The 144,179-nt window shown below is 46.8% G+C and overlaps 1 protein-coding gene across 2 annotated transcripts; it reads left to right on the top strand.

Moving 5' to 3' along the window:
• The first annotated feature begins 50,587 nt into the window (after positions 1-50,587).
• LOC138294255 (lectin-like) lies at positions 50,588-109,856 on the top strand. 2 transcript variants are annotated; one of them, XM_069233373.1, is made up of 6 exons: positions 50,588-50,711; positions 73,355-73,456; positions 83,959-84,161; positions 87,414-87,551; positions 91,376-91,451; positions 109,680-109,856. In XM_069233373.1, the coding sequence occupies exons 2-6, from the start codon at positions 73,396-73,398 to the stop codon at positions 109,757-109,759; spliced, it is 558 nt and encodes a 185-aa protein (XP_069089474.1). In that variant the 5' UTR covers positions 50,588-50,711; positions 73,355-73,395; the 3' UTR covers positions 109,760-109,856. The 2 variants fall into 2 exon arrangements, with proteins under 2 accessions (XP_069089474.1, XP_069089475.1); XM_069233374.1 differs by having other exon boundaries at positions 50,672-50,711; positions 73,368-73,456.
• Positions 109,857-144,179: the final 34,323 nt, after the last annotated feature.

Here is a 144,179-nt window from a genome sequence, read left to right as displayed (position 1 = left end):
TATCATTTTATTTTTAAAGGCTTGCAGCTGCTGCTGGTGGGGAAGGAGACGGGGGGGTCACGCTCCTCCGCCATAGCGGAGGAGCCGTCGATTCCCAGAGGGCTAGAGCTCAGTCTATAGGAGAGATGCAAGAGAGAGATACAGAGGGCCAGAGCTCAGCTGGTAGAAGAGAGGACAAGGGGAGACCTCGGAGGGCCAAAGGCAAGTTGGTGGGAGAGAGGACAAGGGGAGGCCTTGGAGGATTAGAGCTCAGTTGGTAGGAGAGAAGCAGAAGGCCAAAGTTCAGTCTGAAGGAAAGAGGTCAGAGGGAGACGCAGAGGGCCAGACCTCAGTGTGCAGGAGAGAAGTCAGAGGCAGGATTTGGAGGGTCAAACTTCCATCTGTGGGGCAAGGCCAGAGGGAGGATTCGGAGGATCTGAGTTCAGTCTGTGGAGAGAGGCCAGAGGGAGGATTGGAAGGGTCAGACGTCCATCTGTGGGGAGAGGCCAGAGGGAGAATTCGAAGGGTCAGAGTTCAGTCTGTGGACAGAGGTCAGAGGGAGTATTCAAAGTGTAAGAGTTCAGTCTGTGGATTCAGAGGGTCAGAGTTCAGTCTGTGGAGGGAGGCCAGAGGGAGGATTTGGAGGGTCAGACGTCCATCTGTGGGGAGAGTCCAGAGGGAGGATTGGAAGGGAGAGAGTTCAGTCTGTGGATTCGAAGGGTCAGAGTTCAGTCTGTGGAAAGAGGCCTGAGGGAGGATTGGAATGGAGAGAGTTCAGTCTATGGAGAGAGGCCAGAGGGAGAGTTTGGAGGGTCTGAGTTCAGTCTGTGGCAAGAGGACTGAGGGAGGATTGGCAGGGTCATGAGTTCAGTCTGTGGATTCAGAGGGTCAGAGTTCAGTCGTTGGAGAGAGGCCAGAGGGAGGACTGGAAGGGAGAGAGTCCAGTCTGTGGATTCGAAGGGTCAGAGTTCAGTCTGTGGAGAGAGGCCAGAGGGAGGATTCGGAGAGTCAGAGTTCAGTCTGTGGAAAGAGACCTAAGGGAGGATTGGAAGGGTGAGAGTTCAGTCTGTGGATTCGAAGGGTGAGAGTTCAGTCTGTGGAGAGAGGCCAGAGGGAGGATTGTAAGGGTGAGAGGTCAGTCTGTGGATTCGAAGGATCAGAGTTCAGTCTGTGGAAAGAGGCCTGAGTGAGGATTGGAAGGGTGAGAGTTCAGTCTGTGGATTCGAAGGGTCAGAGTTCAGTCTGTGGAGAGGCCAGAGAGAGAGTTTGAGGGTCTGAGTTCTGTTTATAGGATAGATGACAGGGGGAGACCTGGAGGCATGAGCTTTAATTTACCAAAATTCCAGGGGGTAGCGGAAGTGACATCACACACCATTTAACCTTTACTGTGACCCACACACATGCTTACACATACACACATTCAAACTCTCTCACATAAACACACTCTCACCCGCAAGCATTTACACAACATACACTTAAAAACATTTTTTTACTTACCTCAGCTGCCAGTGAGACTCATATAACTGTACTCCATTTTTATTACACAAATAGTGAATATAATTATACTGAAAGCAGCCGCCTGGGGCGGGCTGGCCCCTCTGGAGAGGCCCTCTCACAGACAACACCCAGAGTCAACAATAACAGCTTACCCTGCCTTAAACCCTCTGGGTGTGTGCTCGGTAATCCTCCTGCTCAGTCCGTGGTCAGATCGTGGTCCCCCGCCAGTAACTTTCCCGTGAGACGGTGGAACTTCAGGCCGGGGGCGGGCACAGCGGGCAAGGTTTGGACAAGGACCTGCTCTCCTGCACCTCAGAGGCTGCCCGCATCAGCACCAGGGGCCAAACCCACACCCTGGCCGCTTACAAACATTTTGCGCTTGGTTAGAGTCACAAATGTGACGTTAACCAGCACAAAAAGTGCCAGATTTAAGAGCCCCTTGTGCCACATTAGCACCACTTTTTTTTAAGCTAATGTGGCCCAAATAGGCCAAGATCCCTGCGTCAAATTTACGAAGTAGCGCAATGAATGCATTGTGTCACTTTGTAACCCTTTCGCTACATTCTGCCTGTGGCAGACATTATGAGGGTCATTCTGACCCTGGCGGCCGGTGGCCGCCAGGGCCACCGACCACGGGAGCACCGCCGACAGGCTGGCGGTGCTCCAATGAGCATTCTGACCGCGGCGGTTCAGCCGCGGTCAGAAGCGGAAAGTCAGCGGTCTCCCGCTGACTTTCCGCTGCTCATTGGAATCCTCCATGGCTGCGGAGCGCGCTCCGCAGCCATGAGGATTCTGACCCCCCCTACCGCCATCCAGTTCATGGCGGGAAAGCCGCCATGAACAGGATGGCGGTAGGGGGGGTCGCGGGATCCCTGGGGGCCCCTGCCGTGCCCATGCCAATGGCATGGGCACGGCAGGGGCCCCCGTAAGAGGGCCACAAAATGTATTTCACTGTCTGCCTTGCAGACAGTGAAATACGCGACGGGTGCAGTAGCACCCGTCGCACCTTCCCACTCCGCCGGCTCGATTACGAGCCGGCATCCTCGTGGGAAGGTCGTTTTCCCCTGGGCTGGCGGGCGGTTTAACTGGAACCGCCCGCCAGCCCAGGGGAAAACTCGTAATACCCGCCGCGGTCTTTTGACCGCGGCGCGGTAATTTGGAGGGCGGGATCCTGGCGGGCGGCCTCCGCCGCCCGCCAGGGTCATAATGAGGCCCTATATATGCAAAGGAGCGTTCCCCCGTTAGGGGGGGACCGAAAAAATGGCGCAAAGATATCTAAGAGATTTCTTTGCGTCATTTTTTTCAGCACTTTTAACGCCTGCACAGAGCAGGCGTTAAAAGGAGGCGCACCATTGTTTACAATGGGCCTCAATGAGCTTTGCAGGATTAGCGTCAACATTTTTTTATGCTAATTCTGCAAAGCTCTGAACTAGCGTCAAAAACTTCGACGCTAGTTCCCGAACTACAGCCATTGTGCGCCGTATCTTGGATATGGCGCACACATGGTGGCGGTCGGGGCACTAAGTGGTGCGAAGAAAGTGGCGCTGCACTGGGTGCAGTGCCACTTTTCTTAAATTTGATCCAATGTTTTTTTTACTAATTTACTTTCCTGTGCAAAACTCGTTTTGCACTGAAAAGTACCCTAAGAGTAACGCAAAGCAGCGCAAAGCACTACTTTGTGTTACTTAGCACCAAGGGGGGCATTACATGGGTGGTACATGGGTGTTCCCATGCAACCACCCATGCCTTTTGATGCAAAACCCCATCTACAAACAATAGTAGACAGGCTTTTGCGCCAAAAGTTAACACCTTTTAATAGCAGCCGTTAAAAGGTGAAATGTTTTCATTTCTCCTTTCTTTTCCACCTTTGCATGCGTGCTGCACTGTGCAGCACACACACAACGTGGGAAAAGTTTTAAAGTGTGTCTAATCATACAGAGGGGCATATTTACAAGCCCTAGTGCCACCTTGCATATCCATAGCATAATTTTTTTAAATTTGTTATGCTAAGGCGGCTTTTAGCCTGTGCCGTATTTACAAAGTGGCGCAGTGCTTGCATTGCACCTCTTTACAACCCCCTGCGCCACATTGTGCCTGTGTCAGGCATAATGTATGCAAGGGGTGCAAGCCGACACAGTGAGGCCCGAAAAAATGGCGGAGTAAAATCTAGAACATTTCACTGCGTCATTGTTAACATCATTTTAAACGCCTGCTCAGAGCAGGGGTTTATATGACGCACCCATTTTAATCAATGGGCCTCCCTGTGCTTTTCTGCACTAGCGCTAAAATGTTTGACGCTAGTTCAGCAAAGCTCCACAATAGCGTCAAAAATGTTAAGGTCATTGTCCTAATGACCACATGGTGTCGTTAAGTGGGGCAGGAGCAACGCAAGAAAAGTGGCGCTACGGAACAGATGCAGCACTTTCTTGTAAATATGCCCAATAGTATTTTGTACTTCCAGTACTAAACCTATGCAAGACTCACGCACACACCCTTGCACTATGGAACAAAGGTGTATACCTGGCACACGACACCTAAAATCGCTGCCAGCGCTAGGGAGAGGGGAGGAGAGAGCTATATTTCTCTAGATAGGGCTTTCTCCTGCTCCCTCCCTGTCATGCAATATAGCAATTTTTGATGCTGCACTGCACTGTGTAACTCTTTGGTAAATCTGTGCAAATATATGATGGAACAACGAATCCTGGAACCACGCATGCCTAAACAACGCAGTCAGAACAACAACCGCGTTGTTACCACAAATGCCTTTACCACGCATGCTTTAACAATGATTTTTTGGTGGTAAAGGCATGCCTAGTAAAGGCATGTGTGGGGCGGCATGCGTGGTTCCAGCATGTGACTCCCCACCTGCCCTAACGCCCAGAAGTACCCCACCCCTAATACAAAAACTACCCTGTCCCCCCACCCCGCCTCTAAAACTAAAACTACCCCGTCCCGACCCTAATACTAAAACAACCCGACCCCCACCCCTAAAAACAAAACTACCCCGACCCCCCACCCTGCTCCTAAAACTAAAACTACCTCGACCCCCAATATTAAACCAACCTGACCCCCCCACCCCTACAAACAAAACTACCCTGACCCCCACCAACTGCCCCAATGCTAAAACTACCCCAACTACCTGACCCCCGCCCCTAAAAATTAAAACTACCCCGACCCCCAACCCCCTCCCCTAAAACTAAAACTATCCGACCCCCCACCCCTAAAAACGTAAACTACCCCAACCCCCCACCCCGGCCCTAAAAACTAAAACACCCTGACCCCCCACCCCCTAATACTAAAACAATCGGGCTCCCCACACCTAAAAAGAAAACTACCCGACCCCCCACCCCCGCTCATAATACTAAAACTACCCCGACCCTCCACCTGCCCCAAAAACTAAAACTACCCTGACCCCCCACCTGCCCCTAAAACTAAAACTACCCAACCCCCACCCCTAAAACTAAAACTACCCCGACCCCGCCCCTAAAACTAAAACAACCAGACTCCCCACCTCTAAAACTACCCCGACTCCCCACCCTGCCCCTAAAAACAAACCTACCTCATCACCCACCCCGACCCCTAAAAACTATAACTACCCCATCCCCCCACCCGACCCCTAAAAACCAGAACTACCCCGGCCCCCCTCCCCCTGGGTAGAAACAGGGTTGAATGTGGAGTTGTGTGCCTAGCATGTAGCGGTGTGATTGACACAAGGATAGCAGTTATGGGAGATGTGCGGAGAAGATCCACAAAGGAGTCCCACTCTAACCATGTATACAGAGGAAGAGCAGGGCAGGGGTCAGGGGGTCTCATGCGCAGGGAGTAACTGTGTAGGTTTCCCTGGGAGGACCTCTCTGGGTCTGCTCTGGAAAGAACTTTTATCTTACTGCTCAACTATGTCTGTTTACTGACTGTATCTCTTCCTCCTAATCTACTGGGTGCAATGTAAAACTTCTCTCCAATCACCTGGGAGACTCAACCAGACAGCACAACCAAAATACTCATATGTTGCTATCCCATGCCACTCATATGTTGTTGTCCACCGCAGCTATTTCTACAGGGCTATCATAAAAGAGTGGAGAAAACCGCAAAATTCAGAGTTCAAAATAAACAGTTCCTTCCAAGAAAAATTCTCTTAATGGAAAAATCTCCCTTAATGACCCCAGCAAAAAGACAGAACTAGTAAAACAAAAACTTTTCTATAATATGAATAATGCTACAGTCACACAGCAGTCAAAAAGGGCATCAAAGTGCACATAATTAACTCGGCGACACTGCACCCTATCAACCAATCTATCAATCACTCTATTGAGCAACCTTGATATTTCATCCATTGCAACATTTCTATCCCTGGGGCCCCTGTGCAATGCGTGTCTTCCATGAATTATTATTTTGTGTGATTCAGGATTTACCTTTACTGAGAGGACCTTGTGCTCTTTATTTTGAGTGGTGTTTTGGAAGCCTGGCTGGGCTTCTAATACTATGGTGATCCCTGAGTCACCCCCCTTCTGATGCCAGCTGCCAGTCTCTTCTCAACCAGTGGCATGGGGAGCCTTCCTCTGCTCTAGGGGTGCTCACCTTCTCTTCACTTGAGCAGAATGTGCTGCCTGGAACTAGATCAATGTGTCTCTCACATAACCATGTGATGGAGAAGAGCATTACCTGAGACTGAGAGGGGACACAGGGACTCCAACAAAGCCCCCATAACAGTGCATAGTGTCCAAGAAACTTTTATCGAAGGGCCGCTGACTCATGCTGGAGTCCAGAGTTGGTCTTTCAGAGTGAGAAAGCCAAGGGTTCTACCAATGTGGGCCACCAGGATAGATCACACACACACGGGCGGGGCTTGCACAAAGGGAGTCGAGCCCAGAAGAAGTCCTTCTCTATCAGTCCCAATTGCTACTCCCTGGTGGTGAGCTGTCACAGTCTTCACACTAATAAACAGAAGTCCTGCATCCAACGCCTTTCATTGACGCAAATCAGCCAACCAGTAGGCTGCAGTCATGGTTCCAATGTGCCACCGCCCGCCCACTGCCTCAACCTTTCCTTGTGGCCATTGCCTGGGCTGGACACCGCAGCTCACAAACCACAGCTCAACTCCTGAGAAGCAAGCCTTGTGCCATCTTGAATTCTTTGTTGGTTTTACAGGTGGAGAGCAGTCTCCACAGCTCTACACTTAGGGTAGACTCTCAATTAGAAATAGATGGCAAAGACTGGAGCTTTGTTACCAATAGTAACTGCTTCTTCTGCCTTCTGCGCTAAATCTGGTCCATAGTCCCAGCTCAGAAAAGGGCACCAGACTTCTCTGCAAATGTCATCACCCCGTAGCTTGGCTCGCCGCACCATCCTACTGAACGTAAACCACTTCAGGCTCATCATGACCCTCCCTTGCTCTGCCAGTATCCTTTGTTTTGAATTTTGTAACTCCATGGCATAACCATGACACTCGATAATACAAAGCTGCTCACAAGCCAGACCCACTCAAGACCCATTGTACTTCCTCCAAACCCTAAACTCAGACCGTTTTCCTGGCACCTAGGTGAATTTGAAGTCCATTGTATGCCTGGTTCAGTGCATCCAACTTTTGAAGTCAATGCTTTACAGAAAGGGGTAAACACCAGTAATGCATTAGCTTACCTGATCAGATTAAAACACATTTTAAATAAGAGCAGGGCTCATTTACCGAAACTTCAAGATATTTTGCTTGGTCCATCGGGAACATACCAGCATATCAAGCTTCAAGGAGATCCTTCCCGGGGAACAAATTTGCATGTTCCAGTTTAGTGGGAAAGTTTGTTCACTGCTATGGGGAATTACAGCAAACTTGCAATGAAACTAGAACTTTACTCAGCGGAGTGTCTTTGCTTGGTCTGATGTAAACCTATTCAGACATTTCTGAGACAGTTGTATTACAAAAAGGTGTCAAGTGGGCTTCGAAGGGTTAGTCAGGCAGGAACTTTTGTATATTTTGCTTGTTAATTTGAAGATTATTCGTGGAATGGAATTCTCAATTCCTCATAGGATTATGAAATTGAGGAGAGGACATTTTCGTTTTGTCCAATGTGTGGTTCGCTGATCCTCAGAGGATTTGAGGAGCTACACAGTCTGATTGGCTGGCAGAAACTGAAAACGTTGGTTGGTTTAGCCCTTTAGGATGCTAGGCCCCCAAGCCTGTTTCCTACAAAGGTGACAGAGGGGGCAATATGAGTCTAAGGGTTCCAGAGAGGCAGATACTGCCATCAAAGTTTTTAAAAAACCTCAATCTTCCCAACAGGATACATGGATGAAAAAATTCAGGTCCGCGACAGCGAAAAATCACAGATAGAGCCACAATTTTCAGAAAATATTTCATATTTTGTACATCTGGTATGCCTGCCATTTTGTTTCCGTATCCCATGAAACACCGTCTCTATTTTTAGTTTTGACAAAACTTTCATGGCTCCCTGATCCCTTCATGTATCCTACATTACGCATTGATGCCTAAGAGTCAGTGCTTGGGTGAGCCCTGTGAGAGAACACCCTCTATTGACCTTAAAGGGTGCCTCAGACCGAGCCTACCTGATGGTCACTGATTAACAGATTTAGGCGTACCTGGGTGTACCCAGAGGAGCTGCCTACTGGCCTACTTGTGTAAAGTCAAGTCCATAAGCTCCAGGGGTGTATATATGTTTTATTAGATATAATGCTTGTAACCATGGTGTGAGGTAACACTTTGAGAACATTAAGGTGCATGTTAGGATAATGGGGTTCACAATCATTACCACTGCACCTCCTCTTAGGGTACATGTAAGTGATTGCAGACACTTACCACATAGGACAAAAGGTGTTTGCAAGATGGAGAATCAATACTGACCATAGAGGACAACCCACAACTCCACTTCTTCCTATGTTCTTTTGTTTAGATAGTGAGGAGGGAACTCACAAAGGTTCCTGTCAGAGCAGATCCTCTAGGATTCATGGGGTGCTGATGGATGTAGGCAGAGGATCCCGTTATCACAGACTCTTCTCTGAGGAGAGAAACTTGATCCCAACCTGATTGGCTCTGAAATCGTAAAATGCACTGGGCAGTGGTTTGTAATTGGGTCTATGCCAACTACCCACCTTTGTGACTATCAACTGGAGTTGCCCAGCAGCTCAATGATCAGCATCTGGACTTGGATCTATGAGACCAACTGTTGGATTTAAGTATGGAGCTGGCATACCGTCAACCTCTTCCTGGCTGCCACTAACATAAGCTCTGCTAGAGATCTCATTACCGACCCTAGTGCTGCCAAATGTGCCCTTACCTTGCGTAGAAAACCTCAGGCAGCCGAAGAAGTCCTGCATTGCTACTGAGAGCAAGAAGACAATGGGAGTCTATTGTATACGTCATTAGGGAGTGGACGAGACATGGAGAAATAGATTGCTAACACCTTATAATCATATGCAAATGCTCTCAATATTAAACAATTAAAGTATTAAGGGAAAAGTTGAAATCATTCATGTTGCTTTTATTCTTTGTAATTAGCTTCAGTCTTTGCTTTTTTGATTGGACAGTCGTAACATGTTTCAGCTCTTCTGTTGATGCGCAGGCCTGGGGCTTTTTCATGGCATGATATTACCAACAGACATCTGCTGGATCAATAACAATCGACATTGTAAAAAAAGAAAAAACCCTAAGAGAAGACAAATCATGGTCCTAATCGGTGGGTCAAGTTGTGATTGTGATGATAAACGGTAATCTTGATTGACTTCCTTCTAAGCCTTGGTCTATTTTGGAACATACATGATTTCAACTGTTGAATTTGTAATTTAAATTGTTTAATATTTAACATTTAATATTAGAAGTATTTACATATGATTGTAAAATTTTTCATTCATGTATTCAGGATTTGAAACAGCATCCTTGTATGTGTCACGACTGCCCCAGCCCTGCTCCGAAATGGGAAAGAGATGAAGGCTTACCTCTTTAAAGAACTCTACATCATGATATAGGTACAGTACACTTCACTCTCAAAACCCAGCTTCACCACCAATCACTCATTGGTTGAACCAGAAATTTCAAGCACTCCAAAATTAATCCAGAGCAGAGTTCCATTGTAAATCCTCCACCAATAGTCTATTTCCATGCAGCATCTTCAAAGTCTTTACCAACACGTGTTTCGTCTATGCTGTCAGTACACCAGCAGACTTCATCAGGGCTAGAACCAAATCCTCAATGTGTAGACAAAGTCCCAAAGTAATCACCTACACAGTCGTCTGGAATTTAAATCCATTAACCAACAGCGTTTCAGAAATTGTGGTACTCCATGGTAATGATCATTGAATTACTCTTCTTCAAGACTGGACTGTTAGACCTGGCATCCTTGGTGTAGTCTCCCCTGTCTTTTTGCCTCTGCTTCCTATGTTTTGACTGTGTGCTGGACTTTAGTTTTGCTGGTTTTGGTACTCTGGCCACTTTACCACTGCTGACTAGTGCTAAAGTGCAAGTGCTCCTGTGTAAATTGCATTTGTAATTGGCTTTTCTTGATTGGTATATTTGATTTACTAGTAAGTCCCTAATAAAAGTGCACTGGAGGTGCCAGGGCATGTAACTCAAATGCTACTAGTGGGCCTGCCACCCTGATTGTGCCACCCACCTGAGTAGCCCTGTAAACATGGCTCAAACGTGCCACTGCTGTGTCTGTGTGTGCAGTTTTAAACTGCCAATTCGACCTGGCAAGTGTACCCACTTGCCAGGCCCAAACTCTCCCTTTTCTTACATGTATGGCACCCCTAAGGTAGGCCCTAGGTAGCCCCAGGGGCAGGGTGCAGTGTATGTTAGAGATGGGACATGTACTGATGTGTTTTATATGTCCTGACAGTGAAATACTGCCAAATTTGTTTTTCACTGTTACAAGGCCTATCTCTCTCATAGGTTAACATGGGGGCTACCTTTAAATAACTTTTTAGAAAGGGAGCATTTTCTTACTTAAACCATTCTGTGACTCTGTCTGCTTGTGTCTGGGTCAGACTGGCAGTTGGACTGTTTTTGAATCTCCACTAGACAGTGACACAAAGGGAGCTGGGGTGTAGCCTGCATTTCCTGATGAGCCATCTGTGCTAGGAGGGAGGGGAGGAGTGGTCACTCACACCTGAAAGGGCTGTGCCTGCCCTCACACAATGCAGTATCCAACCCCCTGGTGTGTGTCTGGGGCCGGCCTGGGCAAGGCAGGATCTTGTGAACAACAGAGACTTTCCTTTGAAGATTGCCTACTTCAAAGGCAGAAAGGGATATAAGTGGTGGACCCAAAACCCTAGATTTTTAGAATACTTCTGAAATGAAGAGGATCCTCTGCAAAGGAGAAGAGCTGAAGAGCTGGAGGAGGAGTACTGCCCCTTTGCCTGTGACTGTGCTTTGCTGGGTCGGCCTGCAGTTGCTGCTTCTGTCTGAAAGAGGACAAAGACTGGACTTTGTGGTATATTCCTGCTTGTAAAGTGTATCCAGGGGCTTGAACTGAGCTTGCCTGCTGTTTTGAAGTCAGGGCCATCAAAGACTTCCTCTGCCAGCACTTTGACTCTGCTGAGACTCCTACCCTGCCAAATGGTGCCCTATCCAATCCATGGGACCTTGGAAGGTGAAGCTCGTGGAACCAAGGTGGAAATCCATGCACAGGAGGCGAGCTGGGAAACTTTTGATGCACCACCTGCAACGTAGCTGTAAAAATGACACTCCACCCGCCTGGCAGCTGAATTCGACGCACAGCCTACATTGAAGCTCGGAAATCGATGCATCACTTGTACCGCAGCTGGAGAAATGATGCAACACCCGTTTGCGGCTGCTAAAATTGATGCAAACCCCACGCAGCGCGGATTCTCATCTTTGTACGGCGGGATTTCCCACGCATCGTCACTGGGCGTCAAAATCAAGGTGAACCTGCCCAGACCCAAGGTGCCCGTCAGGAAATCAAAGCATCACTCTCTTGCTGGAGAGAAAAACGACACATTGCCTACCGGACTGGAGAAGAAATGACGCATGGCCTCACTTTCGAGTAAGTAATCGATGCATCGCTGACATTTCCAATGCACGATTGCCCGTGCGGCTTTATTTTTGATGCAAACCAGGTACTTTGTGTAACAACGTTTCCATTATTTTCTATGGAACAAGACTCTTTTTACTTTAAAAATTAATATCTTTATTTGTGTATGTTGGATTTTTGTTGTTTTGGTCTTGTGTGATTTAGATGAATATTGGCTATTTTTCTAAACTGGTGTGGTGTCCATTTTGTAGTGTTTTCACTGTATTACTGTGTGTTTTGGTACAAATACTTCACATATTGCCTTTTGAGCTAAGCCTGACTGCTTGTGCCAAGCTACCAATGGGGTGAGCAGGGGTTATCTTACGTGTGTGTCTCCATTGCCCTGACTAGAGTGAGGGTCCGTGCATGGACAGAGTGCAAACTGACTGCCAACCAGCAACCCCATATATAACATGAACCAATAGTTTCTTGAGATTGTGGGACACTACGCTTATGAAAGGATCTAGAAAGACCATGTGTTGGGGAGGAGGAAGAATAGAGATTCTACACACAAGGGAAGCAGAAAGAGAGTCATGTGTATGCATTAGTAAGGAGGTCCTTAAATAACGTGCAATAGTGAAACATATATTACAATAGCAGGGGTAACTTAAAAAATAAGCAGTATGGAATAATCATAAACAATTGCATGAGTTTGTTTGAAGTGTCACTTAAGGAGTCACACGTATGACATAGAAATACACTTTGGCACACTGATATTATGGACATTTCACACATATCTGGATTGAGAACTTGACCACTCTGCAGTGGACAGATAATGTCTGGATCATGCACTGTCAATCCAGACCTAAGAATCCCCCCCCCACCTGCCTTTGTACTGCAGCTGAGATTGCAGGTTGCATAGCACCTGATGGGCGGTCACCGCATGGAGGGCAGTGAAAAGGGTTCTCCTGTTTTACTGAACTCAGCAAACAACCTGCTAAGAATGCTGTAGGAGGCTGGACTGGCTTGTAGTGAGTACCAAGGGGTACTTGCACCTTGCACCAGGCCCAGTTATCCCTTATTAGTGTATAGGGTGTCTAGCAGCTTAGGCTGATAGATAATGGTAGCTTAGCAGAGCAGCTTAGGCTGAACTAGGAGACGTGTGAAGCTACTACAGTACCACCTAGTGTCATATGCACAATATCATAAGAAAACACAATACACAGTTATACTAAAAATAAAGGTACTTTATTTTTATGACAATATGCTAAAGTATCTTAGAGTGTACCCTCAGTGAGAGGATAGGAAATATACACAAGATATATGTACACAATAGCAAAAATATGCATTATAGTCTTAGAAAACAGTGCAAACAATTTATAGTTACAATAGGATGCAATGGGGAAACATAGGGATAGGGGCAACACAAACCATATACTCCAAAAGTGGAATGCGAACCACGAATGGACCCCAGACCTATGTGACCTTGTAGAGGGTCGCTGGGACTATTAGAAAATAGTGAGAGTTAGAAAAATAACCCTCCCCAAGACCCTGAAAAGTGAGTGCAAAGTGCACCAAAGTTCCCCTAAGGACAAAGAAGTCGTGTTAGAGGAATAATGCAGGAAAGACACAAACCAACAATGCAACAACGCTGGATTTCCAATCTGGGGTACCTGTGGAACAAGGGGACCAAGTCCAAAAGTCACAAGCAAGTCGGAGATGGGCAGATGCCCAGGAAATGCCAGCTGCGGGTGCAAAGAAGCTTCTACTGGACAGAAGAAGCTGCGGTTTCTGCAGGAACGAAAAGGGCTAGAGACTTCCCCTTGGACGGATCCCTCTCGCCTTGGAGAGTCGTGCAGAAGTGTTTTCCCGCCGAAAGAACGCCAACAAGCCTTGCTAGCTGCAAATTGTGCGGTTAGCGTTTTTGGACGCTGCTGCGCCCAGGAAGGACCAGGAGGTCGCCAATTGGACCAGGAGGTAGAGGGGACGTCGAGCAAGACAAGGAGCCCTCTTAGCAGCAGGTAGCACCCGGAGAAGTGCCAGAAACAGGCACTACGAGGATGCGTGAAATGGTGCTCACCCGAAGTTACACAAAGGAGTCCCACGTCGCCGGAGACCAACTTAGAAAGTCGTGCAATGCAGGTTAGAGTGCCGTGGACCCAGGCTTGGCTGTGCACGAAGGATTTCCGCCGGAAGTGCACAGGGGCGGAGTAGCTGCAAAAGTTGCGGTTCCCAGCAATGCAGTCTAGCGAGCTGAGGCAAGGACTTACCTCCACCAAACTTGGACTGAAGAGTCACTGGACTGTGGGAGTCACTTGGACAGAGTTGCTGGATTCGAGCAACCTCGCTCGTCGTGCTGAGAGGAGACCCAAGGGACCGGTAATGCAGCTTTTTGGTGCCTGCGGTTGCAGGGGGACGATTCCGTCGACCCACGGGAGATTTCTTCGGAGCTTCTAGTGCAGAGAGGAGGCAGACTACCCCCACAGCATGCACCACCAGGAAAACAGTCGAGAAGGCGGCAGGATCAGCGTTACAGAGTTGCAGTAGTCGTCTTAGCTACTATGTTGCAGTTTTGCAGGCTTCCAGCGCGGTCAGCAGTCGATTCCTTGGCAGAAGGTGAAGAGAGAGATGCAGAGGAACTCGGATGAGCTCTTGCATTCGTTATCTAAAGTTTCCCCAGAGACAGAGACCCTAAATAGCCAGAAAAGAGGGTTTGGCTTCTTAGGAGAGAGGATAGGCTACTAACACCTGAAGGAGCCTATCAGAAGGAGTCTCTGACGTCACCTGGTGGCACTGGCCACTCAGAGCAGTCCAGTGTGCCAGCAGCACCTCTGTTTCCAAGATGGCAGAGGTCTGGAGCACACTGGAGGAGCTCTGGACACCTCCCAGGGGAGGTGCAGGTCAGGGGAGTGGTCACTCCCCTTTTCTTTGTCCAGTTTCGCGCCAGAGCACGGTTAAGGGGTCCCTGAACCGGTGTAGACTGGCTTATGCAGAATTGGGCACATCTGTGCCCAAGAAAGCATTTCCAGAGGCTGGGGGAGGCTACTCCTCCCCTGCCTTCATACCATTTTCCAAAGGGAGAGGGTGTAACATCCTCTCTCAGAGGAAGTCCTTTGTTCTGCCATCCTGGGACAAGCCTGGCTTGACCCCAGGGGGGCAGAAACCTGTCTGAGGGGTTGGCAGCAGCAGCAGCTGCAGTGAAACCCCAGGAAAGGCAGTTTGGCAGTACCAGGGTCTGTGCTACAGACCACTGGGATCATGGAATTGTGCCAACAATGCCAGGATGGCATAGAGGGGGCAATTCCATGATCTTAGACATGTTACATGGCCATATTCGGAGTTACCATTGAGAAGCTACATATAGGTAGTGACCTATATGTAGTGCACGCGTGTAATGGTGTCCCCGCACTCACAAAGTCCGGGGAATTGGCCCTGAACAATGTGGGGGCACCTTGGCTAGTGCCAGGGTGCCCTCACACTAAGTAACTTTGCACCTAACCTTTACCAGGTAAAGGTTAAACATATAGGTGACTTATAAGTTACTTAAGTGCAGTGTAAAATGGCTGTGAAATAACGTGGGCGTTATTTCACTCAGGCTGCAGTGGCAGGCCTGTGTAAGAATTGTCAGAGCTCCCTATGGGTGGCAAAAGAAATGCTGCAGCCCATAGGGATCTCCTGGAACCCCAATACCCTGGGTACCTCAGTACCATATACTAGGGAATTATAAGGGTGTTCCAGTAAGCCAATGTAAATTGGTAAAATTGGTCACTAGCCTGTTAGTGACAATTTAAAAGAAATGAGAGAGCATAACCACTGAGGTTCTGGTTAGCAGAGCCTCAGTGAGACAGTTAGGCACCACACAGGGAACACATACATATAGGCCACAACCTTATGAGCACTGGGGTCCTGACTAGCAGGGTCCCAGTGACACATAACAAACATACTGAAAACATAGGGTTTTCACTATGAGCACTGGGCCCTGGCTAGCAGGATCCCAGTGAGACAGTGAAAACACCCTGACATACACTCACAAACAGGCCAAAAGTGGGGGTAACAAGGCTAGAAAGAGGCTACTTTCTCACACAACCCCCCCCCCCCCAAACGAAGGACAATAAGGCTAACCTTGGCCAGTTGAGACTTTATTGTCTAAGTGGTGATAAGTAGAGAGTAGCTCTGCAATAGACTGGTTACTCCCTTTATCATCCACTATATGGTTACTTTCCTGTGGGGATGTAAACCACCCTGTTTGAAGTTTTTTAGCTAAGCAACAATGTGAAGATGTATTATCAGAGTTTCTATCAGTAAGTTTTAGTTTAGAGCAGTGGGAATTGTCCACTGAACCTATTTGTAGTGATGAAAATGCCAGACAGGGATGCTGTCTCAGTAAAGCCATAGCTGGGCAAAAACTTTGTCCATATGGCTGGAAGAGAGAACAGGGATGCTGTTTCTCTTGAGTTGGAGCAGGGCAGGGATGCTGTCCTATGAGCTCCACACTCGGGCAGGGATGCTGTCCTAAGTGTTGTGAGGCAGTGTAGGGTTTCTGCACTAAAGTTTCTCTGGGAGGGTTGGAGGGATGCTCCATGTTAACTAAAATGGTGCTCTTTTTCTCACCAATGTTAGTTATCCCACAGAGAGGTACTTCTACCTCAGGGAGTCCAGCTTTGCCAGCTGATGATTCCCTTGGAACAGGTGCCACCCCAGGAGAGGTTTCTCCCACCACAGGAATGGTATCCTGAATGGTAGGGTGGTTAGGGGATACTGTGATACCCTTTTTACCTGTTGATGGAGAGGGATCCTGAGTTTTCAGGCCTTCTCTCCTTTGCTTTTTCATTTCAGTAGAAATGAGAGGGAACAATTCCTCAGGGATGCCCAGCATGGATGCATGGGCATAAAACTCTACATCAGCCCAACCTGAGGCCTCTAGGTCATTGCCTAAGAGACAGTCTACAGGTAAGCTAGGTGATACCACCACCTGCTTAGGGCCAGTAACTCCACCCCAACTAAACTGAATTATAGCTAAGGGAAGAAACTTAGTGGAGTTATGGACATCAATAATCTTGTACTGTTGTCCAATGATGTGTTGTTCAGGATGCACTAGGTTTTCAGTCACCAAAGTGATACTGGCACCTGTGTCCCTGTAGGCCAAGGCCTCAACACCATTTATTGAAACTGTCTGCCTGTACTTATCCATTGTAAGGGGACAAGCAGCCAGTGTGGCAAGGCCAATGCCACTAGGTGTGACAGAAACTGTCTTGGGACCGACTACCCCAGTTTCTACTATGGACCCATAAGTGAACCCAACTACACCCTTAACTTGACTGTTGCCAGCAGTCCCACCACTAGTACCACTACTGCTAGGGGCACTAGAGCTTGATGTATTAGTGGTGGTAGGCTCAGGGGGTTTACCTGGACAGGACTTATCCCCTGGCCTCTGTTTTTACACACAAAGCACCAAGGCTTTTTAAATTGTGTAGGTTGAGAAGAAGAGGAAGAATTTGTTTTATCTCCACCCCCTGAAGAGTGTTTAAGATTTGAAGTTGAATCTTTGGTTTTACCCTTATCCCCATGCTTATCTTGAGATTTTTCACCATCTTTCTTCTTAGTGTTCTCTTTGTCACCCCCTGTATTAACTTTTCTGTTCACCCTTGTTCTGACCCATTTGTCTGCCTTCTTTCCCAATTCTTGGGGAGAGGTCAGATCAGAGTCCACCAAGTACTGGTGCAACAAATCAGATACACAATTATTAAGAATATGCTCTCTCAGGATCAAGTTATACAGGCTGTCATAATCAGTAACTTTACTGCCATGTAACCACCCCTCCAAGGCCTTCACTGAATGGTCAATGAAATCAACCCAGTCTTGTGAAGACTCCTTTTTGGTCTCTCTGAACTTTATCCTGTATTGTTCAGTGGTTAAGCCATAACCATCCAGGAGTGCATTCTTAAGTACTGTAAAATTATTGGCATCACTTTCTTTCACAGTAAGGAGCCTATCCCTACCTTTTCCACTAAATGATAGCCATAGGATAGCAGCCCACTGCCTTTGAGGGACATCCTGTACAACACAGGCCCTCTCAAGTGCAGCAAACCACTTGTTAATGTCATCCCCCTCCTTATAAGGGGGAACTATCTTGTGCAGATTCCTGGAATCATGCTCTTTTACAGGATGACTATGGGGAATACTGCTGCTGCCACCATGGGTTTCTAAACCCAACTTCTGTCTTTCCTTCTCTATCTCTAAAGACTGTCTATCCAAATCCAGCTGTTGCTTCTTAAGCTTCAGTCTGGTTTGTTCCACCCTCAACTTATTGAGTTCCCTCTCTAACAATCTGTCATCAGGGTTGGTGGGAGGGACATTTCTAGATACAGAGGTGTGATGGGAATGAACAGAAGGAGACCTGTCTCTTACAGAGGCCACCCTAACAGCTTGGCTGACAGTGTAATGTGAGAGCACATCATCTGGATGATGTGACTCCACCTCAGTACCAACTATGCTAGACTGTCTAGTAATGGGCAGGCTAAGAAGTTTCTTTCCTGAATCTTTTCCTGGGGGAGTCCCTGGATCAGATTGGGAACCATTAGCTACTTTTTCAACAGATGGGGCACTTTTAGCCTTATCTTGTTCTCTAAGCATGTTAAGTAACAATTCCAAGGAAGGATTCTTCCCTACACTCAAACCTCTCTCTATGCAGAGACTCCTTGCTCCTTTCCAGCTAAGGTGATCATATGCAATCTTAGACAGGTCAACATTTTGGCCTGTGCCAGACATTTTTAGAGAGAGTTAAAGTGATAGAAAAAGAGAAAAAAGTTTTCCGAACTTTTAGAAAGACAGAAAAAAAAACTTTTAAAACTTTTTAGAACTTTTTAGAAAGTTAGAAGTACTTTTCAGCACTTAGAAAAGAGTGAAAAGAGGAAATGCAAAACTTTTTGGCTATGTGTATATACACTGAACTTGTTTTGTATATTTTTCTCTTATGAAAAGTACAATGACAAGAGTGGTAAGTAGTCTCAAAGCACTTATCCCACCGCTGCACAACCAATGTAGGAGGCTGGACTGGCTTGTAGTGAGTACCAAGGGGTACTTGCACCTTGCACCAGGCCCAGTTATCCCTTATTAGTGTATAGGGTGTCTAGCAGCTTAGGCTGATAGATAATGGTAGCTTAGCAGAGCAGCTTAGGCTGAACTAGGAGACGTGTGAAGCTACTACAGTACCACCTAGTGTCATATGCACAATATCATAAGAAAACACAATACACAGTTATACTAAAAATAAAGGTACTTTATTTTTATGATAATATGCCAAAGTATCTTAGAGTGTACCCTCAGTGAGAGGATAGGAAATATACACAAGATATATGTACACAATAGCAAAAATATGCAGTATAGTCTTAGAAAACAGTGCAAACAATGTATAGTTACAATAGGATGCAATGGGGAAACATAGGGATAGGGGCAACACAAACCATATACTCCAAAAGTGGAATGCGAACCACGAATGGACCCCAGACCTATGTGACCTTGTAGAGGGTCGCTGGGACTATTAGAAAATAGTGAGAGTTAGAAAAATAACCCTCCCCAAGACCCTGAAAAGTGAGTGCAAAGTGCACCAAAGTTCCCCTAAGGACAAAGAAGTCGTGTTAGAGGAATAATGCAGGAAAGACACAAACCAACAATGCAACAACGCTGGATTTCCAATCTGGGGTACCTGTGGAACAAGGGGACCAAGTCCAAAAGTCACAAGCAAGTCGGAGATGGGCAGATGCCCAGGAAATTCCAGCTGCGGGTGCAAAGAAGCTTCTACTGGACAGAAGAAGCTGCGGTTTCTGCAGGAACGAAAAAGGCTAGAGACTTCCCCTTTGGTGGACAGATCCCTCTCGCCATGGAGAGTCGTGCAGAAGTGTTTTCCCGCCGAAAGAACGCCAACAAGCCTTGCTAGCTGCAAATCGTGCGGTTAGCGTTTTTGGACGCTGCTGCGGCCCAGAAAGGACCAGGAGGTCGCCAATTGGACCAGGAGGTAGAGGAGACGTTGAGCAAGACAAGGAGCCCTCTTAGCAGCAGGTAGCACCCGGAGAAGGGCCAGAAATAGGCACTACGAGGATGCGTGAAATGGTGCTCACTCGAAGTTACACAAAGGAGTCCCACGTCGCCGGAGACCAACTTAGAAAGTCGTGCAATGCAGGTTAGAGTGCCGTGGACCCAGGCTTGGCTGTGCACGAAGGATTTCCGCCGGAAGTGCACAGGGGCCGGAGTAGCTGCAAAAGTTGTGGTTCCCAGCAATGCAGTCTAGCGAGGTGAGGCAAGGACTTACCTCCACCAAACTTGGACTGAAGAGTCACTGGACTGTGGGAGTCACTTGGACAGAGTTGCTGGATTCGAGGGACCTCGCTCGTCGTGCTGAGAGGAGACCCAAGGGACCGGTAATGCAGCTTTTTGGTGCCTGCGGTTGCAGGGGGAAGATTCCGTCGACCCACGGGAGATTTCTTCGGAGCTTCTAGTGCAGAGAGGAGGCAGACTACCCCCACAGCATGCACCACCAGGAAAACAGTCGAGAAGGCGGCAGGATCAGCGTTACAGAGTTGCAGTAGTCGTCTTAGCTACTATGTTGCAGTTTTGCAGGCTTCCAGCGCGGTCAGCAGTCGATTCCTTGGCAGAAGGTGAAGAGAGAGATGCAGAGGAACTCGGATGAGCTCTTGCATTCGTTATCTAAAGTTTCCCCAGAGACAGAGACCCTAAATAGCCAGAAAAGAGGGTTTGGCTACTTAGGAGAGAGGATAGGCTACTAACACCTGAAGGAGCCTATCAGAAGGAGTCTCTGACGTCACCTGGTGGCACTGGCAACTCAGAGCAGTCCAGTGTGCCAGCAGCACCTCTGTTTCCAAGCTGGCAGAGGTCTGGAGCACACTGGAGGAGCTCTGGACACCTCCCAGGGGAGGTGCAGGTCAGGGGAGTGGTCACTCCCCTTTCCTTTGTCCAGTTTCGCGCCAGAGCAGGGTTAAGGGGTCCCTGAACCGGTGTAGACTGGCTTATGCAGAATTGGGCACATCTGTGCCCAAGAAAGCATTTCCAGAGGCTGGGGGAGGCTACTCCTCCCCTTCCTTCACACCATTTTCCAAAGGGAGAGGGTGTAACACCCTCTCTCAGAGGAAGTCCTTTGTTCTGCCATCCTGGGACAAGCCTGGCTTGACCCCAGGGGGGCAGAAACCTGTCTGAGGGGTTGGCAGCAGCAGCAGCTGCAGTGAAACCCCAGGAAAGGCAGTTTGGCAGTACCAGGGTCTGTGCTACAGACCACTGGGATCATGGAATTGTGCCAACAATGCCAGGATGGCATAGAGGGGGCAATTCCATGATCTTAGACATGTTACATGGCCATATTCGGAGTTACCATTGTGAAGCTACATATAGGTAGTGACCTATATGTAGTGCACGCGTGTAATGGTGTCCCCGCACTCACAAAGTCCGGGGAATTGGCCCTGAACAATGTGGGGGCACCTTGGGTAGTGCCAGGGTGCCCTCACACTAAGTAACTTTGCACCTAACCTTTACCAGGTAAAGGTTAAACATATAGGTGACTTATAAGTTACTTAAGTGCAGTGTAAAATGGCTGTGAAATAACGTGGACGTTATTTCACTCAGGCTGCAGTGGCAGGCCTGTGTAAGAATTGTCAGAGCTCCCTATGGGTGGCAAAAGAAATGCTGCAGCCCATAGGGATCTCCTGGAACCCCAATACCCTGGGTACCTCAATACCATATACTAGGGAATTATAAGGGTGTTCCAGTAAGCCAATGTAAATTGGTAAAATTGGTCACTAGCCTGTTAGTGACAATTTAAAAGAAATGAGAGAGCATAACCACTGAGGTTCTGGTTAGCAGAGCCTCAGTGAGACAGTTAGGCACCACACAGGGAACACATACATATAGGCCACAACCTTATGAGCACTGGGGTCCTGACTAGCAGGGTCCCAGTGACACATAACAAACATACTGAAAACATAGGGTTTTCACTATGAGCACTGGGCCCTGGCTAGCAGGATCCCAGTGAGACAGTGAAAACACCCTGACATACACTCACAAACAGGCAAAAAGTGGGGGTAACAAGGCTAGAAAGAGGCTACTTTCTCACAAATGCTTTATTTGTTTTTGAGCCTCAACGCCCCTCCCTCCTCTTCACCTTAATGTGATGGCTTCAACCTTAAGCACAGTGCAACCACAGATCAAATTAAATATTTGTGGTTGACCTTCGCCCAGCACAAATAAACCACAGCAGCAAGTGACACACATCACCCAGCAGCCAGTGAGAACATGCACCCTGCCATAGAAATGTGGCAGTGCAGTGGAGCTGCTTCTATGCCTGGGCTTCTCTCACTGACTGAGTGCTAAATTCCAGCCAGCTTTCTGGAAGTCAGCAATGAATATGCAGTCCAGTAGCCAGTAGATGTTTTAGGGACCTGGACCCCCAAGGACCAGCAGCATAAAACAGGTCTGGGTGTTTGGCAGTTGTGTGGTGGTGCACAAAATATCATTAAAATGTGTCACAATGTGGTGAGATTTTGAAGAGCACAAGATATCTTTCAGTATTTGTTAAGCATTAGTTTACCTTTACAACTAATTTTGAAAATGAGTAAAACAAGCATGCATTTTAAAACACAATGAGCAAGGAAAATTGTGAATTTTCAAGAAAAGTGTACCAAATGGTGTTTTCAAAGAACCTTCAGCTAGTAAAATCGATGAAAACTCAATAAGAGATTAAGGAAATATTACATGGGGAGAGGGGGAGGTGTTTTCCCTCAAGGCACCGTTGGAGAAATGTATGACATTCTGCATTTCTAGGCACATTTCACTAGCAGCCATTGGTACTAATTGAATGGTGAATTAAGAACATACTCACTCATAGTGATGAGTGCACAGACATGGTGCACACAAACACATAGCCCCACTGCCAGCCTGCACTGCACTGGCTGTACCTGGGTGCTGCATGAGAGGCCTCAGTGCCACAGTCGGCAGGGCAGGATGGTGAGACAGGTACAGGCTGTTGGAGAAGAGAGGGAGTGAGCATGGTAATGGGCTCACTTCCACTATTCATGGGAGCAAGAATCAGCCAGAATGTCACTGAGCCATCATTTTAAGATATTAGACCGAGGGGTAGATTTAAGAAAAGTGGTGCTGCACCCAGTGAGACTTTTCTTCCAAGAAGAACTTTGGGCCTCTGCACTTATTATCTTTTTTTTAGTATTTATAAAATAGGCACTTCTTTGACCCGAGCTTGTGACAGGGAGTACCCAAACCTCTACCTGTACCGGATCTCTTCCCTGCCTCCAGCTGCCTGAGCAGTGCTTCTGGACTGACTGGACAGGTGGCAGTGAGTGCAACTGAGATGAAGAGGAATGCTAAATCAATGGGGCCAGAAAAGCCCCTCTTCTCATTCACATGCCCCAGGCATAGAATCGTGTCCATGCATCAGTGCCACAGTGCCCTCTTTTCTCAGTGACCTTGTGTAAGTTTCAGGCCTGCATTATCCTCAGGCTCTCCATCCCCCTGAAATCCTACCATGACCAGACCAAGACTGCAAAAAAGAATTACTTTTCGTCCAATATTGTCAAAGCTCAATATAATCAAAAAGTAATTTTCAGTATTGCCAAATCATTCCTACAGCCAAAAGCAATTATCAGAGAGGTACCACCCTCACGAATCCCATGCAACAAAATATCTGCATATTTTCAGGAAAAAATACAGACCATCCAACAAGAATTTGGAAGTGCCCCCTCTTTCAAGAATCCGCCAACAAGTTATATCCCCCATTCAGGACCATCCCTGTTAACCTTCCAGAAAATTACTCTAGTTCAGTCTCATCAAGCCATTTTAGCATGTAAATCAGGATCCACTTACGACCTGTGGTCCCCTTGTACGCGCCACAAAGTTGTAGACTGCATAAATCCAGTAATTAATGCAATTTTGAACACCTCTTTGTCCTCTGCAGTGGTCCCACAAGACTGGAAATTAGCAGTGGTTAAACCGCTAAGAAAAATCCCACCGTTTTGGCTAATCTCTGCCCTATTTCCTTACTCCGAGCCTTAAGCAAAATCATGGAAAAAATAGTCAATGCACAACTAAGGGCGTTCTTGGAAGAGGCACATTTTTTACATCCTAAACAATCAGGTTTTCGCCCAAAACATTCTACAGAGACAGCACTGTTGGAGGTAGCAGATGAACTGAAAATGACGCTGAATGCAGGAAAAAATGCAGTGTTGAGTCTACTGGACTTATCTGCGGCATTTGATACCATCTCACACGACATACCGCTGGAATGTGTCAAGGACTGCGCTATTTCCCACTTAGCTTGGGCCTGGATTAAACCTTTCCTCTCTGGCCGCAGACAAACAGTGATGTTAGGTTCCTTCTTCTCAACCGAAAGGTCTGTCCATTCAGGGGTGTCCCAGGGCTCCTCACTTAGCTCGGCATCATTCAATATCTATGTGGCTCCCCTAGTTACCTTGATCTCCTCTGCCGATGACACACAATTGATGTTGTCATTGGACAAAGACTCTCTGGGCTCTCAGCTCAACTTTAAAACTGCCTGACTGAGGTTATTCGGTGGATGCAAGTCAATCATCTCACGTACAACACTGATAAGACGGAGATTATGCTCCTCGGGAAATCTAATTCCTTTAACACTACACTATGATGGCCTAATTCCACTCCACCACATCTGCCTACAGTCAAGGTTGCCAGAAATCTTGGAATAAAATTCGATACAGCCTTATCTTTTCGGCCACAAGTGACCACAGTGGCAGGAACATATTTGGTCTCATTAAATCTCTGAAAAGGCTTTTTGGCTATCTTCCACTGGAGGCCAGAAAATCAGTGGCCTTTGCCTTAATAACATTGATTTTGGATTACTGTAACAGTCTGTATACCGCCTCCTCCAAGCTAACCATCCAGAAGTTAAAGATGGTTCAACATTCTGTAGGATTTTGGTATATTGTGTCATGCAGTCTTAAAGTTTCTGCCCAGTGCCAGGATGCTCCTTTGGAAGTGACAGTGCACTATATAAATCATTTCATTCATTCATTCATGTCCCAGTGTTGGTTTTACATCAGTCTCCTGTTGTCGGTGTTGGTGATTTAGGGCCTGATTTAGAGTTTGGCAGAGGAGTTACTCCGTCACAAACATGAAGGCAATGGCATAGTCAATAATCTCAAAGGCGAGACCTATTGGCTTTGCCAGTGTTTTTTAGGTCTCTGCACAACACCCCTGTGATTCTCAGCACAACAGTTTATCACTCCAACTGTGAAAAAGTTTTTAAAAAATCTGTCATTTGGCAACAAATTCTATCACATAAAGAAAGCAATTGTGCTCATGTCCATGTCTTAATGATAACAGATTTGGAAACAAATAACGTCTGTAGTCACGATGAACATTTCGCGCAGCCAGGCTCTGACAGTAGGGATCGATCTCCTGCCCCAATGTACGGCCACCCTCTGTTTGGCTAGCAGAAGTAACATGAGGATGAGGTGCTGGCTGTCCTCCTTCATGTAGCCCGAAAGAGCCACCAGCAAAGTCAATGGAGGGAGCGTCCCGTGACAGCACGGAGAGTCTGGAAGACTTCCTCCCATGAACTGGTCATCAGGATACAGGTCTGTGAATAAGGTGAGGTTCTGGTGCCCGGTTCTTGGAGGGGTTGGGGGGATCATTGGGTTGTTAGCCAGGGGGATAGATGGAGTGTGCAGTAGGGGCAATCCCACCCTCCACCCCAAGCCATCCCATGCCAGCGCACACACTCAACTGTATTGATGTCTGCCCGAGGTGCCCTGTAGAGAAGGAACAAAGCTATTGACCGGGGGCATGGCGTCGCTCGGTCTGCCTTAATGGCTGTGTGTGGTTGGAATGCTGTGGGCTAAAGCCAGAAGTGTAGATATTGGGCTTGGGCACAGACAGCATATATGGGCATGTCCAGTGCTCCCATTTCCCGCTGAGTGAGTGGAAAGGTGAGGAGATTTGCAGTTGCTTGCCCACCCATACTAGGGTGATCAAATTAGATTTCAGACGTTTCAAGAAGTGGGCGATCAGTAGCAGGGGGTATTAAGGAAAAGATAAAGGAATTTGGGAAGCCGGTAGACGAATCCATAACGGTATCCTATCCTCCACCCAGGACATAGCTCTGCCATAATTCACCTGCCAGAGTAAAAAATGTTCTAGCTATCACGTCAAGAATTTTCAATTCTATTAAGGACACGGAGGCGAGGATTATGCTTTCTCTTTCTTTACTGACTTAAAACAGCAGCCAATCAAATACAAGTAAAAGAAAAGACTACACATCCCAAGATGCCATAACATCCTATCACATGGTCCAATTACTATCCATGTCCTCTGTAATAAGTCCTTTGACGCTCGATGTCACTTCCTCTTTCTTTGGTCAGAACAGATAAGATCAACTTGAAAACGAAACTTCTTACGCCATCCCGAAGCCTGGAGATATGGACATCTTCTCTTCCTGGATCTCCTTCTCCTGGATAACTCAACACTGGAGCCTCAACGGAGGTAAAACGTTACAACCAATCTTTTTCCCATAACGATAAGAATTTCAGGAATTCTTCTGATCAGAACCTGTAACAACAAACAGGCAGGTAATATCTCAACGCAATTGAGAATGTCTCAAATAAACTTTATGTTTCTGTAATTGACACTAAAATTGGAGGGGTAATAACAATAATCAAAATATTCACAATAATTGATATTCCTTATTCATTGTGGTTTTTTTAAGACAAAGGGTGGGATAATCCTCGCCTCCGTGTCCTTAATAGAATTGAAAATTCTTGACGCGATAGCTAGAAATGTTGTTATTCTATGTCAGGACCGGAGGCTCCGATTACGCTAGTTTAAAGCTGTTCTATTACCACAGTAGTGATAAAACTTACGAAAAGTATTTTCTGAAGACCAATCTGCTGCCTTCATAATGTCTTCCAATCGTGAACCCAAAGCAAAAGATTTAGAAGCCGTAGCTCCTCTAGCCGAATGGGCTCCAAATACAGAGGTATCAATACCCGCTTCACTCGTCAACCATCTCATCCATCTAGAGGTAACTGGTTTAAAAGGTTTTTGTAAAGAAATTAATAATTGGCCTTTAACATCTTGCCTAAATTCTTCCGTGCCTCATAATCCTTTAAACATTGAACTACACATAGCTTTGAATTTTCAGTGTATATTGGATATGATACCGACCTGTAATTTGTTTTAGTCCTTCTTGTCACGGTAAAAGTGACATCCTCTGTAGAAAAAGTTCTACCAGCTAAATCCAGAGCTCTGACGTCTGAAACTCTTTGCAAGATATAAGACATAAGAGCATTGTCAGCTTAGCCGAAATCTGTTTACGGGACAAATACCTGTTAGAAGGCCAAGAATCTAAGAATTTTAAAACAATGTTAACATCCCATAAAGCAGAATGTTTAGGTTTAGGAGGTTTAGTGAGACGAATACCTCTCAAAAGCTTGCAAATTAATGGATGTTCTCCAATAGGTTTACCTTCTATAAAAGAATGTCGAGCTGAAATAGCTGATCTAAAGTTATTAACCGTTCGATAAGCCAGACCAGAACTAGCTAGTTCTGCTAAAAAGTTAACAATCAGACCAAGATGCGCCTCCAATGGATTGGCGCCCCTTCCATCACACCAACTAGACCATCTGCGCCAGGCTGAGTCATTTCTCTTATGGGTGCTACCGGCCCAGGCCTGATTAATGAAGTCCGCAGCTTGCTTCGAAACATCTGGGGCACTCCATCTTGACCTGAGACTAACCAGGCTAGTAGAGTCAACTTCCCTGACAAGATCAGTGGATGTTGATGGCCCTCCGGACTCAATAGAAGATTCTGACGAGGAGGAATTAGAAGAGGAGAGGCACAAGCTAAATGAAGAGCTATGGGGAACCAAGGCTGTGCTCTCCAAAAGGGGGTCACCAGAATAATCTCTGTCTTCTGTCTCCGCACCTGAGACAAGACCTTGGCAATCATCAGAAATGGAGGGAATGCATACCCTCGAAACTGGGACCAATCCTGAAGAAAAGCATCTGTCTTTATCGCACAAGGGTCTGGACGCTAACTGTAGAACTTTGGAATTTGACAATTGAGACGTGATGCAAAAAGATCCACTTCGCAACTGCCCCATTCTCTGATTATCTGGGAAAATATCAGAGGGTCCAATTTCCAGTCGCTGGAATCCGACAGGTATCTGGAGTTCCAGTCCGCTACTATGTTCTGGTCCCCAGGAAGGTATTCTGCTATGACTACTAGACGTTGAGTTGGGCAAAAATGCTAAAAATCCTTGGCAATCTCTGCCAGAATCTGAGACTTCGTGCCCCCTAATTTGTTGACATACCTCACTGCTGACACATTGTCCATGCGCAGGAGTATGCAACAATCTGTCTTCTGCGGAGAGAGACTCTTTATGGCAAAAGATCCCGCTAGAAGTTCCAGGCAATTGATATGAAGGGATTGTTCCCATTCCGACCATCTGCCCCCGTCACTAGGGAGTTGCAACGTGCCCCCCAGCCCCATCTGCTGGCATCGGATTCTATTACCACTTCTGGGTGAGAGCCGAAAATCGCTCTGCCATTCCAAGCTTCCATATGATGAAGCCACCATTGAATCTCCGATTTCACTTCGGCTGTCAATGGGATCTGTTCCGAATAACTCAGACCTTGTTGTAGATGTCTGATTTTGAGCCTCTGTAGTGCTCGATAATGTAGGGGTGCAGGGAAGATCGCCTGAATAGACGAAGCTAACAATCCCACTATTCTGGCTATCTTCCTCTAGGAGACCATGCAACTGGAAAGAGTCGATCTCAATTCCCTCTTGATGTTGCAAATATTTTGAGAGGGAAGAAGAAGTAGACATAGAATAGAATTTATCTGGAACCCCAGGAACTCTATCACGTGAGAGGGTTTCAACAGTGACTTCTGCGCATTGATAAGGAAACCTAAATCTTGCAGAAGACTGATGGTCCAATGTAAGTAATCTAGAAGGACTTGAGGGGATTGGGCCATCAGTAGAATGTCGTCCAGATATATTATTAATCTGACTCCCCTGGCTCAGAGCCATTCCATCGCCGGCCTCAGGAGTTTCGTGAAGCACCAAGGGGCTGACGACAGACCGAACGGAAGGGCACGAAACTCTAAACAATGCCCTTTCCATTGGAATTGTAGGAATCTCCTGTGAGGGGGAAAAATTGGAATCGACAGATAGGCATCTTTTAAGTCCAGCCTTACCATCCAATCTCCTTCGAGGAGAATATCTCTTAGCATGTGGATGCCCTCCATTTTGAAATGCCTGTAGAGGATCCACTGATTGAATTCTTTGAGGTTCAAGACTAACCGGTGACCTCCTCCTTTCTTGTCCACAACGAAAATAGGACTGAGGAAACCGTAAGGATGAGGGGAAGTAAACTGAACTGTTCCCTTGTCTATGAGAGCCTGCACTTCTTTGTCTATGAAATTTTGATTTGTTAGGGAAAAACACATCTGTGTTGGAGGGGAGAGTTGAGAGGGGGTACTGATAAACTCTAGTCGAAACCCTTTGACCGTTTGAAGAACCCATGGATCTCCAGAGATCCGTTTCCAATGATCCAAGCATAATGCTACTCTGCCCCCAAGCTTTACCTGAGAGTAATGAATGATGCTCACCTGTGAAGTTTGAGTCTTGTATAGCTCCTTGCTGTCCTCTGCGATGGCCCCTACGGAATCGAGGACGTCCTCCTCTGGGGTGGGTGGGGTAGGAGGTGGAGTCTTGTTCCCCATACCAACCACCTCTGCCTCTCGGATAATAGTTTTGGGACTAGTGCAGGAGCGGCGGCCGGGCATACTTCCTCCATAACGACCGGCCCTGACAAAAAGGCCTCTTTTGAAAACCTTCTTGAGTGACATTTGGGCTTTGTCAAGGGAAGAAAAAATAGAGCAGAACTTGGCCAAGTCTTTAATAAAGGATGATCCGAAGAGTAGACCTTCCGCCGAAGGGCCTGCTTCCGAGGATGCAAGATCCGACAATCTTGGATCTATGCGCATTAGTACAGACTTTCTGCGTTCTGCAGAAATAGCGCAATTAGAATTACCTAAAAGAAAGATGGATCTTTGTGCCCAACTGATAAGGACATCCATGTCCACAGGGGAGCCTGATTCTTTGGCCACATAGGCCATCTCCAAGATCTTGGTCAGCGGACCAGACAGATCCAGTAATTTGTCTTGGCAACTACTCCAGGATCGATCCAGGCCTTTTTTGGGATCTTTCGCAATTTTTTTCATAAAAGTGACCATGGTAGGGTCTATCTCTGGAGTGTCAGATACTTTGCCTTCTAGGTGCGGTCTGGGGCATTCAGCTTTTAATCGCGATCTGACTTCTTTATCGAAGCTCTTTCTTAAATTAGTTTGGACATATTGAGCCACTTCGGGTGGTGGGACCCAATTGGAAGCCCTGGGGTGTATTATTTCTGTGGGGTCGAAGTCTAAGACCTGGCAAGGAGGGGGTGCTTTCTTAACTTTTTTGCTAGGAATCGGGGAATCTGAGTCATCGGAGTCATCAGAAGAGGAAATCTTATCCGAGGAAGAGGGGGAGAAGGAGGCATCCTTCTTAGAGCTATAGTTATGCTCCCCACTACGTTTTTTGCGTAGTCTATCAAATGCGTCTGCATGAACATCGCTAATCCCGGCTCCAGATTCTAGATTTTTAGATTTGTCCTTAACCTTCTTAGGTTCAGTTAGGGGTTGTTGTTGTTGCCCTTGCATCCAACCCTGCGAACTGGCGTAGTCAAATAATTGTCCCGAAAAGGGACCCAAAGCTCTGACCAGGGCGTCATTTACCGATTGTTGGACCCTGGTGTCAAGGGCTTCCACTAGATCTACCTCTAGTTGGTTGACCAACTCCTCCGTATAATATTCTGTATCCTGGTCATCCCATTGAGCCATGCTGGGAGAGTTTTATGGTAAAATACCTTTAACAAGCCAAAATAACTTGTAGGCCAGGAATTATAAAAGGGGGAGTGCAAAAACCCCAAAATTCAGGCTAGGAGTGAAAAAGCCCTTATTTAGAATGTGAAGGGAGCTGCCTGAAGGCACTCTAGGCTGCAGCCTAGTTTAATTTTACAACCCAGTCAGTTCAGAGACTGCTGGGCGTCAGGGAGCAAGCTAGAGAGGTTTGGGGGTCCACGGTGCACTCGCGCTGCAAATCCACGAAGCCGATCTCGATTCAAAAGTGAAAGAGAGAATCGGCTCGTGGAAGCGCGCGCGCACGCTCACGGAAATAGAAAGGAGACTGAAAAAAGCAGCTCCGCTCCCGCTCCACTGAAAAATCGGGCATCAAAATTTGACGGCAAAAGCCAGTAATTCGACCGCTACATAACCTTCAACAATAGCGTGCTGAATCGCGACACTCAAATAATTATGAAAACAGTATAAAATCAATATATATAACCAGAAAATATCAGAGAGAAATAAATTGTGTACTTATCTGCTGCAAAGCAGCAAAGAAAGATGAAGTGACATCGAGGGTCAAAGGACTTAGGGCCAGATGTAGCAAAGGTTTGCGACTCGCAAACGGGCAGAATCGCAATTTGCGACAGTGCAAAATCGGAAATGGGATGCAAAAAGCCCATTTCCGACTCGCAAAAAGCGATGTGCCCCGTTTGCGAGTCGCACCCGTTGCGACCCCCTTTTGCGACCCGCAATGTGCGTGTCGCAATTTGCGACTCGCAAAGCTTATGCAATTGCAACTCGCAAATTGCGACTAGTCGCAAAAAACCCAGTTTGCAAGTCGCATTTACCACTAACTCAGAGCAGGTGGTAACCATTACCAAAGTATAAAAGGAGACCCAGAAGGCATCTGGGTCACTCAAGATGGCGGAGATATACCTGATAGCAGTGAGGAGGAGAGTCTACGCAGCCCAGCAGAGGAGGAGGAGGGGCCACAGACAGGAGAAGATATATAGAACAAGGCAGACCCTTTTCCAGCAAACTGAAGAGGAGATCTATGATAAATACCGCCTTAGCAGCGCTGCCATTCTAGAATTAATAGATTTACTAAAACCACAGCTAGAACACAAGACCCTGCGTGGCTGCGCCATCCCTACGCATGTGCAAGTACTATGCGCACTGCACCTCTTGGCATCAGGGAGCTATCAGGGGGTCATTGCCGTGGCAGGTGGGGTATCCCAAAGTGCAGTGTCAAGGTTCCTCAGGGCATTCCTAGATGCCTTAGTAGCGCACAGGTCTCAGTTCATATACTTACCAAGGAATGAGGCAGAAATTAACAGCACGAAGCTGGACTATTACCGCATTGCCCACTTCCCCCAGGTCATTGGATGTGTAGATGGGACACACATTCAAATATGCCCCCCGCTAATCTGGAACATATTTTTCGCAACAGAAAGTGTACCCACTCACTCAACATACAGGTTGTTTGTGATGCCCATTACGTCATCACGGACATCGTAGCTAAGTTTCCAGGCAGTACCCATGACTCATACATTTTTAGACATAGTGGGATCCATCAACGTCTGGAACGTGGGGAGTTTGGAGACGGATACCTCCTAGGTAGAGCTGCATACACCTTGCAGACATACACACAGGTCACTGTGCACGACTATCTGGACTTACTAACAGTGTACTTTTGTGCCCAACAGGTGACAGTGCATATGCTCTAAGGCCATGGATCATGACTCCATTTTTAACACCCAGCAATGAATCAGAGAGGCAATACAACAGTGCGCATAAGAGGACCAGGAACCTGATCGAGCGCACCTTCGGACTCCTGAAGGCAAGATTCCGATGCCTCCACCGCAGCGGAGGCGCCCTCCAATACACCCCCATTACCGCCTTCAAAATTGTGGTCGCATGCGCCATCCTCCACAACATAGCCACCAGACGTGGGCTACCTCTCACCCCTGCAGACCCAGATCCTGATGAGGAAGAGCAAGAACAACCACACCGCCATCATGGGGATAGGAGTCTAGCTAATCAAGGCAGACTGAGACGGGAACACATTGCAACGCAATATTTTGGACGGTACGTGTAAACTCCCACCATACTCACCCATTAACCAGACACTCCTTTTGTTAAGTGGAAGAGAAATAACTGTTTTAATAATGTAATGGATGAACTATATACATGATTCAATTGTCCATGGGCAGGGAAATGCCAACCACTCATGTGGCACATTAAAGCCATGTGCCACATTTGTTTGTCCGGGCTGTTGGCTAACTTCTCCTGCCCCTCCTGCCAGCCTGGCTGGTCCCAGCCGCATCTATGGTGCTCTGCCTCCCACTCCTTAGCACCCTACTGTCAGTGGCAGATACACTGCTCACTGTGGAGCCCTCTTCACTATCTTGGGGTGTTTCCCCGGTGGCCCTCGACATCTCACGTGTCTCCATTAGTTCAATGATAGTGGAGAAGTGTGGCTCAAGTGGAGAAGTGTGGCTCAAGTGGAGAAGTGTGGCTCAATGGTTAGAGCGGCAGACCCTGAAGCAGAGATCTGGCTCAAGACCAGGGTTCAAGTCCCGCTTCAGCAGGTCTTGGGCTCAATTCCCCTTGACCAGATAATTCTCGCCTCGGTGCCTAATCTAATTCATGGGTCCCACTCTGCAACTCTGGGCAATAGCTTGCTTAATCTCCACAACGGCCCCAACAGCGCTTGGATGCCTGGCTTCACCCTGGGGGTGCTCAGGAGTGGGTGCCTCACAGGGAAAAGCCAGGAGGGGTTCCATAGCGGTATGAGTACAGCGCCTTGAGACCCTAACGGGTGAGTAGTGCGCTATACAAGTGCTAATTTACATTTACATTTACAATGATATGTGTGAGACGTCCCAGGCCCCTGGCAACATCCCCAGCAAAATGGCCCATCTCAATTTGCAGGCCAACTGTCCTCCTCGACAGGCCTGTTGTGTTGATGGCTAGCCTGCCGATTGATGTGGCCATCCTGTCCAGTCTTAACATAATCTGCCTATCCCTGCGCCGCCCAGCCTCTGCCTGACCCAGCAGTCCGGCCGCCAGTTCCCGGATGGCAGAGGCAATGTCCCCAGTGTTCTGGCACATCAGGTCCATCCGCCTGTTGAGGTGCCGCATGCTTGCCTGGTTTTGTCTTTCAATGCGGTGCAGCACCCCACTGATCCTGCCCAATGTTGTGTTTTGCAGGCGCTGACCCCGCAGCAGATGTGCCTCACTGCTGGTTGGAGGATGAATCCGGATATCAGACGCTCTTGCCCTGCGACGCCTGCGCAGTGGTGGCTGCCCTGTCCTCGCACCTGTATCCTCCCTGGCTGTTGCTGGGGCAGCTCCTGGCGTTGCTGTTGCAGCAGGCGTTACAACTGCAGGAATGCTGCTGACTGTGCATGTGGGGGTGCTGGAGGGTCCTGGGGTGTCCTCCTGGGCCTGGGTGCTTGGGGTGTAGGGGGTGTCTTGCTGGAGACCTGTGGGACATGGGGAACACACTGTCAGTGTCTAGTATCTGTTGCACAATTCCTAATAAACATTTGCCTATGCACTGCCTATTGGACTACATTTCCCATAATGCATCATTCTGGCTTTTTCTACCCTGAAATGGAGCTAATTTGGTTGTGCATGCACATGTGTACATGGTGGGTGGGGTATGACATTGATAGGGGTACAGGCTTATCACATGGTACTCACCGGTTGATGTGCTGGGCTCTGAAGTGTCCAGGTCCCCAAATCCACACACTGCCTCCGGCTCAAAGGTTTGCTCAATCCTGTCTTCAAGGGGTGTGGGTGGTGGCACAGATGATGGTCCCCCTCCAGTGCCTCTCATCTCCCGGAGCCTTTCTGCCACCCTCTCCTTGGTCCGGGAGCGGAGGTCATACCACCTCTTCCTTATGTCCTCAATTGTCCTGTGGCTCACCCCCAGGGCATTGATTTTCTCCTGCATTTCCTGCCAGATTTTTCTTTTGGTGGCCTCTGGAACAGTGAGGGCAGCTCTCCCAAAGAGCTCATCATGGTGCTGACAACATTCTTCGGTCAGCACCTCAAGCTCCCTCTCTGAGAATTTAATTTTCCTTTTTCGGGGGGTTCCCTCCATGGCTGCTGCAGCTAGCTCAGTGTGCAGACTGGCAGTTGTAAAAGGGTGTGGTCCAGCCTCCTCCCAGGTGTATTTGTTAACTTCCTGGCTGTGATGTCATCATCATGTGCCAGGAAGTGTTTCCAGAGTGTTTTGGTGTGCTTTCTGGAGTGTTCTGCTGCACCTGCAAGCAATTTTGAGGGAACTCGCAATTTGCGACACCAACTCGCTAATTGCGAGTTCGTTTTTTGCACACTCGCAAACAGCGACCTCGCAATCTGCGGACTCGCACACAGTGTTGCGAGTCCGGATGCGAGTCGCTAAATCGGACCGGTTTCTTTCCTGGCATACCAATTTGCGAGTCGCATTTTGCGAGTCGCATTGACTCGCAAAATGCGACTCGCAATTTTTTTGTTTCCTACATCTGGCCCTTATTACAGAGGACATGGATAGTGATTGGACCATGTGATAGGATGTTATGGCATCCTGGGATGTGTAGTCTTTTCTTTTACTTGTATTTGATTGGCTGCTGTTTTAAGTCAGTAAAGAAAGAGAAAGCATAATCCGAGCCTCCGGTCCTGATATAGAATTCGGTATTGTCACGGCTAAGCCAGATGATGAGGTACTGTACCGGCTCCTCTGCCCATTGAAGAGGAAACTTGGCGGGGAAGGGTTGAGTATTGTTGGTAAGAGGGAATAAGATGGATTTGGCCCAATTCACCTGAATACCAGAGTGGCTCCGAACCAAATAACTTCTAATTTCAGCGGAAGCATCCCTGTCTTGTTCCACACGTGATCAGAAAGGGATCTGAAATTAGCCCATTGACCCTTACCCTGGCCGAGGGGAGTGTGTATGGAAGTCGGATCTGTTTTGTGACTTCTGAACTGAAACCTAATTGGGCTAGAGGGGGAGAAGGGTATGGCCACTCCAGTGTGTCAAACTCTTTGGTTGCATCCAATAGGGCTGCTGTATCCGAGACCTGGGGATCAAGATGGTGCATAACTGCAAAGATTGTACAGAGATTATAGAAGGTGGAGCGCCCAAGTGTGAAACCAGCCTGGTCAGGGTGTATTATCTTCGGGAGAAGAAGGAGTAAATGATTAGCCTGCTTCTTCGCATAGATTTGATTGTCTACATTAATGAGAGAGAGTGTTCTGTTGGCATTGGATCGATTCACCAGTCTGCCCGGTTTTAGTAGAGTCACTATGATGACTTCCCGTAGGGAAGCGCGCAGATGGCCGTGGCTAGGGAGTCCTGACACATAGCCAGGAGATGTGGAGCTAGGAGGGAGGCGTGTTCCTTTTATAAAGCCGTCGGGAGGCAATCACCGTCTGGTGCCTTATCACCGGGGAGGCCCACCATGACCTGCATGATCTCTTTGCTTGTAATGTAGGTGTCGAGGTAAGCGTGATGAGCACGATGAGCATGATCAAGCCTCACCAGCTGTCTTGTGTCAAAGTATTCAGAGTATTTCAGTCTCGTGAGTGTGGGAGTCACACTGCACAGCTGTGCATAAAAAGAGGAGGTCACACACCATATTTCCTGTGTGGTGGAAGCCGGGTTGTGGTCAGACTCAAGAAGTTCAGCTGTGTAAGTGGCAGCATACGGAGGGCATAGTAGTCTCACCAAAGTTCTGTCTGGACAGTCACCTTCCCCGTGCCACGTCTGGGTGTCCCGGTGGAGGTAACGGGTCTCGCGGATAGCCTTCTCCTGCAAATCATCCAGTTTGGAACTGATAGCAGCCAAGAGATCAATATTTTTGGACTTAAAATAGTGGGTCTCTAGGGATCGAATCTCTTGTTTGAGGCTGGCCAGTGTCCTCCGATAGCTCTCAAGACCATGGCTTGTTTTGTTATACAGGCATCTCTTATGATGACCTTAAAGGCCTCCCATAGCGTGGAAGGTGATTTTACAATGTTCACATTATGGGCACAGAACTCAACAATCTCCTTGCGAATCTCCTCTCGGAACACCCCATCCCGCAACGCACCGAGGGGTAGCCGCCAAGTGAAGGCCCAAGGGATGGAGTCAGTGAGCTGGAGCTCCAGGAAAACCGGAGAGTGGTCTGATAAAGTGTGTGGTAAGTGAGTGACCCCGAGCGGCCTTGTCCTGACATTAGGGGGAACCAGCCAGAAGCCCAGTCGTGACCAGGAGCCATGATATGTCGAGATACATGTCCCCTCACATGCATGGGGATGTGTAATTCTCCATATGTCCTGTAACGGATTGTCATGAGTAATTGTGTAGAGCATTTTAGTGGTGTTAGGGTGTAGACATCTGGAAATGCCGGATCAGCTGATTATCTAGGATGGTGTTGAAGTCTCCAGTGCTTAATTTGTAAATAAAAACGTGCCGGTGTCCAAAGCCCTTCTCTTAAACTCGTAGCTGCTGCAATTAAATGTGTGAACACTGAAAACTGAGGCAGCTTAATCCCAAAGCAATCTTGGGGCTCTTCAATCCATTTAAAGCCAGTCCCTGCCCCTTCAGCTCACTGTTGCAGCTTTCTGCAATACCAGGATTTACAATCCTCAAGAGCAGTTTGTGTTGGGGCAATTGCAAAGGTCATGCAGCCAGTGGGCCATTCCCGACACTAGGTGGCAGTAGGGGAGCCAGGAGCAGATTCAGTGAGGAGGTAGAACCGCAGTAAATGCCAGTCCATGGTCACCCCATAATAGCCAAGTCGTCTGGGGCCCGCCTCAGAGTTTGAAGCCCCCACAGTAGCTGGTGGTGGTGCCAGGGTACCAGAAGTGGTGCCCACCTATACCTGGTGAGTGCCAGCTAGTTGATGGAAGCTGGTCAGATCTGCACGCCAGAGCGGCGCCATCAGGGCAATTCCAGGGTTAGGTATGCTGGGGAGCTTAAGTAGTTCCGGGGTCAGATCCACACTCACCGGCTCCAGCTGCAGATGGTGGACCAGTGATTGCAGCTCCTCTCTGCAACCATCAGCCAATCTTGAGGCGTTGTAGGAAAGTACCATCTTGCATGGCATGTTACCCCCATATTTCACTGTATATATGTTGTTTTAGTTGTATGTGTCACTGGGACCCTGCCAGCCAGGGCCCCAGTGCTCATAAGTGTGCCCTGTATGTGTTACCTGTGTTATGACTAACTGTCTCACTGAGGCTCTGCTAATCAGAACCTCAGTGGTTATGCTCTCTCATTTCTTTCAAATTGTCACTAATAGGCTAGTGACCAATTTTACCAATTTACATTGGCATACTGGAACACCCTTATAATTCCCTAGTATATGGTACTGAGGTACCCAGGGTATTGGGGTTCCAGGAGATCCCTATGGGCTGCAGCAATTCTTACACAGGCCTGCCACTGCAGCCTGAGTGAAATAACGTACACGTTATTTCAAAGCCATTTTACACTGCACTTAAGTAACTTATAAGTCACCTATATGTCTAACCTTTACCTGGTAAAGGTTGGGTGCTAAGTTACTTAGTGTGTGGGCACCCTGGCACTAGCCAAGGTGCCCCCACATTGTTCAAGGCAAATTCCCCGGACTTTGTGAGTGCGGGGACACCATTACACGCGTACACTACATATAGGTCACTACCTATGTGTAGCTTCACAATGGTAACTCCGAATATGGCCATGTAACATGTCTATGATCATGGAATTGCCCCCTCTATGCCATCCTGGCATTGTTGGTACAATCCCATGATCCCACGGGTCTGTAGCACAGACCCGGGTACTGCCAAACTGCCTTTTCAGGGGGTTTCACTGCAGCTGCTGCTGCTGCCAACCCCTCAGACAGGTTTCTGCCCTCCTGGGGACCAGCCAGGCTTGGCCCAGGAAGGCAGAACAAAGGACTTCCTCAGAGAGAGGGTGTTACACCCTCTCCCTTTGGAAAATGGTGTGAAGGCAGGGGAGGAGTAGCCTCCCCCAGCCTCTGGAAATGCTTTCATGGGCACACATGGTGCCATTTCTGCATAAGCCAGTCTACACCGGTTCAGGGACCCCTCAGCCCTGCTCTGGCGTGAAACTGGACAAAGGAAAGGGGAGTGACCACTCCCCTGACCTGCACCTCCCCTGGGAGGTGCCCAGAGCTCCTCCAGTGTGCTCCAGACCTCTGCCATCTTGGAAACAGAGGTGCTGCTGGCACACTGGACTGCTCTGAGTGGCCAGGGCCAGCAGGTGACGTCAGAGACTCCTTCTGATAGGCTCCTTCAGGTGTTGCTAGCCTATCTTCTCTCCTAAGTAGCCAAACCCTCTTTTCTGGCTATTTAGGGTCTCTGCTTTGGGGATTTCCTTAGATAACGAATGCAAGAGCTCATCAGTGTTCCTCTGCATCTCTCTCTTCACCTTCTGCCAAGGAATCGACTGCTGACCGCGCTGGAAGCCTGCAAAACTGCAACAAAGTAGCGAAGACGACTACTGCAACTCTGTAACGCTGATCCAAAAAGCTGCATTACCGGTCCCTTGGGTCTCCTCTCAGCACGACGAGCGAGGTCGCTCGAATCCAGCAACTCTGTCCAAGTGACTCCCACAGTCCAGTGACTCTTCAGTCCAAGTTTGGTGGAGGTAAGTCCTTGCCTCCCCACGCCAGACTGCATTGCTGGGAACCACGACTTTTGCAGCTACTCCGGCCTCTGTGCACTTCCGGCGAAATCCTTTGTGCACAGCCAAGCCTGGGTCCACGGCACTCTAACCTGCATTGCACGACCTCCTGAGTTGTCCTCCGTCGACGTGGGACTCCTTTGTGTAACTTCGGGTGAGCACCATTTCACTCCTCTTCGTAGTGCCTGTTCCGGCACTTCTGCGGATGCTGCCTGCTTCTGAGAGGGCTCCTTGTCCTGCTGGGTGCCCCCTCTGTCCCCTGACGCAATTGGCGACATCCTGGTCTCTCCTGGGCCACCGCAGCATCCAAAAACCTTAACCGCACGACTTGCAGCTAGCAAGGCTTGTTTGCGGTCTTTCTTCAGGAAAATACTTCTGCACGACTCTCTGTGGCGTGGGGCATCCATCCTCCAAAGGAGAAGTCTCTAGCCCTTGTCGTTCCTGCAGAATCTTCAGCTTCTACTGTCCAGTAGCAGCTTCTTTGCACCCACAGCTGGCATTTCCTGGGCATTTGCCCATCTCCGACTTGCTTGTGACTTTTGGACTTGGTCCCCTTGTTCCACAGGTACCCTCGTTTGGAAATCCATCATTGTTGCATTGCTGATTTGTGTCTTTCCTGCAGAATTCCCCTATCACGACTTCTGTGCTCTTTGGAGAACTTTAGTGCACTTTGCACTCACTTTTCAGGGTCTTGGGGTGGGATATTTTTCTAACCCTAACTGTTTTCTTACAGTCCCAGCGACCCTCTACAAGGTCACATAGGTTTGGGGTCCATTCGTGGTTCGCATTCCACTTTTGGAGTATATGGTTTGTGTTGCCCCTATCCCTATGTGTCCCCATTGCATCCTATTGTAACTATACATTGTTTGCACTGTTTTCTAATACTATACTGCATATTTTTGGTATTGTGTACATATATCTTGTGTATATTTGCTATCCTCATACTGAGGGTACTCACTGAGATGCTTTTGGCATATTGTCATATAAATAAAGTACCTTTATTTTTAGTATATCTGTGTATTGTGTTTTCTTATGAAATTGTGCATATGACACTAGTGGTACTGTAGGAGCTTCACTCGTCTCCTAGTTCAGCCTAAGCTGCTCTGCTAAGCTACCATTATCTATTAGCCTAAGCTGCTAGACACCCTATACACTAATAAGGGATACCTGGGCCTGGTGCAAGGTGTAAGTACCCCTTGGTACTCACTACAACCCAGTCCAGCCTCCTACAGGCGTCCACTCTCCTCGCTCCGCGCCGTCCCCGAGGTGTCGGCAGCCCGCTTTCCCAGTGCCCAGGTGGTCCTTCAAACACCAGGCCCCTGCTCGTTAGCCCTGACCGGCAGCATAGCACACCGAGACAGCCTGGCAACTCCGCAGGGCTCAGTCAGACAGGTCACAGTCGGCAGAGCTCTAGGTCTGCTCTAGCAGCAGGTGCAGGCCTGGACCGTCCATAATCATGACGTCTCTGAGCCTGTGGGGTTCACCACATGCCAGCCTCACCGTAGGCCCTAGCCCGGCCCAACAGCAATCCAACGATCCGCAGCCAACAGCGGTTGTCCCCGAGGGATGCCTATGTTGTAGGGGTCCTGTGTCACTGGAACTATGGGCTGGATGGCACACAGATACACAGATTATGCAGGATTTGTAGTGGTCGGCTGGAAGGGCCATCTAAGGAGCGGCTATTATGCAGCACAGCAAAACCACCCCCCCCCCCCCAAAACAGCAGGTTTGAGGTCAAATTAAGAGAAGTCAGAAAACCAAAAAATCCTCCTGATGGATCAATGTTCTAGGCCCTTTTGAGGAATCAATGCCCAAGTCATTGGAAAATGTAGTCGGTGTGGAGAACCTGCCCTGCTTTCTTGGTCAAAGATGACAGCTCATTCATACTACTTTGTGCATATATATATATTTTATATTATTTCTTTGGTCTCAGAGGACACTTGCTGCCATGGTTATTGTTTGATAAATCTTTTGAATGCTATTTCTCATTTACGTTTATTGCTTTTGATATCATTATCATATTCATTGCTACCTATGGCCTGAGCCTGTAAGACTTGCTTATGGTTTCTCAGTTTGTAAGGTTTCTGCAACCACAGCTCATCCATCTATGCCTTCACATTTGGTCTAATCTGAAAGATTGATCTGTTGTCAAGAGACTGAGATAGTGAATTAAACCTAACTTCTGATTTCCATTTCCTTTCCAATCAATCTCATTGGAACTGTATGATTGTAAATGGGAACATTAATGGAAATGGGAGAGAGGATGTACAACAGAATACTGTATACAAAAATACTGTCTGATATAGACATTGTGTTATGTTGGGTGTATATTGTTTTTTATAATTGAGTTTAATGGTGCAATATTTTTTATAAATTATGTTTATGACAATATTTATGCCAGATGACATTCTGCTTTAGATATTATGGTACAGTGCTTAGAAAGAATGTTATGTGCATTTGATATACCTAGGTTATCCCTTGAGTGCAACATATACATAGCCAAAGTCTTCACAAATTATGCCACAAAATGCCCTTTAAATTGTATTTTGCCAAAATGTTCTGGTGGAAGAAAGAGCCACCCTTCTCCCAGAAACTACCTGGGAACTGCCACATTCTATCTCTGGCACAGACTAATTTGGGCCAGGGATTTAACAGACCCTCCCCCACCTCCCACCAATTTGAGACCCCAGTAGGCACCACTGTTTAGCACTCAGATAATGTTAGCATGAGCTGACCCCAGAAGAAGGACAGTATACAGGGCTCTCCCGTTTCAGCACAATTAATATTTATTTTTATGCTCAAACATTCAATCCCTCCCTCCTCTCTGCCTAAATGTGATGACTTGAACCCTCAGCACACTGCAGCTAGCAACACCTTATGGAATAATATAATCCTGCCTGACCTCCGCCCAGCACAAGCAGCCCAAGAAGGGCCCTGCGCCAAGAAGGAACACGGGGAAGGTGACACCAGCAAGTGACAAACAATGCCCGGCATCCAAGCGGAACACGCCCTTTGTAACAGGGCGGTGACAGCGCAGTGGAGTCACTGAAGATACACTGTGGGGTTTTGGTGCAAAAAATAGGACAGGACTGTGCTTGTCATCCACCAAGCAGCAGGTCAGTGACGTTTTCAGGATCTCTACAATGAATATGTATGAGGTGAATCTTCATGCACTTCACTTCAGTGAGGATTGTGTCCACATTTGTTGGTCCCTCTGGACACTTGTTTGTATTTTGTTCACAATCACATTTATAGGTGCATAGCCATTCAATGAATTAACAACATTACCTATACAAATCTTAAAACTGATTTAGTCACATGCACAACTATTAAATTTAACAATAAGAGGAAAAGCTTAATGAAAAAGAGAATGATACAAGTTTAGCATAAGAGCTATCCAAATGCTAGATGACATATGGTGAAAGAGTCAATAAAACATGAATGGTATAAGATATGATTCGCAATAAATTTTCCTAGTAATATGCAACACCCTCCACGGACACTGGGCGAGCAAGAATTGTTTACAACACTTCAAAAGAAGCTGCACAAGGACCTGGGAATCTTTACTTGTGCTTGTTTCTTCCCTTTCTCTGACCACCACATTTGGCACAAGGGAGGAGCTCACAAGCATCATCTTGGGCCACCCAGCAGGCTCTTCTGGAAGCCATGGACAGAGCTCCCAACCTAAGGAGAGTACAGAGGCACATCATTGTATCCCCAAAGCTCCACTTCATATAATGCCACAGACTCAAGCAAAGCTTAGGCCGAGTATTCACTGCATTTACTGAAGAACCTCCTGAGTGGCCCCAGAGGAAGACGACAAGCTCTCAAGCTAGGATCCATCGACTGAGGATGTTCCACCCACTGAATCAAAATGGGAACCAGTTTCCAAAGGAGTTAGGTTAACAGTAGAGGGCCTACAAATTCCTTATTCTTGGAATGATCACTGACATTTTCCTGCTGTAATAAACAGCAAATAACTTTAAAAGAGTTTAGTCCACATTCTTAGTATGTGCCACAAAAATTGCATGTGTTACTAAGAGACAAATGGGATATATTGACCCACCAGCCTGTGGTGGTCAATTTTCACTGATGCCAGATTAACAGGAGTAGGCATCCATACTCACCTCGTCCCACTGTACATCAGTAGCCACAAGAAAGGTCCTACTTGCCTCACTCCTTAGACTAAAGTGTATCTGCACAAAGTTTTCCAAGTGCAGATTTATGTTAGTATTGGCACTTCACTAAGGATGACAGGTTCACACTGGTTGGTGTTAGTATTGCCACTTCATTACATATCAGAAATTGGCACAGATTGATGTCAGTATTGTCACTTCAGTCAATACCAGAGATTCGTATGGATTAATGTTGGTATTGCCGCCCCATTAGATTTGCATAAATTGATGTCAATATTGCCACTCCATTACAGACCAGAGGTTAACACAGATTAACTTTAGTACTGACACTCCATAGCAGGCTACAGATTCACGCAGATTGATTTTAGCATTGCCACTCCATTACAAACCAGAGATTCATGCAGATTGATTTTAGCATTGCCTCTCCAGTACAAACCAGAGATTCATGCAGATTGATTTTAGCATTGCCTCTCCAGTAAAAACCAGAGATTCACGCAGATTGATTTTAGCATTGCCTCTCCAGTACAAACCAGAGACTCACGCAGATTGATTTTAGCATTGCCACTCTAGTACAAACCAGAGATTCACGCAGATTGATTTTAGCATTGCCACTCTAGTACAAACCAGAGATTCACGCAGATTGATTTTAGCATTGCCTCTCCAGTACAAACCAGAGACTCACGCAGATTGATTTTAGCATTGCCACTCTAGTACAAACCAGAGACTCACGCAGATTGATATTAGCATTGCTACTCCAGTACAAACCAGAGATTCACGCAGATTGATTTTAGCATTGCCTCTCCAGTACAAACCAGAGACTCACGCAGATTGATTTTAGCATTGCCACTCTAGTACAAACCAGAGATTCACGCAGATTGATTTTAGCATTGCCTCTCCAGTACAAACCAGAGACTCACGCAGATTGATTTTAGCATTGCTACTCCAGTACAAACCAGAGATTCACGCAGATTGATTTTAGCATTGCCACTCTAGTACAAACCAGAGATTCACGCAGATTGATTTTAGCATTGCCTCTCCAGTACAAACCAGAGACTCACGCAGATTGATTTTAGCATTGCCTCTCCAGTACAAACCAGAGATTCATGCAGATTGATTTTAGCATTGCCACTCCAGTACAAACCAGAGATTCACGCAGATTGATTTTAGCATTGTTACTCCAGTACAACTCTCCAGTACAAACCAGAGACTCATGCAGATTGATTTTAGCATTGCCACTCCAGTACAAACCAGAGATTCACGCAGGTTGATTTTAGTATTGCTACTCCAGTAAAAATCAGAGATTCACGCAGATTGATTTTAGCATTGGCACTTCATTATGAACTAGAGCTTCATGCAGATTGATCCTAGCATCGCCACTCCATTACAGACCACAAATTTACATTGCTTGATTTTAGCATTGTCAGTGCAATACAGACAAGAGAATTCCACATATTAACCTTAACATTGACACTTCATTACAGGCCAGAGATGTGCACAGATTGACTTTAGCATTGATACTCCATTACAAACCAGAGATTCACATGGATTGATTTTAGCATTGCCACTCCATTACAAAACAGAGATTCACATGGATTGATTTTAGCATTGACAGTTCTTTACAGACCAGAGATTCACACAGATTAAATTTAGCACTGCCACTCCATTACAAAACAGGGATTCACACAGATTTACCTCTGCATTGACACTCCATTATAGTCCAGAGATTAGCACAGATTGATTTTAGTATTACCACTCCATTACATAGCTGAGATTCACCCAAATTAATTTTAGCATTGACAGTCCATTACGAGCCGAATACTCATACAGATTAAATTTAGCTTTGACAGTCCATTATAGACTAGAGATTCACACAGATTAGTTTTAGCACCGCCAGCTCACTAGTGACCAAAGATTCATGCAGATTGATTTAGCATTGCCACTGCACTACAGATCAGATGTTTGCGCAAAATGATTTCAGCACTGCCAGTAGATTACAGATTAGAGGTTTACCCTGATTGGTTTTAGCATTGCCACTGCATTACAGATCATAGATTCACACGGATTGATCTCAGCATTACCACTCCATTACTTTCAGAATTGAGGGAGTTACTTGGGCTCAGGGATTCATCTCTGGGACTGGTTGGCAGAGAATATACATGAGAAAACCAGGAAAGTTATAGAGGACTGGCTTACGGTTGCCGGGTCATTAGGATCGTCACTAGTGGAGATCAAGGGAAGAGACTTCCAGGTCATGAGTGGTAGGAAGGAGTCATGAGCAGTCTACTTTCCTTAGGAAGGTGTCTGGCAACTTCACGTGTTGTGTATAATCATTTTATTAGTTAATAAAAACCATAAACAGCATTTTTAAAAAATGCAATTAATATCACAGAATCTGTTATACAAAAGACATACATTTTGTAGACAATTGGTTCATAATATAATTGCATGCACAAAGGCAAGCAAGTTGCAATAGCTCAAAACTGCTGTCATGATTAATCAAGAGCCAATATGATGTGCTCTGTATAAGAGAGATGCATCTTGCAAATAGACATAATACAGTTACCTGTACAGTGACAAATAAAGTGCAATAGTGCAGAGCTTCTGTCATACACTCTGGAGCCAATGTGGGATGCACCAGCAATGATCCTTGATGCTGCCCTGCATCCCATAGTGGTGATGCACAGATATAATGCACCGTACTATGTGCAGGATTACGCGGAAAGTGCAGAGTGCTAATATTTCGACGCGGGGACATGACTGAATGAGCTGGGGCAGATATCCCAAATGGCGGGATAGGAAGCCGAAAAGATCAGCAGCCCGCCATGAGCATGCCAAAATCCATGGTTTCTGGTTTCTTTTTGAGGCCACTTCTGACCATCTTCCTTGTCCCCTTCCTGGGTCATTTACTTCACAAGGGCTTTAAAAGAATCTAAGAATTCTAATAGTCAGATATTGAGCATAGTGTTCCCTGGATCGAAGGACTCGATTACCGCTGACCTGCAGGACAGAATTCCTAGTGAATTGAATTAGCTTTTCAACATAGTTTTCCGCTGGTGAGCTAGTGAGGGACAAATACAAATAATATGCTGTAGGGTTTCATCTGGTGACATAAACAACATTTCCAGTCCCCCTTTTAGCCTTCTTCCTTCCTCCTTGGGATGAAACCCAGAGTCAGAAGATCACCTAGTCTCAGTGAAAGTAGGTTCTGCTTGACCTTAAGGGAGTAGGTGGCCTCCAGCAAGGGGAGCTCTTTTTGATTATCGTACGATTTTAGCACCAGGCCGAGCTGGTCTATATTTCCTCCAAGGTACTTTTTGTAGTCTTCGTTCCCTCTTTGGAGAATAGGTTTTGACCAGACCAGCCTGGCCAATGACCCCTCAGTAGTTGATCTCAGTTTGAAGCAGCATTTAATAAATGCTGCGAGCCTGGCCAGGGACTGTTTTGTCAAGGAAAACTCCAGCCTAACCTGGGCAGGCGATGCACATCTTGGTAGCCTGAATACTTGTTTATAGCCCCTTGTCAAAATTTTGTTCAGAAGGCTGCCATCCAGATCCGTCATTATTTCTCCTCCGCAACCGAGTGTTGGTATCAATTTCACCTTAGTTAATGTGGCCAGCGGCTGGAGGGTGGGCACCCGCTGTGATTTGTCCAACGTTGTGAAGGCACATATGAGGGATTGTGCTCTCCCCTTGATCACCTCCCTGTGGGGGGCGAACGAGCCCCTTGAGTCTATCTTGACACCTAAATATACACATTCGCAGGTCTCATCGATTGATGCTCCACTAAGATGCCATTTGCATTGATTTAAAATGCAGCAATTAATCGAGGTGACCTTTGTCTAATAACGGTTTATCCCCAGCCCGTTATCCTCTACATATGATCCTAGACAGTTCAGCAATCTCTGCAGGCCTATTCAGGTGCTGCTAAGGAATAGCAAGTCTTCTGCAAGCAGGATGTTTGACGCTGGGTGACCCCCAGGACTGGGGCATGGGTTGTCTGTCCATCTAACCCCACACAGAGATCCGCGATGTATAAATTAAAAAGAAGAGGTACTAAAATTCACATTTGTTTTAATCCAGTCGAGGTTCTCACTTCCCTAGCCAAATAGCTGCCATCCCCAATTTTGACCTTAAGGCAGGTGTCTGAATATAGCAGCCTAATCGTGTTTGGCAGGGCCGGCAGAATTCCCAATTTTTTTAGTTTTGCTCATAGCTTTCCACGTGCTGTATTTGCTCCTTCGCTATCATTTTAGTTTGTTCACCATTATTACATCCCTCATGTCTGTTGTATTGTTGTCCTCTCGGTTTTCACGGTCTCCCTTACCTCCTTTCCTGAACTCTGACGGGCTCTGGATCACGATTTGGTATTGTTTGTTGGCTGGTGCCTGAACTCTGACTTGCTGTGGATCACGGTTTGGTATTGTTTGTTGGCTGGTTGCGGGAACTCTGACTTGCTCTGGATCACAGTGTGGTATTGTTTGTTGGCTGGTTGCCTGAACTCTGACTTGCTCTAAATCACCGTTTGAAATTGTTTGTCGGCTGGTTGCCTGAACTCTGACTTGCTCTAGATCACGGTTTGGTATTGTTTGTTGGCTGGTTGCCTGAACTCTGACTTGCTGTGGATGACGGTTTGGTATTGTTTGTTGGCTGGTTGTCGGAACTCTGACTTGCTCTGGATCACGGTTTGGTATTGTTTGTTGGCTGGTTGCCTGAACTCTAATGGGCTCTGGATCATGGTTTGGTATTGTTTGTTGGCTGGTTGCCAGAACTCTGACTTGCTCTGGATCATGGTTTGGTATTGTTTGTTGGCTGGTTGCCTGAACTCTGACATGCTCTGGATCATGGTTTGGTATTGTTTGTCGGCTGGTTACCTGAACTCTGACTTACTCTGGATCACGGTGTGGTATTGTTTGTTGGCTGATTGCCATAACTCTGACTTGCTCTGGATCATGGTTTGGTATTGTTTGTTGGCTGGTTGCGGGAACTCTGACGGGCTCTGGATCACGGTTTGGTATTGTTTGTCGGCTGGTTACCTGAACTCTGACTTGCTCTGGATCACGGTTTGGTATTGTTTGTTGGCTGGTTGCCTGATTTTTTACTTGCTCTGGATCACAGTGTGGTATTGTTTGTTGGCTGGTTGCCTGAACTCTGACTTGCTCTAAATCACCGTTTGGAATTGTTTGTCGGCTGGTTGCCTGAACTCTGACTTGCTCTAGATCACGGTTTGGTATTGTTTGTTGGCTGGTTGCCTGAACTCTGACTTGCTGTGGATGACGGTTTGGTATTGTTTGTTGGCTGGTTGTCGGAACTCTGACTTGCTCTGGATCACGGTTTGGTATTGTTTGTTGGCTGGTTGCCTGAACTCTAATGGGCTCTGGATCACGGTTTGGTATTGTTTGTTGGCTGGTTGCCAGAACTCTGACTTGCTCTGGATCATGGTTTGGTATTGTTTGTTGGCTGGTTGCCTGAACTCTGACATGCTCTGGATCATGGTTTGGTATTGTTTGTCGGCTGGTTACCTGAACTCTGACTTACTCTGGATCACGGTGTGGTATTGTTTGTTGGCTGATTGCCATAACTCTGACTTGCTCTGGATCATGGTTTGGTATTGTTTGTTGGCTGGTTGCGGGAACTCTGACGGGCTCTGGATCACGGTTTGGTATTGTTTGTTGGCTGGTTACCTGAACTCTGACTTGCTCTGGATCACGGTTTGGTATTGTTTGTTGGCTGGTTGCCTGATTTTTGACTTGCTCTGGATCACGGTTTGGTATTGTTTGTTGGCTGGTTGCCTGAACTCTGACTTGCTCTGGATCACGGTTTGGTATTGTTTGTTGGCTGGTTGCCTGAACTCTGACGGCTCTGGATCACAGTTTGGTATTGTTTGTTGGCTGGTTGCCGGAACTCTGACTTGCTCTAGATCACAGTTTTGTATTGTTTGTTGGCTGGCTACCTGAACTCTGACTTGCTCTGGATCACGGTTTGGTATTGTCTGTTGGTTGGTTGCCTGAACTCTGGCTTGCTCTGGATCACAGTTTGTTATTGTTTGTTGGCTGGTTGCCTGAACTCTGACATGCTCTGGATCATGGTTTGGTATTGTTTGTCGGCTGGTTACCTGAACTCTGACTTACTCTGGATCACGGTGTGGTATTGTTTGTTGGCTGGTTGCCTGAACTCTGACTTGCTCTAGATCACTGTTTGGTATTGTTTGTCGGTTGGCTACCTGAACTCTGACTTACTCTGGATCACGGTTTTGTCTTGTTTGTTGGCTGGTTGCCTGAACTCTAACTTGCCTATTGGATTACATTTCGCTTTGGTTTTGTGCCTGTGGTTGTTCTTCCGTTTACCCATGAAGTAAAAATGCTTTATTTAAAATATTTGGAGACAGTTACTATTATTAATCATTTCTGCATATGTACATGGAAAGGTATTGGATTAATATAGTATTGTACTGATTTCTTGATCAAAGGTCTGCTTTATATAGGTTGATGTTCTGACCCTTTGCTAAAGTCAATAGGCTTGCCTTTTATATTTTGGTGTTCTGAAACTTTGAGAAAGCCAGTAGGTCTGCCTTACTTAAAGTAGCATCTCTTTATACTTTTTGTCATAAATTCACTGAAAACAAACAAGTGATATTATAGGTAGGTCTGGTAATAATGTCTTTACTTTAAAAAAACCTCTTGTAGCAGGATATTTAGTGTGTGCTAATCTGATATCCAAACGTTTTCCCTTTAGGCCATGAATGATCGGGAATACACCTGATCTCTGAGAAGGAGACTGCATTCTTAAAGAGGGAACTGAGTAGCCTGGGTCCCTATGGTGGGCATATGTATGGTTTCTTGTACCATGGAACTAACCTTTACCTCCCCACACATAGGGACAGAAAATCTCGGGATTCATTACATGTCTTCTTTCTCCATTTGGTTTGTTCCATACACTTTGTTCTGTTGGTTTTTCACTGGTGTGAACTTTTGCATTTGTTTTCCTCTTCAGGTGTCTGTTGATTTATTTGGAAACAACTAGTTCACATGTCTGCAGTAAACTTTATTTAGGTATCAAGGCACACTCCCCTTATGTTTACAATATCAAGAGAAACCCTTGAATACTCACCTGATGCGCAATTCTTTCCTTTCCTTTCTCTGCTCCAAAGGATGCCCTGGCATGTGGTGGTCCCAAGGTACCCCACCCCTGAGGTCCACAATTCTGCAGACCCCTCCACTACATACATATTTACCTTCTGAGCCAGGTAAGACACCTAAGCGGTGGCACGAGTTGTACTCTGACCTCAGCACCTGATCTTACAGGGAGAAGGTGAAATATTTGCTTTGAAGTGAAAGTTACCACAGATTTTTAACCAGCTCCACCCTTGTGTGCCAAAAGTCTACAAATAAACACAGAGGTAAAGATGGGGCAGGAAGTGGCAACCTCTGCCAAGGGCAAGTTTATAAGAAGCTGGTGAGAAGTTCATGAGCAGCGAGTGCAAGGACAGGAGTGAGTGGAGCCAGCAGTGTCTGCGGTGCAGGTAGGTGTGCCCAGCATTTCTGTCTGTCCCCCTCTGTAAGGAGCTTGGCTACCTCCACTCCACGGCTAGGTTTGCGCTATAGAAATACCACATACATAGAGACACACATGCAAAGGATGGCTTCGATTTTGGAGGTGTCAAGATTGTAGAGCTCGAGAGAAAGTTTTACTGGCCAATGTCTGAGATATACCTATATTTTGTAAAGCAAATGCATTCTTAGAAATGCTCACCCTTAAGATGTGTGGAGTCTGAAAAGTGCTCTCACTGTCCAAAACCTGACCCTGTAAAATGTGTGTAGCTTGTAGAGGGCCTGTCCTCCACTGCCCAACACCTGAGGCTTCAAGGTCTGCAGATCCGAGGCCTGAGCCTACACACCTGTGTACCCCGAGCAATGCTTCAACAATTCAGGGAGTGACCCTTTCACAAAGGCACAGGGGACAGGGTTCAGACAAACCATTGCAAACGTTTCTCGGCCACACAGGTCTACAAGCTCAGAACAGTGTACACGTATATAGGCTTTGATTGTATACAGTTGCTTTTTATGTCATTTTTGGACTAAAGTTTGTGGATGATGTGTCTAGTCCGATGGATGATGAATTATATTAACAAATGTCAATAGTATTTTATGTGTATTTTATTAAATATTTATGAGATTCTGAATATTGTGGTTGGAACATAATTAGTTACTTTTGATAATTAAGTTATATCTGTTGTTCTTGTGTAGATAATTAAGCATCCACATAGTGAAGGGAAGACCTTTTGTACTGGCCTGAGGAATGCATCCACTGACGTAGGCCTGAGCCTATATATGTGTGTAGCCTGAGGAATGCTTCCACTGTCCTGAGCCTGAGCTTGTAGACCTGCGTAGTCTGAGGAACCCTTCCACTGTCCGAAGCCTGAGCCTATATATGTGTGTAGCCTGAGGAATGCTTCCACTGTCCCATCCTGATCTTACAGGTCTCTGTAGTCTGAGAAGCGTTTCCACTGTCCGAAACCTGAGCCTATATATGTGAGTAGCTTCAGGAATGCCTCCACTGTCCTGAGTCTGAGCTTGTAGACATGCGTAGCCACTGTTCGGAGCTTGAGCCTATATATGTGTGTACCCTGTGGAATGCTTCCACTGTCCCATCCTGACCTTATAGGTCTTAGTAGCCTGAGGAGTGCTTTCACTGTCCTGAGCCTGTAGACCTGTGTAGCCTGAGGAAAGCTTTCACTGTCCTGGCCTGAGCCTGTAGACCTGTGTGGCCTGAGGAGTGCTTCCACTGCCCAGGGTTTGAACCTGTTAACCTGTGTAGCCGAAGCAGTGCTTCCACTGTCCGGGGCCTGAGCGTGTAGACTTGTATTACCTGGGGAGTGCTTCCACTGTCCGAGGCCTGAGCCTGTAGACCTGTGTGGCCTGAGGAGTGCTTTTACTGGCCAGGGCCTGAGTCTGTAGGCCTGTGTAGCCTGAGGGATGCTTCCACTGTTCGGGGCCTGAGCCTGTACACCTGTGTAGCCTGAGTATCACTTCCACTGTCCAGGAGCTGAGCCTGTAGACCTGCGTAGCCTGAGGAGTGCTTCTGCTGTCTTGGCCCTGAGCCTGTAGACTGGCGTAGCCTGGGGAATGCTTCCATTGCCTAAGGCATGAGTCTCTAGGCCTGTGTAGCCTGAGGAATGATTCCACTGTCTGAGGCCTGAGTCTGTATCCTGTGAAGCCTGAGGAATGCTTTCACTGTCCTTGCCTGAGCCGGTAGACCTGTGTGGCCTGAGGATTGCTTCAGCTGTCCTGGCCTGATCGTGTAGACCTGTGTGGCCTGAGGATCGCTTCCACTGTCTGGGGTTTGAGCCTGTTTGCGTGCATAGCCTGAGAAATGCTTCCACTGTCCGGGTCCTGAACCTGTACTATCTGGGACCTGATTCTGTAGACCTGTGTAGCCTGAGTATCGCTTCCACTGACAGGGGCCGGAGCCTGTAGACCTGTGTAGCCTGAGTATCGCTTCCACTGTCTGGCACCTGAGCCTGTAGACCTGTGTAGCCTGAGGAGTGCTTCCACTGTGCTGAAGCTGAGCCTGTAGACCTGTGTAGCCTGAGTATCACTTCAACTGTCCAGGGGCTGAGCCTGTACACCTGTGTAGTCTGAGGAATACTTCCACTGTCCGGTGCCTGAGCCTGTAGATCTGTGTAGCCTGAGTATCACTTCCACTGTCTGGGACCTGAGCCTATAGACCTGTGTAGCCTGTGGAACGTTTCTACTGTCTGGGGTTTGAGCCTGGAGACCTGTATAGCCTGAGGAATGCTTCCACTGTCCGGGGCCTGAGCCTCTAGACCCCCGTAGCCTGAGGAATGCTTCCTCTGTCCTGGCCTGATCGTGTAGACCTGTGTGGCCTAAGTATCGCTTCCACTGTGTGGGGTTTGAGCCTGTTCACCTGCGTAGCCTGAGAAATGCTTGCACTGTCTGGGTCCTGAACCTTTAGACCTGTGTAGCCTGAAGAGAGCTTCCACTGTCCTGGCCTGAGCCTGTAGACCTGTGTAGCATGAGGAATGCTTCCACTGTCCTGGGCCTGAGCCTGTAGACCTGTGTAGCCTGAGTATCGTTTCCACTGTCTTGGGCTAGAGCCTTTAGACCTGTGTAGCCTGAGTATCGCCTCCACTGTCTGGGACCTGGGCCTGTAGGCCTGTGTAGCCTGAGTATTGCATCCACTGTCCAGGAGCTGAGCCTGTCGACTTGTGTAGTCTGAGTGTCGCTTCCACTGTCCGGGGCCTGAGCCTGTAGACTTGTGTGGCTGAGTATTGCTTCCACTGTCCGGGGCCTGAGCCTGTAGACCTGTGTTGCCTGAGGAACGTTTCCACTGTCTGGGGTTTGAGCCTGTAGACCTGTGTAGCCTGAGGAATACTTCCACTGTCTGGGGCCTGAGCCTCTAGACGTCTGTAGCCTGAGGAATGCTTGCACTGTCTGGGCCTGAGCCTCTAGACCTGTGTAGCCTGAGTATCGCTTCCACAGTCCAGACCTGACCCTGTAGACCTGTGTGGCCTGAGGAACGTTTCCACTGTCCGGAGTCTGAGCCTGTAGACCTGTGTAGCCCGAGGAATGCTTCCATAGTCCTAGCATGAGCCTGTGGACCTGTGTGGCCTGAGACATGCTTCCACTGTCCAGGACCTGAGCCTGTAGAGCTGTGTAGCCTGAGTATCGCTTCTGCTGTCCGGGGGCTGAGCCTGTAAACCTGTGCAGCCTGAGTATCGCTTTCACTGTCTGGGCCCTGAGCCTGTAGACCTGTGTAGCTTGAGTATTGCTTCCACTGTCCAGGGGCTGAGCCTGTAGACCTGTGTAGCCTGAGTATGGCTTCCACTGTCCAGGGGCTGAGCCTGTACACATGTGCAGGCTGAGGAATGCTTCCACTGTCCGGGGCCTGAGCCTGTAGACCTGTATAGCCTGAGTATTGCTTCTACTCTCTGGGACCTGAGCCTGTAGACCTGTGTAGCCTGAGTATTGCTTCCCCTGTCCAGTGGCTGAGCCAGTAGACCTGTGTAGCCTGAGAATCGCTTCCACTGTCCGGGGCCTGAGCCTGTAGACCTGTGTTGCCTGAGGAACGTTCCCACTGTCCGGGGTTTAAGCCTGTAGAGCTGTGTAGCCTGAGAAATGCTTCCACTGTCCGGGACCTGAGCCTGTAGACTTGTGCAGGCTGAGGAATGCTTTCACTGTCAGAGTCTGAGCCTGTATACCTGTGTAGCCTGTGTATCGCTTCCACAGTCTTGGCCTGAGCCTGTAGACCTGTGTAGCCTGAGGACTGCTTCCACAGTCCTAGCCTGAGCCTGTAGACCTGTGTAGCCTGAGGAACGTTTCCACTATCTGCAGCCTGATCCTGTAGACCTGTGTAGCCTGAGGACTGCTTCCTCAGTCCTAGCCTGAGCCTGTAGACCTGTGTGGCCTGAGGAATACTTCCACTGTCCGGGGCCTGAGCCTGTAGACCTGTGTAGCGTGAGTATCGCATCCACTGTCCATGGCCTGAGCCTTTAGACCTGTGTAGCCTGAGGAATGCTTCCACTGTCTGGGGCCTGAGCCTCTAGGCTTCTGTAGCCTGAGTATGGCTTTCACCGTCCAGGGGCTGAGCCTGTACACATGTGCAGCCTGAGGAATGCTTCCACTGTCCGGGGCCTGAGCCTGTAGACCTGTGTAGCCTTAGTATTGCTTCTACTCTCTGGGACCTGAGCCTGTAGACCTGTGTAGCCTGAGTATCGCTTCCACTGTCTGGGGCATGAGCCTGTAGACCTGTGTAGCCTGAGTATAGCTTTCACTGTCCGGGGCCTGAGCCTGTAGACCTGTGTATCCTGAGTATCACTTCCACTGTCTGGGGCCTAAACCTGTAGGCCTGTGTTGCCTGAGGAGCGTTCCCACTGTCTGGGGTTTAAGCCTGTAGACCTGTGTGGCCTGAGGAATGTTTCCACTGTCCGGGACCTAAGCCTGTAGAGCTGTGTAGCCGTGAGTATCGCTTCCACTGTCCGGGGCCTGAGCCTGTAGACCTGTGTAGCCTGAGGAACGTTTCCACTGTCTGGGGTTTGGGCCTGCAGACCTGTTTAGCCTGAGGAATGCTTCCACTGTCCGGGGCCTGAGCCTGTAGACCTGTGTACCCTGAGTATCGCTTCCACAGTCCTGCCTGAGCCTGTAGACCTGTGGAGCCTGAGGAATGCTTCCACAGTCCTAACCTGAGCCTGTAGACCTGTGTGGCCTTATACATGCTTCCACTGTCCAGGGGCTGAGTCTGTAGACCTGTGTAGCCTGAGTATGGCTTCCACTGTCCAGGGGCTGAGCCTGTACACATGTGCAGGCTGAGGAATGCTTCCACTGACCGGGGCCTGAGGCTGTAGACCTGTGTAGCCTGAGTATTGCGTCCCCTGTTCAGTGGCTGAGCCTGTACACCTGTGTAGCCTGAGAATTGCTTACACTGTCCGGGACCTGAGTCTGTAGACCTGTGTAGCCTGAGTATCGCTTCCACTGTCTGGGGCCTGAGCCTGTAGACCTGTGTAGCCTGAGAATCGCTTCTACTCTCTGGGACCTGAGCTTGTAGACCTGTGTAGCCTGAGTATCGCTTCCACTGTCCGGGGCCTGAGCCTGTAGACCTGTGTAGCCTGAGTATTGCTTCCCCTGTCCAGTGGATGAGCCTGTAGACCTGTGTAGCCTGAGAATGGCTTCCACTGTCCGGGGCCTGAGTCTCTAGACCTGTGTAGCCTGAGTATCGCTTCCACTGTCTGGGGTATGAGCCTGTAGACCTGTGTAGCCTGAGAATTGCTTCTACTCTCTGGGACCTGAGCCTGTAGACCTGTGCAGCCTGAGTATTGCTTCCACTGTCCGGGGCCTGAGCCTGTAGACCTGTGTAGCCTGAGTATTGCTTCCCCTGTCCAGTGGCTGAGCCTGTAGACCTGTGTAGCCTAAGAATCGCTTACACTCTCCGGGGCCTGAGCCTGTAGACCTGTGTAGCCTGAGAATCGCTTACACTGTCCGGGGCCTGAGCCTGTAGACCTGTGTATCCTGAGTATGAACTTCCACTGTCTGGGGCCTGAGCCTGTAGACCTGTGTTGCCTGAGGAACGTTCCCACTGTCCGGGGTTTAAGCCTGTACAGCTGTGTAGCCTGAGAAATGCTTCCACTGTCCGGGACCTGAGCCTGTAGACTTGTGTAAGCTGAGGAATGCTTTTACTGTCAGAGTCTGAGCCTGTAGACCTTTGTAGCCTGATGAACGTTTCCACTGTCTGGAGCCTGATCCTGTAGACTTGTGTAGCCTGAGGAATGCTTCCTCAGTCCTAGCCTGAGCCTGTAGACCTGTGTGGCCTGAGGAATACTTCCACTGTCTGTGGCCTGAGCCTGTAGACCAGTGTAGTGTGAGTATCGCTTCCACTGTCCAGGGCCTGAGCCTGTAGACCTGTGTAGCCTGAGGAACGTTTCCACTGTCTGGGGTTTGAGCCTGTAGACCTGTGTAGCCTGAGGAATACTTCCACTGTCTGGGGCCTGAGCCTCTAGACGTCTGTAGCCTGAGGAATGCTTGCACTGTCTGGGCCTGAGCCTCTAGACCTGTGTAGCCTGAGTATCGCTTCCACAGTCCAGACCTGACCCTGTAGACCTGTGTGGCCTGAGGAACGTTTCCACTGTCCGGAGTCTGAGCCTGTAGACCTGTGTAGCCCGAGGAATGCTTCCATAGTCCTAGCATGAGCCTGTGGACCTGTGTGGCCTGAGACATGCTTCCACTGTCCAGGACCTGAGCCTGTAGAGCTGTGTAGCCTGAGTATCGCTTCTGCTGTCCGGGGGCTGAGCCTGTAAACCTGTGCAGCCTGAGTATCGCTTTCACTGTCTGGGCCCTGAGCCTGTAGACCTGTGTAGCTTGAGTATTGCTTCCACTGTCCAGGGGCTGAGCCTGTAGACCTGTGTAGCCTGAGTATGGCTTCCACTGTCCAGGGGCTGAGCCTGTACACATGTGCAGGCTGAGGAATGCTTCCACTGTCCGGGGCCTGAGCCTGTAGACCTGTATAGCCTGAGTATTGCTTCTACTCTCTGGGACCTGAGCCTGTAGACCTGTGTAGCCTGAGTATTGCTTCCCCTGTCCAGTGGCTGAGCCAGTAGACCTGTGTAGCCTGAGAATCGCTTCCACTGTCCGGGGCCTGAGCCTGTAGACCTGTGTTGCCTGAGGAACGTTCCCACTGTCCGGGGTTTAAGCCTGTAGAGCTGTGTAGCCTGAGAAATGCTTCCACTGTCCGGGACCTGAGCCTGTAGACTTGTGCAGGCTGAGGAATGCTTTCACTGTCAGAGTCTGAGCCTGTATACCTGTGTAGCCTGTGTATCGCTTCCACAGTCTTGGCCTGAGCCTGTAGACCTGTGTAGCCTGAGGACTGCTTCCACAGTCCTAGCCTGAGCCTGTAGACCTGTGTAGCCTGAGGAACGTTTCCACTATCTGCAGCCTGATCCTGTAGACCTGTGTAGCCTGAGGACTGCTTCCTCAGTCCTAGCCTGAGCCTGTAGACCTGTGTGGCCTGAGGAATACTTCCACTGTCCGGGGCCTGAGCCTGTAGACCTGTGTAGCGTGAGTATCGCATCCACTGTCCATGGCCTGAGCCTTTAGACCTGTGTAGCCTGAGGAATGCTTCCACTGTCTGGGGCCTGAGCCTCTAGGCTTCTGTAGCCTGAGTATGGCTTTCACCGTCCAGGGGCTGAGCCTGTACACATGTGCAGCCTGAGGAATGCTTCCACTGTCCGGGGCCTGAGCCTGTAGACCTGTGTAGCCTTAGTATTGCTTCTACTCTCTGGGACCTGAGCCTGTAGACCTGTGTAGCCTGAGTATCGCTTCCACTGTCTGGGGCATGAGCCTGTAGACCTGTGTAGCCTGAGTATAGCTTTCACTGTCCGGGGCCTGAGCCTGTAGACCTGTGTATCCTGAGTATCACTTCCACTGTCTGGGGCCTAAACCTGTAGGCCTGTGTTGCCTGAGGAGCGTTCCCACTGTCTGGGGTTTAAGCCTGTAGACCTGTGTGGCCTGAGGAATGTTTCCACTGTCCGGGACCTAAGCCTGTAGAGCTGTGTAGCCGTGAGTATCGCTTCCACTGTCCGGGGCCTGAGCCTGTAGACCTGTGTAGCCTGAGGAACGTTTCCACTGTCTGGGGTTTGGGCCTGCAGACCTGTTTAGCCTGAGGAATGCTTCCACTGTCCGGGGCCTGAGCCTGTAGACCTGTGTACCCTGAGTATCGCTTCCACAGTCCTGCCTGAGCCTGTAGACCTGTGGAGCCTGAGGAATGCTTCCACAGTCCTAACCTGAGCCTGTAGACCTGTGTGGCCTTATACATGCTTCCACTGTCCAGGGGCTGAGTCTGTAGACCTGTGTAGCCTGAGTATGGCTTCCACTGTCCAGGGGCTGAGCCTGTACACATGTGCAGGCTGAGGAATGCTTCCACTGACCGGGGCCTGAGGCTGTAGACCTGTGTAGCCTGAGTATTGCGTCCCCTGTTCAGTGGCTGAGCCTGTACACCTGTGTAGCCTGAGAATTGCTTACACTGTCCGGGACCTGAGTCTGTAGACCTGTGTAGCCTGAGTATCGCTTCCACTGTCTGGGGCCTGAGCCTGTAGACCTGTGTAGCCTGAGAATCGCTTCTACTCTCTGGGACCTGAGCTTGTAGACCTGTGTAGCCTGAGTATCGCTTCCACTGTCCGGGGCCTGAGCCTGTAGACCTGTGTAGCCTGAGTATTGCTTCCCCTGTCCAGTGGATGAGCCTGTAGACCTGTGTAGCCTGAGAATGGCTTCCACTGTCCGGGGCCTGAGTCTCTAGACCTGTGTAGCCTGAGTATCGCTTCCACTGTCTGGGGTATGAGCCTGTAGACCTGTGTAGCCTGAGAATTGCTTCTACTCTCTGGGACCTGAGCCTGTAGACCTGTGCAGCCTGAGTATTGCTTCCACTGTCCGGGGCCTGAGCCTGTAGACCTGTGTAGCCTGAGTATTGCTTCCCCTGTCCAGTGGCTGAGCCTGTAGACCTGTGTAGCCTAAGAATCGCTTACACTCTCCGGGGCCTGAGCCTGTAGACCTGTGTAGCCTGAGAATCGCTTACACTGTCCGGGGCCTGAGCCTGTAGACCTGTGTATCCTGAGTATGAACTTCCACTGTCTGGGGCCTGAGCCTGTAGACCTGTGTTGCCTGAGGAACGTTCCCACTGTCCGGGGTTTAAGCCTGTACAGCTGTGTAGCCTGAGAAATGCTTCCACTGTCCGGGACCTGAGCCTGTAGACTTGTGTAAGCTGAGGAATGCTTTTACTGTCAGAGTCTGAGCCTGTAGACCTTTGTAGCCTGATGAACGTTTCCACTGTCTGGAGCCTGATCCTGTAGACTTGTGTAGCCTGAGGAATGCTTCCTCAGTCCTAGCCTGAGCCTGTAGACCTGTGTGGCCTGAGGAATACTTCCACTGTCTGTGGCCTGAGCCTGTAGACCAGTGTAGTGTGAGTATCGCTTCCACTGTCCAGGGCCTGAGCCTGTAGACCTGTGTAGCCTGAGGAACGTTTCCACTGTCTGGGGATTGAGCTGTAGACCTGTGTAGCCTGAGTATGGCTTCCACTTTCCAGGGGCTGAGCCTGTACACATGTGCAGGCTAAGGAATGCTTCCACTGTCCGGGGCCTGAGCCTGTACACCTGTGTTGCCTGAGAATCGCTTCCACTGTCCAGGGCCTGAGCTTGTAGACCTGTGTAGCCTGAGTATCGCTTCCACTGTCCGGGGCCTGAGGACCTGTGTAGCCTGAGTATGGCTTCCACTGTCCAGGGGCTGAGCCTGTACACATGTGCAGGCTAAGGAATGCTTCCACTGTCCGGGTCTGAGCCTGTAGACCTGTGTATCCTGAGTATCACTTCCACTGTCTGGGGCCTGAGCCTGTAGACCTGTGTTGCCTGAGGAACGTTCCCACTGTCCAGGGTTTAAGCCTGTACAGCTGTGTAGCCTGAGAAATGCTTCCACTGTCCGGGACCTGAGCCTGTAGACTTGTGTAGGCTGAGGAATGCTTCCACTGTCTGGAGCCTGAGCCTGTAGACCTGTGTAGCGTGAGTATTGCATCCACTGTCCAGGGCCTGAGCCTTTAGACCTGTGTAGCCTGAGGAATGCTTCCACTGTCTGGGGCCTGAGCCTCTAGGCTTCTGTAGCCTGAGTATGGCTTTCACCGTCCAGGGGCTGAGCCTGTACACATGTGCAGCCTGAGGAATGCTTCCACTGTCCGGGGCCTGAGCCTGTAGACCTGTGTAGCCTTAGTATTGCTTCTACTCTCTGGGACCTGAGCCTGTAGACCTGTGTAGCCTGAGAATCGCTTCCACTGTCCGGGGCCTGAGCCTGTATCCTGAGTATCACTTCCACTGTCTGGGGCCTAAACCTGTAGGCCTGTGTTGCCTGAGGAGCGTTCCCACTGTCCGGGGTTTAAGCCTGTAGACCTGTGTGGCCTGAGGAATGTTTCCACTGTCCGGGGCCTGAGCCTGTAGAGCTGTGTAGCCGTGAGTATCGCTTCCACTGTCCGGGGCCTGAGCCTGTAGACCTGTGTAGCCTGAGGAACGTTTCCACTGTCTGGGGTTTGGGCCTGCAGACCTGTTTAGCCTGAGGAATGCTTCCACTGTCCGGGGCCTGAGCCTGTAGACCTGTGTACCCTGAGTATCGCTTCCACAGTCCTGCCTGAGCCTGTAGACCTGTGGAGCCTGAGGAATGCTTCCACAGTCCTAACCTGAGCCTGTAGACCTGTGTGGCCTTATACATGCTTCCACTGTCCAGGGGCTGAGCCTGTAGACCTGTGTAGCCTGAGTATGGCTTCCACTGTCCAGAGGCTGAGCCTGTACACATGTGCAGGCTGAGGAATGCTTCCACTGTCCGGGGCCTGAGGCTGTAGACCTGTGTAGCCTGAGTATTGCGTCCCCTGTTCAGTGGCTGAGCCTGTACACCTGTGTAGCCTGAGAATTGCTTACACTGTCCGGGGCCTGAGTCTGTAGACCTGTGTAGCCTGAGTATTGCTTCCACTGTCTGGGGCCTGAGCCTGTAGACCTGTGTAGCCTGAGAATCGCTTCTACTCTCTGGGACCTGAGCTTGTAGACCTGTGTAGCCTGAGTATCGCTTCCACTGTCCGGGGCCTGAGCCTGTAGACCTGTGTAGCCTGAGTATTGCTTCCCCTGTCCAGTGGCTGAGCCTGTAGACCTGTGTAGCCTGAGAATGGCTTCCACTGTCCGGGGCCTGAGTCTCTAGACCTGTGTAGCCTGAGTATCGCTTCCACTGTCTGGGGCCTGAGCCTGTAGACCTGTGTAGCCTGAGAATTGCTTCTACTCTCTGGGACCTGAGCCTGTAGACCTGTGTAGCCTGAGTATTGCTTCCACTGTCCGGGGCCTGAGCCTGTAGACCTGTGTAGCCTGAGTATTGCTTCCCCTGTCCAGTGGCTGAGCCTGTAGACCTGTGTAGCCTGAGAATCGCTTACACTGTCCGGGGCCTGAGCCTGTAGACCTGTGTAGCCTGAGAATCGCTTCCACTGTCCGGGGCCTGAGCCTGTAGACCTGTGTATCCTGAGTATGAACTTCCACTGTCTGGGGCCTGAGCCTGTAGACCTGTGTTGCCTGAGGAACGTTCCCACTGTCCGGGGTTTAAGCCTGTACAGCTGTGTAGCCTGAGAAATGCTTCCACTGTCCGGGACCTGAGCCTGTAGACTTGTGTAAGCTGAGGAATGCTTTTACTGTCAGAGTCTGAGCCTGTAGACCTGTGTAGCCTGTGTATCGCTTCCACAGTCTTGGCCTGAGCCTGTAGACCTGTGTAGCCTGAGGAATGCTTCCACAGTCCTAGCCTGAGCCTGTAGACCTTTGTAGCCTGATGAACGTTTCCACTGTCTGGAGCCTGATCCTGTAGACTTGTGTAGCCTGAGGAATGCTTCCTCAGTCCTAGCCTGAGCCTGTAGACCTGTGTGGCCTGAGGAATACTTCCACTGTCTGTGGCCTGAGCCTGTAGACCAGCGTAGTGTGAGTATCGCTTCCACTGTCCGGGGCCTGAGCCTGTAGACCTGTGTAGCCTGAGGAACGTTTCCACTGTCTGGGGATTGAGCTGTAGACCTGTGTAGCTGAGTATGGCTTCCACTTTCCAGGGGCTGAGCCTGTACACATGTGCAGGCTAAGGAATGCTTCCACTGTCCGGGGCCTGAGCCTGTACACCTGTGTTGCCTGAGAATCGCTTCCACTGTCCGGGGCCTGAGCTTGTAGACCTGTGTAGCCTGAGTATCGCTTCCACTGTCCGGGGCCTGAGGACCTGTGTAGCCTGAGTATGGCTTCCACTGTCCAGGGGCTGAGCCTGTACACATGTGCAGGCTAAGGAATGCTTCCACTGTCCGGGTCTGAGCCTGTAGACCTGTGTATCCTGAGTATCACTTCCACTGTCTGGGGCCTGAGCCTGTAGACCTGTGTTGCCTGAGGAACGTTCCCACTGTCCAGGGTTTAAGCCTGTACAGCTGTGTAGCCTGAGAAATGCTTCCACTGTCCGGGACCTGAGCCTGTAGACTTGTGTAGACTGAGGAATGCTTCCACTGTCTGGAGCCTGAGCCTGTAGACCTGTATAGCCTGTGTATCGCTTCCACAGTCTTGGCCTGAGCCTGTAGACCTGTGTAGCCTGAGGAATGCTTCCACAGTCCTAGCCTGAGCCTGTAGACCTGTGTAGCCTGATGAATGCTTCCTCAGTCCTAGCCTGAGCCTGTAGACCTGTGTATTCTGATTATCACTTCCACTGTCTGGGGCCTGAACCTGTAGGCCTGTGTTGCCTGAGGAACGTTCCCACTGTCTGGGGTTTAACCCTGTAGAGCTGTGTAGCCTCAGAAATGCTTCCACTGTCCGGGGCCTGAGCCTGTATACCTGTGTAGCCTGAGGAATGCTTTTACCTTCAGAGTCTAAGCCTGTAGACCTGTGTAGCCTGAGTATCGCTTCCACTGTCCTGGTCTGAGCCTGTAGACCTGTGTATCCTGAGTATCACTTCCACTGTCTGGGGCCTGAGCCTGTAGACCTGTGTAGCCTGAGTATTGCTTCCACTGTCCAGGGGCTGAGCCTGTAGACCTGTGTAGCCTGAGTGTGGCTTCCACTGTCCAGGGCCTGAGCCTGTAGATCTGTGTAGCCTGAGTAGCCCGGGGTCTGAGCTTTTAGACCTGTGTTGCCTGACTATCGCTTCCACTGTCCGGTTTGAGCCTGTACATCAGTGTTGCCTGAAGAACTCTTACACTGCATGATTCCTGGGCCTTTTGACCTACCTACTAGAGTGCAAGGCAGCCCTCTGATGTCATCAGGGTTAAAGGTGTGCTTGAGGTGACTTCTGTTAACCCCAGCATTTTGGTGGATCAGGGACCTGCACTCCTGCCCATGTGCTCAGGTGGCACTGAAGGTTCCTGCCAAGCCAGGCACCTATGTGAGTCTTGCACACCTGACTCGAGTTTGTAATCAATATTCAACATAAAGAGTTTTCCGTAAAGTAAAACATGTGTATGTTCGATGCAAATAAAAAACTATAGGCGATACATAGATATTTAGGGAAGGAAGGACCACATTGTCTCCCTGGTACTACAATTTCCCTCTGTTTTTCTTATATATATTTTTTTGTTTTTCATTATTGTATGAAGCGCATACTAGGTGCGTGCGGACCAGAGAGCGCTATACAACATACTGGAAAAGCAAAAGCGCTCCTTCAGGATGTTATTCAATGTGAAGATAGATAACAACAATTATTGGTGATTTCTTGGAGGGCTGACGGTGGGGTGGCAATGATAAACCAAGAACGTGAAAACAGAGCTATATTTCTGCCGTGATTTGCACAAGATCACAGCAGCAGCGTAGAGGGACACCTCACTAGCATACCTTGGTAGACAGAGGTGTGAGAGGTGTGAAAGTCCAGATGGCTTTGGAGGGACCTGATGGGTCCCAATGCTCTGGAAGTATTCATGAGAGGGACACTTACCTTCTTGTGCACGGGGTACCACCAGAGAGGTAGCACAATGTTCACATTTGTGGTGGCAAAACCTGGAAGACCTTGTAAGTCCCTGTGAGCACTGAAAACAGAGCAGAATCTTTCAGAGAACACTAGAGGCCATTTACACATTGTGTCCCCCAGGCACATGAGCCCTCTTTTCAAGCTCCTGGGGCGCTGTGATATTGTAGAAGAGGCCAGAGATGCTTGTGTGATCCCCTCTGTAATATGCATGTAATAAGATGGTGTGATCCCATGGATGCGTTCAGTGTGTGTGGCGTGACCCCAGGCACATGAGCCCTCTTTTCAAGCTCCTGGGGCGCTTTGATATTGTAGAAGAGGCCAGAGATGCTTGTGTGATCCCCTCTGTAATATGCATGTAATAAGATGGTGTGATCCCATGGATGCGTTCAGTGTGTGTGGCGTGACCCCAGGCACATGAGCCCTCTTTTCAAGCTCCTGGGCGCTTTGGTATTGTAGAAGAGGCCAGAGACGCTTGTGTGACCCCTTCTGTAATATGCATGTAATACGCCGGTGTGATCCCATGGACACGTTCAGTCGTGTGTGGTGTGACCCCCCCCAGGGGACCCCTTCTGTAATATGCATGTAATGAGGTGGTATAATCTCATGGACACGTTCAGTCATGTGTATGGTGTGACCCCAGGCACATGAGCCCTCTTTTCAAGCTCCTGGGGCGCTTTTCTATTGTAGAAGAGGCCAGAGACGCTTGTGTGACCCCTTCTGTAATATGCATGTAATAAACCGGTGTGATCCTATGGACGCGTTCAGTCATGTGTGCGGTGTGAACCCCCCAGGGGACCCCTTCTGTAATATGCATGTAATAAGCCGGTGTGATCCCATGGACGCGTTCAGTCATATGTGTGGTGTGACCCATGCAAGTGTGGGCAAGCCATTGCCCCTCCACCGTGTCACAGAGCAGACTCAGTGAAATGTAGCTCCTACCAGCGATCAGCGAGGTGAGGGCCTTAGTCGCACCCAGGGTTTGCACACTCTGCCCAGGAGACTGGCTGAGAGGCTTCCCACCGCTTGGTTCCGTCCCCCCAAACCCCCCCTCCAGCCCCCCCCCCCCCCTTTGTTCTGCCCCCCCCCCCACCCCCAAGGGGCTACTTTCTTCCTCGGGGTGGGCTGACTGTAAATTACCCAAGATAAAGGGGCTCTCCGGAAGAAGGGAGGCGTGGCTTGAACCATCTGTGCTCAACCAGGGGGTGGTCTTCGGCAGGAGGGGACCGGTGGTGTAACGAAATTTGAGGGAGCCCTCTCCGGACTCAATCCAGAGCACTCAGATGAGAGTACTCTGCTGGGTAGGGGGGGCCTGGAGCTTCGCACCCCTCCCATGCCACGCGGGGATGCTGGGGCCTTTGTTACTCCACTAAAGGGGACAGAAGTTTGTAAGCCTGGTTGACCCTTTCTGAGCCCTCTATGTCGCTGTTCTCATCTGTGCCGAAGCAACAATTTACCACCCACCATCCCGAAGATTCCTTCATAGCGGAAGATTTTAATTTCGCCAAAAATGCGGTAAAAGCAAAGATTATGGACAGGCTAATGGCACCTGCTGTCGAAGTGAAATTGGTCTAAACTCACTGAGGTGGGTTGGCTTGAGGGGAAGGCGGGCCTGCAGGTGGCCTTTGCCTTCCTGCTGGACCTGGGGTTGCTCACATCATGGTGTCTTCATTTGCTGAGAGGCCTGTGATGCGCCTTCATTACTGGTGACTCACCCTGGTTATTTGACGTCAGTCTTGTAAATTCCTGACATGCCACATTGTAAAAAAAAAACCTGCAATGCCCAGGATGCCTCTATTTTGACAACCATGTTGGACAAAGGTTAGACCAAGCTGATGGAGATGTCAGAGACTTGCAGCGTTGTCCTGATGTCAGAGACTGCAAGATGTGTTATCACTTCCATAGGCCCTCGTGTCTTTCATGTCTCATTCCTCACATTTCACACACTGTTTCCAAAGTATTGAGAACAAGCTAAAGAATTGCCGTACAGTGGAGTTGAGTCAGAGGTTTATGGCTGTTGTAAAAAACATCAACTGTGGCCGCCCAATACCAAACAAAGGTTACGCCTTTTTATGTGTGTGAAAAATACCTGTGTGCATATTAAACAAGATGTCAGGCGGGCCAGTGACTGAGCGCCATCTGGAGGCAGCGAGCAGGCAGTGTGCCCAGTGAGGACTCATTGCGAAGGAGGGGCTGAGATCCCAGGCGCCCCATGACCATCCCAGAGGCCGGTGCAGTCACACATTACACCCGCCTGGCGAGGGGTCCTCCTTGAAACTGAAGCCTGGGCCGCTGCCTATCCTCGAAGGCAGGGAAGCAGTTTCAAACAGCTGTTTCGCCTTTCACTGCTTGCTTGTTGCCACTGGGAGCATCCAGTGCTTAATTTGTAAATAAAAGCGTGCTGGTGCCCAAAGCCCTGCTCTGAAAAACGCGGCTGTTGCAATTAAATGTGCGAGCACGGAATACTGAGACAGCGTAATCCTGAACCATCTCGGGCCTCTTCTATCCATTTAAAGCCACCCCCTGTCCCTTTTGCTCACTCTTTCAGCTTTCTGCTTTCTCACTTTGTGACGCTTTTTCGTTTTTTTCTTCCTCCGTCTTTCCCAAATGTGTCTTTTGCTCGCATTAAATACTTGAGGCAGAAAAATAAGCGCCGGCCCTCAGAAATAAGTGCGGGTGCTCAGCACCGGAAACAACAAGCACAAATTAAGCACTGGGAGCAGCACATTCTTTGAGGTCATGCACAGAGTCCTGGTCTGCTCTGCGACCAACCACTTACAAACACTTTAGGGTGCACCAAGGCACAGATGTGGAATAGTGTACTGGTAACAAGTGCAGCACTCTAGGGGATATCCTGATACAATTTCCACGGAAAATGTAAGGTGTTTCATAATGACTAGATTTTTTAAAAACTTCTGCCGAAGGCGGGCATTTTTTCTGAGCTGTACAGGAAGTGAGGGCTAGATGTACAAGCGTTTTGCTTAATTTGCAAAATCTGTCTGTTTGCGACCAGAAAAAAAGCATCTTTAAAAGTACAAAGGCCCTATTTGTGATTCACTATCCTATCACCGAATCTCAGATTGGGTTTTTGATTCGGTTTTAGAAAGGGCAGTGTTTAGGGCGTCCCTTCGTAATACCGAATCGCAGTGGTATGTGTGAATGTTTTGCGATCGAGAGGTGGTCGAAAAGCGTTCTCATTTTATCACCTACTTCAAGTAACCATTCGCGTGATTCATACCGCAGGTGAGAGACGATAACGTCCTCAATCTTCTTCTTTGAGCTCAGGATTTGACGATGGATAATTTACATCTTAATTTTGAGGTGGAAAATTTTATCTACTAGAAAGCCCTGGGATTTGACGATATGGATATTTTTCTAGTGAAGTCAGCAGTTTTTAGGGCTTTGATCCAATTGTATTCATTGCACTTATTTGCATTTGGGGGTCAGAAGGAGGCATGTAGTCTTAAGGGCAATGAATTTCAGGTGCTTTTGTTTAATCCATTTTTTGTTATCTGTTCCAGATTTTCTTTTACAATGGACTTAGCACCTGGCAAACCTATCATTGTATAATTGGGTGTTGTCCTTCTGCTGAATGAGTGTCTCTAAAAAGCCCTAACACCAGGAAAAGGAATGGTTACGGGGTCAGAGAAAAATTTCCAATTTTCTCATCACTCATCTTTCAAGGCTAAGGGCCCAATTGAGGGTTTGACAGAGAGAGTGCCCTATCAGCCAAACCCTTGGTATGTCTGCTTAATTATGAGCTGGGTAGACGGCTGTTTCCTGATTGTAGCGCCTCAGTGGCTCTTCCATCAGAGTTTACTGACTCTGGTGGCCCAGCTGAGTACTATACCTTAGAGCAGTGGTTCCCAACCTGTGGTCAGTGGACCCCTGGGGGTCCGCGAAGCCTCCTCAGGGGGTCCGCAACTGCTTAGAAAATTCTATAATATTATCAGATTCCATCCCTAGCTTTCAGTAATGACTCAGTGGGGGGGTCTCCGGATTCCAATATTTATTCAGTGGGGGTCCCCGGGTTCTAGTAATGATAAACTGGGGGTCCACAGACGTCAAAAGATTCGGAACCACTGCCTTAGAGTAAAGCCACCAAACCGCTTGGCATTATAACAGGAGATGGTCTGATGGCTTTTTTTCTGTCCATCACCGCCAGGAAAAAACCTGGTGTTCAAAAACAGTAAAAAATTATGATTCCCGCTCACTGAGAAAAAAATACCCTCGGTAAGGGCGTCATTGGTTTTTTGTTTTTCAAAAATAACTCCCGCTTTGGGAGTTTGTTTTTGGGAAACAAAATGTTTGGTGGACGCCCATGAAAACCGAAGGCAGATGCCAACCAAATGTTTTGTTCCTTCTGAGGAACCACCTGATTTAGAGTTTGGTAGGTGGTATTCCATCAGTGGGAGCGGCAGAGGGCATTACATCCACCACCATGACAGATTACTACCTGCCAAATTTAGAGATCACTGACATCCCAGTGGCGATCTTTGTACCTTCGGAACAGCTCAAAACCATTATGGCTGTTCCTCTGAAATTACCAAAAGTTTGGTGGCCATCTGGTGTTGTATTTCACTGTTATCCACAAAACATTTTGTTTATCAGAATAAAAAAACAAATACCTAATGGCACCAAAACCCAGGGAGGTTTGTCCTGGATGTGGGGTTATTTATTCTTTTGTGTGACCTTCACTTCTAGGTTTTTCCTGAAATAATCCATCAGACTGTTTGCTCTAAACAGTATGAGAAGTCTGATGGCTTTACTCCAGCAGCCTCTTCTCTGTAGGGACGTTGGAGTTCATTTCTGATGGCCATCCAAAAATTGACAGTCCACCTTACTCATAATTGAGTGGGCAAACTGAGGGTTTGGTGGACAGAGCACTAGGTCACGTTCATGGCAGCATAAACTGTCTGCATAAACCCTAAATCTGGCCATAATATTTGAGGATTTTCTGCGGTTCTTCTGGTAAGAGGAGTGATATCGTCAATGACTTAGTTCTAAAGATGGTTGTTGATTGTTGGTAGAGTGAGAACAAAGCCATAGAGATCTTGGAGGTTAAAATGTCCTTACTAAGGTTTTTTGACCTCTCTGATGTATGCTTCCTTATTGAACTGGGGTTTTGGGTGTATTATATGAACATCACGTGAAAAAGAATACATGTGTGTGCAGAACACTCAGGGATGAGGTGGTGGATGAAGCCAGATTTTGCTATAATATGTGGGTACGTTTATCACTGTGTTGGACTAGATCACTGGCTAAAAAGGAAAGCAGAGACTTTAGAGGTGACCGGTTTTAAAGTTGTTCCACCATATTTGGAAATTCCTAATACTTGGTGTCTATAGAAAGTAACACATGAGAAGTGAAAATGTCAGTGACGTCTTCTACAAATGTAGACTTGCTCCTGGAGTGAGATTTAGTCATGAATCTAGGTCATGTTGAGGGAATAAGGGATGTCTGTGCTTGCTGTTCAAAATATGTATAATGGTGAGAGACACAGAAGCAAGTGATGATAGAATTGTGTGTGGGAGGTACCCTGTCTTCTTTTGCCTTGGTGGTCCTTTCTAAGTGTAGAATAGTTGGATGGTGAGTTTTGGGAGGTATGGCTGAGGCAGTTCTTCTTCAGAATGATTGTGTCCAAGTCAAGTTCAAGAACAGCAACTGAGATGTTGGCAAATTTATAGATAGCTATCTCTATTTTAGAAGTATACACTCAAGTTCTGTTTTTGATTTGTGCTTAGGATGTGGGGATGTGGATTACATTTACTGGTATAAGATCTGAGGAACGTGGCCACTTGAACAAAAATTGCTTTGATATGATGCAATTTTGAGGGAACGGTTTGCATGACAGTGTCATATGGGGGTGTTCTGTATGTGTAATGCGTGTTCAAGGGGGATTGTAGAGATGTAAGGGACAATGTGCAGCGGTGTGGGATATCACAGTGTCTTCATTCTGAGAGCATGTTGGTGATTTGCTGTTAAGACTGGGGGTATTTGATGTGTAAGCACCAGATTGGCTAGCTCCCTCAAGATGAGACCACATTGGTTTGCAAGTAAAACTACTGTGATTGTAGAAGGTTGAGGAGTTGACGAGTTGAAAGTGGGAGATGATACAGAAAGTTGAGTATCACGGGGACGAGTCTCAAGGTGAGAAATAGTTTCTACATCATTAGTTCCTGGGATAAATTCTGCATCATTTTCAGTATACAGCTCCTTCTTAAAAGTCACTCTACAATTGTTTCCTTGTCTGTCCCGGATAAGCTTGTATCACAGAGTGAGAACTGTTCCATTTCTTCCTCTCCATGTATATATAGACAATTATATGTATTTTTCTGTAGATCTATGTGATAAAACTCTAAAATATTGAAAGCCTTTACTAGGACACCAACATTTTATAAGCAATTATTAGACCTGGTATCTTTGGAGTGGTTTCCCCTAACATCTTGCCTTCAGACCTCCTGTTTTTGCTGAACTTGTTTTTGCTGGCCTTAGGATTCTGCACACTTTACCACTGTTAACCAGTGCTAAAGTGCTTTTGCTCTCCTTAAAACATGGTAACTTTGGCTTATCTCCACTTGGCATATTTAATTTGCTTACAAATTCCTAGTAAAGTGCGCTACATGTTCCCAGGGCCTATAAATTAAATGCTACCAGTGGGCTTGCAGCACTGTTTGTGCCACCCACTTAAGTAGCGCTTTTCACATGTCTCAGGCCTGCCATTGCAGAGCCTGTGTGTGTAGTATAAACTGCCATGACAACCTGGCAAGACTAACCCTTTGCCAGGCCCAAACCTTCCGTTTTACTACATATAAGTCACCCCTAAGGCAGGCCCTAGGCAGCCCCCAGGGCAGAGTGCAGTGTATTTATAAAGTTGGACATGTACTTTTAAGTTTTACATGTTCTGGTAGTGAAAAGCTCTTAAATTCATTTTTTACTACCGCAAGGCCAATCTTTCCCAGTGGTTACCATTGAAGTTACCTTCTTACAGTTCATAATTTTAATTCACAATCCAGAAGAGATACATTTTTCAAATTTGGTGTCTCTGGAATCACAATTTAATATCACAATTTATGGTGTAGTCGGATTTTAAATTGCTGTTCTGAAAATGCCACTTTTAGAATGTTTGCGTTTTCCTACTATAGCCCTTTGGTGCCTGCTGTGTGTCTCTGATTTCAGGTTTGGGTGGGATGATAGCTGGTTTTATGTATTCTCTCTAGACAGCCACACACAATGGGTGACTTGATGTCCCATCCAGGGCAGAATAGGAAGGAGATGCTGGGGACAGCTTCACACTTACACCTGCTGTGTCCTGACTCACACAAAGGGATGCATAACCGCCTGTAGCGAGTCTAGAGCCAGGGCAGGGAGTCTGTGCACTTCAAAGGCATTTCTTTGAAGTCTCCCCCACTTCAAAGGCCCACTGGGTATAAGTACTGGACCTCTGACACCATCAACACAGTACACTTCTGGACCTGTGGATACTGTGCCAAGTAGAAGGATTGCTGTGCTTCTACAAGTACTGACAGTCTGCTGGACTGCTGTTCTGCTGGACTCCTCTTTGCAGTGCTGCCCTCTTGCCTGGGAGTTAAATGGACTGGACCTGCATCTCCACAACCCCTAACTCAGAGGGACTCCAAGGGCTATTTGGCTGGCTTCCCGATCTGAAGTATCTGGGGCATAAAAGACTCGGAATCAACATATCACCTTTGCTGTGTTGACTGCTATCAACATATCTCCTTGCCTGCACTCTGCATCTCGTCTTCGAAGTCGACGCAACCAAGGTACTTTTCAGCGGGTCAAGCCTGGTCCCTGTATCTGACCCGTGCTCCATCGCGGTTGGCCTCTATTTTTGACTTTATCCCGGTCTAGCATGACCAGATGTCCCTGTTTGGTTTTTTTTGCTTTTAAGCGCTATTTTACAGTTTAATCTTTAAAATTCATAACTCCGATTCTACTAATTAGATTTTTGTCATTTTGGTCTTGTTTATTTATTACATTAAACTCTATTTTTCTAACTAGATCTGGTATCTTTTTGTGTGATGTTTTCACTGTTTCACTGTTTGAAGTGTTGCACAAATACTTTACACATCGCCTCTTAAGTTAAGCCTGACTACTCTGTGCAAAGCTAACACGGGGTGAGCACAGGTTAATTTAGGGTATGTTTGTGACTTACCCTGACTAGGATTGTGGTTCCTGTTTGGACAGAGCGCATACCTCCGCCAACCAGAAATCCGATTTCTAACAGTAATATTAAATGTGTAATATAAGATGTGCAATGGGTGTGCATACATTTTGATATGCGAAATGCTAACTTCAAAATCAACAAAAAATCTTGACAATGAAGAAATAATTGTTTTTTTGTTTTCCGTCCTCTCTTCTCAAGTGCCTTTTTCCCTACTTCCTTCCCACTTCCTTATCCCCGCTCTGTCTTTGACTCTCAGTCCCATCCCCTTATTTACAACGTTTTATTTTAGTTAATTACATTTAAATTGTTTAAACAGTAGTTTTTACTTAATCTGTTTTTTCTACATTTTATCACATAGTTCTGCAACTACCCCGTGCTTTTCCAATTGAATATTAATATTGTTTCAGTTTTTTATTTTAAGTGAATTACTAAATATTTTTAATCATGGTTTTAGCCTTTGTGACAGATTTTGTAGCAGAATTCTTTGTATTTGCCCTTTAATTATTACCACTGAGTTATTTCTAAAGTTGCTATTTTTTATTACATTTTTGCCATATTGAAAAATCGTAGTTATGGTACTACATGGTTTTAATTTCATGTTAAGAAATGAGATCTTCACATAGAATCATATTTCTTAAACCCAGGAATAGACTCAGGAATGAGAAATGAATTTCTTTCTTTTTCATCCTAATTCTAACCAACTTTCTGTCTCCTTTAACTTCTACCCCTTAGTCAAGGTCTTTCTCCTTTTCTCTTTGCATTCGTTTCTTGATACCTAGTTCTCTTTCCCCATTAATCCCAATTCACACTAAGGAGTTATGTGCATGATCGCATCAACTGTCGTGTCCCTCAACTTGACCAGAATCTCTTTTTTGGTTTATGGGTATCCAATGGTGTAACCATGTTTATGGCAGTGTATTTGACTATGAAGTTTGCATCTCTTCCAACCATGTAAGCCCTGTATTCCCACTTCTCACCCTCGCCAAGTTTGTTTCTGCAGGTGAATCCAGTTACCATTCCTGACGGCGATGGGACCAGTGAGATGGATCTGTTTTCTCCTAGGAACTGTACTTATCCAGAAAACACAGGGTAAGTTATGGTGTTCTCCTTCCTTTTACAAAGTTAATAATTGGAGTCTCATGTGTGCAATAAGTGTGTGTACATTTTGATTTATGATTTGAGGGAATGGAGTAGCGAGTGCATCAAATGCATTAAAAATTGAAACACGTGGCTCATATGGTAGCATGTTCTAGGTTCAAGGTTGTGCGAAACACTGAAAGACCTAGGGGCAGATTTACAATTTATTGGTGCATGCCAGTGCTGCAAGTCACCTTGCTGCCCTGCATCAAAGAGATAGGGCAGGAGTGTGACATATCTATGGCATACAGCGCTTTAGTGTTCTTCCCCCCTGTGCTGGCACTGTTTCGACAGCTTAGCTACCATGGTGCAAGGGTGCCTACGTTGCATGCAGGATTGTTTTTGTACAGGAAGGGCAGCCTTCCTGCACAAAAACAATCTCCCGAGGCAGTTTCCTCTTTCTATGTCTGCTGCAGAATGCAGCAGACATAGAAAGAGGGAAAAACAAGGAGAAATAAAGATATTTCTCGTTGTTGCGCCTCCCATGGGGAGGCGTAAGGTTTTGGCGTATCCCAGGTATACAAGTTTTTGTAAATCTGAGGATGCATCAAAATCCATGGGGGCTATGTAGGAACACCCACCACAACGCCCATGGAACACCTACACAGGGCAGAGTAGCGTAACTCAGCAACTTACGAAGCATTGCGCTACTCCAGATTTATGAGGCCACTCAAACAAACGGAAATTGCCTCTCATAAATATGGGCCCTAGTGTTCCCAGGCACGAACCCATATTGTAGATCTATCTGATTGATGATATATTGAGGACTGAGTATGAGGAGAAGGGGCCAGATCAGAGCTGGAGCCGCTTGCTCTATGAATCTGATTCTACTTTGATGAGTAGTTCACAAATAGGGTCCAGTGTTAAAGTTTTTCTAAGTGACTCAAAAGTCTTCTCTATAAGCACAGTTGGACCCACAATGGTCAAATGTGGGGAAAGGGGTGATTGTTTTATTCGCAGGAATGTTCATTCCTAGTTTCGCTGCAGCAAGGAGCTACTCGATTAGCATCTCAGGCCCAGATTTAAGGGGCCTAGCGCCATTCCATCGCCACTTTGGCATTATTTTTTTTACACTAATGTGGTGTTGGAAGGCCAAAAACACAGCGCCATATTTACTAAGTGAAGCAATGCTTGCATTGCGTCACTTTGTAACCTCTTGCACCACATTATGCCTGCGCCAGGCATAATGTATGCAAGGGGGCGTTCCGGTGCTAGAGGGGCCAAAAAAATGGTGCAAAGACATCTAAGAGATTTATTTGCGTTATTTTTATCAGAATTTTTAATGCCTGCTAAAAGCAGGCTTTAAAAAGAGGCTCCCATTGTTTTCAGTGGGCCTCTTGGTGCTTTGCAGGATTAGTGTCAACATTTGTTATGCTATTCCTGAGAAGCGCCAGACTAGAGTAAAAAATGATGATGCTAGTACCCCTAACTTCCGCCATGGTGCGCCATATTTTAAATATGGCGCACACATGGTGGCGCTAGGGGGGGCGCATGAAAAGTGGCACTGCAGTTGGTGCAGCGCCACGTCTCTTAAATCTGCCTCTCAGAGTGTAGGTATCATCCCCAGAACCTCCCAGTAGTACAGCAAGCAGATTTTGATTTTGCAAGTGCACTGAGTAGAATCCCTGATCATTTATCCTGATAAATTTAAATTTTTAGGCACTTTCACTAAACAAAAGGAACCATCCCCAGTTGTGTGGACGTCACAACCTGAATTAGTGAATTAGTCTTAATTAGTCTCTGGAGAGCATCATTCCACATATAAAGTCTTCAGTCTGGATGCAGCACTTGAAGATGTCGGACTGCATCCAAGCTGCACCTGCCACGAGGCAGGACTTCAGTGCATGTGCTGGTGGCAGGACTGAAAAAGTCAGTAATTAAATCGATCTGTTTATCATTAGCATATGTCTAATAACAGATCCATAATATCATGGCGTTCAAAGCTAGTCAACAGTGAGTCTCAACAGAGAGCCATGAGGGACTCCCCTTGACAAGTAGCAGGGGGTTGAATCCAACCACCAGGTCCAGTTCAGCATAACTAGTCTGTGAAACAGGATGCTGTGGCTTAAAGTATAACACAAGCTAATGCAAGGTATACGTTCCTCTCTGTGCAGGTCTGAGATACCAGTGCCCAGACCCTCTGCTGAGGTCCAAACCTGCCTTTAAAGCTGTGCTCAGACCCTCTGCTGAGGTCCAAACCTGCCTTTAAAAAATTCTCTGCTCAGACCCTCTGCTGAGGTCCAAACCTGCCTTTAAAAAAAGCTTTGCTCAGACCCTCTGCTGAGGTCCAAACCTGCCTTTAAAAAAAGCTTTAATTGCTGTTGCAACTGATAATTTCACAACTTAGCAATAGAATGCATCACTTTTAAACCAGTAAGGTATATTTTTAAAATATACAGCAAATGACAACTGTGGAAAGATATGCAAATAACCCTTTGATTGAACATCGTTTCTAGAAAATTCTGGTCTCAATATAAAAAAATCTAAACTTTTAAGTGAAAAAGTGAATAAAAGTATTCACATGGAGAACCTGGATCTCTGTCATTGTATTTTGTGTACAGTCCATGACACAGTTAGGGGAAGAGGAATACGCATTCTTGCTGATGATCAGATAAGTTTTAATCAGTTCTTTTCACGCTGATAGGCTTGTACGGTAAGCATTTTTAAAATGTTTAAAATGCAGTTCGATAACATGACTACAAATGATTCAAGCACTTTCAAAATTTACATTAGTAATTATTCGATGTAATGAATTTACTAGCACATAATGGACAAATGATGGAGAGGTCTGCACCTAACACATTTTTAAGTGCTCACATTGGCATGAGAGAGAGGAACAGAAACATGAAAACAGGAGGAAAACAAAAAGAAAATTGTAGTGCCTGAAAAAGCAAGAAGTGGAAGGACATAGTAACGCAACCATGCTCCAAAGGCGGGACAAACACAAGAAGCGAAAGTAAAGTCCATACAGCTAATGAATAAGAAGCAGGCAAATGAGAGTAACAATGAAGACAGCCAGTAGTAAGCAATACGTGGGCTCTCGGCCTCCTGTGAGATAACAGTATGGGGGTTATTCTAACTTTGGAGGAGTGTTAATCCGTCCCAAAAGTGACGGTAAAGTGACGGATATACCACCAGCCGTATTACGAGTTCCATAGGATATAATGGACTCGTAATACGGCTGGTGGTAAATCCGTCACTTTTCCGTCACTTTTGGGACGGATTAACACCTCCTCCAAAGTTAGAATAACCCCCTATGTCTTGTAACAGACAGTGTATGAGCTGCCTTAGGCAAGATCTGGAGCGGGGGAATTGTACATTACAGAATTTCACTGCAGAGCAGAGACTGGTGTGAAACATATGTACCTATGGGTGTGTATCTCTTGGAGAAATGCCCCCAAACTGGCCCCTGTATTCAATCACTCTCCTTGCTGGAGGACCCTTCCTCACCGAGGCCCCCCACCTGCTGAGTGCCCAGCTCTTCTCAGCTGATTGATGAACTAAGTAGGTGCTGTGAAACATTTTGCACTAAAAGGCAGAAAAAGAGAAGAACAATTGGTAGGCAAGAACAGAGGGACCTTTACAACTCTAATGCTGGACCAGCTCACTGGAGCAGAGAGGGAGCAAGTATCAGCAGCCCTGACCTCCATCAACATGGAAGATGGTCTTTTATGGCATGGAGCCAAGTCAGGGCAAATGTTAGGCATTGCAAGGTAGGTTGAGGCGTAGTGCACTTGGTGTGGCAAGTGCGACAATGGCCGAAGATGCTCTTGCCCGCAGCCAATTGCTAGCCCTGATGCACATCACCTGACCCTGTCTGGCCAGCCCAAGATATTTTCTGTGAAGTGAAAGAAGGAGGAAAAACTTGGAGAGTATAGAGGAGCATGGCAAGATTCCAGTAAATCTTTCACATATTCAGTTGGTCCAGAAGGAGAAGCAACACACTATATTATTACTGTGTCGAGTTATATTGGACAGGGCTCTTATTTCATTTGCCATCCCCTGGACATTATTGAATGGACATTATTGACAAACACTCCCACCTTCACATAGGTTTGTATAAACTCTGTTTCTCATCCCCCGTGTGTGAATAGACTTTATTGCCCGCCCCCCTGTATGTAGTTGCATGTATTTGAGCCAATACTTGCAATGTTAGCAGAAAAATGGAAGTCCCAGAATACAATGCTATATCTGTGCAAAGGTCTTGACTGACCTAAAGTGAGATATTTGTCTAAGGGGGTGATTCCCAACCTGTGGTCTGGGGACCCCTGGGGGTCCACGAAGCCTCCTCAGCGGTGCACGACTGCTTAGAAAATCAAATAATCTTAACAGATTGGGTCCCCAGCTTTCAGTAATGACTCAGTAGAAGGTCCCCGGATTCCAATAATGATTCAGTGGGGGTCCCCAGGTTCATCTAATGATAAAGCAGGGGTCCCCAGAAGGCAAAAGGTTGGAAACCACTGGACTAAGGGACACTTGGCTGCTATAAATATACACACGACAGCAGTACAATGTCATCTGGCAAAAAGTGCAGAAAAGCAGTGGTGCGCATGCTTTAAGCATCGCATTTCAGGTGACTTCGAATGCAGGTTCCAGATAATTTGGTTCTAATTCAAAATGTGTTAAAGGTATCACAGGGTACTATGCTAATGGCCGGGTTGGTCACCCCTAGAGGGCCATAATAATCATGAAGAAGTAATTTGTTTGTTTAATACAACATTTGACTATATCACTCTGACATTTTTAATTAATGAATAGCCCTGCAGACTAGACAGAGTCCTGACTGAGTGTGAGAGGTAATGGGATGTGAGAGAGGATATTGAAATGTCAGTGTGAGTGAGAGTGCAATACATAGACTTATGCTGGAAGCAGCCCAACATAAGTCTATTGGGCACACTGCCAATGGGAAGACACTACATACTCTGCATTGCTTATCTTTTTTAATTAATGTGATATATAACAATCACTGCAAAAAAACAACATGTTTTGTGAAAACTGGGAAACACAGTTTTTGTCTATTTTGGGGATTAAGCAGCTAAATAAACAATGATAAACACTTCGAAAAGTTTGGAAAACATTGGGAAAATATCTCTAAAATTCCCCAAAAAACAAACACTGAAAACAGGAAAGCCTACACGTATTGCACATCCCCCTGACTTGGTGTTAATGGTATCAGGACCTCCCTCAGGTGATACAGTAAAAGAACATTGGTTAGAATTTGAAGAAAACTGCAATTTCTGCAGGAGACTTTACGTATAGAGTAGAAACCACTGGCTGAATTTCCTCCATCATAATATGCCTATTGTGGAGCAAATTCAGTCAGTGGACTCTACTCTGTATTTAGAGTTTCCTCCAGACGTTTTAGCATTTTAAGTTCCATCCAAACACTTAATAAGACCCGAAGGGCCTGATTTAGAGTTTGGTGGAGGAGGTTACTCTGTCACAAATGTGATGGATATTCCGTTTGCGGTATTACAATTCCATTATATCCTACGGGAATCATAATACATCGGACTGAATATTCGTCACGGAATAACCCATCTGCCAAACTCTAAATCAGGACCTGAGTCAACGCTGGTTTAGCAACACTTTACACTTGTCCTTACTCACTGTATATGTGTAGGAGTGTGCCCCAGGGAGGGTGGGTCATACTACTGTCACCTGCTTTGGCCTGCCCATCTCCTACAGGTGCAATGTGTCCCACCAATACTCAGAAAATGCAGTACCCTTCATCTAATTGTTTCCTGGCCCTTAGCAGGTCAGTGGGGTGGGGTAAGCGCCCCCCACTGGAAGTTTACTCCCCTCTGCCATGAGTAAGGGTCATTGCACTCACCCGGAGAGTGACCCGCTTTGTCCTGTTGCAGCTTTGGTCAAGATGTGACCTGTCGCCCGCTAGAGTACATCCCAAGATAGATAGGAATTCTGTCTGTGGCTCATGTGTGGACAAGACTTAGGGTCAGGATAGGCCTCAAAGAAATCAACCACTGGCAAAGCCAATGGGTCTGACTTGATTTTGAGGTTACAAACCAGATCAATTTGCTTTGTTGTGCTTTGTGTCAAGTTTGTTTCTTCTTTGAGAAACGATGTAGCTTGCTGCTTTTATTCTATGGGCCCTGATGGATCTAGGTGCAGAGTTGTTTTCGAGGACAGTCTGAAGGCTTACCTGACAATGTCAAGGTCATTCCTGTCACCGCCCTGAGGGCCATATGTACGAAAGCTTTTTCCCATAGACACAGAATGGGTAAAATCCTTTGGTACATCTGGCCCTTAGCTCCTTTACCCTCTTGCTCAGGTTAACCATATTTGTTGTGTCGTCTTCTACAGTTGTGTGTGTGTGTGTGGGGGTGACGTCACGGGGAAGGTCTGGAGGTCAGCATCAATTGACCACAGCAGGAACAACAACCTCGAATTCTCTTACATTCCAAGTAACAAAGAAACACCAAGGCTAGCATGCATGCTTTCTTCCAGTCCCTGGGACTGATGGAGGCAAGGCCTAGCGCACAGGGGCACACACCAATCACCAGGGCTTTAAGTGGGCCGGGTCGTGCCGAGTCTCAGCTCAAGCAGTAATTAACAAGCATTTTCAATGCAACGGGTCTCGCATTTGTTCGAGTTAGAGCTATTAGCGTTGTAAAGCAAAACAAAACGCAGCGTGATGCAGCACGATCGCGCTGCGTGTAAAATAAACAGATAAAGTAGTCCGGACTCCAGGCTGAAAACATCGAGCCTCATATGTTTTTGGTACTTTACTGGTGCTGTGTAGGTGGGCTAAACACCGGAAAACGCATGACGTATGCATGCCTTTCACAAATGAAAGAAAGCGGATTTAAAAAGGCAAGCCCACGAACCAATGTAAGTGACTGAGTTGGCATGGGTGTGGTTTGAAGCCCAAAGAGAGATTACAGAACGGACGGAGCACTTTGTGCTCGCCCGTAAAAACAAACTATGTAAGGGGTCCTTGTCAGGCTCTATATTCACGTCTTTAACTTTGCTGGCTAAAAGACGGACCAATTTCTCAACAATGATTGTAGAAACCCTTAAGGTATTCCGTGTCGGCAATGCAACTCCAGTTTACATTTCATTTTTCATCCCCTATGAGAATTTACTTTTATCAAGATGTTGTGTTTCTGTAGCTTTTTTCATGTGGCATATGACGAAGATTGCGCGTGGTGAAATTCGTCGCCTCCAGGTGTCTGAGTGAGTTCAGGATGTACCTAAGGCATCAAGATTGAGCAGGACTAAATGCGCTGGAGTTTATCATAAGGCAGTGCAAGTTCCTCCCAGTACCTGTCAGTGGTTTGTAAAGGTGTGCAGACATCATGCACATCCAATCCCTGGCCTCTCTGCAGAGCACACAGAGTGATGCTGTAAAAAATGCAGACAGAGGATTTAAGAAATATGCGGAGGGAAAAAAGCAATTGAAAAACTGTATCCAATAAGAAGCAAGGGTAAAGAAAAAAAGCCCCATGGTTGGGACAAGCAAAAGATTGAGGGTAGATGCCATCAAAAAGAGCAGGGAACTGAGATAGACAAGAAAGCTAAACGGTGTGATTAAATGGCTGACGCAAAGACCAGTCAATGAAGTACTCTCTGTAACAGACAGATCATTTAACTTTAATTGGACTGCCGCTGAACAAGAACACCTGAGGAGATGGGAGATATCATCTGGTGCTCAGAATGATGACCTGCATGCAAAGCCAGATCATTGATTGGGTGCAGCTACCCAATGTCTGGTTTTCCAGACTGCAGGATTTGTGACTGCAAAATGGCTTTGCACATCAGGCCCTCGCCTCACAAATGTTTTCAATTATTTCAACACCCTGTTACAAAGAGGTTTGCAATTATAATCAGGATACAATATGAGTCAAAAACCAATAACATCCATTTACTCACAACTTAGGACCTGATTTAGGTCTCGGTGGATGGAATACTCCATCACAAACCTGACGGATATCTCATCCGCCGTATTACTATCCTCATAGGATATAATGGGATCGTAATCCAGCAGACGGGATATACGTCATGTCTGTGACATAGTATTCCCCTCCTCCAAGATCTAAATCAGTCGCTTAGTCTCAAGAATATTGTTTTCTACATCTTTGATTGTTTCTTCAATGGCTTGTTTTGGCTAAATCAGCTTCAAAACTGACCTTATTTAGTTGGAAAATGAAATAAAAAACTGCATTGATTTACTTCCATAACGTTTGAGTAGAAAGCAGATCTCAGTGTGTTCTTTAAACATATACTTATTTTCTGTAAAAGGAGCACTGCTCCAAAGAGTTGTGAGGCTGTCAAACTCGGGAACATCACCCGAAAGTGGACTTTCTCGCATGAGGCACCCGATACTGTCTCCTGGAATTTTCACTGGCGATCTTCTCGATATCTGCTTCCCTTCCTTCATCTTCTTGAAAAGCGAAGAGCCATGCTTTGTTGGTACCTTTTATACCTTGCATACTTGCATTGTAGTGCACGCCTTACTCATTTTAGGCACCACTTGAATGCTTTAGCTGTCACCAGAGATCAGGCCAGTAAAAGAAAGATAACACAAAAAGAATTTAAATAAAATGTTTTTTGGTTCAGCTCCCTTGAGCCATTTTCTTGTTTGGGTCAGCTCCTTTTGGGTATAACCTTACATATTATATTCTTCATGTTTCGGGTCAGCGCGCAGCATTTTGCAGATGTTTACATTTTCTTCTTTACATTTAACATTGGTGATTGTCGAGTTCTGCTCCTGCGCCAAAAGCAATGTAGGCAGTCAGCCTGCATGTGATCGCCACCCACATAGATTGTAGATTGTAGAGGAAATAATCTAATCTATATTGGCAAGTGCACTTAATCTGTCATCAGTATATCTGCTCTTGGCTCTTCAGAACTAGCTTGATCTGACATCCAACATCAGGCAATGTCAGTCTGTTTGTCAGCTGCAAAATTGGTGATCTGAGGCCTAAGTCTTACAATTTTGTCAGGAGTTGAGTTGTGGACCCTCCACGGACAAGCTGCTGGGATCTTAAGGCGTAACCTACTGTCGTCTTTCATGCTGCATTGGCATCTGTGACTAAGGTGCTCTATAAGTTGATGCTGTTCCCTTCTTTCTGCCTCTTTTGTTCTTTGTGACAAATGCTGCTACTTCAAAGTCCCCATTGGTATGGGATTGCTCCAAACATCCCAACTCTTACATCTACCACTAGTCACCTGTCTTTAAGGGGGACACCTCAGTAGCTGAGCACCATAGATGTGACTCTGCGAAGCACACTGTCCCCATAGGAGGTTCAGAGTAGCATCCTTAGACTCCCAGCCAACTGGATCCCCCACCTTTTGCTCCTCTCCTCAATATGAAGAAAGTGTACTGAAAAGAAAGAATGAGACTTAAAGGTGAAGATGGAAGCAGTAGGTAAGATGTGCAAGAAGACCCTCTCCAGCTGATGTGTGAAAGGCCTGCCACCTTCCAGTGTGCCACAGGACTGAGAGGAGCTGGTGTCTCATGGAATATCCAGCTGGCACAGGAGGCCAACCAGCCACCACTGCTAGAACCCAGCCACTGGCCACAGGAAGGTCAGCCAAGTCCCCGTCAATAAACAGTGTTTGTCTGTTACTCTAGGAGGTCTGCCATGCCCCCATCAATGAACAGTGTCCCCCCATCAATGAACAGTGTTTGTCTACTACTCTAGGAGGTCAGCCAATTCCCATCAATGAACAGTCTTTCCCTGTTACTCTAGGAGGTCAGCCAATTCCCCGTCAATTAACAGTGTTTGTTACTCTAGGAGGTCATCCAAGCCCCCATTAATGAATAATATTTGCCTGTTTCTCCATCCATCAACGAACAATGTTTGTCTGTTACTCCAGTAGGTCAGCCAAGTCCTCTGGAAGGTCAGCCAAGACCACATCACTGAACAATGCTTGTCTGTTACACCAGTAGGTCAACCAAGTTCCATCAATGAACAATGTTTTCTGATACTTAAGCCCCATCATTGAACAGTGGTTGCCCGTTACTCTAGGAGGTCAGCCAAGCCTCCATTAATGAACAATGTTTGTCTGTTACTCCAGAAGGCCAGCCAAGCCCCCATCAATTAACCATGTTTGTCTGTTACTCCAGGAGGTCAGTCAAGCCCCCATCAATGAACAATGTTTGGGGGTTATTCCAACTTTGGAGGAAGTGGTAATCCGTCCCAAAAGTGACGGTAAAGTGACGGATATACCACCAGCCGTATTACGAGTCCATTATATCCTATGGAACTCATAATACGGCTGGTGGTAAATCCGTCACATTTGGGACGGATTACCACCTCCTCCAAAGTTGGAATAACCCCCTTTGTCTGTTACTCCACCCATCAATGGAGATTGTCTGTTACTCCAGTAGGTCGGCCAAGTCCCATCAGTGAACAATATTTGTTTGTTACTTTGGGAGGTCAGCCAAGCCACCATCACTCAACCATGTTTTTCTGTTCCTCTGGTAGGTCTACTCTTTGGCAAGCACCATGAACAACATGAACATCAAGAGCATCATGACTCCAGCGAAGAATACATTCCGAATGACCCATACCGATCTCCTCTGAAGCCAGAATACTTCTGCCAGGGTCCCTGCATGGACGGCTGGACCAGCTACATGGGCCAGTGCCATATGTATGTGGCGGAGAAGAGGACCTGGGAAGAAGCCGGGGTACGGAACTCCAAACTATGTCTTACCACCAATCGATGCTCTCACATCTTCTACTGCTGCTATCCTTCCAGCTCTAAGTGCCTTCACTTTCTTCTTTTCTTCCTTCACCCCCTCTCTCCTTCCTTCCTCTCTCTCCACCCTCCTTCTATCCCTCCTCACTTCTTCCCCTCCTTTCCTCCTCTGTCCCTCCTTCTCTCCATCTGTTCTTCCTACCCTCTTTTTTCTACTACTGTCTCACTCAGCCTGATATTCTGCTGCTCCAGTCATTTAAGTTATATTTCTCTTTTACCTCCCTCCCCTAGTAATTGGCAACTTCTCTTTTTTATCTCTGTCTTCCTCATTCTGGATTTGTTTTTCTTCTCTTGTCTCACTCGCTCATTCCCGTCCATCTTTAACATCTCTCTTTCCCTCTGATCTTTTTTCTGCCCAACTCTTTTTCTTTCCCAGTATTTTATTCCCTCATCCTTGGGCTCACTTACTCCTTCCTGTTATACCTTCCTTTTCTCGTCTCTTTGCAGTGCGAAACAGAAATTATTTAGATCAGGTGGTTCCCAGCCTGTGGTCCGGGGAACCCGGGGGTCCGTGAATCCTCCTCAGGGGGTCCGCGACTGCTTAGAAAAGTTTATAATATTAGCACATTCAGACCCCAGCATTCAGTAATGACTAAGTGGGGGGGTCACCAGATCCCAATAATGATTTAGTGGGGGTCCCCGGGTTCCAGTAATGATAAAGTGGGGGCCCACAGAAGTCAAAAGGTTGGGAACCACTGATTTAGATCAATGTAACCACTTATTGATTCAGCGTGCCAATTTCTTGCTCACAAAAAACATCTTTCTTTTTCCCCTATCTCGCCAGATTCTTCCTCTTAATTTGAACTTTCCAGTTGTTTTTTTTCTGTCTCTGGTTGTCTTCTCATCTCTTTCCTCATCTGCGTATGAGTGATATGTAGACTGCCCACAAATCAGAAAAGCATCTGACTGCCCAAGCTACATATCTTATCTTTAACCATCTCACCTTCAATCTCCTTTAAAAACATTCTCAGGACCCTACATTCCATTGCTTTTATATATCTAGCCCTCAAATCATGTGTTGACTATATCTGTGACCCTGTGTGGTGCCTCACTGTCTTCCACCTAGGTTTGCACACATACCTACATCCTGCTTCTTGTCTGTCTCGAACAAGACAGACATTCCAGGCACTGGTAGGCCACAGTGAGCTCAAAAGAAAGTGCTTTTGGAGGGATAATTGATGCTGGGCCTATTTGAGTAAGCTGGGGGTGGGTGCTGGTGAGTTCTTTAGTGAGCCACACTGTGGCCACCCTGTTCTTTGCCCCAGTCTGCACGTGAGATCAGAACCTACTGGTTTGCACAGGTTTCTTCCTCTCCAGTTCTGCAAAGATGCAAGCTAGTCAGAATGAAGGGCACAGCCTACAAGAAACCTGGATATTGTAGGCAAACCTGCACAGGTGCAGACATGCAGGCCCGTATTTATACTTTTTTAGCGCCACATTTGCGCTGCATTTTGACGCAAATGCGGCACAAAGTTACAAAATACAATTGTATTTTGAAAGTTTTCGCCGCTTTTGTGTCAAAAAATGACGCAAATGCGGCACTAAAAAAGTATAAATATGGGCAGCAGAGAGCAGGGTCTGTGCTGGTTGTGGGCCTATAGTACGGACACCATGACCCACAGACACCTCCTGGGCCACCAGCAGCATATGCAGACTCACGGCTCGTGGCACAACAGGGGCAGGGCTTGGCTGGGGTGCCGGAGGGAGTGTTGCCGCCACCATAAGAAAAGCAGTAAACTCACACAGGCCGTGCACCCAGAATACCAAAACCACAAGAATATTGAGGACAGAATATTACAAATAAAATATTGACAGGAGTTAGGAATATATATACTATACTTCCCTATATGCACTCATCTTTCATTATGTTGTCCTTGATATTCAGTTCTCGGTATTCCGATCTTGATGTTGTTGGTGTTGATATTCAGTAGTACAATCCCCGCACAGGTCTGTGGCTACCTACAGCTCCTGTCTGATTAAACATCATGAGGAGGTGGTCTTCTAGCTGTCATTGGTCAGTTCCTTTTAATGCCTTTGCTTTTGTAGGTGATGAAACAACAAATCTTTCTATGTACGTACCGAAGTCTTCAGTCTTGACCGTTTACGCCCTGAAAGGCGTGGAGGATGGTGGCATATCCTTAGCTGAGTGACAACGGTGACAATAAGAGGCAGATTTATCAATTCTTGTTGACACTGTAAAGTGATGCAAAGATGACCCAAGGGTTGGTTGTGTATTACTTAAAAACAATCTCAAAACACAACACTTCTTTTGTGCTGGAGAGTGCCCCTAAAGTAACACAAATATCCAGTTGCACTGATTTGTACTATTTTGCGCCAAGAGGCGGTAGTAGGCGGTACATTGGCATTTCCACGGTACACCCATGGCAGTTTAGCACAAAGCAAAGGGTATCCTTCTAGCACGAAACCCATCAGATATACACCTTCCTACTACAGAGCTAATGCTTGGAAAGAGAACACCAGCACCGTATGTTAGTAGCTACAGTGCTGGCCTCTCACCCACATGCTTTTCTTATGTTTATATTTTTGATTGCTATTATGCATGTGAGGTTCCCTAGTCTGAAGCTCTCTTGTCTCTGAGGAAGGGTTTTGAATCAGGGGAACGATTGGTTGGATTCTTTGCGTATTGGGTTCCGCTAGTAAATGACGATGCTGTAGTCTACAGGATGAAACGTCACACAGAGATGTTAGGTAGTGTCAGGAGTGCTGGTGGACTGACCGAGTCAGGCATGCAAACAGATATGAGCGTGGTACCCATCCGAATCCAGATTTGGCATTGTGCAATGATAAAGATGGATTCGATGAGGTGTTGTAGTTGGGCTCTGATGACTTTGGAGCATCACAGAAGTATTGCAACAAGACGAGCTGTGCAGGATATAAATTCCAGAAAGAGACTTTCTTTAGGCTCTGGCTGGGAAACCCTTTGGTGCCTTAGGGACCATTCCATGAGAGATCGGTTGCTGAATTTGATGAGAGCGAGCTAGAGTGTCTGTGGGAGCAACATCAATGGAGCCCTGGCAGAGGCCTTCAATAGTCTGAAATCTTTTATTAATTATAAGGCAGTGGACTTTTTGACAAAGGGCATAGATGTTGAACGTCAGTATTGGTTGGTGGCAGAAACAGAGCAAGTGAGTTGACTCCTTTTGCTTTCTTTCTCTTGAAGAAATACTGTAAGAAGGTGTATGGGAAGGCCTATCTCACCAGCATCTTGAATGAAGAACACAACTCCTTCTTAATGACACTGGCAAAGTATGTTAACAGGAATGGGGGCATCTTTTGGACTGGAGCCTCAGACATGAAGGTAAGCACAAGCTCTTTTCAAAGTATCTGAGGTTAAAGTGCCAAATGTAGCTTTTAGGTGATAGAAGCTGCTGAACATTAGTCAAGTGCTATTAGTGGTGAGGCAGCAGAGCAATGAGTAAAAAACCTGGGAGAAAACTTTAAGACACGGAGCTCAAGGGCTGAAAAACTGGGGCTCTTCGGGTAAATGTTTAGGGCCTGAAGCACTTGGGAGAGAAACTGGGGACGAGGGTGGGACAGAGAGTCAGTCCCTGAGACATGAAGGCCAGAGTTCACAACCTAAGTAACCCAGAGACATTTCATAAGGCATAGAGGTCATAGGACAAAACCCTAGGGTTGAGGCCTATGTAGAAAAATATATCAATACACTGTTCCAATAAGAGATAAGGAAAAGAAACAAGAGAGTCCTAAATTTTAGGAGCAAATAACCTCACACATCCAGAAGGATGTCATGCTTCATCATCGGTACAGCTCCTCGTCAGACCGGCGCTGCAATGTCTGACGGGCTCCACCCCAGATGGGAGGGCTCTTTGCTGGAGATCTTTTGCAATGATGGTGCCGTGACCCCAGGATTGAGTGGGGGGAGGAAAAAGAAAATAGGAGATCAAAAAAAGAGAAAAGGTTAAAATTGGCTCTCACTACCGCCAATGGGTGAATGATTTATTGAACCAGTTGGAAGGTAGGGACCAAGATTAAAAAAAGAGGTGTAGTCAAACGAGTGAAATAGAAATAATGATCAATCACTCTATTGGAATCTAAGAGTGGGTGGGAGGTAGGACAGTTTTCAAACCACCCTTTTCAAGGGTCAACATGTTTCGCATCCTAGTGGCCCGGACGGGTCCATTGATGCTTCGTCAGGACCAAGTTGACTATTTATGTCTCCTAATCATAAGGGACTAATGTGTCTACTTTATCAGAATCCCAGAATTACAGGTAGCTGACAAAATATGAAACAAATATCTGATCACTTACATAAGTCAGGTGCATATGTTTTCTAACTAAAGCCCACCCCCAATTAGGGGAATGTGCTCCATAGGACCACGCGAACCAATGGTCAGGCGCAATCATAAGTTTTTGATGCTGCCGGGACCGGAGTGACGACCTACCCGGGTCCGTGCGTCCTGGATAACTATGTAGGCTGGACTACTTGTATTACAATTTTGGAACACAGGGCACTAAGGCATAGAGCTCATGTGGCAATACTTAAATCTGAGATTTCCAGTAAGCACATTTACAAATGGGAGTAAACTTTAAAGTACCCAATACAGTGATTCTTTGGTCCTTCGTCATGAAATGGTGTAATTATGCATATTTTTAAGTTCAGGGATAAGGCTTGGTTAGGGTTGTGGTGAGGGTACGGTTAGGTGGTACCATCAGCAATGGGTAGAGATAACAAGATAGTAATTAAGGAGATCAAATCAATCACCTGTGAGTGAAGACAATGAGGGCCTGATTCACAAAGAGCCTCCGCACTCATGGCAGAATCCCTGCAACGAGACCTCTAATGAAGTAAGCTACAGCTGCTAGCCTGCGAGTAGGTGTGAGTCATACCAGGTCACATATTACACAACGGTGCACTGTCCCTATTTGTACCATGGCACACTTTTAAACAGGTGCGTGGGTGCAAAGAGGAACAGTGCACCCTCTTACATGTAGTGCTCTGCCCACAGGGCAGCCACATACTCACAGTGCCCCAAGGGCGGTCCATTAGACCCAGATTTATGAAGAATATACGTAGTGCAGGGCAGCAAGTAAAGTTGCTGTGCTGCTTTGTGTGAAATGGAGAGAGCATAACAGTGCTCTATCTACTAAGATCAGACATGCCAATAGACCCAACTCATGTGGGAGGCTCCTGATTTTGTAAGCCAAAAATTGCTTTATTTTGGCTGTCTCCCGCCCGAAATAGCCTCTGCTTCAATAGAAGTCAATGGGGGAAGTACGTTCTCCTGATTATTTTTTAAAGCCTTCCACTTTCCCCTTCTAGATTGTTGCATGTATGTTAGATGTGGAGCAGTTCTGCTCTCTCTCTGCACTGGCACATTTAGGGCTGCCTTGTTATAATGCACGCATGTTTGTGTTGTCTGAAGTATAGGTTTTGTTCTGTACAACATCTATGCATTAAGGCCTTTCCCGCCTTCAATGTGTGATGTACACTGCAGCACCCATGCACAATGGGAAAGATGATGATAAATGAAAATCTTTCTCTTAGTGGCACCTGCCACGAGAAAGTGCAGGAACACAAATCCCTGTCTACAATTCGTTGAAGATGTAGATTTGTCTCAAACTCCGTGGGTGGTTTCATAGGAACGCCCATGTACAAACCATGGAACACTCCCTTGACGCAAACTCAGGTCATTGTGCAACTCTGCATTGGTTTAGGTTACTATCCAGCACAAATCACAATTTCGTGAGTCTGACCTGAACACTTTGTATCAGGTTTGCATTAGAAAAGTAAAGTAAACGACGCAAAATGTCTTGTAAATCTGGGCCTTCTTGAAATACAGTCGCTATTGAATCAGCTGCATGCAGACGGCACTTGCGTGCACTTTAAAGAGAGGACAGAGATCCCCGTGCAGGCGGGTGCAGTGAGTAACGTTACGGACTGCGGGGGTGTCTGTGGAGTTCATGCATATCCTTCTTACCTCCTTGCAGGGAGTCGCACTCGGTGCACTGACTGCGTTTCACCTTTTTGATGCACAGTCAGTGTGCTTTCTGTTGGCCTCTTTGTTTCTGCGCCTGCATCCGTGATAGGGTGCGGGCGCAAACGCAAAGTATGGCTCTCATTCGCATATGTACATGGTCCCATGCTAGGGAGGGACCGAGTCCCTGAAGATAACGCCAATGCTCTAGATGTACTGGCATTATCTGTATCACAGATGAATGTGTACATGCCCCGGGGATTCCCTTGGGATGCAGAAAATGGGTGCTCTTAACCAATGCCTGGATTCCAAAGTTAGGGCCATATGTACGAAACCTTTTTCCCATAGACACAGAATGGGTAAAATCCTTTGGTACATCTGGCCCTTAATCCGGATATTGTTGACTTGTGATTGCTACTATGATAGCATAGGTTGATTATTACCCTAACACACCCATGTGCCCAAGACCAGCATCTAGCAGGTGAATCACAGGTGATGATCCATAGAGTAGGAATAACAATGACCCCAGCCTCCTAAGCCTGCTGAGTAGCAGAAATGTTTCTGGGTTGCAGTTCCAGTATTTCTAGTAAATCCAGTCCATAAGTAAGACTCACAGTTTTTCAATTTCTACTGATTTTTACAGATAGATACAGACAGAAAACAATATGTTTCCTCTCAGTATTTATTTTTAAAAGCAGAAACATAGTGAAAAATGTTACTTCTTATGAGTGACTCTCTGTGATGTCTTTTATGAGGTACACGACAACACCTGAGTATATATACAGTATGGGGAGTTAAAAACAGGTTGAGAGTTTCCTAAATACAGGCAAACATTAAGATTTGTAGTATAATCCTGATATGTACCTGTGGGCATAGTGTTTGCTATATTTAACTGCTTAATTTAGTAAATCGCGACAGGCGTCAAAGAATCCGTGCATGTTTATCAGTTAAATAATTGTGGAAATGTTATTCTCAAAACACAAAATGAGTATGGCTATATGCCAATAAGATGTAAAAAAAAAAAGTATGGATAAATACAGACAGAAATGTTCATAAAATAAATACCATAAAATTGGGAGCCCTGTCCATAAGATATTACAGAGACTCCAGCAATCAATCTGATTAAAGCTCTCCGCGAAGCGGACTCCTAGCTGTTAAAGGCTGTGTTTTTTTTATTTCATTTCAGGGCAACGTGAAGTTCACTTTGGAGAACCTGACAGGGTTTTTGTGGAACAAGGTGTGCAAGAGCCTTGGAATACTTGGTAAGGACCTCTACTATACAGGCCGCATATAAAGGTCAGCCCTACCCTGAGAAGACGCCGTTCCCTCAGTCCACTCCTGTGCAACTTCCCCCTCTGCCAGGAACCTGTGTCCTGACTGGGTGCAGCCTAGACCAGCCCACTTCATCTTCTGGTGGCCTCTCTAATGCCCATTGGATCAATTCAGCACCCATTCTCATAGAACACTTCTACACATTGATTCTGTGATATCTTTCACCCCCCCATAAGTCCCCGTCCTGTTGGAGCTTCCTGTACTTCTCCAGGGGGAGTACAGCTCCATGTGCAGGCAGCCATGGGACTCTTCATAGATCTTGAGTGATCTCCCATTTAATCAAATAAAACATAAATTTCTTGCAGTATGCCTCCCAAATATTCTCTCATCCAGTGCATTTCAAAGTCTGATGACCCCTCTGTAAAATGTTGACAATTACCCATTTATCCACTCTCCCGGCCTGCCCCTCTGTAGGAGGCTGGACTGACTTGTAGTGAGTACCAAGGGGTACTTGCACCTTGCACCAGGCCCAGTTATCCCTTATTAGTGTATAGGGTGTCTAGCAGCTTAGGCTGATAGATAATGGTAGCTTAGCAGAGCAGCTTAGGCTGAACTAGGAGACGTGTGAAGCTACTACAGTACCACTCAGTGTCATATGCACAATATCATAAGAAAACACAATACACAGTTATACTAAAAATAAAGGTACTTTATTTTTATGACAATATGCCAAAGTATCTTAGAGTGTACCCTCAGTGAGAGGATAGGAAATATACACAAGATATATATACACAATAGCAAAAATATGCAGTATAGTCTTAGAAAACAGTGCAAACAATGTATAGTTACAATAGGATGCAATGGGGAAACATAGGGATAGGGGCAACACAAACCATATACTCCAAAAGTGGAATGCGAACCACGAATGGACCCCAAACCTATGTGACCTTGTAGAGGGTCGCTGGGACTATTAGAAAATAGTGAGAGTTAGAAAAATAACCCTCCCCAAGACCCTGAAAAGTGAGTGCAAAGTGCACCAAAGTTCCCCTAAGGACAAAGAAGTCGTGTTAGAGGAATAATGCAGGAAAGACACAACCCAACAATGCAACAACTGTGGATTTCCAATCTAGGGTACCTGTGGAACAAGGGGACCAAGTCCAAAAGTCACAAGCAAGTCGGAGATGGGCAAATGCCCAGGAAATGCCAGCTGCGGATGCAAAGAAGCTTCTACTGGACAGAAGAAGCTGAGGTTTCTGCAGGAACGAAAAAGGCTAGAGACTTCCCCTTTGGTGGACGGATCCCTCTCGCCGTGGAGAGTCGTGCAGAAGTGTTTTCCCGCCGAAAGAACACCAACAAACCTTGCTAGCTGCAAATCGTGCGGTTAGCGTTTTTGGATGCTGCTGAGGACCAGGAGGGACCAGGAGGTAGCAAATTGGACCAGCAGAGAGAGGGGACGTCGAGCAAGACAAGGAGCCCTCTCTGAAGCAGGTAGCACCCAGAAAAGTGCCAGAAACAGGCACTACAAGGATGCGTGAAACGGTGCTCACCCGAAGTCGCACAAAGGAGTCCCACGTCGCCGGAGACCAACTTAGAAAGTCGTGCAATGCAGGTTAGAGTGCCGTGGACCCAGGCTTGGCTGTGCACAGAGGATTTCCGCCGGAAGTGCACAGGGGCCGGAGTAGCTGCAAAAGTCGCGGTTCCCAGCAATGCAGCCCAGCGAGGTGAGGCAAGGTCTTACCTCCACCAAACTTGGACTGAAGAGTCACTGGACTGTGGGGGTCACTTGGACAGAGTCGCTGGATTCGAGGGACCTCGCTCGTCGTGCTGAGAGGAGACCCAAGGGACCGGTAATGCAGCGTTTTGGTGCCTGCGGCTGCAGGGGGAAGATTCCGTCGACCCACGGGAGATTTCTTCGGGGCTTCTGGTGCAGAGAGGAGGCAGGCTACCCCCACAGCATGCACAAGCAGGAAAACAGTCGAGAAGACGGCAGGATCAGCGTTACAGAGTTGCAGTAGTCGTCTTTGCTACTATGTTGCAGGTTTGCAGGCTTCCAGCGCGGTCAGCAGTCGATTCCTTGGCAGAAGGTGAAGAGAGAGATGCAGAGGAACTCGGATGAGCTCTTGCATTCGTTATCTAAGGAATCCCAAGAGACAGAGACCCTAAATAGCCAGAAAAGAGGGTTTGGCTACTTAGGAGAGAGGATAGGCTAGCAACACCTGAAGGAGCCTATCACAAGGAGTCTCTGACGTCACCTGGTGGCACTGGCCACTCAGAGCAGTCCAGTGTGCCAGCAGCACCTCTGTTTCCAAGATGGCAGAGGTCTGGAGCACACTGGAGGAGCTCTGGACACCTCCCAGGGGAGGTGCAGGTCAGGGGAGTGGTCACTCCCCTTTCCTTTGTCCAGTTTCGCGCCAGAGCAGGGCTAAGGGGTCCCTGAACCGGTGTAGACTGGCTTATGCAGAATTGGGCACCTCTGTGCCCAACAAAGCATTTCCAGAGGCTGGGGGAGGCTACCCCTCCCCTGCCTTCACACCATTTTCCAAAGGGAGAGGGTGTAACACCCTCTCTCAGAGGAAGTCCTTTGTTCTGCCATCCTGGGCCAGGCCTGGCTGGACCCCAGGAGGGCAGCTGCCTGTCTGAGGGGCTGGCAGCAGCAGCAGCTGCAGTGAAACCCCAGGAAGGGCAGTTTGGCAGTACCAGGGTCTGTGCTACAGACCACTGGGATCATGGGATTGTGCCAACTATGCCAGGATGGTATAGAGGGGGCAATTCCATGATCATAGACATGTTACATGGCCATATTCGGAGTTACCATTGTGAAGCCACATATAGGTAGTGACCTATATGTAGTGCGCGCGTGTAATGGTGTCCCCGCACTCACAAAGTTCAGGGAATTGGCTCTGAACAATGTGGGGGCACCTTGGCTAGTGCCAGGGTGCCCTCACACTAAGTAACTTTGCACCTAACCTTTACCAGGTAAAGGTTAGACATATAGGTGACTTATAAGTTACTTAAGTGCAGTGTAAAATGGCTTTGAAATAACGTGTACGTTATTTCACTCAGGCTGCAGTGGCAGGCCTGTGTAAGAATTGTCAGAGCTCCCTATGGGTGGCAAAAGAAATGCTGCAGCCCATAGGGATCTCCTGGAACCCCAATACCCTGGGTACCTCAGTACCATATACTAGGGAATTATAAGGGTGTTCCAGTAAGCCAATGTAAATTGGTAAAATTGGTCACTAGCCTGTTAGTGACAATTTGTAAAGAGAGAGCATAACCACTGAGGTTCTGGTTAGCAGAGCCTCAGTGAGACAGTTAGGCACCACACAGGGAACACATACATATAGGCCACAAACTTATGAGCACTGGGGTCATGACTAGCAGGGTCCCAGTGACACATAACAAACATACTGAAAACATAGGGTTTTCACTATGAGCACTGGGCCCTGGCAAGCAGGATACCAGTGAGACAGTGAAAACACCCTGACATACACTCACAAACAGGCCCAAAGTGGGGGTAACAAGGCTAGAAAGAGGCTACTTTCTCACACAACCCCCCCCCAAGCGAAGGACAATAAGGCTAACCTTGGCCAGTTGAGACTTTATTGTCTAAGTGGTGATAAGTAGAGAGTAGCTCTTCAATAGACTGGTTACTCCCTTTATCATCCACTATATGGTTACTTCCCTGTGGGGATGTAAACCACCCTGTTTGAAGTTTTTTAGCTAAGCAACAATGTGAAGATGTATTTTCAGAGTTTCTATCAGTAAGTTTTAGTTTAGAGCAGTGGGAATTGTCCACTGAACCTATTTGTAGTGATGGAAATGCCAGACAGGGATGCTGTCTCAGAAAAGCCATAGCTGGGCAAAAACTTTGTCCATATGGCTGGAAGAGAGAACAGGGATGCTGTTTCTCTTGGGTTGGAGCAGGGTAGGGATGCTGTCCTATGAGCTCCACACTAGGGCAGGGATGCTGTCCTAAGTGTTGTGAGGCAGTGCAGAGTTTCTGCACTAAAGTTTCTCTGGGAGGGTTGGAGGGATGCTCCATGTTAACTAAAATGGTGCTCTTTTTCTCACCAATGTTAGTTATCCCACAGAGAGGTACTTCTACCTCAGGGAGTCCAGCTTTGCCAGCTGATGATTCCCTTGGAACAGGTGCCACCCCAGGAGAGGTTTCTCCCACCACAGGAATGGTATCCTGAATGGTAGGGTGGTTAGGGGATACTGTGATACCCTTTTTACCTGTTGATGGAGAGGGATCCTGAGTTTTCAGGCCTTCTCTCCTTTGCTTTTTCATTTCACTAGAAATGAGAGGGAACAATTCCTCAGGGATGCCCAGCATGGCTGCATGGGCATAAAACTCTACATCAGCCCAACCTGAGGCCTCTAGGTCATTACCTAAGAGACAGTCTACAGGTAAGCTAGGTGATACCACCACCTGCTTAGGCCCAGTAACTCCACCCCAACTAAACTGAATTATAGCTAAGGGAAGAAACTTAGTGGAGTTATGGACATCAATAATCTTATACTGTTGTCCAATGATGTGTTGATCAGGATGCACTAGGTTTTCAGTCACCAAAGTGATACTGGCACCTGTGTCCCTGTAGGCCAAGGCCTCAACACCATTTATTGAAACTGTCTGCTTGTACTTATCCATTGTAAGGGGACAAGCAGCCAGTGTGGCAAGGCCAATGCCACTAGGTGTGACAGAAACTGTCTTGGGACTGACTACCCCAGTTTCTACTATGGACCCAAAAGTGAACCCAACTACACCCTTAACTTGACTGTTGCCAGCAGTCCCACCACTAGTACCACTACTGCTAGGGGCACTAGAGCTTGATGTATTAGTGGTGGTAGGCTCAGGGGGTTTACCTGGACAGGACTTATCCCCTGGCCTATGGCCTCTGTTTTTACACACAAAGCACCAAGGCTTTTTAATGTGTGCAGGTTGAGAAGAAGAGGAAGAATTAGTTTTATCCCCACCCTCTGAAGAGTGTTTAAGATTTGAAGTGGGATCTTTGGTTTTACCCTTATCCCCATGCTTATCTTGAGATTTTTCACCATCTTTCTTCTTATTGCCATCTTTGTCACCCCCTGTATGAACTTTTCTGTTCACCCTTGTTCTGACCCATTTGTCTGCCTTCTTTCCCAATTCTTGGGGAGAGGTCAGATCAGAGTCTACCAGGTACTGGTGCAACAAATCAGACACACAATTATTAAGTATATGCTCTCTCAGGATTGTGTTATACAGGCTTTCATAATCAGTAACGTTACTGCCATGTAACCACCCCTCCAAGGCCTTCACTGAGTGGTCAATGAAATCAACCCAGTCTTGTGAAGACTCCTTTTTGGTCTCTCTGAACTTTATCCTGTATTGTTCAGTGGTTAAGCCATAACCATCCAGGAGTGCATTCTTAAGAACTGTAAAATTATTGGCATCACTTTCTTTCACAGTAAGGAGTCTATCCCTACCCTTTCCACTAAATGATAGCCATAGGATAGCAGCCCACTGTCTTTGAGGGACATCCTGTACAACACAGGCCCTCTCAAGTGCAGCAAACCACTTATTAATGTCATCCCCCTCCTTATAAGGGGGAACTATCTTATGCAGATTCCTGGAATCATGCTCTTTTGCAGGATGACTATGGGGAATACTGCTGCTGCCACCATGGGTTTCTAAACCCAACTTCTGTCTTTCCTTCTCTAATTCTAAAGACTGTCTATCCAAATCCAGCTGTTGCTTTTTAAGCTTCAGTCTGGTTTGTTCCACTCTCAATCTATTGTGCTCCCTTTCTAACAATCTGTCATCAGGGTGGGTGGGAGGGACATTTCTAGATACAGAGGTATGATGGGAATGAACAGAAGGAGACCTGTCCCTTACAGAAGCCACCCTAACAGCTTGGCTAACAGAAACATCACTATCAGTATGGTGAGAATAAATGCTTTTGCTATGATGTGAGACAACACTATTTATATGGTGTGGCTCATCATCATTACCAACTATGCTAGACTGTCTAGTAATGGGTAGGCTAGGAATTTTCTTTCCTGAATCTTTTCCTGGGGGAGTCCCTGGATCAGATTGAGAACCATTAGCTACTTTTTCAACAGATGGGGCACTTATGGCCTTATCCTGTACTCTAAGCATGTTAATTAACAGTTCTAAGGAAGGATTCTTCCCTACACTCAAACCTCTCTCTATGCAGAGACTCCTTGCTCCTTTCCAGCTAAGGTGATCATATGCAAGTTTGGACAGATCAACATTTTGGCCTGTGCCAGACATTTTTAGAGAGAGTTAAAGTGATAGTAAAAGATAAAAAGTTTGTCAGAGCTTTTAGAAAGACAGTGAAAAAACACTTTAAAAACTCTTTAGAACTTTTTAGAAAGTTAGAGGTACTTTTCAGCACTTAGAAAAGAATGAAAAGAGGAAATGCAAAACTTTTTGGCTATGTGTATATACACTGACCTTGTTTTGTATATTTTTCTCTTATGAAAAGTACAATGACAAGAGTGGTAAGTAGTCTCAAAGCACTTATCCCACCGCTGCACAACCAATGTAGGAGGCTGGACTGGCTTGTAGTGAGTACCAAGGGGTACTTGCACCTTGCACCAGGCCCAGTTATCCCTTATTAGTGTATAGGGTGTCTAGCAGCTTAGGCTGATAGATAATGGTAGCTTAGGAGAGCAGCTTAGGCTGAACTAGGAGACGTGTGAAGCTACTACAGTACCACTCAGTGTCATATGCACAATATCATAAGAAAACACAATACACAGTTATACTAAAAATAAAGGTACTTTATTTTTATGACAATATGCCAAAGTATCTTAGAGTGTACCCTCAGTGAGAGGATAGGAAATATACACAAGATATATATACACAATAGCAAAAATATGCAGTATAGTCTTAGAAAACAGTGCAAACAATGTATAGTTACAATAGGATGCAATGGGGAAACATAGGGATAGGGGCAACACAAACCATATACTCCAAAAGTGGAATGCGAACCACGAATGGACCCCAAACCTATGTGACCTTGTAGAGGGTTGCTGGGACTATTAGAAAATAGTGAGAGTTAGAAAAATAACCCTCCCCAAGACCCTGAAAAGTGAGTGCAAAGTGCACCAAAGTTCCCCTAAGGACAAAGAAGTCGTGTTAGAGGAATAATGCAGGAAAGACACAACCCAACAATGCAACAACTGTGGATTTCCAATCTAGGGTACCTGTGGAACAAGGGGACCAAGTCCAAAAGTCACAAGCAAGTCGGAGATGGGCAAATGCCCAGGAAATGCCAGCTGCGGATGCAAAGAAGCTTCTACTGGACAGAAGAAGCTGAGGTTTCTGCAGGAACGAAAAGGGCTAGAGACTTCCCCTTTGGTGGACGGATCCCACTCGCGGTGGAGAGGCGTGCAAAAGTGTTTTCCCGCCGAAAGAACGCCAACAAGCCTTGCTAGCTGCAAATCGTGCGGTTAGCGTTTTTTGGACGCTGCTGAGGCCCAGGAGGGACCAGGAGGTTGCAAATTGGACCAGCAGAGAGAGGGGACGTCGAGCAAGACAAGGAGCCCTCTCTGAAGCAGGTAGCACCCGGAGAAGTGCCAGAAACAGGCACTACAAGGATGCATGAAACGGTGCTCACCCGAAGTCGCACAAAGGAGTCCCACGTCGCCGGAGACCAACTTAGAAAGTCGTGCAATGCAGGTTAGAGTGCCATGGACCCAGGCTTGGCTGTGCACAGAGGATTTCCGCCGGAAGTGCACAGGGGCCGGAGTAGCTGCAAAAGTCGCGGTTCCCAGCAATGCAGCCCAGCGAGGTGAGACAAGGTCTTACCTCCACCAAACTTGGACTGAAGAGTCACTGGACTGTGGGGGTCACTTGGACAGAGTCGCTGGATTCGAGGGACCTCGCTCGTCATGCTGAGAGGAGACCCAAGGGACCGGTAATGCAGCTTTTTGGTGCCTGCGGTTGCAGGGGGAAGATTCCGTCGACCCACGGGAGATTTCTTCGCGGCTTCTGGTGCAGAGAAGAGGCAGGCTACCCCCACAGCATGCACAAGCAGGAAAACAGTCGAGAAGGCGGCAGGATCAGCGTTACAGAGTTGCAGTAGTCGTCTTTGCTACTAAGTTGCAGGTTTGCAGGCTTCCAGCGCGGTCAGCAGTCGATTCCTTGGCAGAAGGTGAAGAGAGAGATGCAGAGGAACTCGGATGAGCTCTTGCATTCGTTATCTAAGGAATCCCAAGAGACAGAGACCCTAAATAGCCAGAAAAGAGGGTTTGGCTACTTAGGAGAGAGGATAGGCTAGCAACACCTGAAGGAGCCTATCACAAGGAGTCTCTGACGTCACCTGGTGGCACTGGCCACTCAGAGCAGTCCAGTGTGCCAGCAGCACCTCTGTTTCCAAGATGGCAGAGGTCTGGAGCACACTGGAGGAGCTCTGGACACCTCCCAGGGGAGGTGCAGGTCAGGGGAGTGGTCACTCCCCTTTCCTTTGTCCAGTTTCGCGCCAGAGCAGGGCTAAGGGGTCCCTGAACCGGTGTAGACTGGCTTATGCAGAATTGGGCACCTCTGTGCCCAACAAAGCATTTCCAGAGGCTGGGGGAGGCTACCCCTCCCCTGCCTTCACACCATTTTCCAAAGGGAGAGGGTGTAACACCCTCTCTCAGAGGAAGTCCTTTGTTCTGCCATCCTGGGCCAGGCCTGGCTGGACCCCAGGAGGGCAGTTGCCTGTCTGAGGGGCTGGCAGCAGCAGCAGCTGCAGTGAAACCCCAGGAAGGGCAGTTTGGCAGTACCAGGGTCTGTGCTACAGACCACTGGGATCATGGGATTGTGCCAACTATGCCAGGATGGTATAGAGGGGGCAATTCCATGATCATAGACATGTTACATGGCCATATTCGGAGTTACCATTGTGAAGCCACATATAGGTAGTGACCTATATGTAGTGCACGCGTGTAATGGTGTCCCCGCACTCACAAAGTTCAGGGAATTGGCTCTGAACAATGTGGGGGCACCTTGGCTAGTGCCAGGGTGCCCTCACACTAAGTAACTTTGCACCTAACCTTTACCAGGTAAAGGTTAGACATATAGGTGACTTATAAGTTACTTAAGTGCAGTGTAAAATGGCTTTGAAATAACGTGTACGTTATTTCACTCAGGCTGCAGTGGCAGGCCTGTGTAAGAATTGTCAGAGCTCCCTATGGGTGGCAAAAGAAATGCTGCAGCCCATAGGGATCTCCTGGAACCCCAATACCCTGGGTACCTCAGTACCATATACTAGGGAATTATAAGGGTGTTCCAGTAAGCCAATGTAAATTGGTAAAATTGGTCACTAGCCTGTTAGTGACAATTTGTAAAGAGAGAGCATAACCACTGAGGTTCTGGTTAGCAGAGCCTCAGTGAGACAGTTAGGCACCACACAGGGAACACATACATATAGGCCACAAACTTATGAGCACTGGGGTCATGACTAGCAGGGTCCCTGTGACACATAACAAACATACTGAAAACATAGGGTTTTCACTATGAGCACTGGGCCCTGGCAAGCAGGATACCAGTGAGACAGTGAAAACACCCTGACATACACTCACAAACAGGCCCAAAGTGGGGGTAACAAGGCTAGAAAGAGGCTACTTTCTCACACAACCCCCCCCCCAAACGAAGGACAATAAGGCTAACCTTGGCCAGTTGAGACTTTATTGTCTAAGTGGTGATAAGTAGAGAGTAGCTCTGCAATAGACTGGTTACTCCCTTTATCATCCACTATATGGTTACTTCCCTGTGGGGATGTAAACCACCCTGTTTGAAGTTTTTTAGCTAAGCAACAATGTGAAGATGTATTTTCAGAGTTTCTATCAGTAAGTTTTAGTTTAGAGCAGTGGGAATTGTCCACTGAACCTATTTGTAGTGATGGAAATGCCAGACAGGGATGCTGTCTCAGAAAAGCCATAGCTGGGCAAAAACTTTGTCCATATGGCTGGAAGAGAGAACAGGGATGCTGTTTCTCTTGGGTTGGAGCAGGGTAGGGATGCTGTCCTATGAGCTCCACACTAGGGCAGGGATGCTGTCCTAAGTGTTGTGAGGCAGTGCAGAGTTTCTGCACTAAAGTTTCTCTGGGAGGGTTGGAGGGATGCTCCATGTTAACTAAAATGGTGCTCTTTTTCTCACCAATGTTAGTTATCCCACAGAGAGGTACTTCTACCTCAGGGAGTCCAGCTTTGCCAGCTGATGATTCCCTTGGAACAGGTGCCACCCCAGGAGAGGTTTCTCCCACCACAGGAATGGTATCCTGAATGGTAGGGTGGTTAGGGGATACTGTGATACCCTTTTTACCTGTTGATGGAGAGGGATCCTGAGTTTTCAGGCCTTCTCTCCTTTGCTTTTTCATTTCACTAGAAATGAGAGGGAACAATTCCTCAGGGATGCCCAGCATGGCTGCATGGGCATAAAACTCTACATCAGCCCAACCTGAGGCCTCTAGGTCATTACCTAAGAGACAGTCTACAGGTAAGCTAGGTGATACCACCACCTGCTTAGGCCCAGTAACTCCACCCCAACTAAACTGAATTATAGCTAAGGGAAGAAACTTAGTGGAGTTATGGACATCAATAATCTTATACTGTTGTCCAATGATGTGTTGATCAGGATGCACTAGGTTTTCAGTCACCAAAGTGATACTGGCACCTGTGTCCCTGTAGGCCAAGGCCTCAACACCATTTATTGAAACTGTCTGCCTGTACTTATCCATTGTAAGGGGACAAGCAGCCAGTGTGGCAAGGCCAATGCCACTAGGTGTGACAGAAACTGTCTTGGGACTGACTACCCCAGTTTCTACTATGGACCCAAAAGTGAACCCAACTACACCCTTAACTTGACTGTTGCCAGCAGTCCCACCACTAGTACCACTACTGCTAGGGGCACTAGAGCTTGATGTATTAGTGGTGGTAGGCTCAGGGGGTTTACCTGGACAGGACTTATCCCCTGGCCTATGGCCTCTGTTTTTACACACAAAGCACCAAGGCTTTTTAATGTGTGCAGGTTGAGAAGAAGAGGAAGAATTAGTTTTATCCCCACCCTCTGAAGAGTGTTTAAGATTTGAAGTGGGATCTTTGGTTTTACCCTTATCCCCATGCTTATCTTGAGATTTTTCACCATCTTTCTTCTTATTGCCATCTTTGTCACCCCCTGTATGAACTTTTCTGTTCACCCTTGTTCTGACCCATTTGTCTGCCTTCTTTCCCAATTCTTGGGGAGAGGTCAGATCAGAGTCTACCAGGTACTGGTGCAACAAATCAGACACACAATTATTAAGTATATGCTCTCTCAGGATTGTGTTATACAGGCTTTCATAATCAGTAACTTTACTGCCATGTAACCACCCCTCCAAGGCCTTCACTGAGTGGTCAATGAAATCAACCCAGTCTTGTGAAGACTCCTTTTTGGTCTCTCTGAACTTTATCCTGTATTGTTCAGTGGTTAAGCCATAACCATCCAGGAGTGCATTCTTAAGAACTGTAAAATTATTGGCATCACTTTCTTTCACAGTAAGGAGTCTATCCCTACCCTTTCCACTAAATGATAGCCATAGGATAGCAGCCCACTGCCTTTGAGGGACATCCTGTACAACACAGGCCCTCTCAAGTGCAGCAAACCACTTGTTAATGTCATCCCCCTCCTTATAAGAGGGAACTATCTTATGCAGATTCCTGGAATCATGCTCTTTTGCAGGATGACTATGGGGAATACTGCTGCTGCCACCATGGGTTTCTAAACCCAACTTCTGTCTTTCCTTCTCTAATTCTAAAGACTGTCTATCCAAATCCAGCTGTTGCTTTTTAAGCTTCAGTCTGGTTTGTTCCACTCTCAATCTATTGAGCTCCCTTTCTAACAATCTGTCATCTGGGTGGGTGGGAGGGACATTTCTAGATACAGAGGTATGATGGGAATGAACAGAAGGAGACCTGTCCCTTACAGAAGCCACCCTAACAGCTTGGCTAACAGAAACATCACTACCAGTATGGTGAGAATAAATGCTTTTGCTATGATGCGAGACAACACTATTTATATGGTGTGGCTCATCATCATTACCAACTATGCTAGACTGTCTAGTAATGGGCAGGCTAGGAATTTTCTTTCCTGAATCTTTTCCTGGGGGAGTCCCTGGATCAGATTGAGAACCATTAGCTACTTTTTCAACAGATGGGGCACTTATGGCCTTATCCTGTACTCTAAGCATGTTAATTAACAGTTCTAAGGAAGGATTCTTCCCTACACTCAAACCTCTCTCTATGCAGAGACTCCTTGCTCCTTTCCAGCTAAGGTGATCATATGCAAGTTTGGACAGATCAACATTTTGGCCTGTGCCAGACATTTTTAGAGAGAGTTAAAGTGATAGTAAAAGATAAAAAGTTTGTCAGAGCTTTTAGAAAGACAGTGAAAAAAAACTTTTAAAACTTTTTAGAACTTTTTAGAAAGTTAGAGGTACTTTTCAGCACTTAGAAAAGAGTGAAAAGAGGAAATGCAAAACTTTTTGGCTATGTGTATATACACTGACCTTGTTTTGTATATTTTTCTCTTATGAAAAGTACAATGACAAGAGTGGTAAGTAGTCTCAAAGCACTTATCCCACCGCTGCACAACCAATGTAGGAGGCTGGACTGGCTTGTAGTGAGTACCAAGGGGTAATTGCACCTTGCACCAGGCCCAGTTATCCCTTATTAGTGTATAGGGTGTCTAGCAGCTTAGGCTGATAGATAATGGTAGCTTAGCAGAGCAGCTTAGGCTGAACTAGGAGACGTGTGAAGCTACTACAGTACCACTCAGTGTCATATGCACAATATCATAAGAAAACACAATACACAGTTATACTAAAAATAAAGGTACTTTATTTTTATGACAATATGCCAAAGTATCTTAGAGTGTACCCTCAGTGAGAGGATAGGAAATATACACAAGATATATATACACAATAGCAAAAATATGCAGTATAGTCTTAGAAAACAGTGCAAACAGTGTATAGTTACAATAGGATGCAATGGGGAAACATAGGGATAGGGGCAACACAAACCATATACTCCAAAAGTGGAATGCGAACCACGAATGGACCCCAAACCTATGTGACCTTGTAGAGGGTTGCTGGGACTATTAGAAAATAGTGAGAGTTAGAAAAATAACCCTCCCCAAGACCCTGAAAAGTGAGTGCAAAGTGCACCAAAGTTCCCCTAAGGACAAAGAAGTCGTGTTAGAGGAATAATGCAGGAAAGACACAACCCAACAATGCAACAACTGTGGATTTCCAATCTAGGGTACCTGTGGAACAAGGGGACCAAGTCCAAAAGTCACAAGCAAGTCGGAGATGGGCAAATGCCCAGGAAATGCCAGCTGCGGATGCAAAGAAGCTTCTACTGGACAGAAGAAGCTGAGGTTTCTGCAGGAACAAAAAGGGCTAGAGACTTCCCCTTTGGTGGACGGATACCTCTCGCCGTGGAGAGTCGTGCAAAAGTGTTTTCCCGCCGAAAGAACGCCAACAAGCCTTGCTAGTTGCAAATCGTGCGGTTAGAGATTTTGGACGCTGCTGAGGCCCAGGAGGGACCAGGAGATCGCAAATTGGACCAGCAGAGAGAGGGGACGTCGAGCAAGACAAGGAGCCCTCTCTAAAGCAGGTAGCACCCGGAGAAGTGCCAGAAACAGGCACTACAAGGATGCGTGAAACGGTGCTCACCCGAAGTCGCACAAAGGAGTCCCACGTCGCCGGAGACCAACTTAGAAAGTCGTGCAATGCAGGTTAGAGTGCCGTGGACCCAGGCTTGGCTGTGCACAGAGGAGTTCCACCGGAAGTGCACAGGGGCCGGAGTAGCTGCAAAAGTCATGGTTCCCAGCAATGCAGCCCAGCGAGGTGAGGCAAGGTCTTACCTCCACCAAACTTGGACTGAAGAGTCACTGGACTGTGGGGGTCACTTGGACAGAGTCGCTGGATTCGAAGGACCTCGCTCGTCGTGCTGAGAGGAGACCCAAGGGACCGGTAATGCAGCTTTTTGGTGCCTGCGGTTGCAGGGGGAAGATTCCGTCGACCCACGGGAGATTTCTTTGGGGCTTCTGGTGCAGAGAGGAGGCAGGCTACCCCCACAGCATGCACAAGCAGGAAAACAGTTGAGAAGGCGGCAGGATCAGCGTTACAGAGTTGCAGTAGTCGTCTTTGCTACTATGTTGCAGGTTTGCAGGCTTCCAGCGCGGTCAGCAGTCGATTCCTTGGCAGAAGGTGAAGAGAGAGATGCAGAGGAACTCGAATGAGCTCTTGCATTCGTTATCTAAGGAATCCCAAGAGACAGAGACCCTAAATAGCCAGAAAAGAGGGTTTGGCTACTTAGGAGAGAGGATAGGCTAGCAGCACCTGAAGGAGCCTATCACAAGGAGTCTCTGACATCACCTGGTGGCACTGGCCACTGAGAGCAGTCCAGTGTGCCAGCAGCACCTCTGTTTCCAAGATGGCAGAGGTCTGGAGCACACTGGAGGAGCTCTGGACACCTCCCAGGGGAGGTGCAGGTCAGGGGAGTGGTCACTCCCCTTTCCTTTGTCCAGTTTCGCGCCAGAGCAGGGCTAAGGGGTCCCTGAACCAGTGTAGACTGGCTTATGCAGAATTGGGCACCTCTGTGCCCAACAAAGCATTTCCAGAGGCTGGGGGAGGCTACCCCTCCCCTGCCTTCACACCATTTTCCAAAGGGAGAGGGTGTAACACCCTCTCTCAGAGGAAGTCCTTTGTTCTGCCATCCTGGGCCAGGCCTGGCTGGACCCCAGGAGGGCAGCTGCCTGTCTGAGGGGCTGGCAGCAGCAGCAGCTGCAGTGAAACCCCAGGAAGGGCAGTTTGGCAGTACCAGGGTCTGTGCTACAGACCACTGGGATCATGGGATTGTGCCAACTATGCCAGGATGGTATAGAGGGGGCAATTCCATGATCATAGACATGTTACATGGCCATATTCGGAGTTACCATTGTGAAGCCACATATAGGTAGTGACCTATATGTAGTGCACACGTGTAATGGTGTCCCCGCACTCACAAAGTTCAGGGAATTGGCTCTGAACAATGTGGGGGCACCTTGGCTAGTGCCAGGGTGCCCTCACACTAAGTAACTTTGCACCTAACCTTTACCAGGTAAAGGTTAGACATATAGGTGACTTATAAGTTACTTAAGTGCAGTGTAAAATGGCTTTGAAATAACGTGTACGTTATTTCACTCAGGCTGCAGTGGCAGGCCTGTGTAAGAATTGTCAGAGCTCCCTATGGGTGGCAAAAGAAATGCTGCAGCCCATAGGGATCTCCTGGAACCCCAATACCCTGGGTACCTCAGTACCATATACTAGGGAATTATAAGGGTGTTCCAGTAAGCCAATGTAAATTGGTAAAATTGGTCACTAACCTGTTAGTGACAATTTGTAAAGAGAGAGCATAACCACTGAGGTTCTGGTTAGCAGAGCCTCAGTGAGACAGTTAGGCACCACACAGGGAACACATACATATAGGCCACAAACTTATGAGCACTGGGGTCATGACTAGCAGGGTCCCAGTGACACATAACAAACATACTGAAAACATAGGGTTTTCACTATGAGCACTGGGCCCTGGCAAGCAGGATACCAGTGAGACAGTGAAAACACCCTGACATACACTCACAAACAGGCCCAAAGTGGGGGTAACAAGGCTAGAAAGAGGCTACTTTCTCACACCCTCTAACAAAGAGCCTAGACTCCCCCAATCCTTCTAAACGCTAACAAGAGATTGGGGTTTTGAGCAATGGATTTGAACATTCATTTTGTATGTCAAGGGGCAATGCTCCTCTGATACAACAAAGGAACTGATATAGAGTTTGTCGGATGGGTTACTCTGTCACGAACATGACATATCCTGTCTACCTTATTACAAGTGCCATGGGATATAATGCACTCGTAATAAAGTGAACGGGATATCTATCATGTTTGTATTGGAGTAACTCTTCTACTGAACTCTAAAGCAGTGGTCTCCAACCAGTCAATCGCGAGCTACCAGTAGCTCCCCGACAACCTGTCAGTAGCTCGCAGCACGAAGCCCACTTTTGTACCCTGTCATTGCCATTTTGTGTATTTTTAGGCCTTTCTGGCTGCTTATCTGTTCTTGCCGGCTGTCACACACAGCTCCCAGTGGCTATTAAGCTTAGCTGGGGGGAGCGGGGCGAAGCGGGTGATGTCAACCCAGCTTGAGTAGTGTTAGACTGCCTATGAGGAATAGCAACACTCGCCTTCTGCTGCCTGGCCCCGCGCTTTGATCCTGCGCAACTTCTGCGGCAGTCATGGCAGCTGTGGAGGCCTCTTATCTCTACAAACCGCTGCAAAGATGAAAAGCTCTGCACCTTAGGCACAACCAGACTGCCGGCATAAGGTTTGTGGCAGAAAATAGTTTTTAAAAAAAAATTAAAATGCCTGTGAAATGCTTTATTCGACGCATCAAAATGTGAGATATACTTTATTTAAAAAAAAATCCATTTGAAATACTGTTTTAATTTAATCATTACATAAAAAATAAATAAAGTACATTACAAGTTGTTCCTGGCCACAGACCGGAGCCCGGAACATCATTTTGCATTAGTTTTCATTAACTTTAAATGAAATAATGAGAGAAATGTAAAATAAGTTCGCAGCTCCGAGTTGTGCCTAGGGGCAACTTGCAAGAGGTGCTTTATTTATTTAAAAAAACACACTGTGAAGCGCTGTGTTAATTTAATTAAATATTGAGAGAAATTGAAAATGAAGTGTTCATTTTATGGTACAATGAACATAAGGCTTAACACGTCGGTCTAAATTGATCCCATTTGGAAAGAGTACCTCACCATTGCAGTGGCTGTATTTTTCTATTGCAAATTAGGCCAAAACACATGGAAAGCTGGGACTTGAGCCAAGCGTAGGTGCATGACCTCCTTGCACGAGCACAGATTTGAAAATATTGCAAATAGTGACACAAACGTCACACAAAAATTGTATCTTTGAAAAAAAATCACAACTTATATTTCTCCAACATGCAGAAGCATTTCATTGTGACATCAAATTATATCACCCCATCAAGAGGAAATTCTAGAAGAGATAGTTTTTAAACATGAAAGTGTTATGGGCTCCCACCCTCCCTGATGACAAAGCTGTATTAATAAAATAAGAGGCAAGTCGTGTACCATACAGGGTGCGTAGGTTATTACTACGTGGAGCAAATGTATAATCTGTCAGGGGAGATTTGTGTACAGTGCCCACCCTGAACTCAAGTATTTCAAGGTGCTGTCATGTGTGATGAGAAAAGAAAACATGATTTAATAAAATAATAGTATTGCAGCATTTTTATAGCACTTACTACCTCTTTGTTGGGCCCTGAAGCACTTACTCACATGATCAGCAAGCAACATCATGTAGGGTGTATGGTTGGAATGGTGTTGTGATTGTTTTGTGATCTTATGTGGGAAGTGTTTCCATGTCATGCGTGACGACTACCGAGGTGCATTGACGGTGTAATGGGATGGAGCGCTGTAGTGGGTGACCAGGTATGAGAGAGAGATGCGCAGATCATGGTTTCCAGTTTGCTGGTAGCGTTGCACAGCTCTGGAGGTCCATATCATTTCCAATGATTGTAGTCTACTTATCCGGTGACTGCAGAGGTCAGGATCACCCAGTTTGTTGAAGAGGGAAGCCGAGACTAATGGCAGGGGTTCTGGTTTCACTTTGTGCATTGCATACAATAAAAGGGTAACTCTTTCTCCGAGGCCCCTTAGTCAAAGAAGCTAGGCTTGGAGGGACTCGGGAACAATGCACAAGTTGTTCAGTCTTCAGTAGCTCACAATGATTTTCACTGATCTGAAGCAGCTCTTACTACAGAAAAGGTTAGAGACCCCTGCTCTAAAGCAAGCCCTTAGTGATTTGGGTGGAAAGATGTTGTGGTTGTGAAGGCCCTGGGTGTCCACTGATGCTATACCATCCTGTTTTGAGAGAAGCAGCGGGGGAGAGCAGAGGAGGGTTATAAATTGTCCTTGGCAATCATTTCTTGGAGGTTTGTCCATCTCAAGAAGATCGTATCACTAATGAAGCTCTAACTATGCCATGTCCCTGCCCGTCCACAGCCCAGAACTCTTGCCCTGGGAGTGCACTCCCCATATTAAAACAATGAGTGATTGCATTGATGGACCAGTGTTCTGATTAGATGTGTTTACTTTTTCCATTGTTTTCCAGGACTGGGCATATTGGGAGAAACGAATTGCAACACCCGCCTGCCTTTCGTGTGCATGTATAAGCCCAAAATATTCCCCTAATGCAGGAGGAGGTGCTGAGAGGCAGACATGATCACCAGACAGGACAACGACTTCTTCATCTGTATATTTCTAAAAATGTATTAAAGTATTTACTTTGCATCTGTGTGAGGTTCATTTTTAAAAGGATACATGAGACTCCATTTAACTGAAGTCATTGAGATGGGGAATGAGTAAGTCTCCACTGGAGCCCATGAGGCTATCAGCGCATTTTACATTAAAAGGGCCAGTTGATGGATTGGGGCTATGTGTGAGTCTTTATAGACAAGAGACATAAACACAAATTATTGTAGACCCAGAGAAATCACTTAGAAAATCCACATAGGAAGATCCACGTAAAACAACGTTCAAAGTACAAACCATCCAGGTTGATTTAAAAATTAAGAAGACAATACAGACAGCAAAAGGCAATGGTTAGAGAGAAATTAGGTTGTTGGTTGGCTGGGATGCGAGCCCTGCTCAAGCAACAGCCATAATCCCTTGCAGGCTGAACCACAAAAAGTCACTAGCTTAACCAATGCTTAACCCTGGGTAGCTTGGCACAAAAAGCAGTCAGGTTAAACTTAGATGCAATGTGTCAATTATTTATGCAGTACACAAACAGCAATACAGTGAACACGCAACACAATACAAATCCCGAACCAATTTAGAAAAATAGAGAAAAATTTTGATAAATTATTTGTCGCCAAAACCATGAAAATCCAATGAGTAGAACTGGAGTTATGAATTTTTACATATTAGGGTTCAAAATAGCAAGTCCTCAGTTTTGGAAAATGGCCACCTGTGCACTTTTAGCACCACAGTGAAGGGTCCAGGAGTGGATGGAGACCACTTGGGGTTTCAAGACTCAATTAGGTTCAAAATGGTGGGAACCTCTTATGTCTCCGTGGCTCTGAACAGAGGGCCAGCTAAACTAGCCCTTGGAGTCATTCTGGAGTCCTCCGTGCAGGTGAAGATGCAGGGCTGCACAGCAGGGCTGGCCTCTTAAGGTGCAAGGTAGGATCCAGGCAGCTAAGCAGTCCTTTCAGGTGCAGCAGCTGTTTGGTAGAGTGCACAGCAGGTCACAGAAGCAGGCAGCCCTCTGTGAGTCCTTTTGCACGTTCAGTAGTAAACTGAAGAGTTGGTCTGAGAGCCTTATTTTCATACCCTGGTGCCCTGCTCCTAGAAGCTGGGAGAAGTTTCCAGAAGGGTTCTCTGACGTTCCAGGAGTTTCTTGCCTCCCCTGCTCTGGCTCCTAATTGGCTTCACTGATAATACAGGGTCATTAAGCCTATTGGGTGGTGGTAAAGTCCAACCTATTAATGTGTAAGTAGGGCTGTGCTTAGGTCCTCCCCCTTGTAGAGTCAAATAATGGCCCATTCACGCTTTGCTAATCCCACTATTGTGCAACTGTCTGGGGTGAATTCACAAAGTCTCAACTGCCATTTACATCCAGTCATGTGGTTTATCATTACAAGTTCATAGATGCCAAACATGACATATCCACCACCTCTGGTTTAGGAATTACAGCTTATTAAATATAATAAAAAGTCCCCAAAGTTATCCTATTGAAGTGGTAGGCCTCACAACAGTGAAAAAATGAATTTGGGAGTTTTTCATTACTAGGACTTGTAACTAAAAAGTATATGTCCTACCTTTTAATTACACAGCACCCTGCCCTATGGGCAACCTAGGGCCTACTTTAGGGGTGACTCATATTTAATAAAAGGGGGGTTTAAGGCTTGGCAAAGGGTTTTAAATGCCAAGTCGACATGACAGTGGGGCACTGCCTTGAGGCTGCACTGGCAGGCCTGGGGCATGTTTTAAAGTGCTACTTAAGTGGGTGGCACAATAAGTGCTCTAGGCCCACTGGTAGAATTTAAGTTACAGGCCCTGGGTATATGGTACACCACTCTACAAGTGCCTTACATAACAATTAAATATGCCAATCGGTATATGCCAATCAAATCATGTATTAGGGAAAGAGCACAAACACTTTAGCACTTGTTAGCAGTGGAAAAGTGCACAGAGTCCTAAGGCCAAAAAGCAAAATCCAGCAAAAGGTAGGTAGAAGAAGGCAAAAAGTTTGGAAGTGACCCTGTAGAGAGGCCCATTTCCAACAGTCAGTCAATCAATTAACCCACTCAAAATTGGCTCCGTCCCCCCGTAGTCGAACATTGGTTGAAAGATATGGCTGAATGGGCGGTGGCAGAGACGGGACCATAAGTTGGTGGATAACCTGAATGCGTGGGCTGCCATGATTGCAGATTTTCTGGACCCTCCGGACACCAGACCCCCATAGACAGTAATTTGGGGGAAGTTTGAGAAGCTTGATATGTAGTTTATTAATGGGTGGTTCTGCACCAGAGCGCGTCTGTCAGGGGTATAGCCTATGGTGCTCGCCCCCACTTGTTACTTCCTGCAGCTACGGTAGTCGGGTAGAGTGGAACAATTTTCTGGCAGTATGCTCTACTCGGGCGCTGTTTCTTCCCTGTCAGGATCTAGATGGTCTCAGGCCTTAACTGATAGCACACATGGGTAGAGTGAGGGAGAGGTGGGGTGGGAGGGAGGGCTGTTATTGATTGGATTAGTTGAACACAAGGTTTCTGTTGCATGTTATATTATTATACTCAATTTGTCACTATATTTCCTAGCCATTGAACACATCTCTGGAAGTGGGTATAGATGGGTAAATCCATATCATCCTGGTTTCTAAATATGTTTTGCAATGCCTCCTGCACATAAATGATGTTGGAGCCTTTATTTGCCATGCTATACAATGGTTATGGTAGCAAGCATGCTTTTGATATGGAATTGTATGTATTGCAATGCCAATAAACATGTATCTAAAAATCATGCTCAAAATACAAATAAATGTAACATTTTCATCACAGTGGAAGTTCAGAGCCCTAATCTGATCAGTTGTCTTAAGGACTTCTCTTAAGGCAGGAGAGAACACCATGGAAAATATTCAAAGTTCTGATCAATAAACAGACTAACATGGAGTCTGACATCTAAGGGTACCGGAAAGGAACCTGGCTCATTCCCAGGTTTTGAATTTTTATACACTTTTAGACAAAGGAATTTACAGTCACTGTGGTTCGACATAAAAGTTACATTGAGCTATCTAATAATAAAACAGGAAACACATCACATGATGTAATGACTTTCACTTCACATCTATTGAATAATCTTGTATTAGGCCCTACAACAGAAAGCAAAAAACACATTAAAAAACATAAACAGCACATCTGTTCGCCATTTGTGCACATTTGTACACATAGGCGGTCATTCCAACCCTGGCGGTCTCTGACCGCAAGGGCGGAGGGCAGCGGAAGCACCACCAACAGGCTGGCTGTGCTTCCAGGGCTATTCTGACCGCGGCGGTAAAGCCGCAGTCAGAAAAGGGGAACCAGCGGTTTCCCGCCGGTTTTCCCCTGGCCCAGGGAATCCTCCGCCATGGGGATTCCAACCCCCTTCCCGCCAGCCTGTTTCTGGTGGTTTTCACCGCCAGAACCAGGATGGCGGGAACGGGTGTCGTGGGGCCCCTGGGGGCCCCTGCACTGCCCATGCCACCGGCATGGGCAGTGCAGGGGCCCCCTAACAGGGCCCCATACAGATTTTTACTGTCTGCTTGGCAGACAGTGAAAATCGCGACGGGTGCCACTGCACCCGTCGCACCCCTGCAACTCCGCCGGCTCCATTCGGAGCCGGCATCCTCGTTGCAGGGGCTTTCCCGCTGGGCCGGCGGGCGGCCTTTTGGCGGTCGCCTGCCGGCCCAGCGGGAAAGCCAGAATGGCCGCCGCGGTCTCCTGCCATAGTATACATTTGAAAACATAAAAAGAAAATAAAACATTTTAAAATGTTACAGTACACACAAAACCGTAGAGCAAACTGAATTTCGTACAATAAATATTATATTGTAGGGCATATTTTAGGCTTCTGGGTGCACAGGCAGAGAAAAGACCTCACACATATTTTAAAGTGTAATTGAAAATACAACTATACCTATACTTACTTATGTAAACCCAATGAACTTTGTATATTAAAAACAGTAAAGGATTGCATTTTTGTCGCTTTAGTATTTAGTTGAAAGGGCAAAATTATTAATTGTGAAATCTGTTTCCACAAGGCTAGTGATGTGAGTGTGACACTATTGGAGTACAACAGGCCTGTGAAGGGGGGTGATTAAAGCCCCATTGAAGCATGTGCAGTGAGTGGTGTGAAAATTAGTGTGATTGCAATCTGCCAGAGGTTTTATGTGACCATGAACTCATGGATTCCATGCTTAAGGGGAAGACCTCCTGGTACGACAGGTGCACTGTAGAGGGATGGTACCAGAATATAGAGTTTTAAATATTGTGCTGCCAAAATATTACAGCATAAATGTCAACAAGGCAAGTGTTTATATCTAAGTATAGGTTTCCCATACATAAATCAATTAAGATTTAGGGCCCGATTATGAGTTTGGCAGACGCGAAGACCCGTCTGTCGAGCTTCCGATGGGGAGGTTGTCGCCTTACTGGCAACCTCCCTGTCTGCCCTATTATGACTTTCCCGTGGGGCTGATGGGGGGAAACCAAGGTTTCCGTCCATCAGCCCAGTGGGAATGTGGTGGCAGCATTGTCGCCAGCTTGTAATCGAGCCGGCTGTAATGTTGTCGCCCACAGAGGGCACCAGTGCCCTCGTAATGCGCACGGTCTGCACAGCAGACAGTGCGCTTTATGAGAGTGGTGGGAAGGGGGACCCCTGCACTGCCCATGCCATGGCATGGGCAAGGGCAGTGCAGGGGACCCCTGTGGTCCCTGCCAGCCTTTTCATGGCAGTGACACCGCCATGAAAAGGCTGGCGGAGAACCAGGTGATAATCAGCAGGGCGGCGCTGCTCTAGCTGATTACAACCTGCACCGCCGTCAGCCATTTCGAAACATTGTCCCCGGTGGAGACGGCGGTCGTTCAGTGGTCTGACCACCAAACTCTTAATTTGGCAGTCAGACCACCAAACCAGTGGCGGACTTGACTGCCACCGCGAGTGTGGTGGTCTCTTGACCACCAGACTCGTAATGAGGCTCTTAATATCCTTAACCCCACATACATGTAAATGATCAAACCCTTCAGTTATTTCTTGCAGGATTGACACAGTCGCAATACTGACTCAGTATATGGCTTTGGCCATGAAGGGACGGAGGGATCCTGTCTGTTTTCCCTGCTCTTGTGGCTTACAAGCTAGCTACAGGAGTCTGAGGGTCATAGGGTACCAAGGCGAAGGGGGAGGGACGAAACCCTATTGTATTTTCAGTCATCCAGTAGTGCATCATGTGTTATGGTTTGATTCTCTTCTAGGTTCATTAATGGTGTTACCCTAGGTTCTAAATGAGGGTAGAACGGAAAAGTGTGCGTATACTCTGCAGTCTTGGTTCTTCCTCCTTCACCTGCAAGCGCAAGCCCTGTTGCATATGCATCTTTCGTTGAGGAATAATGCATCTGGTGGGTGGCTCCTCTTATGATTACTCTTTTTTAGGTTGAACATAGCAGCGCACAAGCGCTGATTTTCCGATGTGTTGTTATCTATTTGGGCTTTCAACCACGCCCACCTTATGCCCATCACTATTGCTCATTCATGGGCTTGCCCTTCAAAAATCCTTTGTTCTCATTCGTAAATGCTTTACGTTTGTCCCTCCTGGGGGCGGTTTGATTACCGCCTTGGACATTGACCCTGTTACATGGCTAATTGCACTTTTGCTGATACGTTTGACTGCAAGCAAACTTCTTTTTCCATTTGTGTGTCTCCGTCACGCTCATGGCGGCTGTTGGCTCGCTTATGTCAAACTGTTTTACTTTTCAATTTATGTGGCAAGAAAAGTCCAGTTAGGAGTTTACAACGCTAATACCTCTAACTCGAGCAAATGCGAGACCCATTGCACTGCAAATGCTTGTTTGCTTTTTTGGTGCTCCTTTTATGTCTGGTCATGGCAGAGTGGGAGTGGGTCACATATGGGTTAACTGGCACAGATCCCGTGCTCTACAGGGGCCCTGATCTGCTCACAAAAAGCTGAAGTGAGGGTTAATAAGAGTAGTTAGCAGGTCTGGTCATTGCCGTGCTATTTTAGATTTAGGTGGGATGTTGTAAAAGTCAGATGGGGTTTGAAAGCCTGTGTGTTACTTAGTTACAGTTTGATGTGCAAAGATCTCCTCTGGCTGAGGAGTGGGGCATGCCAGGCCATGACTGAACACATTCCTGAAGAAGCAGCCTGAGTGCTGGGGAGTTTTTGTGAGTGCCCCCAGAGCAGATGAAAAAGGGAGAGTTGGACAAAACTGGTGCAGGGAACAACAGCCGTGTCAAACTGAAGATACAATGTATCTAATTAATTCACAATACAAAGGGGCTGATTTAGAACTCGCCAGACTGGTTAATCCATCACAACGGTGAGGGATATCCCGTCCGACAAAATCTAAATCCCTAAGGATAATAATGGGATTTATATTTCGGCAGACTTTGTGACGGAGTCACCTGTCCGCCGAGTTCTAAATCAGGCCCTAAATTTTAGAATTATAATCCAGCATTTTTCTATATTTTAATCTAAATCTGACTCAAATTAAGGTCCATTTAAAGAGCTACGTATGTATTTCCTCCTGCTTCCAGAATCTGAGCAGCACTATTCCCTCTCACCTTAGAATAACCAGGTTGTCTCTGGTCATCATTTGGATTAGCGAAGAATGACTATGTGGACTGTAGTGAGGTAGAGAAGAGCACTTAGAAGACAGTGAAGCTGAAACACGGTGCGCAGAATGAGTGGCTACATTATGCTGAATTGGTCCAAGCACAGGCTTTGGCTGGCTAGTCCTTCATCTTGGCTTGCAACTGGACCCTGGAAATTGCACCAACTATTGCAGTCGGGACAGTATCCAAGCCCTGGACCTGGCCGGCGGTTTGTCCTTTTGACCCGTAAATCATCTGCTTGTGATCCTGTCTCAGAGTCATTCATTGATGAGGGAGAAGTTCTGAGCTTGGTCCTTTTGAAGACTTTCCCATCTTGAAGCACCAATCTCACAAGTGGAACTCTGAGACCAGCAGGTCCTAACTAAACAATTGTTTGTAACTGGTGCAGCAATGACATCTGCCAGAGGTTTTAAGTGAACATGAAATCACATAGTGGACAGTGAGGAGTGCTGCTGAAATCTCCAGGCTGAGATAAATAAGTCTGAGAGAAAACAACCTGATACACCAGCTATTTATGTTGATTTACTTCTGCCAGACCTGAAAACTTCAGTGTCTCAGAAGCACATGTAGCAGCTAACATCAAGAGTTATTCACGGTACGTCATTGACATAGATTCAGCAAAATGCTAGGGGTAGCGGAAGTGACATCATGCACCCTATGACCTTAATGACCTCCTTGAACCAATCTTAGACTGTTTATATCCTTCTGTTTGTTGCTGAGGGATGCAGAGGAGACACTAGAGAATGCAAATATGGCTCCTTGGCTCACATTTACTTCCTGTTTCTATCCCTGCCTTTAGGACCATTGAGAACTTGGGAAGCCAGGACAATAACAAGGGCCCCAAAGGCAAGTGAAGGATAGCAGCCACTGCCCCTTGTTATCGATGACTGGCGTTTATGTTCTAGGTAAGAGGGATGATGTACTCCCAACGCTCCGCCAAGTTGAAACTCCCTGACTCTGCCTCTTGTTGGAGGCTGATCTCTTTAGCTAAGCATATATTCTTGACACAGTTGAATTCTCCTGATGTTGACTCTGTTACTTACCAATAATCTTTGTTACTCCAAGTCCAGGTCTTCCTTGTCACAGTCCTTAATTCATGAGTTCTCTTCTGTCCTCACAGATTTTGTTTACCTAGCCCAGCTGAAAAAATACAACCAATATGGGGCTCAGACTCCAAGAATGCCACAAAAAGGGAACTAACCCCAGGCACTTCAGGTAAATAACCAAGCAAAGCAATATGCATTGCATCAAATCAAAGGGTAAAGGGAATCAGGGAGGGATGAGATTGAGGACGATAAGGAGATAGTCTAAGACTGGGAATAATGAAGATTGCCAGTACATCACTGGGTCATTATCTCCTTATCTGACTTGTTTGTGCATCCCTTACTCCATGAGTAAATACTGAAGCAGAACTCCTTTGATTTTGATTCCTTCAAAGAAAAAGGAAGCATACCTAATGATGTTACACCACTAGGTTATTCCGACAAGACAAAGAAAAGCGTTTGCATTATACTTCATGCACAGTGGACAAAACGTGAACCAAATCATATGAATGCAGGTCAGGAATTACCCATAAGGTGGATCCAAAAGAGGTACGGCAGCCTTATAGGTGGTGATAGAGCGGAACGTGGTAACAATTTACCTGCGTTCGGACGCTCTTTAGGTCGATGAATCTTTTGACTATGTGGGAACTCTCTGTACTATTAATCGAACAGTCTCATCTAATCGATAATCAATAACGAACATAAGCAACACCTTGAACAACATAACACTTAACAATTAATCCAGAATACATTTCGGCGAACCCTGACCTTTCAGCCAGGAATAACCACACCAGTTTATTGCAAAGTTAGTGAGTTTATTTCCCTATATTAACAAGGCTAGCACGATATAGATGTGTCGCAACACCAAATGATAAACATAAATGAACATTAATAGCTGTCCATATCGTCGGAACAAGTGTAATCTATGTAGCATTTGAATCACAAGGCATTCGATAGTGGCAATGCAAAGCACTAATACGATAATCTGTAATGGGCTAATTGCGTACATTTAGTCAGCATAACAAGATCTCAAATTGCATCGTGCGACATATGGAATCCTTGTCTAACCTCAAATTAGCATCAGCATGTGGGACTTCATGCAAAAAACAATTTGTCAACATCAATTTAGAAAACTCCTAGCTAGGGTCCTTCTCAAAATCAGCAGTTGGTTACCTAAAGGAAACACAATGCAATTTTACAATTTCCTTTCATAATTACCAATTCCGATCAGCAATCAATGAAGTCTTCGTCTCACAGGTATCGTTTCTCGATCAGCATAGGGCCGGGACAAAAGGGGCAGGGGTGAACGGGGCAATTGCCTCACGGCGGCAAGATAAGATTACTACTTCATGCAAAGGGGCAAATCAAAGTTAAAGTCTCTAGGGCAAGAATCATTAAAGTCTCTTTCTCTCGACTAGAGAAAGCATCAAAGTCTCTCAAAATGGCGTCGCAGCAAAATGGGTCATAGTAGCTACGAAGTCAAAATGGTGGGATGTCCGAAGATAGAGAGAGCTTTCCTCTCGTGCACCTGGGTTTTATAGACAACAGTTCAAGTCCAGTAGGGTCTCCATTGGAGGGTTCATAGGTTAGCTTCGAATTGACCAATCAAAAACGACAGTTCTCAAGCTTTTACTTAAGCATACATTATCCTTGGAGATGGGTACGCAAGTTGCAACATTGTCTCTCGATTAGCTTACTCTCAGAGCCTCCATTGTCCGCACCTGCAAGCCGACCTTGAATTAAAGAGAAAATATGCCATGCTGGCACCAACTTTAAGATAAGCATGTGAACAGTCTCAGTGGAAAAGTACAGCTTCAAGCAGAAATACACGTTTAATAGCACAGTGGAAAAATACGAACATCTAAACCGTGAGACCAGACAACTAGGCCAAAGCCTCCGCTAAAGTAATGCTAAGCTAAGGCATTTCAAATAAGCAAATCGTAGCACACGTTTATGATTATGTTGGATTAGTGCAATTCTAATACACCACGTTATATAAAGCACGCATATAAATGATGGCAAACTACTCTGAGGGCACATTTTGTCCCCGTACAATCTTCATTAATTCGGTTAATGTCACACACGATTATGTCAGCACTACGTTTATGCGTTAATAAATCAAAACCTTCATTTTCTGCTTCATCAATCCCTCCTCTGATGACTACTTGTCATCATACAAATTTAGCCCACAAATTTTATCCCATTAAAATTCTGTCAGCTCCCTTTTCCTTTTAGTTCCCCTAGTTTGCGCTTTGTATTCTTCTGCCATTCTTTTCATAATTTTCTCCTCTTTTCTCCTTTTAATTCTTTCCATAATCATTATTATTCCCCTTTTTATTCCCCAAATTCCAAATACACAAATTATTATTATTAATATTCCTTCTATTATTTTCAATAATATTCCATTCCATATTCCCCCAATCCAATATCCCACTGAAGCAAGTCCCTTTCCAACCTTTTCCCACACTCCTGGTTCTTTCAGTTCTTTCAAATCTGCACTTTCTTTTGTTAGATTAGCAAGCATAGTTTTAATCTTCACACTATTATCAGGTATATAGGTGCAGCAGTGACGTGCACCAATCATTTTGCAAACGCCTCCATCCTTTGCTAAAAGAATGTCTAAAGCAAGCCTATTTTGAAGAGTCATAGCTCTTTCCGCTGCAAGCTCAGCATCTATCAGGATTATAGCACCTGAAAACTTTGTCAACATGTTATCCACTATAGTAGACAACTTTCGTATCTTGATGGAATTCAGCACAACTCCCAATGAAGGAATCATCGCTCCAAATATATCACCTACCACAGCAGCTGCGGTCTCTCTTTTCTGGATATTATGAGATCCAGATGTCTTTTGAATCATCGATACATCATCAAGTTGATAAACCTTTGGGAACACTATACCCAAATAACATCTCCCCCACCATCCCTTGGGAAGACGATAATAGGCATTATGCCCACAAATGTAATACACCCCTGGAATGACAGGGTCAAGTCCGTCCATCATGAATGTCCATTTGGCCTTAAAGATAAACGTATGTTTGCATTCACTCGCTCCTACAAAAATATTGTCATAGTAAGATTCACCTCGATATATACAAAATTTCCCTACATGCCAAGCATCTAAAGCAATTTTCCCTTGTGTCTTTATAGCAGCAAAGTCATAATTATCTACTGAAGTCCTCTTGTATAGCTCCTTTTCTAAATTCGCTTTCATTTGAGCCCTTCTATCATCTGTGCGATCTAAAAAGCTTATTTCTACAGCAGAGACGGAGCAAGTAAGGTTCTCCCTATGAGCATGAGCCGTTTCAAAAGGTTGCATTGGCTCGAAAAAGTCCCTCATAATTTTGTAATCCCAATATTTTGCAGTCTCGCTTAGCTGCGCTATTATAGGAACATAAGCAAAGGTAACATCATAATTTGAGAAAAAATACTGTATATTAGATTGACCATAAAACCTAGACATTACTATACTACATGTAATCCCATATGTAAGAGGCATGTGGTGATAAGTCACCCCTTCCTTTACTGATGTCGGTATCTGGGTACACACATAACAATCTTTCGCATCCATAGTCTCAACATACTCTGTTAGTAAGCGATAGAAAACGTTATACGAAAGCTCTTTCTTATCATGCAAGAGCCTCTCATCCATTGCTAGTCTTTTCAATGGTGTTAGTTCAGTGACAGTAACAGGAACAATAGTAGAAGCAGCAATAGTCTCATTCTCACCCTTTCCATGCATTCCAAACACAATTGCCATTATTATTAGTACACATGTTAGTACCAAGCCTATACACACGTATTTACAATATTTCTTTCTATTATTCTGCATAGCGTACCCAGGCATGATCTGTATAGAATCAGAGAGCTAGAAGCACTTATAAATGAAACTACTTAGCAATTCAGTTACAAAGCTTGAACGAGCACAATGTTCACACCGTCTTCTTCAAAAGGCCAGTCACTTATCGGTTAGCAGCATTTGTCTCAATTCGGTTTAGCAATGTCTCAGCTGGTTGTTCGTCTCACGTTATATTGCAGCAAGCAATACCATTTACTACCTTTTCAATCAACAGAGTCTATGAAACTTTTCTTTTCTATTGGTATCTCTTCTTCTTCTTCGTTCTCGATGCTTAGAGATACAAACTCATCAGTCCAATCATCATTTACCGCATATGCCCATTCAGGACCGGAATACCTCTTGTTTGGTATCCTTTTCCTCTTCAATTTTGCTTCTCTCTTTGATTCTGCTTCGCTGGCACTCTCCTCCTTCGCCAAGTCCTTTTCCTCACTTGACGATGGTTCCACGACAGTCACTTCCTTTCTTTTCTCTTTCACTTTCGGCCTTCCTCCTTCGTTCAAACCTTCTTTACCCTTTTCTTTTATCGGTGATATACTTAGTCTTCTTTTTGCACCGTGTCCATTTGATGGACCTGCGATCTTTTCTGTAGAGGTTTGAGCTCTTTCGTTCTGTTCTTCTTGGTTCCCACCTTCAGGGGAATCAGTCACGTTTCCCTTTTCTTTTTCTGTATCGTCTGTTTCTGGGAAAGCCCCCTTCTGCTCAGGCTCTCCTGCCTTCTCACTCTCTTCGAGCCCTTCGTCACCGTTACTTTCTTCAGGCTCAGTATCACTTTCAGCTGCTTCAAGTTCCTTGTCACCTTCAGCTGCTTCAGGCTTTTTGCTACCCTCAGCTGCTTCAGGCTCTTTGTCACCTGCAGCTTCGTCGTCGCTGTCTGAACTTTCTCCTTGGTCTTCCCCAAGCGAGTCAGACTCTTCGTTCTCCAATAATATCTCTTTTTCTTCTGCTGTTGCTTGTTCGCTTTCAGTTCGCTTTTGTTCTGTCTCAGCACTCGGCACTGTTTTATCAGGCACTGGTAATTTCAGCGCTTCAACTTCCTCATCTGTGGGACACAGCACCTTCTTTGTATGACTGGCGTGAATCCAGTTGGGAACCCCCGCGCACTTCACAGCGGTAGTTGTCGTCAGGATCACTTGGAAAGGGCCTTTCCAACGGGGTTCCAGACACGACTTCCTCACGTGCTTCTTTATCACGACCCAATCACCTGCTTTCAGTGCGTGTCCTAGACCTTGGATCGGTGGCAAGGTGGTCGCTTCCACCTGGTGAGAGAAAGAGCGAACCACGTCAGCCAGACCTTTGCAGTAGTCTAACACCATATCATCTGTAATATTCAAAAGCATGTTTGCGGGAACTGCAGGAAGTCTCATAGCCCTGCCCATGAGAATTTCGTGTGGAGACAATCCAGTTTTTCTATCCGGAGTGTTTCTCATTGACATTAGCACTAAGGGCAGTGCGTCAGGCCATTTCAAATTTGTTGATGCACATATTTTTGCCATTCTCGACTTCAGCGTACCATTCATCTGCTCCACCAGTCCTGATGCTTCAGGGCGATAGCTACAGTGCAGCTTTTGCTCAATGTTCAGTGCTTCGCAAAGTAACTTCATCACCTCGTTATTGAAGTGACTTCCCCTATCTGATTCTAAAGAGATCGGGAATCCGAAACGTGGTATTAACTCCCTCAATAATAGCTTGGCAACTGTAAGACTGTCATTTCTACGTGTGGGGTATGCCTCAATCCAATGACTAAAAATGCACACAATCACCAACACATATCTTAAACCTCCATGCACAGGCATCTCAATGAAGTCCATCTGCATACGACTAAAAGGACCGCTTGCCCTACCAATGTGGCTCGCGTTCACAACTGTTCCCTTTCCTGGGTTCATCTGTTGGCAAGTGACACATCGATGGCAAACTGCTTCTGCAGCTTGACGAAATCTGGGGTTAAACCAATCAGTTTTGAACAATCTTATCATGGCATCTCTCCCTAGGTGAGCTTGCCCATGATAGAACCGCGCAAGCTGTGATAAGAGACCATTTGGCAGAACAAATTTTCCCTCATGTGAAACCCATAGCTCGTCTTGTCTCTTTATACATTGTGATTTAATCCAAAAATCTCTTTCATCCTCCCTGACATTACTTTGTAGTGCTTTTAGTTCTTCTATTGTATCTACGACCTTCAAGGCAAATGCTTCAGCTGGTTCGAGTTCTGGTTCACTTATTGTATTCCAATCATCCCTTAGCAATATACAGTTCAAAGCGCAAAATCTTGCGACTTGATCTGCATAGGCATTTCCCAGGGACACATAATCCTGTCCTTTCGTGTGAGCACTGCACTTTACCACTGCAACTTCAGCTGGCACTTGAATGGCATGTAACAACTCCCTTATTCTCTCCCCATTTTTCACTGGGGATCCTGAAGAAGTCAGGAAACCTCTCTGTGACCACAGTTGTCCAAAGTCATGCACAATCCCAAACCCGTATTGGCTATCAGTGTAAATGGTGACTTTCATCAATGCAGACAATTGACATGCTCTAGTAAGGGCTACAAGTTCTGCTACTTGTGCAGAATAGACTCCTTGGAGCCATCCCGCTTCCAAGACCCCTGTCACAGTACATACAGCATATCCTGCTTTCAAAATTCCCACCCCATCTCTTAGACATGAACCATCAACAAAAAGAATTTGGTCATTTTCATCAAGTTTTGTATCTTTGATATCCGGTCGGGGTTTTGTGCAAAATTCAGTCACCTGAAGGCAGTCATGCTCGACGTCTTCAGCGTTCTCAATTTCAGCATGTTCTCCAGGAAGCAAGGTAGCTGGATTCAACGTAGTGCACCTTTTCAGCTGCACATTCGGTGAGCCCAGAATTTTCGTTTCATACCTTGTGAGTCTTGCTCCAGTCATGTGCTGCGTTCGGGAGCGGGTCAAAAGTATCTCAACTGAGTGAGGGACCATGACTGTTACTGGGTGTCCCATCACTATTCCTTCACTCTGAGTGAGGCTGATACCAACTGCTGCTACGGCGCGCAAACACCCTGGGAGTGCTGCTGCGACCGGATCCAGAGTAGCTGAAAAATACGCTACTGGTCTGTTTACACCACCATGGGCTTGGGTCAAGACAGACAAAGAGCATGCATCACGTTCATGGCAAAACAATGTGAAAGGCTTCGTGTAATCAGGCATACCTAAAGCTGGAGCCCTGCACATGCACTCCTTTAATTCAACAAAAGCATCCATCTCATCTTCTTTCAGTTCGATCTGATCCAAGGCATCCTTCTGGGTCAATTTCAGTAGAGGCTTTGCTAGAGACGAGAAGTTGGGAATCCACTGGCGACAGTATCCCACCATTCCCAAAAACTTCCTCACCTCCTTCCTTGTCTTTGGTGGACTCATTTGAAGTACACTGGTAATTCTTTCCTTCATTATTTTCCGTGACCCTTTCTCTATCTGGTGACCCAAGTATTTCACTTTCTTCTGACAGAACTGCAGTTTGGAAGGAGACACCTTGTGTCCATTCCCTCCCAAATGGTTCAACAGAGCAATGGTATCGGCTGTGCAGCCACTTTCTGTCTTTGATGCAACCAGTAAGTCGTCAATGTACTGTACTAAGGTTGACTCGAATGGCAACTCTAACTCTTCCAAGTCTTTCTTTAGAACCTGATTGAATATCGACGGTGACTCAGAAAACCCTTGAGGAATTCGACACCAACTGTATACTCTGTCTAGGAATTTGAAACAAAAGAGGAATTGGCTGTCCTCATGGAGAGGCACAGAAAAGAATGCTTGTGACAAATCAATGACTGAGAACCACCCAGCTTCGCAAGGGATCTGAAACATTATCACAGCTGGATTCGGTACCACAGGACAGCACTTTATTATGATGTCATTTATTTTCCTCAAATCCTGCACGAGTCGGACTTTCCCACTTGGCTTTATTAGTCCCATTATCGGCGAATTACATGGGCTGCTTAATACTTCTTTCAGTACTCCCTGCTTCACTAATTCGTCAATAAGTTGGGCAACTTTCATGAGGGTATCTTGTGGCATGTGGTATTGTGGGGTCTGGGGAAAGATCGCATTGGGCTTTACCATCACTTTTACTGGTTCTACTCCTTTCATCAATCCCACCTCTTTCCCTGTCATGTCCCACACTTCCTTTCCGACTGTTTCCCGTAATTCTGCTGGGATATCTTCTTCAGTTATCATTGGTAAAAGACAAATCAGAGGATACTCTTCGTCAACTGTTTCTATCTCATCCCCCTCTACACTGTCCTCGTCTTCCCCATCATTGCTCGTCTCTATTGTTATTCCTTCGTTTGAACACATGATCGAGCAACCCAATTTACACAATAGGTCTCTTCCTAACAGTGCTATCGGGCTTGAGTCACACACCACAAACTGATGTACCCCTTGATAGTTACCAATGTTGACTGGTATCGGATCTGTTATTGGGTTCGTCAGATGCCTGTTTGCTACTCCCACCACTTGAACTGTCCTCCCTGAGAGTGGCAAATTTGGTACTTCGCTGCTCTTAACAGTTGAACGTGTGGCTCCCGTGTCAACCAAGAATGAGACACGATGACCCATTACTCTTCCCTCTACGTACGGACCCCTTTGATCAACTTCTAGGGATGCCGCAAGCACACAATCTCCTTCCTCTTCCGAGCTTTCACTCTCCCATACATTGTTTATTCCACTCTCACTGTGTAATGGGAACTGTTGTACTGTGCCGTTTGTGCTCACTACCTGACCCGTTACCTGTGGAGGAACCATCATTTGCTGCTGACTCATTGGTGCCAAAGGTATTTGCATTTGCTGATTAGGTACCATAGGTAACTGCTGTTGCATCGGCTGCATTTGCGTCATCTGCACACGGGGCATCTGCATCTGCTGCGGCTGCATAGGTTGTAATCCCTGCAATTGGTTTATGGTCTGAAAATTTGGGTTTAGACCTCTCATTTTCGGTCCTCTCATTGTCTGAAATGCATTGACATCATTGTTTTGCTGACCAACACTTACACCTGCACCTGCGCCTTCCTGCACCACCATCGGGCACTCGCGTTTCCAATGACCTACGTTTCCGCACGCATGACATGGCATCACCTTCTTCATTGCCTGCACACCTGTCACAACAGTGTTCAAATCCGGACCATTATTCACAAAACCTCCTCTGCCTCTGCCTCTGCCCTGTGGCTGAAACGCCATGTTTCCTTGCAACTGCGGCTGCTGTTGCTGAAACACCATGTTTCCCTGCAACTGCGGCTGCTGTTGTGGTACCTGCTGTTGGAACCCTTGCATCCCTGGCAACCCTTGCAAGCCTGTCTGAGCCGCCTTAAGCTGCATCATCATCACCTTCTCTTTCAGCTTTTTCTGTTTCACCTCAATTTCATCGCTACAGTATTTCGCATAAGTCAAGACTTCATCAATCGGTTTCGACTGCCAGCAGATCAAATGCGATTTTATCATCTGACTTATCTCTGGTCTCAGCCCTTCCACAAATCTGAACACAAAATGAAGCATATCCTTCGCCTCGATTGCTTCCGTGCCACTGTAATTCTTGAACGCCTTCAACAACCTCTCATAGTAACTATGAATCGATTCTTTAGCCTCTTGGGCAGTTCGATCAATTTTCTGCCAATCCACATTTTTCGCGGCAACCTTTGTCTTCAAATGCTCAATCACCTTATAGTACAGACACATCACCATAGGTGATGGTGCGCCCGTCTCTCTGTCTCTCTCTGGTTCTCTTGTCGGCCAACCTACAGCTTTTTTGCAATCCTCCCACAAATCTGCCGGAACCACAATCTCGAATATAGTGTTCAGGTCTTCCCAGAGACATTTGGCAAGCTTCACAAACCTATCAGTCTGTTGATACCATTCAATCGGCTTCTCTCTCAGTTTGGGAAAATCATTCGTAAAAGACTGAATATCGCTCCTGTGCCATGGTACATGTACTAATTTTCCCCCTGCTGTCTCCCTCATTGGTAACATAGTTACTGTATCACTACTCTGCGGTCCTTTCTCATTGTGCTCTGTGGCACTGTCCCTCCTCTTATCCTTCCTCTTTACCCATCTGCTTTCCCACTTGTCTAAGCACCTCCACACTTGGGCACTCTGCAACAATTCTCTAAGGTGTGCCTTCATGCCTGCTGATCTCATGTGTTCAAAATCTGTGGTCCCAAAATCCAACCTATAGCTCCTGCTCAAGTGTTTCGTCTTGCCTATGTCAATCCCGTTCCTGTCTGCTACTTCCTGCAAACTTTTATGTACCTTGTTTACCTCTTTCGTGATCTTTGGACATAGATACCTCAATTCCTCTTCCGTGTAGGATTCTAACCTGTTCACACCCATATTCCCTTCCACCAATTCTTGTGCTTCCATGTTCAGCCTCATCCTGCTCAAGTAATCGTCTCCTTTCCCACTGTCTGAACTTTGTGTGGAATTTAGACTGTTGAACCACTGTGTCAGCTGTTGCGCATTTACCCCCATCAGTGTAGCATTCACATCGACTGCCATCGATGGTTGCGGCAACTTTTCAGTGTTCGATGTTAATGGTATTATCAGTGGGGGGCTCGACCTCACCAGTGTTGACTGAGCGCATACGGGACTAAACTCCATCAAGGACCCACACCCAGTTGGCTCAGTCGCTATCGGAGTTATCCCTGGAATGTTTTCTATGCACCTTCTTTCTGTCCCATTTTGCAGCATTGGTCCCTGACTGTTCATGCCTAAGTTAGGCTGACTATACAGAGGTACCACTGGACCTACGGTAATGGGCAGTGATATTGCATGTGAATTCTGTCCATTTCCCATATTCTGAGGCATGTTCATCCCCATATTATGGGCCATCATTGCCGGCATGCCCATCTGACTCCCCGTCATTTGAGCATGAACATTTCCTCCCTGCATTTGCTTTTGAGGCATCATAAACTGAGTTGATTCAGCTTGTGCCATTGTTGGGTTGTAACCATTCTGTACGCCCCTTATGGTTGGAGCTAGAATCATTCCTCCACTATTATCACTGCTGTAGTACCCTGGCATCTGCGGCTGATAATGTTCTGCTGGTTTCAACACGGGCACATCTGGATACATTCTCCTAACCTGCGGTATCTGTGGGGTGAGCAGTAAACTCGGATCCTTAGATCCCGATGGTGCTTCTGGATTCTGCGTTTCACTGTTCTGTACCGATGCCGGAGGGGCAGAACTGGTACTTGGACCTTGTCCATTTTCCGCATAAGGCGGTGGACGGTCGTTCAGCAATTGCATTATCAACTCCTCATCCTCTAACTCCTCTTCTCTTCTCAACTTTTCCTCGTTCTCTCTATCCTTGGAACATTTCCTGTCTGTCTTACAGGTAGCTTTCTTACCTGTCTCCTCTTCATCTTTGGTAATTGCGGGGAACAATTTTATTCCCTGCAATACATCTGACCTCCACACCTTCTGCGCATTATCCCACCTAGCATCCGCTAGTGTCTTTTCTACCTTCCTCATCCTTGTTTCAAACTTGTTTTTCTGTTGCTGTCTAGCCATGAGTTCCCAAATTGCTAGAGCCTCAAACTGTGCTGGCCTTGGAGGCACCTTCATGTCATACATCGTAAATCTCAAATTCTCTAGGACCCTTATATTGAATGTCCCATGTATCGGGAATGCTACGCTCCCATGTTTCTCTGTCCACTTGTGCCATTGCTTTAGCCAAAGGCACGGAGCTACCCCTTTTTCCTCCATTACAATGTAAGCTGGTGTACCCTCGGGCGGCGTTTCCTCTCCTACGCTCGCTTTAATGTATGACTCCCCCTTCATCGCACTCCTGAATGCTTTAAGGAATTTCATTTTCTCGTCTTTTAGTTCACAAAGTTTATAATCAATAGATCACTGTTATTCCACAAGATTTGTAATCAATAGGTGACTTTAATTCCCGGAATACTCTTCACCTGCCTTTCCCCTCCCAATCGAGTGCCACGGACTGCGTCCAATCCGTGCGCGACCCTTCTCTCCAACCAACCTATCCCAGCGCGGCTCTTAGTGACGTCACACTCACACACACTGCGGCTGACAAAGCCTCGCGGCTAATCCTCCTTCACTCAGGTCCTCCCGTAACAACTCTTTGCATGTATCGCGAGCTACCAAAAAAAACCAAAACAGATCTGTCGGTTTACTACAGGAAGGGTAACATAATCGCTTCAGGACCTTAGGGACTTTTCACTAACCTCGGCCACTATTCGATCTCTTTCACCAGCCTCGGCCGCTATTCCGTCTTTCTCAATCCCCACATTCGCAAGCAAATCTGACCCGCAGACCTACTCTCAACTTGTCAATGATCTGTTCTAGTGCACTTAGAATCTTGTCAAAGCCCGAAGTCGAAGTTCCTATCACTCCCTAACACACGTACCCACTCGTTGACCACGCCCGATCAACCTACTAAACCGCCCAGACCACAACATGGATCAACATACTCCGGAGTCTCTTGACCTCGCAGGGCCCGTCTCAACAACAACAACCACGTGGACCTTTTTATGCACAAAGCGCCAGACGCACATGAAGTTCGACGACTTCCCTACTCTCACACTCGGAGCCGCACCTCCGCTATCTCTATGAAGTTCGACGACTTCTCTACTTCTACACTCGGAGTCGCACCTCCGCTATCCTTAAAAAGAAAATCCTTGCAACCTTTTCACACACACTGCGGCAATAGCTGTGCAAGCGCAAAACCCTAACTTCACTCGTACCATCACTAATACTGCCAACGCTGTTTCCACATCTCCTTTCTCTCCATTCGCAAGCTCCGAGATCCCGGGAAAGTCGCGGTGGACCTAGCCCATCATCATCTTGTCAATCAGTTTTATCCAAGAAAATCTAATTCAACTTCTCGAATGAGGCCTCAAAGTGCGTAACCGTTAATTCAACACCATGTACTCTAATGGTACAGGGTCCCAAAAGACGAAACCGTCCTCTGCTACCATCTACTGATAGAGCGGAACGTGGTAACAATTTACCTGCGTTCGGACGCTCTTTAGGTCGATGAATCTTTTGACTATGTGGGAACTCTCTGTACTATTAATCGAACAGTCTCATCTAATCGATAATCAATAACGAATATAAGCAACACCTTGAACAACATAACACTTAACAATTAATCCAGAATACATTTCGGCGAACCCTGACCTTTCAGCCAGGAATAACCACACCAGTTTATTGCAAAGTTAGTGAGTTTATTTCCCTATATTAACAAGGCTAGCACGATATAGATGTGTCGCAACACCAAATGATAAACATAAATGAACATTAATAGCTGTCCATATCGTCGGAACAAGTGTAATCTATGTAGCATTTGAATCACAAGGCATTCGATAGTGGCAATGCAAAGCACTAATACGATAATCTGTAATGGGCTAATTGCGTACATTTAGTCAGCATAACAAGATCTCAAATTGCATCGTGCGACATATGGAATCCTCGTCTAACCTCAAATTAGCATCAGCATGTGGGACTTCATGCAAAAAACAATTTGGCAACATCAATTTAGAAAACTCCTAGCTAGGGTCCTTCTCAAAATCAGCAGTTGGTTACCTAAAGGAAACACAATGCAATTTTACAATTTCCTTTCATAATTTCCAATTCCGATCAGCAATCAATGAAGTCTTCGTCTCACAGGTATCGTTTCTCGATCAGCATAGGGCCGGGACAAAAGGGGCAGGGGTGAACGGGGCAATTGCCTCACGGCGGCAAGATAAGATTACTACTTCATGCAAAGGGGCAAATCAAAGTTAAAGTCTCTAGGGCAAGAATCATTAAAGTCTCTTTCTCTCGACTAGAGAAAGCATCAAAGTCTCTCAAAATGGCGTCGCAGCAAAATGGGTCATAGTAGCTACGAAGTCAAAATGGCGGGATGTCCGAAGATAGAGAGAGCTTTCCTCTCGTGCACCTGGGTTTTATAGACAACAGTTCAAGTCCAGTAGGGTCTCCATTGGAGGGTTCATAGGTTAGCTTCGAATTGACCAATCAAAAACGACAGTTCTCAAGCTTTTACTTAAGCATACATTATCCTTGGAGATGGGTACGCAAGTTGCAACATTGTCTCTCGATTAGCTTACTCTCAGAGCCTCCATTGTCCGCACCTGCAAGCCGACCTTGAATTAAAGAGAAAATATGCCATACTGGCACCAACTTTAAGATAAGCATGTGAACAGTCTCTGTGGAAAAGTACAGCTTCAAGCAGAAATACACGTTTAATAGCACAGTGGAAAAATACGAACATCTAAACCGTGAGACCAGACAACTAGGCCAAAGCCTCCGCTAAAGTAATGCTAAGCTAAGGCATTTCAAATAAGCAAATCGTAGCACACGTTTATGATTATGTCGGATTAGTGCAATTCTAATACACCACGTTATATAAAGCACGCATATAAATGATGGCAAACTACTCTGAGGGCACATTTTGTCCCCGTACAATCTTCATTAATTCGGTTAATGTCACACACGATTATGTCAGCACTACGTTTATGCGTCAATAAATCAAAACCTTCATTTTCTGCTTCATCAGTGGCGCTTAAAAGAGCCTCTTTCAAAGCTATGGCTGTGCACAGTGGCCAAAACATATGAACAAAAGCTTGTAGAGGTTGACTCTCCAACCTGTAAACGATGATGCAACATAAAAGTGTATGAGGTGGATTGAGGGAAGGATTTAGATACCCTGGTGAATCGACCTCTCATGCCTAAGCATCAATTGATGATTGCTCCCAAATGTCCTTGAACAAGAGCAATCTTCCTTCAACTGGAGCAACCGCAGCATAGTAGGGCCTTTGGGGGGATGTTTAAGGAGATTTGACAATAACAGGGAGGTCCGGGCCATGACCCCCAAATGGGCTTGCCACTCCCCCTGAATGTTCCTGGCCTAAAAGCTCCCTTATAACCAAACCCCCGACCTCAAGAAAAACATCGGGCCAGAGCCATTAATTTGTTGGTCTCTTCTGACTTTTTTAACTAAGTTCTCCAGCGCTTGACCGAAGACCTTCGAGCCAGTAAGGGAAGTTTCAAAAGCACAGGTTTTTGAGATATATCGGTCTTCTACAAGGGAATCCATATGTGCCTGGGAGCAGCAATCGATGTATTAGAAGCAGCTGCCAAAACACACAAATTATCAAAAGAAATTTCCATAAGGAAGCAGACGACCAGCTGTTCCATCATTGCCAGGATCGTGGAACAGTCAACCCCTTTCTCCATCTGACTTGCCAAGGTCTGGAAATCCATGAGTGGAGAAAGAATCATATATGTTGTGTAAATATTAGTTCAGATCCTGCAGTTTAAGGCTTAGCAAGCCCTCTTGACAGTGCCCTCAATTTTCTTGCCCGCTATGTCCGAGGGGACGGCGCGCTTGCATTGACAAAGCAGCCATTACATTGTCAACTTTCACCTTGGCTTGAAATTCTTTCTTAAAATTTTCTGGAGGGGAGCATTTGGCCAGAAATCTAGGGAAGGACTGATTCTCAAACTCTTTCTTCTAATGAGAGAGGACCACATATACATCTTTGTGAAGTGGTAGGGATTCTGGCTCTAATGCTGGTATTGAGAAAAAAGTCCTCCACATTTGACATGGGTACAGATGCATAAAAACCTACATTCTCCCTGCGGTGTTGTAAAACCTCAGATAAATCTGTGCCTTGGATGAAGTGACTTCTGACCTCCTGTCTCTCTCATGGTCAGCATCCATGCCAACACCTTGTAGTTTTGGCACCTTTGATGGAATTAGTGCTTCTGTGGCCTTTCAAACAGATCCTCCTGCAACACTAATCATTCTTTGCAATGCCTCCAGTGGGCACGAATGAAGAGGAACATATGTTCTCCAGAGGTTGGAAGCCACAAGATCTTCCTTCTCCCTTCCTAGTGAGGCATGCAGGAAGCCGACAATGCTTCCTGTTTGTTCCCTGTTTCCAAGGAGATGAAACCTTGTGGCTCGTGAGAAGATGCGAAAATACCATATTGAAATCAGACACCCAGAGGCTTGACATAGAATGGTCAGGAAAGGAAAAACAACAATTTTCTTAATATATATTTTCCTCAAAAAGCATGAGTCACAACTAGGAATAAGAAATAATCATACTCCCTAACAACTCGAGTGCAAGTCACTCAAACAGAGTTCTTGGTCCCATCTGCCGAGCAGCTAATCAGATGAATAAAGAACACAAAAAAGTGATGGATGAAATGCTTGAAATAATGTCGACCACTAGTACTGGGGCCGATGTAGGTCCTCGTTATTTTGCACACCATGTCATCTCAGTTTGGAACCAGTCATATGCAAATCAGTCTTGACCCTTCTCCATTGGGAACAGTCTAACCCATAACTGCCAAGCCAAGTCTTCCCTTGACCGCAACACAATCAACCCGAGATCGCTATTCAAAACATTTATGGTTGCAATGCTTAAATTAATCTATAAGTGGCTGTGGGGATAAAAATGATAATTCATGTTAAAATATCGCATAACATACTAATAAAAACTAGAAAGAGATAGCTATCACTTCTAAATTGGCTGGGAAGGCAAACACCTACTGCTTCACAGAATGAAGAAAGGACATGTCTAGTGTGAGTTCCTCTTTTGGGGCATTCTGGGAGGCTGGGTGCCATATTTCTAAGCTGGGCTAGGTCAACAGTATCTGTGAGGATGGAGGACAGGTTGTGGAGACGGGACTGTATGAGAGAGATGGATGAGAAGGTAGTTCCTGCTCCCTCCACATCCTTGGTATCTTCTCCTTTAGCTCTCTGAATTTAATATCTATTTGTGCCAGCGCTATAGTAAAACAACAAAAGGGAATGTAGAACAATCAATTTCTACTGAAAAAGGAGGGACAGGGAGATTAATGGTCCAGTGTACAGACTCCCAAGTATTATCAGTCTCAAAATCAGAGTACACTGTTCCAAACAAAAATTACAAGGAAACCTAAATATTAGGAGCAAGAGCCCTCACACATCCAATCGGATGTCATGCTTCATCATCGGGGATGCTCCTCGTCAGACTGGTGCTGCAATGTCTGACGGGCTCCCCAGAAAAGGGGGCTCTTTGCCGGAAATCTTTTATAGTGACTGCCGTAATGAGGTATGTAACGGATATTGCCAAGTTACAAACACCAAATGAGCAGGAGAGAAGAGAATAAAATTGTCTCAGGACCTAGAACATCATCATGAGTTTATTCATCTCAACATAAGGTCTATGCCAAGGTTAAAAAACAAGCCGAGAGTGACAATTGAGAAATCATGCTCAATCACTCTCTTAATCACGGTGCAAAAAAAGGAGGCAAGGAATTATCATACACCCTTGAATCATGGGTCAACATGTTTCGCGTCTCAAGGGTCCACACGGATCCAGCGACGCTTAATCAGGACCAAATATCAGAACTTTTCCTTTGTTAGACTCACAGAAAACAATAGGTCTCTAAAGTCAGTCAACTAAGAAACAGTCACTTACTTAATCTAACTGTACATCAGGATGGGCTAGAAAAGATCACCCGTCTCAAACTTTGAACACGGCTCCTTAGGTATACACATGCCAGAAGACTGGTGCAATTGATTTTTGCACCCGGTCATAAGCTTGGGGCCTACCCCGCAGCAGTGTTCCTGGAAAGTCCTGGGAGCCTGTCAGACATTGCAGCGCCAGTCTGACGAGGAGCATCCCCGATGATGAAGCATGACATCCGATTGGATGTGTGAGGGCTCTTGCTCCTAATATTTAGGTTTCCCTGTCATTTTTGTTTGGAACAGTGTACTCTGATTTTGAGACGAACAATCAATTTCTACAACTTCTTCCTCGTCAGAGGACTATAGGAAAAGGGCCATTAATTTTCTATAGAAATCAAATAATATTATTGACCATTTATAAAGTGCACACCTCAAATTGAGACATCCCTAGAGGAGCAACATAGTACTCAAATCAAGGGGTCACATGTTATCATCCTCAGAAGGATTAAAGTGTGATTGTGCATTGTGAGGATATGCACCGATGACCACAGGTTACAATCGAGTCCTAATTCACTGAGATTTATGTCTGCATCTGCCCAGGGGCGTAACAAATATCCCTGTCCTGTGGGGCCCCTGAAAGAGAGCGTTCTCCACAGATGAGTGGGTGGGCCCCTGAGAGACAGTGTCCTCCACAGATGAGTTGGTGGGCCCCTCAGAGACAGCGTCCTCCACAGATGAGTTGGTGGGCCCCTCAGAGAGAGTGTCCTGGGGGGCCCCTGAAAGAGAGCATTCTCCACAGATGAGTGGGTGGGCCCTTGAGAGACAGCGTCCTTCACAGATGAGTTGGTGGGCCCCTCAGAGACAGCATCCTCCACAGATGAGTTGGTGGGCCCCTCAGAGAGAGTGTCCTGGGGGGGCCCTGAAAGAGAGCGTTCTCCAAAGATGAGTTGGTGGGCCCCTCAGAGAGAGCGTTCTCCACAGATGAGTGGGTGGGCCCCTCAGAGAGAGTGTCCTGAGGGGCCCGTGAAAGAAAGCGTTCTCCACAGATGAGTGGGTGGGCCCCTGAGAGACAGCGTCCTCCACAGATGAGTTGGTGGGCCCCTGAGAGAGAGTGTCCTGGGGGGCCCCTGAAAGAGAGCGTTCTCCACAGATGAGTGGGTGGGCCCCTGAGAGACATCATCCTCCACAGATGAGTTGGTGACCCCCTCCGAGAGAGTGTCCTGGGGGATCCTGAGAGAGAGCGTTCTCCACAGATGAGTGGGTGGGCCCCTCAGAGAGAGTGTCCTGGGGGATCCTGAGAGAGAGTGTTCTCCACAGATGAGTGTGTGGGCCCCTGAGAGAGAGCGTTCTCCACAGATGAGTGGGTGAGCCCCTGAGAGACAGCGTCCTCCACAGATGAGTTGGTGGGTCCCTCAGAGAGAGTGTCCTGGGAGATCCTGAGAGAGAGCGTTCTCCACAGATGAGTGGGTGGGCCCCTGAGAGAGAGCGTCCTGCACAGATGAGTGGGTGGGCCCCTGAGAGATAGCGTCCTCCACAAATGAGTTGGTGGGTCCCTCAGAGAGAGTGTCCTGGGGGGTCCTGAGAGAGAGCATTCTCCACAGATGAGTGGTTGGCCCCTGAGAGAGAGCGTCCTCCACAGATGAGAGGGTGGGCCCCTGAGAGAGAGCGTCCTCTCAGATGAGTGGGTGGGCCCCTGAGAGAGAGTGTCCTGGGGGATCCTGAGAGAGAGCGTCCTCCACAGATGAGTTGGTGGGCCCCTCAGAGAGAGTGTCCTGGGGCATCCTGAGAGAGAGCATTCTCCACAGATGAGTGGGGGGGCTCCTGAAAGAGAACGTCCTCCACAGAAGAGTGGGTGGGCCCCTGAGAGAGAGCGTTCTCCACAGATGAGTTGGTGGGCCCCTCAGAGAGAGTGTCCTGGGGGATCCTGAGAGAGAGCATTCTCCACAGATGAGTGGGTGGGCCGCTGAGAGAGAGCGTCCTCCACAGATGAGTGGGTGGGCCCCTGAGAGAGAGCGTCCTCCACAGATGAATGGGTGGGCCCCTGAAAGAGAGAGTCCTGGGGGATCCTGAGAGAGAGTGTCCTTGGGGATCCTGAGAGAGAGCGTTCTCCACAGATGAGTGGGTGGGCCCCTGAGAGAGAGCATCCTCCACAGATCAGTTGGTGGGTCCCTCAGAGAGAGTGTCCTTGGGGATCCTGAGAGACAGTGTCCTCCACAGGTGAGTGGGTGGACCCCTCAGAGAGAGTGTTCTGGGGGTTCCTGAGAGAGAGTGTTCTCCACAGATGAGTGGGTGGGCCCCTGAGAGACAGGGTCCTTCACAGATGAGTGGGTGGGCCCCTGAGAGAGAGTGTCCTGGGGGATCCTGAGTGAGAGCATCCTCCACAGATGAGTTGGTGGGCCCCTCAGAGAGAGTGTCCTGGGGCATCCTGAGAGAGAGCATTCTCCACAGATGAGTGGGTGGGCCCCTGAAAGAGAACATCCTCCACAGAAGAGTGGGTGGGCCCCTGAGAGAGAGCGTTCTCCACAGATGAGTTGGTGGGCCCCTCAGAGAGAGTGTCCTGGGGGATCCTGAGAGAGAGCATTCTCCACAGATGAGTGGGTGGGCCCCTGAGAGAGAGCGTCCTCCACAGATGAGTGGGTGGGTCCCTCAGAGAGAGTGTCCTTGGGGATCCTGAGAGACAGCGTCCTCCACAGGTGAGTGGGTGGGCCCCTCAGAGAGAGTGTCCTGGGGGTTCCTGAGAGAGAGTGTCCTTGGGGATCCTTAGAGAGAGCGTTCTCCACAGATGAGTGGGTGGGCCCCTGAGAGAGAGCGTCTTCCACAGATCAGTTGGTGGGTCCCTCAGAGAGAGTGTCCTAGGGGATCCTGAGAGACAGCGTCCTCCACAGGTGAGTGGGTGGGCCCCTCAGAGAGAGTGTCCTGGGGGTTCCTGAGATAGAGTGTTCTCCACAGATGAGTGGGAGGGCCCCTGAGAGACAGGGTCCTTCACAGATGAGTGGGTGGGCCCCTGAGAGAGAGTGTCCTGGGGGATCCTGAGAGAGAGCGTCCTCCACAGATGAGTTGGTGGGCCCCTGAGAGAGAGTGTCCTGGGGCATCCTGAGAGAGAGCATTCTCCACAGATGAGTGGGTGGGCCCCTGAGAGAGAGCGTCCTCCACAGATGGGTGGGTGGCCCCTGAGAGACAGCGTCCGCCCCTGAGAGACAGCGTCCGCCCCTGAGAGACAGCATCCTCCACAGATGAGTTGGTGGGCCCCTCTGAGAGAGAGTGTCCTGCGGGATCCTGAGAGAGAGCGTCCTCCACAGAGCCCTGCATGTTTTAGATGAAAGAGGCAGCACATACCTTACAGGAGTAGAGGGAGGGTCGCCACTTTGTCCTGAGAAAAATGTCAGCCCGCTCTTCATATTTTAAGATTCTGCAAAGGTCTGCACGCAATTCCTAAGTATAACTTTATATGAACTAATCTGTATTAATTTTATCATGGCCTTTCTGTCTTTGCTTACTTAAGGTATCACAGGGGTCATTACAACTGCTGTAGAACAAGTGTTTTCTTCTTAAATTAGCTTTTTAAAGTATGTACTGATAAGGGGAAACAAATAAGGCCAGGGCAGTGAATGCTAATCATTGCAGGTGATTTCACACTTTTTCCATTAATTGATCTGATGGGAACCCAGAGTTCTTGTTTCCCTTGCTTTCCCATGCTTTGAATAACTTTGAATAATGTGTCACGCCAAAGTTAAGAGCAATATGCAACACACACAATTTGAAAATAAATGACAAATATATACAAGTAAAGTGCATCATTGAAAATAAAGAAAGTGACCAGCTTCACTGAAATATTTACAAGTGCTTCATGTATTTTTTTAAATCAAAGTAAAGCCTCTGTGTTACATAAAAGGATTCAGTGAATTCAATCTTTAAATAGCCACATTAACTTGCAGGATTCTAAAGCAGAGATTGCAACCTCTCTCTTGTCAGAGTATTTTTTCAAACCTGGTTCTTGTTATTTTATTTTTTTCTCATTATAAAACAGGACTACAAGTACCAGAATGCAATGCATCAACTAGTTTGAAATGGACAAATGTGAGGTCACAGTGTAAGGTCTAATGGAGAATTGATTGTACACATATGGAGCATGGAAGCCATTTTCTTTAATTGTTTTCACAAAGTATGTTTGTGTTTTCATAATGGTAGTTCCCGAAGCAGGAGTGTAGAGCAGCCCTGGTTATTATAGTTTCCAAAATAAAATCCTTTCTTCCTGTGTAACAATGCAGTCAGAGATACCAAGGCAGTGTCTAAGGGGCTGCGAGGAAGGCGACCAAGGGCATGATTTTATTTGGCAGGTGAGGATAGTGGCCGGCAGCCGTAAAGGAATTATTATTAAAAGGGGAGTCATGATATTGTGAAAGGTACAAATTAAGCCAGTTTGGATTGCTAGGTAAAATTCCTGACACAATTACGATAAGTTACTTGCAAAGGGTCCTTGAACATGCCTCAGGGAAAATTCCTGCTACATGTGCATAAAGATTAGCTGCTTGGGTCAAAGACAACGTTTTCCCTAAGGTGTCTCTCAGAATGAGGCCTGAAGATGTTTCACATTAGCTGCTGTAAACAATGAAATGTCACACAGAAGCTGATTTATAACATATGTGTGTTTAACATAGTTATATGTAAGAATGGTGTTCCCTGCATTTCCAATAAACAAAGGGAAGGAGTTCTGTAGAGAGATGTGATTTATTTTAATCAAAGGATATCCATTGAAAAGGTGACAACATCTCGTACAGGGAGTGAGAACCTGTCAACAAGTAATTTAGGCCCATATTTATACTTTTTTGTGCTTCATTTGCGTCATTTTTTGACGCAAAAGCCGCGCAAACTTACAAAACACAATTATATTTTGTAAGTTTGTTTCGCTTTTACGTCAGAAAATGACGCAGATGCGGCGCAAAAAAAGTATAAATATGGGCCTTAGTGTTGTTACTGGGGCCTTTGGAATTATGCACCATGGAAGGACCAAATTAGGCCACAGGGTTGACTAAATTATGTGGCAAGAAAAGGCCAATTGTGCAACATAATCTGCCTGTGCAAAAGGTTGACCTAATTTGTACTAGTTTAACATACAACCACAGTAAAAAGCCACAGAAAGGTGGCTGGTCCACTTTTGCATAGGACCATCTACTGCACAGCAACATATGCCACTTAGGGGCAGATTTAAGGAAAGTGGCGCTGCAGCTAGTGCCCCTTAGCACCCTCCCTATCACCACCAGGTGTGCATTTTATGTAAGATACGGTGCACCATGGCGCAGGGTAGGGGGAAATAGCATCAACATTTTTTATGCTGTTGATGTACTTTTCGGGTTAGCGCCAGAATTTTGGCACTAACCTTGAACAGTACATAGGGGCTCTAAGCAGGCGTTAAAAGTGCCCAAAAAAATGACGCAAAGAAATCTTTTAGATTTCTTTGCCCCATTTTTGCCCCCCCCCCCCCTAACTGGGGAATACCCCCTTTACATACATTATGCATGGCCCATGCATAATGTAGCACAAAGGGTTAAAATGGTGCAATGCATGCATTGCTCCACTTTGTAAATATGGTGCTGCATTTTGGCCATCTAACGCCACTTTGCCTAAAAAAAAATGAGGTTAATGTGACGGTAGATGACGTTAGGCCCTCATAAATCTGGGCCTTAGATTTTAGTAACTTTTGATCCATTTGAGTTAGAAACAAATTTTGTTTTGCTAAAAGGTGTAGCTCATGCAGCAGATGATGAGTTACGTAGCAAATACATAATAATACGGAAAAGGACGCAGCCGCAGAATTGCTTAATTCCAGTGGCCCTGTCTATTACTCAAAACAGCTGTTGCCCAAATTTCCCATGCCTGCCTAGGCCACTACATACAACTGCATTATTTTCTCAGTTTGTTTTTATTATATGTGATGTCTAAAATACCACTAGTAAGACTATGATTGGTGTCCCTAGAAGTGAACTTTAGTGGGGGGCACATTAAGTCACAGATAAGCTGCTGCTACACCTGGGCATTCAGAATGAGCATCAAGTGGAAAGGGGAACTCACTGGCATAACGAAACTTGAGGGGGCCTCCCTGCAAAGTACATCGAGGACCCCCCTCCCCGATACACAGTCAGGAGCATAGTTTACTGTGCTGAGGGGGCTCCCTGGAGCTTGGGGACCTTCCTGCACCACGGGGGCTGCGGGGCTATTGTTACGCCAGTGGGGGAACTTTCAGTCTTCGAGAATTTATGGTAGATTAACTTGCACTGCCAAAATAGAAATAACCTGTTTAATCTTCACTTTTTGATCGCTAGATTTAACTCGCATCTGCACATCCCTTACAAACCTACTCCCCTATTTGGGCGTCAGTGAGGAGAACATTCACTGAGCCCCTAAAGTTAAATTTTGTCAATAAAAATAATAATAATATTATAAAAAATATCATAAACATGGCTGGATTTTTGGCGTGCATGAATCTAGAGCGCGCTTATCCTGCAGGGATATTTTTTTTCTCGTTGACGCTAAACATATTATGAAAACTCCTGCTGATGTCATGTGGGTGCATAAGGCAAAGGTAAAGTACTTCTACAAGGTGGTTGGTGGCTGCAAGGGAATGGGCATTGAGCCCCCCAACACTAATCCTTGAGAAGGGGCCACTAAGGTTTTGTTATGCCACTGCATCTATCACGTGGTTCAACATTATTAAGAATAGAAAATATTTTTAAGAATATTTGGTACAAAACAGTGGGCAAACTCTAGCAGAGGGAAATACTCTTTGGGGCATATTTACAAGCCCCTAGTGCCTCCTTGCGCTGCCCTAGCGTCATGTTTTTTTTAGCTAAGGCAGCGTCAAGGAGGCCTTTTCCCCTCGGCAGATTTGCAAAGTGGCGCAATGAAAGTATTGCACCACTTTATAACCTGTTGCCCCACATTATGCCTGCGACGGGCATAATATATACAAGTGGGGCGTTCCCCATTAGAGAGCTCAGAAAAATGGGCCTTTGCATGCATTGCTCGACTAGCACCATAATTTTTGGTGCTAGTCGTTCAGTGCGCCACAACAGCGTAAAAAATGTTGACGCTATTGTGCTAATGTGCGCCATGGTGTGTCGTATTGTAAATACTGCGCTACCATGGTGATGTTAGGGGGCCGCAGGGGGGTTCAAGAAAAGTGGTGCATCATAGCTGATGCACTACTTTCTTGTAAATACGCCCCTTTATATTTTAAATATGCCATTCGGTTATTCGTCTCACAGCCAACGATTATCAGAGACATCGATGATTTTCACAACGACCATATTGTCAGGAATTTATTTTCTATACCCGTTGAAATTGAGTATAGTGTTTGCATTAGTGTGGCAGAAACCTTTACCTACAATTATATCATGCAGTATGCAAGCAGTCTGGTTCCTCTCGGCATGGCCACTGGCGTAACGAAACTGGAGGGGACCCCCCTTCTAAAAAATATGGGGACCTCGCAGGCCAATGTACTATGAGGAGATGGCACGCTGCACCGCGGGGGGCTTTGTTACGCCACTGGGCATCGCCTTACTTAAGGAAATGTTGTAAAACGGGGAGTGCTCACAGTCAGAAATGTGCAGTTGTCATCTGTTCTGTAGCCACGCTAGGGCGCTGCTGCACCACTATAGGTGAGGATGCCGGGTAGACGTGTATTGCTGAGACATAAAGGTGTTTGTGTAAATTCATACAACTCCTTCATGTCAGAAACTGTAGAACGTTCTTTTGGGATTTGTGTTCGGAAATACTTGGGACTATCCTGGAGAATTCTGGGATACTTCGATTTTAAGATTTCGTCTCCTACTCAGGTTTTTGCACTGAAGTCAGACTTGTATCACAAGAAATATTCAAATTACATAGTTATTTTCTGGTCTTGACATATTGGGCCTCATTACAACCCTGGCGGTCAAAGACCGCCAGGGCTGTTTTGGAGGTTGTACCGCCAACAGGCTGGCGATACAAACTCGTGGATTACGACCGTGGCGGAAGCGCCGCCGTCGGACCGCCGGGACCGGCGGTTTTCCGCCACTGTGTTCCCGGCGGTTTTAATCCACCAGGGCAGCGCTGCTTACAACGCAGCCCAGGGGATTACGAGTCCCCTTCCCGCCAGCCTGTCCATGGCGGTAGAGACCGCCATGGAAAGGCGCGCGGGAAGGGGAGTTGTGGGGCCCCTGGGCATGGGCAGTGCAGGGGCCCCTAGCACAGCCCCACACTGCTTTTCACTGTCTGCACAGCAGACAGTGAAAAGCGCGACGGGTGCAGCTGCACCTATCGCACCGCCGCAACACCGTCGCCTCTGTTTGGAGCCGGCTCCCATGTTGCGACCCACATCCCCGCTGGGCCGGTGGGCGGAAACTCTGTTTCCGCCCACCGGCCCAGCAGGGATGTCAGAATGGGCACGGCGGGAGTGTGGCCACATTGGTGGCCGCCCGCCAATGTTGTAATGAGGCCCATAGTTTCCGTTTACCGCAATGGCAATAACAACTGGCTTCGCTCACGGACGTCAAGTCAAATATATGCCAGGGGTCTCGGAAGGGGCATCACAAAACCTATGACCCAGTGACATCACAGGAAGGAACACCATTTGACCTTTGACCTGGTGTCATTCTAGAAAGTGATGCCACTGAAATTAACAGCCATGAAGTGAGAGCAGTGCCTGTATACTTTAAGAAGGATTGAGTCAACATATTACGGAGGCATAGATATGACCAAACTCTCATCTATCCCTTTTTAGGGTCGAGCCTGCGTTGCATGCGCTTGCGCATGCGTTTCGCTTGCGAGACGCTTTAGGAGTTAGAAAAGGACTTGGAGCCCCGTCCATGTCATGTCAGTGTCTTTCATTGGTTCGTGGGCTTGCCTGTTAAAATCTGCTTACTTTCATTAGTGGAAGGCACGCATACGTCATGCCTTTTCCGGTGGTTAGCCCTCCTCGAGCGCAGCAACCAAGTACTGAAAAATGCGAGGCTCGCTGTTTTCCGTCCGGTTTGTGGACTACTTTTTATCTTTTGTTCGCAGCACGATCTCGCTTGGCAGAAGTCGAGCGCTTTGTATAACATCGACCCTGTTACATAGTTAATTGCACTTTTGCCTGTTACGTAGATAATTGCACACTTTTGCCAATAGGTTTCATTACGAGTGAACTGTAGCAGCGCGATCGCGCTGTTTTTTTTCCATTCAATGTGGCAAGAAAAATCCGGTTGGGAGTTTACAACTGCTAATAGCTGTAACTCGGAGAAATGTGAGACCCTAGTGCATTGCAAATGCTTGTTTCACCTATCTCCCCCATTACCCATTTGTTTCTCACTTGTCTCATGTTCTTCCAGCTAAATTTAACACCCATCTCTTCTTAATC

Source organism: Pleurodeles waltl, chromosome 4_2 (assembly GCF_031143425.1).
Source record: "Pleurodeles waltl isolate 20211129_DDA chromosome 4_2, aPleWal1.hap1.20221129, whole genome shotgun sequence".
Lineage (NCBI taxonomy): Eukaryota > Metazoa > Chordata > Amphibia > Caudata > Salamandridae > Pleurodeles > Pleurodeles waltl.
Note: the sequence above shows the minus strand (reverse complement) of the source record. Positions and strands in the feature narration are given on the sequence as shown.

What these genes read in the sequence shown, in the direction of transcription:
- LOC138294255 (XM_069233373.1), top strand. Translation starts at nt 73,396, where the DNA reads ATGGGACCAGTGAGATGGATCTGTTTTCTCCTAGGAACTGTACTTATC. An exon ending in ACTTATCCAGAAAACACAGG is followed by an intron (nt 73,457 to 83,958) that starts GTAAGTTATGGT and finishes TTCCTCTGGTAG; the next exon opens with GTCTACTCTTTGGCAAGCAC. An exon ending in CAAGAGCCTTGGAATACTTG is followed by an intron (nt 91,452 to 109,679) that starts GTAAGGACCTCT and finishes ATTGTTTTCCAG; the next exon opens with GACTGGGCATATTGGGAGAA.